This window comes from Syzygium oleosum, unplaced genomic scaffold, assembly GCF_021117445.2.
Source record: "Syzygium oleosum isolate NSW1041296 unplaced genomic scaffold, Sole_v2.1 Sole_v2.16, whole genome shotgun sequence".
Classification (NCBI taxonomy): domain Eukaryota; kingdom Viridiplantae; phylum Streptophyta; class Magnoliopsida; order Myrtales; family Myrtaceae; genus Syzygium; species Syzygium oleosum.
Window position 1 is genome coordinate 2,124,129 of NW_026607500.1, and position 144,179 is coordinate 2,268,307.

At 38.7% G+C, this 144,179-nt stretch overlaps 7 protein-coding genes, 1 long non-coding RNA gene and 6 pseudogenes across 12 annotated transcripts; 9 read left to right on the forward strand and 5 right to left on the reverse strand.

Annotated features, from left to right (window-relative positions):
- Nucleotides 1–15,357: 15,357 nt before the first annotated feature.
- LOC130140133 (disease resistance protein L6-like) lies at nt 15,358–18,563 on the forward strand (annotated as a pseudogene).
- A 6,655-nt stretch (nt 18,564–25,218) lies between these two features.
- LOC130140132 (disease resistance protein L6-like) lies at nt 25,219–28,373 on the forward strand. 4 transcript variants are annotated; one of them, XM_056318721.1, is made up of 5 exons: nt 25,219–25,752; nt 25,928–26,813; nt 27,577–27,706; nt 27,814–27,876; nt 27,964–28,373. In XM_056318721.1, exons 1-2 carry the CDS (start codon nt 25,364–25,366, stop codon nt 26,169–26,171), a joined length of 633 nt encoding a protein of 210 aa, XP_056174696.1. In that variant the 5' UTR covers nt 25,219–25,363; the 3' UTR covers nt 26,172–26,813; nt 27,577–27,706; nt 27,814–27,876; nt 27,964–28,373. The 4 variants fall into 4 exon arrangements, with proteins under 4 accessions (XP_056174696.1, XP_056174698.1, XP_056174697.1 ...); XM_056318723.1 differs by having other exon boundaries at nt 28,013–28,373; XM_056318722.1 differs by having other exon boundaries at nt 27,824–27,876.
- Nucleotides 28,374–33,070: 4,697 nt separating this feature from the next.
- On the forward strand, nt 33,071–36,145 carry LOC115668733 (disease resistance protein L6-like; annotated as a pseudogene).
- A 1,926-nt stretch (nt 36,146–38,071) lies between these two features.
- Nucleotides 38,072–42,362, forward strand: LOC115689443 (BEACH domain-containing protein C1-like). Its single transcript, XM_030615475.2, has 5 exons — nt 38,072–38,177; nt 40,156–40,232; nt 40,935–41,016; nt 41,308–41,634; nt 42,099–42,362. Exons 1-4 carry the CDS (start codon nt 38,154–38,156, stop codon nt 41,596–41,598), a joined length of 474 nt encoding a protein of 157 aa, XP_030471335.1. The 5' UTR covers nt 38,072–38,153; the 3' UTR covers nt 41,599–41,634; nt 42,099–42,362.
- A 2,928-nt stretch (nt 42,363–45,290) lies between these two features.
- On the forward strand, nt 45,291–69,283 carry LOC115663650 (uncharacterized). Its single transcript, XM_056318813.1, has 22 exons — nt 45,291–45,559; nt 46,004–46,729; nt 46,816–47,237; nt 47,526–48,180; nt 49,307–49,393; nt 50,961–51,007; nt 52,770–52,879; nt 52,964–53,064; nt 53,703–53,795; nt 54,781–54,864; nt 55,034–55,117; nt 55,628–55,696; nt 56,978–57,037; nt 60,053–60,124; nt 60,231–60,338; nt 60,415–60,491; nt 60,853–60,936; nt 64,255–64,369; nt 64,456–64,545; nt 67,206–67,271; nt 67,349–67,444; nt 68,801–69,283. The coding sequence occupies exons 1-22, from the start codon at nt 45,470–45,472 to the stop codon at nt 68,921–68,923; spliced, it is 3,459 nt and encodes a 1,152-aa protein (XP_056174788.1). The 5' UTR covers nt 45,291–45,469; the 3' UTR covers nt 68,924–69,283.
- Nucleotides 57,048–58,695, forward strand: LOC130140171 (uncharacterized). The gene is made up of 2 exons (XR_008818181.1): nt 57,048–57,315; nt 57,423–58,695. It is a non-coding gene; the product is annotated as an uncharacterized LOC130140171 (long non-coding RNA).
- Nucleotides 69,284–70,783: 1,500 nt separating the features above from the next.
- Nucleotides 70,784–73,329, reverse strand: LOC115689470 (splicing factor U2af large subunit A-like; annotated as a pseudogene).
- Nucleotides 73,330–78,613: 5,284 nt separating this feature from the next.
- Nucleotides 78,614–81,307, reverse strand: LOC115666788 (uncharacterized; annotated as a pseudogene).
- A 4,351-nt stretch (nt 81,308–85,658) lies between these two features.
- Nucleotides 85,659–86,883, forward strand: LOC130140190 (uncharacterized). The gene is made up of 5 exons (XM_056318916.1): nt 85,659–85,700; nt 85,780–86,091; nt 86,167–86,254; nt 86,342–86,445; nt 86,808–86,883. Exons 1-5 carry the CDS (start codon nt 85,684–85,686, stop codon nt 86,866–86,868), a joined length of 582 nt encoding a protein of 193 aa, XP_056174891.1. The 5' UTR covers nt 85,659–85,683; the 3' UTR covers nt 86,869–86,883.
- Nucleotides 86,884–91,820: 4,937 nt separating this feature from the next.
- Nucleotides 91,821–96,171, forward strand: LOC130140114 (uncharacterized). Its single transcript, XM_056318652.1, has 4 exons — nt 91,821–92,099; nt 92,170–92,271; nt 92,341–92,463; nt 95,941–96,171. Exons 1-4 carry the CDS (start codon nt 91,887–91,889, stop codon nt 96,169–96,171), a joined length of 669 nt encoding a protein of 222 aa, XP_056174627.1. The 5' UTR covers nt 91,821–91,886.
- A 7,090-nt stretch (nt 96,172–103,261) lies between these two features.
- On the reverse strand, nt 103,262–105,444 carry LOC115665253 (uncharacterized; annotated as a pseudogene).
- Nucleotides 105,445–110,395: 4,951 nt separating this feature from the next.
- LOC130140115 (FK506-binding protein 3-like) lies at nt 110,396–110,761 on the forward strand. The gene has a single exon (XM_056318653.1). It carries the CDS (start codon nt 110,396–110,398, stop codon nt 110,759–110,761), a length of 366 nt encoding a protein of 121 aa, XP_056174628.1.
- A 7,617-nt stretch (nt 110,762–118,378) lies between these two features.
- LOC115686567 (uncharacterized) lies at nt 118,379–126,602 on the reverse strand (annotated as a pseudogene).
- Nucleotides 126,603–133,542: 6,940 nt separating this feature from the next.
- LOC115686570 (U-box domain-containing protein 52) lies at nt 133,543–137,892 on the reverse strand. Of its 2 annotated transcripts, none has more exons than XM_056318864.1 (11): nt 137,711–137,892; nt 137,391–137,604; nt 137,109–137,170; nt 136,903–137,024; nt 136,175–136,389; nt 136,029–136,089; nt 135,645–135,957; nt 135,434–135,535; nt 134,930–135,358; nt 133,860–134,618; nt 133,543–133,659 (listed from the first exon to the last, which is right to left on the reverse strand). In XM_056318864.1, exons 2-11 carry the CDS (start codon nt 137,575–137,577, stop codon nt 133,618–133,620), a joined length of 2,292 nt encoding a protein of 763 aa, XP_056174839.1. In that variant the 5' UTR covers nt 137,578–137,604; nt 137,711–137,892; the 3' UTR covers nt 133,543–133,617. The 2 variants fall into 2 exon arrangements, with proteins under 2 accessions (XP_056174839.1, XP_056174838.1); XM_056318863.1 differs by having other exon boundaries at nt 137,379–137,604; nt 137,711–137,891.
- Between the last annotated feature and the right edge of the window lie 6,287 nt (nt 137,893–144,179).

Consider the following 144,179-nt stretch of genomic DNA (forward strand, 5'->3'; position numbering starts at 1 on the left):
AAATATTTTTTTATTGAAAATATATTTTTTATTTTTTTTTACCATGGCCCGGTCGCCAGCCATAGCCGGTAAAATATTTTTTTTATTAATAATTCTTTTATTAAAATATTTTTATTGAAAATATTTTTTTCCTTTTTTTTGCCATGGCCTGGCCACCGTCCATGGTCGATAATTTTTTTTTATTAATAATATATTTTTTTTTCATGGCCTAGTCGCTGGCCATGGCTGGTAAAATAAATTTTTTTTTTGATGTCCGGTAAAATATTTTTTTTATTAATAACATTTTTTTATTAAAATATTTTAATCTCGCCAGATACGGCGAGGGTGGCCCTCGCGCCGGACATTAGAAGCTACATTAAAAATCAAGAAAAAGAAGAAGAAAAAAAAATTTGATTCTCATTTTTGTTCCCAGAATCAAGAAGCTACTTTTTTTTTTTATTCTTCATTCTATTCCAAAACTGATTCTGGGATCAATTTTTGGCAAAATTATGCCTGGGCACAAAAATTTTAACAAACGGATTTCTGTTCCCAAACTGATTCTGAGAACAAAAGAATAGAATCAAACACTATTTGGCAAGTTGCCAAACAAACCCGAGGCAGCTAACCAACAAAGTACAGTTACTTTGTACTTCCACAGTTACCACATGAATCTCATCTCGGTTGCATGCTTCCTCCACAAACGGAAGGCATTTGAGTAACGCTAGGGTTTCGATCGCCATGACTGATCTAGCAATAACTGAGATCGCAAAGCGTGAATAAGAACACACCTGTAATTGTGCACCACACTGGCGATAGCAGCATCCAGCGAGCGTTTCCTTTTTTAGCAATCAATGTTGATTTTGAGAGACTCCCTTGCTAGTGGCTACCAAGTACGAGGTAGTCAAATTTCTTGTTCTTTCTTTCTTTTCGTTCCAAGATTCCACCTCAAGAAACTTGTGCTAATTGTGATTGCGAGGTCTATTATCCTGCTTGGGTTTGGCCAGCGTGATTGCGAGGTCTATAACTTGTGCTAAATTGACCAAAGAATGCCCGCGATTTCCTCATTTGACAGCAGGTTTGTGTTTAATCCAAAGCATTGGGAGATCTCTATATGCCCAGATGAGTAATAGGGTGGCATAAAATTGCTGCTTTAGTTACAAGTTCACTATGTTGAAGAGATAATCGCTTTCTATTATTCAATCATAATAGGGTTATAATCACTTTCTATTATTCAATCATAATAGGGTTATTATATATATATATATATATATATATATATATTTTTGTGTGCGTGCGCACTTAACCCTACTAAAAACATGAATATCTGTACTACCCTTATTACTGACAATACTTTCCAACACTCCCCTTCAAGTTGAAATGTAGTTATCAAATAATCTCACCTTATTACATAACAAACTCATTCTATTCCTTTGTAGAGATTTAGTAACAAGTTGATCCTCTGTCTTTACGTGTTGAAGAATAATCTCCCCATTTTGAACTTTTTCTCACACAAAATGACAATCAACCTCAATATGCTTAGTTTGCTCATGGAAGACATAAATAGACGCAACATGAATAATGGATTGATTATCACAATATAACACTGGTGGATTTGACAGCGACATCCTAATATATGATAGAAACATCCTCAATCATAGTTATTCACCTGTCACATGTGCCACGGCTCAATATTCAGCTTTAGTGCTTGATCGGGAAAATACATATTGTTTCTTGCTCTTCCATGCTACTAAATTACCTTCAAGAAAAACACAATAGTCCGAAGTAGATCTCCTACCCATAGGGCATCCAACCCAATCGGCATCAAAGAAGCATGTAGTGTTTAGATGACGATAATTCTTAAACAAGTCTTTTATCTAGTGCTCCCTTCAAGTATTGGACAATTCGAAACACAGCATCCCAACGAGTAGTACGAGGAGAACTCATGAACTGGCCTATTACACTACCAGCAAAAGATATATCAGGTCTTGTGACGGTAAGATAATTTAACTTACCAACTAATCTCCGATACTTCGTTGGATTATGTAAAATTTTCCACGTTCTGCATCAAGTTTTACATTGGGATCGATAGGGGTATAGATTGGCTTTGCTCCAAGAAATCCAACCTCACCAAGTATGTCAAGTACATACTTTCGTTGCGATAAAGTTATACCGACATGTGAGAATGCTACTTCAATACCAAGAAAATATCGAAGACGTCTCTGACCTTTAGTATCAAATCTATATGCAGAATTTGCTTAAGTTTTTTTAATACCATCTGAATCACCGCCAATAATGATGATATCATCCACATATACAAGTAGAAGGATATAACCAGCTGAAAAGATAGAGCTGAAAATTGAATGATTTGCCTTGCACCGCTTTAATCCAAGTATGAGAATTGCATCACTAAATCTACCAAACCAAGCATGAGGATATTGTTTAAGTCCATGCAAAGCCTTGTGTAAACGACTTACCATGTTCTCCCTTGAGCAACAAACCTTGTGTAAACGACTTATCACATTCTCCCTTGAGCAATAAACCTAGGTGGTTGCTTCATGTAGACCTCCTCAGCCAAATCACTATGTAAAAAGGCATTTTTCACGTCCAGCTGATGAAGTAGCCAGCCAAATCGCGCAGCCAATGAAATAGATAACGAAGAGATGTAATTTTGGCCACCAAAGAGAAGGTGTCATCATAGTCGACACCAAAAGTCTGAGTATACCTCTTTGCAACCAACCGATGCATTCAATCGGTCAAGAGTGTCATCCGGGTGAACTTTAACAGTCAAAACCCAACAACAACCAATAGGTTTCTTTCTAGTAGGAAAGGAAGTAACCTGCCAAGTTCGGTTCTCAATTAGCACCCGCATTTCATCCTTCATGGCACAACGCCATCCTGGATGAGTAAGAGCTTCAACAATACTGCTAAGCACGAAAACAAAAGACAACAATGAGACAAAGGCAGAGAAGGTACGAGATAAATGATCATATAATAGAAAATTAGAAATAGGATGATGCGTACGAACACAAATTGAATTACCGGAATAAGGAGCATAATGATCAATAGTACGACCAACACAAGAGCATGTACCTTTTCGAAAAGTAATGGGATGATCAGAATCAAAGGTTGGTACTGTATCTAATGGGGACACAGATAAATCTGGTGCTGGTAAAAACTTTACTCTCATAGTAGGGACTGTACTGTGCCAATGATAGGTGCAGTCAGTAAACTGAAATCCTGTGGATGTAACTGGAGGAAATGAATGAAGTAGAAGAGTCGGTATAACACAACCATCACAAGATGCCATGGGAACCGCCAGAGAAGTAAAATGTGGTTGGTCTTCAAAGAACATCACATTTGCGGACACGAACATACGATGGCGAGTAGGGTTGTAACATTTGTAGCCCTTCTGACTCCGAGAGTATCCCACAAAGACTATCAGCACGAGGATCCAGCTTTTCAAGACCTAAAGTAAGACAATGTACATAACAGACACACCCAAAGACCCAAAGAGGTAAAGAAAAGAGAGGACGATTTGATGTAAAATAGAGATTGGTGTCTCCCCCTGAAGAATAGAAGTTGGAAGCCTATTAATTAAATAATACGCTATAAGAACAACATGGCCCCATAAATTTTTAGGTAAATGCATGTGAAACACGAGAAAATTGGCAACATCAAGAAGATGGTGATTTTTACTTTCGGCTATGCCATTTTGCCGTGGGGTGTATGAGCAGGAAGTCTGATGAATAATACTATGAGCATCAAGAAATGGCTACAAACCAGAAGTTGCAACAAGATATTTTCTAGCATTATCTGACCATAAATATTTGATAGAGATATTATATTGATTCAACACTTCAAAATAGAATAATCGAAAACAATGAAAAATCTTCGTATAGTCTTTTATTAAGAATAACCAAGTTATTCAGGAAAAATTATCCATGAATGTAAGAAAATATTTAAATCCAGAGACATTAGACACATGACACGGACCCCATACATTTGAGTGAACCAATTCAAATGGACTAGAGACACAACTCTGAATGTGGGAAAAAGAGAGGCTCTATGATGTTTATTAAACTGACAAACTCCACACTGAAAGGGACTCATAAACTCAGACTCACGAAACAAACGCCAAAGAATGTTTGTGGCGGGTGACCAGCACAACATTGCATCCATTATACATATGTAGACGCTTCACAGTTGCGGAAGCTAACACCTTCTTATCAAGATAGTACATGCCATTTGATTCATATCACCCACCAATCATCTTCTAGTCCTCAGATCATGAAAGATGTAGCGATAAGAGGAAAAGATTATAGAACAATTCAATTCTTTAGTTAACGAACTAACAAAAATCAAAATATAAGGAGATTTTGATAGGTGAAGGACAAATGACAAAGAAAGAGAGGGACTCAAATGAGCAACTCTTGTACTAGTAACCTGAGATTATGAGCCATTCGCTAATGTAGTCATGGCCACGGTTCGGAACCGGCCGGTTCCGGTTCGTGGCCATGTGTGAACCGGAACTGGAACCGCCCCTAGCGGTTCCGGTTCGGGTCCGGCCGGTTCCGGTTCGTAATTTAAAAATTAAAAAAATAAATTATGAAATAAAAAAATAAATAATTATAAAAATATGAAATAATGAATTATTCAAAATAAATTATAATCAAAATGAAAATTGTAGGGGTGATCGGTTCCCGGTTTCCAACCGGGAACCGAACCGGTAAGACCGGTCTTTTAATTTTAGAACTAGGAATCGAACCGGCAAACCATAGAACCGAGAATCGGACCATTGGTCCGGTCTGGTTCTAGGCAGTCCAATGGAACCCTTTGCTCTTAACTAGCAAAGGATTGTAGCCACAAAAGGCATACAACTTCACATGATCATGGCTTGGCTTGGATTTTATAAACAACCCCTTTGATGGTCTCTTCATTCCCATTCGATGTGGGACTCTTGGCATTTGCATGAAGACAAGTCAAGAGTCTCATATTGAAGGCGTTCAAGGCAAATCGAGAGTCCCACATTGAATGGGAATGAAGAGACCATCAAAGGAGTTGTTTATAAAATCCAAGCCAAGCCTTGTAATTAGAGTTCAATACACCCAAGCCAAGCATTGCAATTGGAGATCAATGCACTTACAATGCATGGCAATTAGAGTTCAATTTGTTTTATAAAAAAAATTAAATAATGAATTTTTTTTTAAAAAAAATTTCATTATTATTTTTTTTTAAAAAAAAAATTTGGAACCGGAACCGGGCCCTAGGCCACGGGCCGGTTCCGGTTCCGAACCGCGGGCCCGGTCAACGGGCCGGTTCCGGGCCAAAACCGGCCCGTGGCCATGACTACGCTAATGTAACCAAGTTCGACAAGAAAGGAGATATAGAATGAAATGAAGACAGTAGGTTAGAGTTACCAATCATGTGATTGGTAGCTCTAAGTCTATAATTTAGGAGTCAGACACTGCATTGGAGGTTTGTGCCAAAGTTGTAGTAGGAGCTGAAGATCCTGTCACCTGTTGAGAGCAAACCAATATCACACTCAACTTGTGTCAATGTAACGGAATTGCCTATATTCTGTACAACAGTCGAACTTGGTGGAATCGGTGGGGGAGGAACAAAAGAATCCTCGACCTCTGCATAGGTAGAAAGGGTTGGTTCGAGCAATAGGTAATGAGTATAACAATATGCTTTTGTATGTCCAGCTCTTTGACAATGATGGCAATAGCATGAGGCATGGCCATTCCCAGAACTAATGGCACCATACGTACCAACCCCTCCATCACGGCCTCCACTATGAACAAAACCGGGTTACATGACCTTGATCTCCACCTCCATTAGGACCATGAAAAAGCATAGCGCTTATCTCCAAAGCTGGTGTGGAAGAAATCTTCTTAGTGATTGTAGAACGGAGAGCCTGAGAGAAGACTTCATCCATTGTAGGAGGAGAGCAAGATGTAATATGTTGGCGAAGAGATGAATACTCAGGCCCTAATTACTTGAGATATAATATCACCCGCAAAACCTCTTGGCGTTTGGTCAAAATAGGTAGATAATTTGAGGTAGGAAGATAAGTATCCAATTGCTGGCAAAGGGTCTTGAACTGAGTCTAATGATCGGATAAAGATCAATCTCCATGCTGAATATCAAATAACACTTCCTACATTTCACATACCTACGTCATATTATTTTGTCCAAAATAAAGCAATGCAGATTTCTCCCAACCTATTTTGGCAGAGTCACATTGAGTAAAGTTATACTAACCTTAGGGTCCATGCTATTCCATAAAAGAGTCCGAATCATCGCATCCTGCAATCCAATCATAGCTTTATTCTTGTCAGATGGTAATGTAAATGTAAGATGGTCAAGTTGCTTGGTGGCAGTAAGATAGACCTCGATTGCTTTAGACCAGAACAGATAATTACTTTCATCCAACTTGACAGAGGTTAATTGAAAATGACCAAAAAGGGATCCAGAAGTCGATCTAGAAGTCGCCATTAGTGAATAAAGAATGTGATTGAGCCTAAAAAATGAACGTCACAGCAACCAACAGTTAAATCCAGTAATCTAGTGAATCACATAGTAATTTCTGGAAAAAAAAAATAGAGCTCAATCCACTCATTACTAATTGCAACAATTCACTGAAACTTCATAAAATCATTTAATTGATATGCAACGCCTAAACATAAAATAACAAGGCATTTGTCTCCTCAAGAGTTCCGTCAGACAGGTGTACAGATGCCATTTATAGTGAGCAACAATATGAATCACTAAAAGATCTTCAGTAGGGGTGAGCAAGATGAACCGCCCAAACTGGGATCGGATCGGACCGGACCGGACCGACCGGTTTGGTCCGATTCTCAGGAATATCGGTTCGGTTCCCGTTTCCTAAAAGTGGAATTGGTTTTCGGGCGGTCCGGTTCTTGGTTCTAGGGTGGGAACCAGACCGAGCCATTGGAACTAGTTAAAAATTAATGTTGATACTCGGTTAAAAATTAATGTTGACATCGGTTAAAAATTAATGTTGCATAGGAAAATGATGGAAGCGGATCGGACCATTGACAGAGTCCTTTGTTTCAGCAGCTCTCTTATGGCCATTGTTGCATAGGAAGATGATGGAAGCAATGTAGATTGGCTAGCTTTAAAGTTGGCTTTCACGCTTTAAAGCTGGCTTTCACACTTCTATCATCTTCCTATGCAACCGGACTGGACCATTGGAACCAGTCCACGGTTCCAAGACTACCCAGTCTGGTCCCCGGTCTTAGAAACTGGGAACTAGTCCACCCGATCCGGTTCCTGGTTCTTGGATTGGACCACACCGAACCGAGAACCGAGAACCGCTCACCCCTAATCATCAACCTCATTCTCAATATTTCCTTCGACCCAATGCATCATCACACAGAGGCAATGAGGTCAGCAACAAAAATTAGTGGAAAACATAGAGACGCCAACATCTTGGGTGAAGAACAATGGGTTTCAACTTCGGATCTTGGCTTAATGTCGCCAAATGTGAGCTCGACGGGGCTGGTCGACGCTGGTGACGGTGGATCTGAGTTCGACAAGGCTTGGCGATGCCGGATCTGAGCTGGGTAAGGTTGGGCAATGCCAGAATGGGCTATACGCCGCCGAATTTGGTCGACAGGATTGGGTGACACAGGGTAGTCATGGCCACGGTTCAGAACCGGCGGTTCCGGTCCGGTTCCGGTTCCGATTCCTGCCGGTTCCAGTTATCTTTTTCTTTATTTATTTATTTATTTTTGCCCATTGCAAGGTGCCGCAAAGGTCCCGGCAACGCAGCAGCAGCAGGCTCGGAGCGTGCGCCCCCTGTGCTTTTCTGTTTTTTTTTTTTAATTTTTTTTTGAACCGGGCCCGTAGGCCATGGGCCGGTTCCGGTTCCGAACCGCGGTCTCGGTTAACGGGCCGGGCCCGGGTTTGACCGGGCCGAAACCAGCCCGTGGCCATGACTAACACAGGGCGACGGTAACGAGCCATCGACTTGGTGAATCGACGGGTGTCGTGGGTGTCGCCGACTGCGGATAAGAGTCCGAGGCCCGTGGTAGTGGCTTCTCTTGTGATGCAACAATATCCTTTGGCGACTAGGTAAAGGTTGAGAGACTAAGGCTACGCATGACAACTTGCCAAACAGTTTTTGATTATGTTCTTTTGTTTCCAGAATCAGTTTGGGAACAGAAATGCGTTTGTTTAATTTTTTGATTCTGGGCACAAATTTGTCAAAAATTGTTCCCAGAATTAGTTTTCAAGTATAAACAAAAAGTAGCTTCTTGATTCTGAGAACAATTTTGAGAATCAATTTTTTTTTCTTCTTTTTCTTGGTTTTTAATGTAGCTTCTAATGTCCGGCCCGAGGACCGCCCTCGCCGGATCTGACGAGAATAAAATATTTTAATAAAAATATTATTAAAATAAAAAATATTTTACCGGCCATGGCCGGCGACCAGGCCATGGCAAAAAAAAAGAAAAAAATATATTTTTAATAAAAAATATTATTAATAAAAAAAATATTTTACCTGCCATGGCTGGTGAACAGGCAATAGCAAAAAAAGAAAAAATATATATTTTTAATAAAAAATATTATTAATAAAAAAATTATTTTACAGGCCTTGGCCGGCGATCAGGCCATGGCCAAAAAAAAGAAAAAAATATATTTTTAATAAAAATATTTTAATAAAAAAAATATTTTACCAGCCATGGTCGGCAACTAGGCCATGGCCAAAAAAAATAAAAATATTTTAATAAAAAATATTATTAATAAAAAAAATATTTTACCGGCCATGGCCGGCGACCAGACCAGGGCCCAAAAAAATAAAAATGTATATTTTTAATAAAAAAATATTTTACCGGCCATGGCCAAAAAATATATATTTTTTTTAATAAAAATATTATTAATAAAAAAATATTTTACCAGTCATGGCCGGCAACCAGGCCATGGCCAAAAAAAATAAATATATATATTTTTAATAAAAATATTTTAATAAAAAATATTATTAATAAAAAAATATTTTACCGGCCATGGCAGGCAACCAAGCTATGGCCAAAATATATATATATATTTTTTTTAATAAAAAAAATATTTTACCGGTCATGGCCGGCAACCAGGCAATGGCCAAGAAGAAGGAAAAGAAAAATAGAAAAGAAAAAAAGAAAGAAATATTAAAATATTTAAAAATATTATTAATAAAAAGAAATTTTGTGGCGTTACCAAATGCATTTCTGTTCTTTTTATATTCCAGGGATGGAATTTTGGGCCGTTAGCAAACACCTTAAAATGCTCAGAATCAATTCCGGGCACAGAATAAAAAAGAATCATTTCTAAGCAGAATCTGTTCCCGGGCACAAAATCGTTGTAATGCGCAGCCTAAGTTTTTTTATTGGTTCGAATATAACGTTGACGAGATAATTACTTTCTATTATTCAATTAAAATAGGATGACAATTATATATATGTGCGCTTAACCCTACTAAAAACATAGATTATTAATCTACCCTTATTACTAACAATAGTATCCAACACACCCAAATTGCCGCTGTCCATTGACAAATCAAGAGGACATGCTCAATTGTTTCTGGCGCTTGGTTGCACAAGTCATTGGAACGAAAGAAGGACGAGCGGTATAACTTTTTACAAAGTATAGGGGCAGTTTTGCCTATAAAAAAAGATCAAAAGAAAAAAATTTCAATTTCAGATAAAAGTGGAGGGACACTTGGTACCATTATATCTGAATAATTACAAGCTTATTACTTGAATAATGATGGGTAACGAAATAACTTGTTTTAATCCTTTAGGGTCAATTTGATGCCAACACAATTTCTTGATCAACAAAGATCCTCAATCTAAGGAGAATTTCTTCTAAGGGAGAGAAGTGCAGCTAGGATAGTGATGAAGTGGCTTTGATTATTTTTCCCTAATTCCCATAGTTGTGTTTTCATTATCTTTTAATAGATTCTTCCACTATCATATAATTTACCTTAGTGTAGCTTATATCTTTCGTTTGTTAAAATTTCTTTTGTCATCACTTAGAATTGAATTTCCTTTAATATTTCTGAACTCCCGTTCTTCTTTTTGTATATCCGTATCATATATGGAAGTAAAATAAACACGAAGAGGGATATTCGTGCTTATTTGTGTAGACAAGTTGAATAGAATTATCCCAAATTACGTCAAATTTAATCTAAATGAAAAAAAAATGAGTTCTTGCTAATTATATGTTCACTGATTGGAAGATTAACATATTAACCCCATTGACGGCATATTCTTTTTCTTTGTTATTTTAATTTATCATTTCCTCTTTATTCTTAACCATTACTATTGCGATACAGAAAATGATATAAAAAATTATATTAATGATCGAACAGTAACGAGTGTTTCACTTGATTTATGATATATAATATATATGAACGTAGTGTTTTTGAAGCGATATCATAACATGAGAGAATTGTTGAAACTATTAATTATAACTGAAAAATCATGATAATGTGACTTCCTAGGAATTAGAGATAATTTCTCCTTTTCAGAAACAATCATTTCAAATGCCTTCATTATTGCTCAATGCTAATTAAGTACATACAGAGATGTTAAAATTTTCTAGTTGGATACCTAAATGGGTCCAGTAAATTAAAGAACCACTTACACTTGTCACATCATTTTGTAAATCGATTCGGAATACCAATCTCAATATATTTCGCATTACTTTTTTTTGAATTATGACGTCCATGATATACTAAAACTTATATAATTAATAGATTTATATGGTGATATGATGAATTTCTCTATGGTGCTTACATGTACCCTAGCTTATTACTTGAATAATGTGCCACATTACCTTGTAAGCCAATTTAATATACCGCTTTGAGCATCTCTTGCATAACTCTTGATGATAGCTATTCTCATTTTAGGTTTGGGTTCCCAATCCCAACTCGAATTGATCAGTTCAAGTTGGTCCGCTCGGTTTGGTTCGTCGTAAAATTTAGCCAACCATATTGTTGTACTCCCACCAAAACATTTCCAGCAGAATAGTGGTCCAATGAGGCCTTCCATCTGCGAGGGAGACCAAAAAGGAACACAACGTGGGCTAGGACCCGATCCATAGGCATATGACCCAACCCCACGAAAAACAAGGGTATGCGGTTGTAATTTCAAATTTGAATGTTAACCGTTTAAAAGCAGTAACATTATGTATTGGCTATATAAAGCCCAGTCGAATCATTGTAAAGGAATCCACAAATATGAACACAACTTTATACCTTTTAATCTATCAATTTATTAGTTTATAATTTTTGCACTTATCTTTGCTTTAGAATTAGTTAATTTAGATCATTGTCACATTTTTATATTCCTGTCCGAATCGCCACTGAACCCAAATCTAATAAAAATTGAAAATTAACTATTGGCGAAAGATATTTCGTCAATTGGGATAATTTTCGGCGACGTAGATGGGCAAAGAAAATCACTAACATAAAGTAGTATGAACGGATTTATGCCTTTTGTGGGTCCATATATAGTTTTGGATACTGTGCCCCAATATATTCTTATTTTTTTCCAACTACTATCGAATCCTCTTTTACACGGTCTTGTCGCTTTTAATCCACAGAAAAGGCCTTCTATGCTCTCAAGTCTTTTCTTCTTTCTTTCCAGCTCACAGCATTCAAATTTTGAGGTAAAGCAAGTAAAGCATATTATTCGTTCTGTAGGAAGATGGGATGGATCATTCTCTGAAAACAAAAAAAAAATGAAAATGAAATCATTTTCTGAAAAAAAAAAAAGGGAAGATGAAGGCCTTCAAACTAGAGAGAGTTTGGTGTACTAGAATTGTTGCTATGATACAACAATCACACCAATTTTTTCAACGACCGAATAGAAAAAACAGTCACGACTTGATTGTCGGAATAAAATGTTGAGAATTGATTGATCGGCGGGTAAAACATTGCAGACTATTACTATATATGTCTCAAAAAGCACATGTTTCGGCTTTGAGTTTGATTTTTCATGTTACGGGTGGGGTGAAAGGAATTGATTTTCATTTGTCTATTCAATGACCAACATGCTTTCATATAACTAGAACTTAATTGTTTCATAGTTCTGTTTATCGTTCAATCTCATTCGGTTACCATTTGCTGTCAATGGAACAACGGAGTGGAACCGCTAAAACTTGATATTTTGATTGTGATGATTATTAAACGAGTCAAATTGATTCGCCACTTAAAATTGTGAACAAAACAAACGATTTAACTTTTACAATTCAGCACTTACAAATTTTTTTATTTAGATAATACTTATGAATACTTATAACACTTGTGACAAATTTACGATGAACTTTTTTTTGTGACACGAAAAACCTCAAACTATGCCACCTGTGATATATTTACTCCATAATACTTTGGCCCATGGACATTTTTGTCATTTTCCTTTTTCTGTTTTTTTTTTTCTCTCTTCCCCGGCGAGGGTTGCCTTCGACGGATCCGGCGAGGGCGACCCTCGCCGACGTCGGGCTAGAGTTGCCCTTGCCTGGGCGGACAAGGACAACCTCGCCCGATGCCGGCAAGGGTCGCCCAAAGCGAGATCCGGCGTTGGGCGAGGGCGACTTCGCCCGACTCAGGCAAGGGTGACGCTCGCCCGACGTCGGCGAGGATCGCCCTCGCCTGGGCGGGCGAGGGTTGCCCTCGCCCGACGCCGGCAAGGGTCGCTCTCATCAGATTCGACGAGGGCAGCCCTCGCCGAGGAAGAGAGAAAAAAAGAAAGGAAAAAGACGAAAATGCCCATGGGCCAAAGTATTATGAGGTAAATGTGTCACATATGACATAGTTTTAGATTTTTTGTGTCACAAAAAAAGGTTCAAGGTAAATTTGTCACAAGTGACATGGTTTGGGATTTTTGGTTGTATTTTCTCAAAAAATAAGTGCACCGAAAGTCCTAAAACTTGTCACAAAAGTGTAATTGTATTCTAAAACTTTCAAAAAGTGCAATCAAATTCTAAAACTTGTTAAATTGGTGCAATCAAGTTCTTCCGTTCCTAGATGACTGAAAGCTAAAACGATGCCGTTATGATCAAAATCATATTTTTATCACAGTTTTTACTTAAATTATATTAAAAAATAACCTAAATTAAAAAATTAAAAAAAAAAAGAAGACGGACCGAAAACGCCCTCACTGTCGTTGCCTCACCATTGTCGTTTTAGCCTTATCCTTTATGTTTTAGCCACGTAAGAGAGTGAAAAAAAAAATTAAGTCAGTAATTTCCGCTAGCCAAATCCAACAGTGTTAATGAAAGAATATGATTATACAAATTTTAGAACTTGATTGCACTTTTGAAAGTTTGAGGATTCAATTGTATTTTCGTGATAAGTTTTAGGACTTCTAGTCCGCTCATCCCTACTTATAAAATGCCTCTTTTTTTTTTTTGCCAAATAAGCATACCATGAAAGGATAATGACATGGGCAGTCCATGAACTTTTTTCCATAATTTTATGCAGTCCTTGAGCTTTTTTTTTTCAATTTAATCTCTGAATATGTACACTCCATTCCACAGTCATTTTGTTAAGCGTATCGCCATAGTGTGTTAATTTTTCAGAAATGGACCACTTCGTCAACATCTATTAGACCAAAATAATAATGCGTACTGTCACACCATTGTCTTAAGTCAGCAAATATTTCTTCCTCTCTTATTTTTTCCTTTCCTTTTGGGCCGATAAAGAGTTGACGTGGAAACACTATGTTTGCCACGCTGGTATCAGTATGGCAAATGTACCGTATTACGGTCACGTCAGCTAACCGTGTTAAAATTTCTAATAGCATGACTATATTGAGTGAGGTTTTTAAGGTTTACGGACTAAATTAAATATAATAATAATTTGGGATTGCATTTTTTTTAGGTCGAAAGAAAGATTTCATTTCATTAGAATAATATCCGAGAGGTACATAGAAAGTATACAAGCCAAGCAAATCTCAAATAATTACGGAACAAAGCAAAGACTTGAATGCAAATAACAAAATACAAAGCAGAGTCTATAGCTAAAAGCACACTCCCATCTCTTAAGAGTAGATCGGATTCAGTAATGAGTACACGCCGAGATCCTCCACTCCATTCACAACAGCTTGTGGTGCACATCTAGGTTCAACGTCCTCATTACCACTGCCATGTAGAGACACCAACATCAATATTTTGAGAGAACACCGATCAAATACCTCTAAGGAATTCCTAGATCTAAACCTAAATCTAAATCTAAATTGGAAAGTAAAACCCCCATATCTATACCAAAATTTAAATCGGAAGAGAAGAATGGCTTAATCGTAGAGAGGTTGTGGAGTCACGTCACGGACGTCTTTCTCGATGGCTGTCAACTAGATGAATGGCCAAACTACACTTCATGTTTACACTTCACATTCACCCAACATTAGCTGCAGAAATTTATTAACACATACAATCTTCCAAAACAGATCGGGAGAGAAAAAAAAAGACAATCAAAACAAAGAAAAGAAAAGTAAAGGCAACTGAGAGCCTACAGGAGAGCTTCAAAAGAGGGAAGAGTGTTTTGGGAGATGAAGGCCCTGTTTGGTTCATTTTTCCCAAAGGGCTTTCGGCCTCGAAAGTCTCTTGAGAAAATGTTAGGGCGTTTGGCAAGCATTCCCAATGGACTTTCGGATGAAAGCTAGTATTGGGAATGCTCAAAGCTCAAGGATGGTCCATACCAACTTTGGGCTTTTAGCATTTAGCAAATGTTAAATCTAATTTTTTTCTTCCCAAACTACCCTCACTTATTCTTTAATATTTCGATTTTGACCCTCGTTGTTACTGTTCATTTTCTTCGCGAAAGGGTGCCAACGATACCGAATCTGGACGGCAAAGAGCCAACGAGGGGCAGGCGAGGTCACCTAACCCAAGTGACGGCCACCTGGGGTTGCATGACCGCCCAAGCGCCGTTGGCCGAGGTCACGCGACCTCAAGCGGTCGTCACCTAGGTCAAGTGACCACAAGCGATTGTCATCGCCCGACCTCGGGCGACGACCTCTGGCGCCATATTTGGCTCGCCGGCAGTTGTAGCCCTTCGCCGGCGGCGAAAGGTAACTTTTTTTTTAAGAAAAAAAGGGTCCCAAATGCCTTTGCAAAAAAAAAAGCTAAATACTACTTGGGCCAAAATAGTTTCACAAACGATTTTTTTACCATATGCTATTTATATTTTTTCAAGGGATTTTAACCTAAAGGTATTTGCATTCCCCCAAAACTCATTTGTAAAGTTGAACCAAACGGGCCGAAGGGTTTTGTCCAAGAAGATGAAGGGGCTTGCGATATGACTAATACGAGTACGACTTCAATTGAAGTAAGAAAAAAGTTGGATTTCAGCCGCATCATTATTCCAACTCGCAAAAGGATCGATGGAGAAAATGTTAAAAATATCATGTAGGGTGCTTTTTTTGTACTATATATTCTCCCTTGTTATACAGTTCGCCCTCCAAGACTAGGGTTTCTTCTCCAAACAGAGAGAGAACCGGATGACTTCTTGGAAAAACCAGAGTTGCCAACCGAATGCAACGCCCCACTAGTTTCGGACACCTCTTTGCTCGAGAGGAAGATGAGCGCCGACAGCACGAGTTGGGGGTCGACAGAGCATGAGTACGACGTGTTCTTGAGCTTCAGAGGTTCGGATACTCGCAAGGGCATCGCAGATCAAGAACACCCGATGGGCAGCCAGTTCGGCTTGCAGCTTCTGCACGCGATCGCACGGTCCAAGATTTCGATCCCCGTCCTATCTGAGAGCCATGCTTCCAGCTAATGGTGCCTCCGCGAGCTCGTTCAGATGGTGGAGAACAGGAAGAACACGAGACACCTGATGGGGAGATTGGGGGAGGCCTTCCATTCACACAAGATGTACTTCGAGCAAAGGGATGGGGAGGCAGGGCATCAGGCGCTCAGAGATGTCAGCGTCTTGGATGGATGGGAATCAGAGAAAATCGCTAATGGGTTTGTGATTTCATCTCCATCTAAACTTTTTGACTTTCTTTATATGAGATCTTGCTGCTGTTTTCCTAAATTCCTCATTGGTAGAATCGAAATATAGTTTGTTTATAATCCTTTGCGATATGTTGCTGATATGGCGGTAGAAACGTTTGATTTATCTTGTCTTGTTTTTTGATAGGCACCTAGGAGAATTTGTAAGGATAGTTGTTGAGACGGTTCTGAGTGAGTTACGACAAGGTTTGCGGGTAGATGTTCCTGAGACTTTGGTTGGAATTGATGACCATACGAAGAAGATTGTCAGATGGCTGGACACTACTTCCAACAGAATCCGAACAATTGGAATTTACGGCATTGGTGGCATTGGCAAAATCACTTTCACCTTCGGAGAATTTGTGCATCGCAGCTTCCTTCCAGATATTCAAAAAAGAATTAAACATTATTCTCGATAATGTAGATCATAAGTGTCGACTGCTTGTTTCAACCAGAGAACATAATTAGTTTATGTCGGGAAGCAGGATCATCGTCACGTTTGGATATGAAGCTGTACTTAATCAAAGGTGGAATTTGGATTAGACTGCAAGTATGACTATCCTCAAAGTGCCTCTTAGGGTAAATCTAGAGGACTTCCTTTAGCTCTTGAGGTTATAGGTTCATATTTGTTTGTTTAATCCAATAAGAAAATATTGGAAGAACCTCATAGAGATGTCCAAAAGATATTGAAGATAAGTTATGACGCATTAGAACATGGATATCAACAAATTTTTCTCAACATTGCTGGTTTTTTCCTCGGCATGAATAGTAAATTTGTCGAAGTATGGAGGCATTTATCCAGTTTGATAATTGAAGAATTGAATCTTAGATAAAATATGGCGGTGAGTAAAGAATATAGTTAATTAGGAGATCTGAGACGGGATGTTATCTGCCTAGAAGGTTTAACATGTGGTGGTGAGTCAATGATATAGTCAATCAAGAGATCTTGGCAAGGACGTTGTGTGCCTAGAAGGGTGAGCAAGAAAAATGGTCTATGGATCTTTGAGGAAGCCTTGAAAGTATGAGAAGCGAATAAGGTAACCTTCTACATTAACATTTATCCCTGCTCTCTTAGCTCTAATGTATCTATTCAATCCAATATGTAACATCTGTTGTTATTTAATACTTCTTACCTATTAAATTGCATAATGGCAAGAGCGCTCCTGTTTCTAGGCTATTTCTCCTGACCTCTTTTCTAAATACCCTTATAAAAAATTTCTAGTAGTAAATGTAAAGAAGCTGGAGGGATGTTGCAGCTTTAAAACATGTATTTCTAAGCACATAAATTACCATGCTTCACTACAGTCATAACGCGAAAAACTACAACACAACCACAGCTTTACCAAACAGATGCTTGATGTGATAAGCACATTAAAAGATGTTACCTAGTGGCTCTTTTTCCATATCGCAAAATTTACAATGAGAGACCTTAATCGGGATATTATGAGAAAAGTAGATAATCAGTTCACTTTTAGTTGGCTTTGTTACTGTATATTATTGGCTTGTTTTTTAACAGCTTAACCTTTAAAGAAAAAAGGTTTGTCTAGAATGATATCAGAACGGATCACAAGTTCTAATCTTGGCACTCCTTGTGTTTGTTATGTCTGTTACTGTTTTTATTGTGCTTGTTTTTTGGTCTGCAGTTGTCTGTGTGATGTGTTAACGTTCAAATATGGTTTCGTGTGTAAAGCTTCATATGCGAGGAAATTGTTAAGTAATATGTCATATGCATTGTGTTGGCCTGAACTTTTTCTCTAACATATGATGCAATATTAATGATATCCAGTGTTTTGCTTGTAGGGTTCTAAAAGGGTTCAAGCCATTTGTTTTGAGAGAGATGGCACAGATGATATAGTTGACCAAGGGTGTCGAGTATACAAAAGTGAAAAGTTTCAAAATCTGTAGAACTTAAGGTTTCTTTAAGCAAGAGGTGAGAATTTTGGTGGAGATTCGAAGAAATTATTATCTGAATTAAGATGGCTTTTGTGGATGACTTGCCCTACATCTTTTGTCGCAAATAATCTTCATATCGGAAAATTAGTTGTACTCAGATTTGTCGCGGAGCACTACTTCAGAGCTCAGCGGAGGATGAAGTTCGGTCATGGTAAGATGGAAAAGCACATCCTCTTCTCTATATTTTTAAGTCCACTTGTTTTCAATAGCTAATCCCAAAATATCTGGCAAAGCAGCTAAAAGTTCTCAGGCTTATTGGTTGTGCATATTCAGGGTGTACTCCTTTACAAATTTGGAGACTCAAATCTTCAAACGATGCAACTCATGGGAATGAATTCACTCTTCTATCGGAAAGGTCAAGAGCCTCGTTTCCTTGTACTTGAGGGACTGTAAGAATCCGGAGGATAGATCAGCTATACGAGAAATTTCTACATTTTCAGGTTCTCTGAAGAAGTTGGAGACTCTTAATGTCAAGTATTATCAGTCATGATTGGACTCCCTGACTCAATAAGCAATCTTGTAAATTTGTCAACCCTTGACTTGTGTTTCTGTACAAGTTTCACTCAACTTCTGGAGGCCATTGGCTTCCTCATGAAACTGCACCATTTATCATTATAAAATTCATTGAGAAAGATTTTGACTCAATGGGGATGTTTTAAAGTAAACTTGTCCAGTTCGAGCATTATGAGTTACCTGAATCTTTAGAAAATTTACAAAGATAAGAAAGTTACCCAATACTTTTCGAAGGTTGGTCAAGCTTCAAGAGTTTAGTGCCTTGTTCTGCGTTAAATTGCTAGGGGAATTTCAAGAGAATCAGTTGCTCGTCTTTCCTCAATAGGATTGAGTTAGAGTATACTCCCATCTCCGACTTGCCAGGGAGCATTGGAAATCTTTCTTCTCTCCAGCACTTTGTACAGGGTTACAGGGAACTTCAGTTGCTTCTGGAAAGCATCCATAAGCTTTCTTCTCTTTATAATCTTGGTTTAGGGTACTGCTACAAGCTTCAATTGCTGCCGGAGCTTCCTTCAGGATTAAACACTTCTGCGAGTCACCTGCAAGAGTAGCCCATGTGTAGCTATCTCGTCTAATTCATTAAGGAACGGACTCTTCAGTCAAGCTCATGGCTGGCATGCCTCCCAGATAATTCCCCGAGACTAATAAAGCTTCTTATTTGCGTATGCTAAGTTCGAATGAATTGGAGCTAAAAGAGTGCTAATGAGCTGATTGAAATATGGTCCTGAAGTATTGATATCTCCAACAAATAAATTGAGACTGAAAGAGTTAGCTGACTTTTGAGGGCTTGACGGATTGAATTACCGGGAAGAATTGAGTATCAGTATGTGCAAGTCCATTGAAATTCTACTGGACCTTTTAGTATTAAATCGTCTGAGACAGCCAGAGATCACATCTTGCTTTAATCTAGTTGATATTTGAGGCCTTTATGAGTTGGAGTTCATGGAAGAACTGCATATTGCTCGTTGTTCGTCCATCAAAAGATTGGATTTTTCAACAATTAAAACATCTGAGAATTAATTGCTAGAGGCCGCAACAATCTACCTGATTTTTGAGGTATTGATAGTTTGGGTTTCTCGGAAGAGATAGATATCTCTTGGTACAGGGCCACTGAAAAATTATCAGAGTTATCTTGCTCTGACACCTTACAAATGTGGAACATCAGCTTCTCTTTACCGCGAAAAGCTAAATGTTGAATGGCACGACTCAAAATTTGAATATCCAGAGCAATTGTTAGTAAGAGATTGTTGTGAATTTGTCCTGGATTTGAAGCCGCTAAAGACCTTGGATATTTCTGGACACAACTCACTGCGGCGAATACCGGGATATCATAGAGCAAACCTCTTAGGCCACAACCTCCTATAGTGTCATTAAACATGTTCTGGTTCTAATGATAGAATGATCATGTACCAGAGGCAATGCTGTGTTGAGTCATATACTTTCATTGCCAATTAACCATGTCGAGATGATTCATGTAACATAACAAAGGCAAATGAAGCCAGTAGTCTACCAACTTTTTGCTGAGATTTATTAACACACTGTGTTGTCTGCTTGACTAGAGTCTTTCTTGACCGGATGCTGCTGTTTCCTCCCATGTCTTGCAAAATTGAAAGATCACTGGGAAGTTGGTCATGGAAGTTGACTACACGCTTTAGTTAAATCTTGCTCTCAGTTATCAACTAAGATTGCTTCGAACCTTCACATTATATCAATAGCCAGCAAGAGCAAACGAAGAAAAAAATTATTTTTTGAATTTTCGGTTAATTCTCTCGTTTTCTTTTCCAAATGATTGTGGCCGACGTGGACCATTGGCTAAGTTTGAGACCATAAAAGATGGGTCAGCGATAGAAAAGCTGATGTGGTCAAATGAGTAGAATTAGAGTTTTAAAAAAATTAAAACAACAAACAAAATCCTGGCCCGTCGACATTAATGACATTGATTGTCGCAGTACTTGACACGACCTTGCGCTTGAGCATCGTCCATATGTCATAGGACAATGCTTTCGATCGTGAACCGTGCGGCACGTAGATCTTAAATCACTTTGTTTGGCCTAAGTAAGCCTTACTCTCACAAAGTAGAAAAATCTTAGAAAATGGTTATATTGTTCAAAGGAAAGCAAATGATATAAGTGAGGGGAAGAGCTCCCCTATTAATACAAGAGTTCCTCTAATTACAACCATTGATCTTTATGTGATCTAACGGTAAATGATGCTAATCATCGTCTACTCAATTTGACGGATAGAGATCCACTTGATCGATGGTGTTGGATCTTGATCATTGTTACATTAGTCCATAGTGGAGATTGAATCTATCCAACGGTTGAAGGCATGAATCCTTGTCAAATAAATCTAATGGTAGAGATCGAATTCCCTTGTCAATCTAACGATTTTAAAGAACCCCTTTGGATCAATGATGTGGCGATCCTTCGGATTGATGACATGACAAACTTTTTTCCATGACACAAGGCCATGAGCTCAGAGCTTGAGTGTCTTTGCCGCGAGGCCATAAGCTCGGGGATCAAGCAACTGTGGTTGCCGCAAGCTCGAGCTCAAGCTCAAGCATCCATGGTCGTGGGCTTTAGATATGTCAACCATGCCGCTCCGTGTCCGTGGTGGCTACGAGACTTTGCATAGAGTGTCCCTGACCATGAGACTCTTGATCTGGCCACCATCGCCTTGAGTTTGAAGAGCTTGAGCTCAAAAGCATTTGAGCGGCCATGACTATGAACGTCAGGAACAGCCATTGTCGTGAGAGCTTGAGCACTAGCTCTGCGGTCACGGGGTTGCAAGAAACTGGATCGAGGAAGCTCTGGCTAATATGGCCATAAGTTTGAAGCTCAAGCGACCATGGCCGCAAGCTTGAGGTGGCAAGAGAAGAGATGGAGAGAGGCATTGATAGAAAGAATAGAAGAGAGAGAAAGGCCATGAATACCACGATATGGCACAATAGAAAGAAAAGAGGAGAGAGTGGAGCGGCCTTGCTCGCGATCTTGAATCTTGAGCTGTCGTGGCTACCATGAGCTTGAGCTCTGCGGCCGCTAGCTTTGGGCGAGGGTCGCCCTCGGCGGCTTCCCTCCGCCGACCACGGCGAAGGGGAAGAGAGAAGAAAAAAAAAGGAAAAAAAACAGAAAAAAGAAAAAGACGAAAATGCCCATGGACAAATGTATTGTGAGGTAAATGTGTCACAAGTGATATAGTTTGAGGTTTTTCGTGTCACAAAAAAAAAGTTCGGGGTAAATTTGTCACAAGTGGCATAGTTTTGGATTTTTTGTGGTGTTTTCCCTAAAAAATAACCTAAATTTAAAAATTAAAAAAAAAGAAGACGGACATAAAACTCCCTCACCGCCGTTGCCTCACCATTGTCGTTTTAGCCTTATCCTTTATGTTTTAGCTACGTAAGAGAGTGAAAAAAAAATTAAGTCAGTAATTTCCGCTAGCCAAACTGAACGGTGTTAATGAAAAAATATGATTACACAAATTTTAGAAATTGATTGCACTTTTGAAAGTTTGAGAATTCAATTGTATTTTCGTGACAAGTTTTAGGACTTCTAGTCCACTCATCCCTACTTATAAAATGCCTCTTTGTTTTGCCAACTAAGCATAACTTGAAATAGATAAGGGTTAATACCACAAAAAACCCTAAACTGGTACACTTGTGACACATTTACCCCAAACTATTTTTTTGACCATAAAAAACTCCAAATTGGTACACATGTGACAATTTTACCCTAAACTATTTTTTTGACCACTAAAAACCCCAAACTGGTACACCTGTGACAATTTTACCTTGAACTTACCACAAAAAACCCCAAACTGGTACATATGTGACAATTTTACCCTGAATTAAAATTTTAATATTATTATTTTTTATTTTTTTCGAATTTTTTTTATTTTTTATTCTTTTCTTTTCTTTTTTTTCATTTTCAAACTCTGGCCAGTCGTCGGACCAGGCGGAAGCCGGCGAGGGCGGCCCTCGCCGGATCTGGCGAGGGCGACCCTCGCCTGCGCGTCGGCGAGGGCCGCCCTCGCCGGCATCGGGCGAGGGCCGTCCTCGCCCGCCCGTGGCAAGGGAGACCTCGCCCGACGCAGCGAGGGTCGCCCTCGCCGGTATCGGCGAGGGCCGCCTCGGCATAGCGCCGCCGGGCCGCCCTCGCCGGCTGCCGGGCCGCCTCGCCCAACGTTCGGATCTGGCGAGGGCGACCTCGCTGCTCGGGCGAGGGCCGCCCTCGCCCGAGCCGGGCAGGACGGCCCTCGCCCGGGCAAGCGAGGACGGCCTCGCTCGACGCAGCGAGGGTCGCCTCGCCGCATCCGGCGAGGGCGACCCTCACCTGCGTCGAGCGAGGGCAGCCCGACGCCGGCGAGGGCGGCCCTAGTCGGCTTCCGCCTCTCGCCGGTCGCCGGACTAGCCAGAGGTTGAAGGTGAAGGAAAAAAAAAGAAAAGAAAAGAAAAAAGAAAAAATTCAAAAAAATAAAAAAATAATATTAAAAATTAGTTCGTGGTAAAATTGTCACATGTGTACCAGTTTGGGGTTTTTTGTGGTATGTTCGGGGTAAAATTGTCACAGGTGTACCAGTTTGTGATTTTTTATGGTCAAAAAAATAGTTTGGGGTAAATGTGTCACAAGTGTACCAGTTTAGGGTTTTTCGTGGTATTAACCCAATAGATAATGACATGGGGCAGTCCCTAAACTTTTTTTCCATAATTTAATATAGTCCTTGAACTTTTTTTTTTCAATTTAATCCCTGAATATGTACACTCCATTCCATATAGTCATTTTGTTAAGCGTATCGCCATACTGTGTTAATTTTTCAGAAATGGACCACTTCGTCGACATCTATTAGACCAAAATAATAATGCGAACTGTCACACCATTGTCTTAAGTCAGCAAATATTTCTTCCTCTCTTATTTTTAACTTTCTTTTTGGGCCGATAAAGAGTTGACGTGGAAACACTACGTTTGCCACCCTGGTATCAGTATGGCAAATGTAACGTATTACGGTCATGTCAGCTAACTGTGTTAAAATTTCTAATAGAAGGACCATATTGAGTGGGGTTTTTCAAGTTTATGAACTAAATTGAAAAATAATAATAATTTAGGATTTCATTTTTTTTAGATCGAAAGAAAGATTTCATTTCATCATAATAATATCTGAGAGGTACATAGAAGGCATACAAGCCAAGCAAATCCCAAATAATTATGGAACAAAGCAAAGACTAGAATTCAAATAACAAAGCACAAAACAGAGTCTGCAGTTAAAAGCACACTCTCATCCCTCAACAGTAGATCGGATTCAATGATGAGCACACACCGAGATCTTCCACTTCATTCGCAACAGCTTGCGGTGCGCGTCTAGGTTCAACGTCCTCATCACCATTGCCATGCAGATACACCAACGTCAATATGTTGAGAGAACACGGATCAAATACCTCTAAGGAATTCCTAGATCTAAACCTAAATCTAAATCTAAAAAGAGAGTAAAACCCCTGTATCTATACCTAAATTTAAATTGAGAGAGAAGAGTAGCTTAATCGTGGAGAGGTTATGAAGTTACGTCACGGACATCTTCCTCGATGGCTATCAACTGGATGAATGGCCAAACTACACTTCACGTTTACACTTCACATTCACCCGACATCAACTGCAGAAATTTATTCACACATACAATCTTCCAAAACAGATTGGGAGAGGAAAAAAAAACAATCAAAACAAAGAAAAGAAAAGTAAAGGCAACTGAGAGCCTACAGGAGAGCTTCAAAAGAGGGAAGAGTGTTTTGGGAGATGAAGGTCCCATTTGGTTCAGCTTTCCCACGGGGCTTTCGTCCTTGAAAGCTTCTTGGGGAAATGTTAGGGCGTTTGGCAAGCATTCCCAATGGGTTTTCGGCCGAAAGCAAGTATTAGGAATGCTCAAAGTTCAAAGATGGTCCAGACCAACTTTGAGCTCTTAGCATTTAGCAAATGCTGAACCTAATTTTTTTCTTCCCAAACTACCCTTACTTATTTTTTAATATTCCAGTTTTGACCCTTGTTGTTACTGTTCATCTTCTTCGCAAAAGGATGGCCGAAGACACCGAATCTGGATGACGAAGAGCCGGAGAGGGGCAGGTGAGGTCACCCGACCCCGCCGATGGCCACCTGGGGTCGCGCGACTGCCCAGGCACCGTCGGCCTAGGTCATGCGACCCCAAGCGGTCGTCACCTGGGTCGAGCGACCCTAGGAGACGGCTGCCTGAGGTCGCTCCACCTAGGCTGACACCCGCCTGGGGTCGCGCGACCTCAGGCCTCGTCACCTGAGGTCGAGCGACCCTCGGCGAGGGCCGCCTGGGTCACGCAACTCTCGCCAGGGGTCGGCCGATCTCGGGCGACGACCGCCGACGCCAGATTTGGCTCGCCGGCTCCGGCGAAGGATAACTTTTTTTTTAATAAAAAATGGATCTCAAAGCCCTTTGCAAAAAAAAAAAAATAGCCAAACACTACTTGGCCCATAAATAACTTCACAAAGAATATTTTATTAGATGCCATTTGCATTTTTCCAAGGGTTTTAATCTAAAGGTATTTGCATTCTACAAAAGCTCATTCGTAAAATTAAACCAAACGGGCCGAACAGTTTTGTCTAGGGAGATGAAGGGCTTGCGGGATGAATAATACGAATATGACTACAATTAAAGTTGAAGAAAAAAGTTGGATTTCAGCCACATCATTATTCCAACTCGCAAAAGGAACGATGGAGAAAATGTTAAAAATATCATGTACGGTGCTATTTTTGTAGTATATATTCTCCCATGTTATATAGTTCGCCCTCCAAGACTAGGGTTTCTTCTCCAAACACAGAGAGAACCGGATGGCTTCTTGGAAAAACCAGAGTTGCCAACCGAATGCAACGCCCCACTAGTTTCGGACACCTCTTTGCTCGAGAGGAAGATGAGCGCCGACAGCACGAGTTGGGGGTCGACAGAGCATGAGTACGACGTGTTCTTGAGCTTCAGAGGGTCGGATACTCGCAAGGGCATCGCAGATCAAGAACACCCGATGGGCAGCCAGTTCGGCTTGCAGCTTCTGCACGCGATCGCACAGTCCAAGATTTCGATCCCCGTCCTATATGAGAGCCATGCTTCCAGCGAATGGTGCCTCTGCGAGCTCGTTCAGATGGTGGAGAACAGGAAGAACACGAGACACCTGACGGGGAGGTTGGGGGAGGCCTTCCATTCACACAAGATGTACTTTGAGCAAAGGGATGTGGAGGCAGGGCAACAGGCGCTCAGAGATGTCAGCTTCTTGAAAGGATGGGAATCAGAGAAAATCGCTAATGGGTTTGTGATTTCATCTCCATCTAAACTTTTTGACTTTCTTTATATGAGATCTTGCTGCTGTATTCCTAAATTCCTCATTGGTAGAATCGAAATATAGTTTGTTTATAATCCTTTGCGATATGTTGCTGATATGGCGGTAGAGTCGTTTAATTTATCTTGTCTTGTTTTTTGATAGGCACCTAGGAGAATTTGTAAGGATAGTTGTTGAGACGGTTCTGAGTGAGTTACGACAAGGTTTGCGGGTAGATGTTCCTGAGACTTTGGTTGGAATTGATGATCATAAGAAGATTATTGGATGGCTGGACACTACTTCCAACAGAATCCGAACAATTGGAATTTACGGCATTGGTGGCATTGGCAAAATCACTTTCACCTTCGGAGAATTTGTGCATCGCAGCTTCCCTCCAGATATTCAATAAAGAATTAAACATTCTTGTCGATGATGTGGATCATAAGTGTCAACTGCTTGTTTCGACCAGAAAACATAATTGGTTTATGTCGGGAAGCAGGATCATCGTCACGTCTGGATACGAAGCTGTATTTAATCAAAGGTGAAATTTGGATTAGACCGCAAGTATGACTATCCTCAAAGTGCCTCTTAGGGTAAATCTAGAGGGCTTCCTTTAGCTCTTGAGGTTATAGGTTCATATTTGTTTGTTTAATCCAATAAGAAAATATTGGAAGAACCTCATAGAGATGTCCAAAAGATATTGAAGATAAGTTATGACGCATTAGAACATGGATATCAACAAATTTTTCTCAACATTGCTGGTTTCTTCCTCGGCATGGATAGTAAATTTGTCGAAGTATGGAGGCATTTATCCAGTTTGATAATTGAAGAATTGAAGCTTGGATAAAATATGGTGGTGAGTAAAGAGTATAGTTAATTAGGAGATATGAGACGGGGTGTTATCTCCCTAGAAGGTTTAACATGTGGTGGTGAGTAAATGATATAGTCAATCAAGAGATCTTGGTAAGGACGTTGTGTGCCTAGAAGGGTGAACAAGAAAAATGGTCTATGGATCTTTGAGGAAGCCTTGAAAGTACGAGAAGCGAATAAGGTAACCTTCTACATTAACATTTATCCCTACTCTCTTAGCTCTAATGTATCTATTCAATCCAATATGTAACATCTGTTGTTATTTAATACTTCTTACCTATTAACTTGCATAATGGCAAGAGCGCTCCTGTTTCTAGGCTATTTCTCCTGACCTCTTTTCTAAATGCCCTTATAAAAAATTTCTAGTAGTAAATGTAAAGAAGCTGGAGGGATGTTGCAGCTTTAAAACATGTATTTCTAAGCACATAAATTACAATGCTTCACTCCAGTCGTAACGCGAACAACTACAACACAGCCACAGCTTTACCAAACAGATGCTCGATGTGATAAGCACATTAAAAGATGTCAACTAGTGACTCTTTTTCCATATTGCAAAATTTACAATGAGTGACCTTAATCGCGATATTATGAGAAAAGTAGATAATCAGTTCACTTTTAGTTGGCTTTGTTACTGTATATTATTGGCTTGTTTTTTAACAGCTTAACCTTTAAAGAAAAAAGGTTTGTCTAGAATGATATCAGAACGGGTCACAAGTTCTAATCTTGGCACTCCTTGTGTTTGTTATGTCTGTTACTGTTTTTATTGTGCTTGTTTTTTGGTCTGCAGTTGTCTGTGTGATGTGTTAACGTTCAAATATGGTTTCATGTGTAAAGCTTCATATGCGAGGAAATTGTTAAGTAATATGTCATATACATTGTGTTGGCCTGAACTTTTTCTCTAACATATGATGCAATATTAATGATATCCAGTGTTTTGCTTGTAGGGTTCTAAAAAGGTTCAGGCCATTTGTTTTGAGAGAGATGGCACAGATGATATAGTTGACCGCGGGTGTCGAGTATACAAAAGTGAAAAGTTTCAAAATTTGTAGAACTTAAGGTTCCTTTAAGCAAGAGGTGTGAATTTTAGTGGAGATTTGAAGAAATTATTATTTGAATTAAGATGGCTTTTGTGACTTGCCCTACATCTTTTGTCGCAAACAATCTTCATATCGGAAAATTAGTTGTACTCAGATTTGTCGCGGAGCACTACTTCAGAGGTCTGTGGAGGATGGAGTTCGGTCATGGTAAGATGGAAAAGCACATCCTCTTCTCTATATTTTTAAGTCCACTTGTTTTCAATAGCTAATCCCAAAATATCTTCATTCCTCTAGATGGCAAAGCAGCTAAAAGTTCTCAAGCTTATTGGTTGTGCATATTCAGGGTGTACTCCTTTACAAATTTGGAGACTCAAATCTTCAAACGATGCAACTCATGGGAACGAATTCACTCTTCTATCGGAAAGGTCAAGAGCCTCGTTTCCTTGGACTTGAGGGACTGCAAGAATCCGGAGGATTGATCAGCTATACTAGAAATTTCTACATTTTCAGGTTCTCTGAAGAAGTTGGATACTCTTAATGACAAGTATTGTCAGTCATTATTGGATTCCCTGACTCAATAAGTAATCTCGTAAATTTGTCAACCCTTGACTTGAGTTTCTATACAAATTTCACTCAACTTCTGGAGGCCATTGGCTTCCTCATGAAACTGCACCATTTATCATTATAAAATTCATTGAGAAAGATTTTGACTCAATGGGAATGTTTTAAACTAAACTTGTCCAGTTCGAGCATTATGGAGTTACCTGAATCTTTAGAAAATTTACAAAGATAAGAAAGTTACCCAATGCTATTCGCAGGTTGGTCAAGCTTCAAGAGTTTAGTGCCTTGTTCTGCGTTAAATTGCTGGGGGAATTTCAAGAGAATCAGTTGCTCGTCTTTCCTCAATAGGATTGAGTTAGAGTATACACCCATCTCTGACTTACCAGAAAGCATTGGAAATCTTTCTTCTCTCCAACACTTTGTACAGGGTTACAGGGAACTTCAGTTGCTTCCGGAAAGCATCCATAAGCTTTCTTCTCTTTATAATCTTGGTTTAGGGTACTGCTACAAGCTTCAATTGCTGCCGGAGCTTCCTTCAGGATTAAACACTTCTGCGAGTCACCTGCAAGAGTCGCCCATTTGTAGCTATCTCGTATAATCCATTTAAAGGAACGGACTCTTCAGTCAAGCTCATGGCTGGCATGCCTCCCAGATAATTCCCCGAGACTAATAAAGCTTCTTCTTTGGGAATGTGCTAAGTTCGCATGAATTGGAGCTAAAAGAATGCTAATGAGCTGATTGAAATATGGTCCTGAAGTACTGATATCTCCAACCAATAAATTGAGACTGAAAGAGTTAGCTTACTTTTGAGGGCTTGACAGATTGAATTACCGGGAAGGATTGAGTATCAGTATGTGCAAGTCCATTGAAATTCTACTGGACCTTTTAGTATTAAATCGTCTGAGACAGCCAGAGATCACATCTTGCTTTAATCTAGTTGAGATTTGAGGCCTTTATGAGTTGGAGTTCATGGAAGAACTGCATATCGCTTGTTGTTCGTCCATCAAAAGATTGGAGTTTTCAACAATTAAAACATCTTAGAATTAATTGCTAGAGGCCGCAACAATCTACCTGATTTTAGAGGTGTTGATAGTTTGGATTTCTTGGAAGAGATGGATATCTCTTGGTACAGGGCCATTGAAAAATTACCAGAGTTATCTTGCTCTGACACCTTAAAAAAGTGAAACATCAGCTTCTCTTTACTGCGAAAAGCTAAATGTTGAGCGACACGACTCAAAATTTGAATATCCAGAGCAATTGTTAGCAGAGATTGTTGTGAATTTGTCCTGGATTTGAAGCCGCTAAAGACCTTGGATATTTCTGGACACAACTCACTGCGGCGAATACCGGGATATCATAGAGCAAACCTCTTAGGCCACAACCTCCTATAGTGTCATTAAACATGTTCTGGTTCTAATGATAGAATGATCATGTACCAGAGGCAATGCTGTGTTGAGTCATATACTTTCATTGCCAATTAACCATGTCGAGATGATTCATGTAACATAACAAAGGCAAATGAAGCCAGTAGTCTACCAACTTTTTGCTGAGATTTATTAACACACTGTGTTGTCTGCTTGACTAGAGTCTTTCTTGACCGGATGCTGCTGTTTCCTCCCATGTCTTGCAAAATTGAAAGATCACTGGGAAGTTGGTCATGGAAGTTGACTACACGCTTTAGTTAAATCTTGCTCTCAGTTATCAACTAAGATTGCTTCGAACCTTCACATTATATCAATAGCCAGCAAGAGCAAACGAAGAAAAAAATTATTTTTTGAATTTTCGGTTAATTCTCTCGTTTTCTTTTCCAAATGATTGTGGCCGACGTGGACCATTGGCTAAGTTTGAGACCATAAAAGATGGGTCAGCGATAGAAAAGCTGATGTGGTCAAATGAGTAGAATTAGAGTTTTAAAAAAATTAAAACAACAAACAAAATCCTGGCCGTCGACATTAATGACATTGATTGTCACAGTACTTGACACGACCTTGCGCTCGAGCATCATCCATATGTCATAGGACGATGCTTTCGATTGTGAACCGTGCGGCACGTAGACCTTAAATCACTTTGTTTGGCCTAAGTAAGCCTTACTCTCACAAAGTAGAAAAAATTTAGAGAATGGTTTTATTGTTCAAATAAAAGTGAATGATATAAGTGAGGGGAAGAGCTCCCCTATTTATACAAGAGTTCCTCTAATTACATGATATCTACGGTAAATGATGTTAATCATCGTCTACTCAATTTGACGGATAGAGATCCACTTGATCGATGGTGTTGACTATTGATCATCATTACATTAGTCCTATAGTGGAGATTGAATTTATCCAACGGTCGAAGGCATCAATCCTTGTCAAATAAATCTAATGGTAGAGATCGAATCCCCTCATCAATCTAACGATTCTAAAAAACTCATTTGGATTGATGATGTGGCGATCATTTGGATTAATAACATGAAAAACTTTTTTCCGTGACACAAGGCCACGAGCTCAGAGCTTGAGTGGCCATGCCGCGAGGCCAGGAGCTCGAGGATCAAGCAACCATGGTTGCCGCAAGCTCAAGCTCAAGCATCCACGGTCGCGGGCTTTAGATATGTCAACCATGCCGCTCCATGGCCATGGTGGCTACAAGACTCGGCATAGAGTGTCCTTGACCATGAGACTCTTGATCTAGCCGCCATCGCCTCAAGTTTGAAGAGCTTGAGCTCAAGCATTTGAGCTTCACAAAAGGATGGCTAACGACATCGAATCTGGACGACAAAGAGCCGGCGAGGGGTAGGTGAGGTCACTCGACCCCGGCGACGGCCACCTGGGGTCGCGCGACTGCCCAGGCGTCGTCGGCCTAGGTCATGCGATCCCAAGCGGTCGTCACCTGGGTCGAGCGACCCCAGGCGACGGCAGCCTGAGGTCGCTCCACCTAGGTCGACGCCCACCTGGGGTTGCGCGACCTCAGGCCTTGTCACCTGAGGTCGAGCGACCCTCGGCGAGGGCTGCCTGGGTCACGCAACCCTCGCCGGGGGTCGCCCGACCTCGGATGACGACCGCCGACACCAGATTTGGCTCGCCGGCTCCGGCGAAGGGTAACTTTTTTTTTAATAAAAAAAGGATCTCAAAGCCCTTTGCAAAAAAAAAAAAAACCAAATACTACTTGGCCCAAAAATAACTTCACAAAGAATATTTTATTAGGGTGCGTATGGTAACGTTTCTATTTCTGGGAACAATTTCTTTTCAGAAATAGTTTTTTCTATTTCTATTTCCTGGAAGAGTTTCTGAGCAAAATAATGCGTTTGGTAACTGAACAAAATTTCTATTTCTAGAACAGAAATGTGTTTGGTAACTGCACAAAATTTCTATTCCTGGAATAGAAAAAGAACAGAAATGCGTTTGGTAACTGCACAAAATTTCTATTTCCAATTTTTTGCATTCAAATCTATATCTTTTATTTAACTATAAGTACAATTTATAAGTGAAAAAAATCAATAAGCATGATTTATTGGTTTGTCTAATCCTTTTTATGGGTTTAAAACCCCTTTTAATCCCTAAACTAAGGAATCTTCAAAAATACCACTTGGGCACCTCAAAAATTTAAATTTCACTCAAAGTGGGTGGCCACAGGTATTCTAAGCCATTATGTGAATTTTTTTATATTTTTTTGGGGTAAAATTTATTAAAAATTTTTACTTTCCCTAAATCTTTTTCTTTTTATTTTTCCGAAATTTTTTTATGAATTTTTTTTTTAATTTTTTCAATTTCGGAATTTTGCAAATATGTAAGGGTTTTCTGAGTTTTCTGATTTTTATGGATTTTCTGAGAATTTTTCTGATTTATATGAATTTTGGGAATTTTTTAATTTTCTAATTTTTTATGGGATTTTTCTGAAATTTTTCTAATTTTTATGAATTTTCGGAATTTTTTAATTTATTCTAAGCCATTATGTGAATTTTTTATTTTTGTTTTTTTGGGGAAAAGTTTATTAAAACTTTTTACTTTCCCGAAATTTGTCTCTTTTTATTTTCCAGAAGGCTTTTTATGAATTTTTTAAAATTTTTTCAATTTCGGAATTTTGCAAATTTTTATGGGTTTTCTGAGTTTTTCTGATTTTTATGGATTTTTTGAGAATTTTTCTGATTTTTATGAATTTTTGGAATTTTTTAATTTTTTATAATTTTTTTATTATTTCCGCCGAGAATGGACCGGACCGGTGCTTTGAGACGGTTTGTAGACGACGGAGGATGGAGGAGGAGCTAAGGTCGCGACTTGAGGACCGGACCTTTCTATTTCTATTTCTATTTCTAGGAACAAAGAAGTAGATTTTTTCTACTTCTTATTTCTGCTCCGAATCTATTTCTTGGCCACTTTTCTATTCCAGGAAATAGAAAAATAAATTGCGTTACCAAACGGATTTCTATTCTTTTTTTGTTCCAGGGAACAGAAGAATAGAAAAATAGAGAAACAGAAGCGTTACCAAACGCGCCCTTAGATGCCATTTGCATTTCAACAAGGGATTTTAATCTAAAGGTATTTGCATTCTCTCAAAGTTCATTTGCAAAATTGAACCAAACGGGTCCGAAGAGTTTTGTCTAGGGAGATGAAAGGGCTTGCGAGATGAATAATACGAATAGGACTACAATTGAAGTTGAAGAAAATAGTTGGATTTCAGCCACGTCATTATTCCAACTCGCAAAAGGATCGACGGAGAAAATGTTAAAAATATCATGTACGGTGCTATTTTTGTAGTATATATTCTCCCATGTTATATAGTTCGCCCTCCAAGACTAGGGTTTCTTCTCCGAACACAGAGAGAACCGGATGGTTTCTTGGAAAACCCAAGAGTTGCCAACCAAATGCAACGCCCCACTAGTTTCGGACACCTCTTTGCTCGAGAGGAAGATGAGCGCCGACAGCACGAGTTTGGGGGTCGACAGAGCATGAGTACGACGTGTTCTTGAGCTTCAGAGGTTTGGATACTCGCAAGGGCATCGCAGATCAAGAACACCCGATGGGCAGCCAGTTCGGCTTGCAGCTTCTGCACGCGATCGCATGGTCCAAGATTTCGATCCCTGTCCTATCTGAGAGCCATGCTTCCAGCGAATGGTGCCTCCGCGAGCTCGTTCAGACGGTGGAGAACAGGAAGAGCACGGGACACCTGACGGGGCGGTTGGGGGAGGCCTTCCATTCACACAAGATGTACTTTGAGCAAAGGGATGTGGAGGCAGGGCAACAGGCGCTCAGAGATGTCAGCTTCTTGAAAGGATGGGAATCAGAGAAAATCACTAATGGGTATGTGATTTCATCTCCATCTAAACTTTTTGACTTTCTTTATATGAGATCTTGCTGCTGTATTCCTAAATTCCTCATTGGTAGAATCGAAATATAGTTTGTTTATAATCCTTTGCGATATGTTGCTGATATGGCGGTAGAATCGTTTAATTTATCTTGTCCTGTTTTTTGATAGGCACCTAGGAGAATTTGTAAGGATAGTTGTTGAGACGGTTCTGAGTGAGTTATGACAAGGTTTGCGGGTAGATGTTCCTGAGACTTTGGTTGGAATTGATGATCATATGAAGAAGATTATCGGACGGCTGGACACTACTTCCAACAGAATCCGAACAACTGGAATTTACGGCATTGGTGGCATTGGCAAAATCACTTTCACCTTCGGAGAATTTGTGCATTGCAGCTTCCTTCCAGATATTCAAGAAAGAATTAAACGTTCTTCTCCATGATGTAAATCATAAGTGTCAACTGCTTGTTTCGACCAAAGAACATAATTGGTTTATGTCGGGAAGCAGGATCATTGTCACGTCTGGATATGAAGCTGTATTTAATCAAAGGTGGAATTTGGATTAGACTGCAAGTATTACTATCCTCAAAGTGCCTCTTAGGGTAAATCTAGAGGACTTCCTTTAGCTCTTGAGGTTATAGGTTCATATTTGTTTGTTTAATCTAATAAGAAAATATTTGAAGAACCTCATAGAGATGTCCAAAAGATATTGAAGATAAGCTATGACGCATTACAACATGGATATCAACAAATTTTTCTCAACATTGCTGGTTTCTTCCTCGGCATGGATAGTAAATTTGTCGAAGTATGGAGGCATTTATCCAGTTTGATAATTGAAGAATTGAAGCTTGGATAAAATATGGTGGTGAGTAAAGAATATAGATAATTAGGAGATCTGAGATGGGATGTTGTCTGCCTAGAAGGTTTAACATGTGGTGGTGAGTAAATGATATAGTCAATCAAGAGATCTTGGTAAGGACGTTGTGTGCCTAGAAGGGTGTGCAGGAAAAATGGTCTATGGATCTTTGAGGAAGCCTTGAAAGTACGAGAAGCGAATAAGGTAACCTTCTACATTAACATTTATCCCTGCTCTTTTAGCTCTAATGTATCTATTCAATCCAATATGTAACATCTGTTGTTATTTAATACTTCTTACCTATTAAATTGCATAATGGCAAGAGCGCTCCTGTTTCTAGGCTATTTTTCCTGACCTCTTTTCTAAATGCCCTTATAAAAAATTTCTAGTAGTAAATGTAAAGAAGCTGGAGGGATGTTGCAGCTTTAAAACATGTATTTCTAAGCACATAAATTACAATGCTTCACTACAGTCATAACGCGAACAACTACAACACAGCCACAGCTTTACCAAACAGATGCTTGATGTGATAAGCACATTAAAAGATGTTAACTAGTGGCTCTTTTTCCATATCGCAAAATTTACAATGAGAGTCCTTAATCGTGATATTATGAGAAAAGTAGATAATCAGTTCGCTTTTAGTTGGCTTTGTTACTGTATATTATTGGCTTGTTTTTTAACAGCTTAACCTTTAAAGAAAAAAGGTTTGTCTAGAATGATATCAGAACGGGTCACAAGTTCTAATCTTGGCACTCCTTGTTTTTGTTATGTCTGTTACTGTTTTTATTGTGCTTGTTTTTTGGTCTGCAGTTGTCTGTGTGATGTGTTAACGTTCAAATATGGTTTCATGTGTAAAGCTTCATATGCGAGGAAATTGTAAAGTAATATGTCATATACATTGTGTTGGCCTGAACTTTTTCTCTAACATATGATGCAATATTAATGATATCCAGTGTTTTGCTTGTAGGGTTCTAAAAAGGTTCAGGCCATTTGTTTTGAGAGAGATGGCACATATGATATAGTTGACCACGGGTGTCGAGTATACAAAAGTGAAAAGTTTCAAAATTTGTAGAACTTAAGGTTCCTTTAAGCAAGAGGTGAGAATTTTAGTGGAGATTTGAAGAAATTATCATCTGAATTAAGATGGCTTTTGTGGATGACTTGCCCTACATCTTTTGTCGCAAACAATCTTCATATCGGAAAATTAGTTGTACTCAGATTTGTCGCGGAGCACTACTTCAGAGCTCAGCGGAGGATGGATTTTGGTCATGGTAAGATGGAAAAGCACATCCTCTTCTCTATATTTTTAAGTCCACTTGTTTTCAATAGCTAATCCCAAAATATCTTCATTCCTCTAGATGGCAAAGCAGCTAAAAGTTCTCAAGCTTATTGGTTGTGCATATTCAGGGTGTACTCCTTTACAAATTTGGAGACTCAAATCTTCAAACGATGCAACTCATGGGAACGAATTCACTCTTCTATCGGAAAGGTCAAGAGCATCGTTTCCTTGTACTTGAGGGACTGTAAGAATCCGGAGGATAGATCAGCTATACGAGAAATTTCTACATTTTCAGGTTCTCTGAAGAAGTTGGAGACTCTTAATGTCAAGTATTATCAGTCATTATTGGACTTCCTGACTCAATAAGCAATCTTGTAAATTTGTCAACCCTTGACTTGAGTTTCTGTACAAATTTCACTCAACTTCTGGAGGCCATTGGCTTCCTCATGAAACTGCACCATTTATCATTATAAAATTCATTGAGAAAGATTTTGACTCAATGGGGATGTTTTAAACTAAACTTGTCCAGTTCGAGCATTATGAGTTACCTGAATCTTTAGAAAATTTACAAAGATAAGAAAGTTACCCAATACTTTTCGAAGGTTGGTCAAGCTTCAAGAGTTTAGTGCCTTGCTCTGCGTTAAATTGCTAGGGGAATTTCAAGAGAATCAGTTGCTCGTCTTTCCTCAATAGGATTGAGTTAGAGTATACACCCATCTCCGACTTGCCAGAAAGCATTGGAAATCTTTCTTCTCTCCAACACTTTGTACAGTGTTACAGGGAACTTCAGTTGCTTCCGGAAAGCATCCATAAGCTTTCTTCTCTTTATAATCTTGGTTTAGGGTACTGCTACAAGCTTCAATTGCTGCCGGAGCTTCCTTCAGGGTTAAACACTTCTGCTAGTCACCTGCAAGAGTCGCCCATTTGTAGCTATCTCGTATAATCCATTTAAAGGAACGGACTCTTCAGTCAAGCTCATGGCTGGCATGCCTCCCAGATAATTCCCCGAGACTAATAAAGCTTCTTATTTGGGAACGTGCTAAGTTCGAATGAATTGGAGCTAAAAGAATGCTAATGAGCTGATTGAAATATGGTCCTGAAGTACTGATATCTCCAACAAATAAATTGGGACTGATAGAGTTAGCTTACTTTTGAGGGCTTGACAGATTGAATTACCGGGAAGAACTGAGTATCAGTTTGTGCAAGTCCATTAAAATTCTACTGGACCTTTTAGTATTAAATCGTCTGAGGCAACTAGAGATCACATCTTACTTTAATCTAGTTGAGATTTGAGGCCTTTATGAGTTGGAGTTCATGGAAGAACTGCATATCGCTTGTTGTTCGTCCATCAAAAGATTGGAGTTTTCAACAATTAAAACATCTTAGAATTAATTGCTAAAGGCCGCAACAATCTACCTGATTTTCGAGGTGTTGATAGTTTGGATTTCTCGGAAGAGATGGATATCTCTTGGTACAGGGCCATTGAAAAATTACCAGAGTTATCTTGCTCTGACACCTTAAAAAAGTGAAACATCAGCTTCTCTTTACTGTGAAAAGCTAAATGTTGAACGACACGACTCAAAATTTGAATATCCAGAGCAACTGTTAGTAAGAGATTGTTGTGAATTTGTCCTGGATTTGAAGCCGCTAAAGACCTTGGATATTTCTGGACACAACTCACAGAGGCGAGTACCGGGATATCATCGAGCAAACCTCTTGGGCCACAACCTCCTTTAGTGTCATTAAACATGGTCTGGTTCTAATGATAGAATGATCATGTACCAGAGGCAATGCTGTGTTGAGTCATATACTTTCATTACCAATTAACCATGTCGAGATGATTCATGTAACATAACAAAGGCAAATGAAGCCAGTAGTCTACCAACTTTTTGCAGAGATTTATTACACACTGTGTTGTCTGCTTGACTAGAGGGTCTTTCTTGACCGGAAGCTGCTGTTTCCTCCCATGTCTTGCAAAATTGAAAGATCACTGGGAAGTTGGTCATGGAAGTTGACTACACGCTTTAGTTAAATCTTGCTCTCAGTTATCAACTAAGATTGCTTTGAACCTTCACATTATATCAATAGCCAGCAAGAGCAAACGAAGAAAAAAATTATTTTTTGAATTTTCGGTTAATTCTCTCTTTTTCTTTTCCAAATGATTGTGGCCGACGTGGACCATTGGCTAAGTTAGAGCCACAAAAGATGGGTTGGCGATAGAAAAGCTGATGTGGTCAAATGAGTAGAATTAGAGTTTTAAAAAAATTAAAACAACAAACAAAATGTAGGTATTTGCAGAATGTAAGAGTTTTCAGTATTCAGAAAGACATATTTTCAACTTCTAGTTCAGTATTTCTTGTTACAAGAGATGCCTTCTCTTTGGGAGGTGATGCCTATCATAATTACTTGATTTTTGAGATGGGTGCCGTTAACCACTCTACTTCACCAAGCTTAGTAGATATAGAGGATCTTATACACAACTTCTTGATAATCAACTTAGAGTATTCAATGCGCCAGAAGGATGGTTGGAAGGTTTGTCTTTTTATGTAACCTGATGATACCTCTTTTTTCCAACTTAATATAAGGTTCTTGATGTTGATGTTGTGTGGCATTTCATTGTTGGGGCCAGTGGTCCTTGATAGTTGCATCCTTGCTGTTGTTTCTTGGCGTGCTATGGCACATTGAGCTTACAGAATACTGGATCTTTATTGTTCCAGGTGGCGGTTCTTTACTTAATTTGACCCAGCCAAAGACTGGCATTTCATTATAGCTTCAATATATGAAATTTGCTTCCATTTTCAGAACCCTTTTCTAAGATTGACTTGAATGTATGCCAAAGTAATTGACTAGAATGATCACTACAGCTAGGCCTTTTATGCTGTAGAGTATGTACAGATTCTTTGGTTAAACTGTAATTCTGATAATTCTTTAATTTACTTGACTCCCTCCAAGATGTTTAATTCAATAAATGTGGTGTACTGTATTTAAAATGTAGCAAGGGACTACCATCAAGGTAGTCAAACTTGCTTTGTTAACAAGGACGGTGAGGTCCTATCTAAAATTTCACCAAACTGAATGTTTCAGAAAACTCCAAACTAAAAATTGATCAAGAGACAAATTTAATTTCACAATTCTCATAGAATCAGTTCCCCTAACCATGCCATAACACATGCAAAAAAGAACCATAACATCATATACCCTTATTCCTTCGGGTTCAAATCAGAAAAATAGCATCACATAACTAAAAAAGTTAAATTCCATTCAAAACGTAAGTGTAAATTAAGATGTCAAGCATTATTTTATTTAGGGCATCATTTACTTTCGAATTTTCATTTACTGCAGAAACAACGTTTACCCCTTTCAAAGTGAAAAAGAAACAATAAGCAAGGAACCAAGGCGGTACTACAACTGTAAAAAAAACTAAGAAGAAACTTCAAAGTCTAACCTATTATCCAAATTGGAAAGTGGTTTTATGGAAACTCAATAACTCAAAACATGTTGCCAACTATTCTGTACATCAAAGAAAATGGGATAAGTGCACTAGAAGTCCTAAAACTTATCACGAAAGTGCAATTGAGTCCTAAAACTTTCAAAAAGTGCAAACAAGTCCTAAAACTTGTCACGAAAGTGCACTTGAGTCCTAAAAATTTCAAAAAGTGCAAACAAGTCCTAAAACTTGTCAAAAAGTACAATTAATGGAAGGACTTGATCAAAAAGTACAATTAATGGAAGGACTTGATTGAATCAATTTGACAAGTTTTAGGACTTGTTTGCACTTTCGTGACAAGTTTTAGGACTTGTTTGCACTTTTTGAAAGTTTTAGGACTCAAGTGCACTTTTTGACAAGTTTTAGGACTCTTTTTGAAAGTTTTAGGACTCAATTGCACTTTCGTGACAAGTTTTAGGACTTTGAATGCACTTATCCCAAATTTGATTCTAAACTCTCAAAACCTCTCGCATTTCTCTCCCTCCAAGTAAGGCAGAGCATTGCTGGAGGGATTGCAGAAAACATTGTTCTTCGCTCTTTGTTATTTACATAACAAACCCATTCCAAACCCAAAGTTCTTCCCTAACCGTAGAATCCTCAGCCAATAAATTGCTGATAGTCCACATGGTTTGCCCCAGTTTTCTCACTCTGGGGCAGTGAATTAGGATGTGGACATCTGACCTAGATGCACGCTTACATGAGTTTATTATAAAAGTAATCTTTTCCTAAGAATATTTGATTGTTCTGGGATTGTCACTTTTTTTATTGTAAAGCTTCATCGATGATATTTTCATACTTGTGTTGCAAGACGACCTATTTTATGACTTGCTTGGTTGGTGGTGCTTTAGAAATGGCCTGCCATGAACTATAGTAACGTAGATAGCATGCCAAGGTGATTTGTTTGTGTTGCTACCAAGAGACGAGTGTTTCTCTTTGTTGACTGGCGGATTTGTGTATTTTACATGTTTATGACTTAAAGCAGTTTCAGTTGTGCAGTTTGCTTAGTAGTTCTTTCTCTTGCAGGATATTGAAGCTACAATTCACTGTGCTGAATGGCTCTCTATAGTTGGTGGTTCTAGTACAGGAGATCAACGAATTAGGTATCAGTATTTTACTGGTTGTTGCTTTCGTACTTATTTTGTTTTTTAAGTATCTAAAATGGAGGATTTACAGTTGATTATCCTTGAAATGACAAATTAGCGTCGTTTCTAATGGCAGCAATAACTTTACTTTCACACCTCATGCATAAAGTCACAATGCTCTTTTTATGTAGCTGCTTTTTCGCCTTTTGGTTTGACTTCATTGGTAGGGAGTGGTCTTAACACATTTTAATCGATCAATTAACTATTTCAGTAATTTTCTGCTTCTCAAACGTTTATCTAGTTATTGGTGATTTTAGACTCGTGTGCAATTCGAGATTTATGAAATGTGTATTATTCTTTAAAAAACAAATTGTTTCTCAGTCTTGTGATGTAGCTTACAAGAGTAGGAAAATCATCAATGAGTTAGTGTAAAGTGCACTAAATATTCATTTTTAATTGTACAGGACCGAGATTATATGTTTTCATTATCTGAAAGAAATTAGTCACTGTAGATCAAAGAAAAATCTTACTGGTTTAACTTAAGCTCTGATTGAACACATCTCATACTAATATAGGCTAATCTAATTTGTTTGTATGATTTAACTTAAATGGAAAATGGCCTGAATATGTTTAATAACAAAACACTTAGTTATCTTTTTTGTCAAATCATACTTATTGGTTCCCTTGCATGCAATGTGTAACTTTCATGGTTCTCTGAAGACGTGAGGAATCCTTGCCTATTTTCAAGAGAAGGCTTCTGTGTGGTTTGCTGGACTTTGCTGCTAGAGAATTACAAGTTCAGGTAAAGCCTAGAAGTTTGTTTCATCATTCCATTTAAGTTTTCTTGATAAGCTGAAGTCAGTCATTATCTGTTGACTAGAAAGACCTCCTTAATTAACGTGACGTGATATGCCATAACCTCAGTCTCTCATCTCAAGCATTCTGTCTTGGTTTTTCATGCCACTTGTGGAATTCACTGATAATGTTTTTGTGCTGCTTTTCCTCTAGCATAGTTATATATGCTTTAGACCTTTTGATGAAAAATAGGGTGAAAAGTCTGACATCTTTCCTAAATGTGTCACTTGTGCAACAGACTCAAGTTATTGCTGCAGCAGCTGCTGGTGTTGCAGCCGAGGGGTTATCCCCAAAAGAGGCAAAAGTGGAAGCAGAGAATGCTGCACAGCTCTCTGTGGCTCTTGTAGAGAATGCAATAGTGATGTTGATGCTTGTTGAAGATCATTTACGATTGCAAAGCAAATTATCTAATGCATCAAGGGCCACTGATATTTCCCCTGCTCCCCTTTCTCTTGTATCTCCGTTGGGTAATTGCTCAAATTCATCAACAAATATTGGAGAGTCATCAGAACCTATGGATGACCGTTGATCATTGTTCAGTGATTCTGCTGGACTCCCTCTTGATGTATGTATTATGTCAAGATTTGCTAGAACAAACGGTCTATTTTCACTTGTATATGTTATCTGTTTATGTACTTATTTTCTTTTGCGCCTTTCTCTTTCATTTATTTGTGAAATTGAATAGTTTTTATTAAAAGCTGCGAATCCAGTCGTTTTCCATAAATCAAGTGAATTGTTGGAAAGTCGGGGAAAACGAGCTGTTCTTCTAACCATTTGCCTGTTAGTTTTTTGTTTTACTAAAATGTAAGAAGTCATGCTGCAAGAATCCTTCCTGATTCTTTTCTCCAAATGTAGGAGGAACCTTTACTGAGTGTATCAGCTTTCCTGTTACTTCTGTGAATAGTAGTTCTCTACCTCGGTGTACGCTGAAAAGGAGTACTGTCGTTAATTAGTTTTCTGTCTCTTTCCTGTTATTTTGTGGACACATTCCTATATCTTATTGTGGAATTGGCAATTATCTTCTTTCAGGTGCTTGCTTCTATGGCTGATGCTAATGGTCAAATTATCTGCTGCAGTTATGGAGCGTCTGACTGCTGCAGCTGCAGCTGAGCCTTATGAATCTGTTTCCTGTGCTTTTGTGTCTTACGGTAGCTGTGCAGTTGATTTAGCGGAGGGTTGGAAATTTAGGAGCCAGATATGGTATGGTGTCGGCCTTCCATCAAAAGCCTCTGTCCTTGGTGGTGGAGGTAGTGGCTGGGAATGCTGGAAGTCTGCTTTGGAAAAAGATGCAAATGGAAACTGGATTGAACTTCCATTGGTAAAGAAGTCAGTTGCCATGCTTCAAGCTCTATTACTGGATGAGTCTGGACTTGGGGGTGGTCTTGGTATTGGCGGAGGATCAGGCACTGGTATGGGAGGAATGGCGGCGCTCTACCACTTACTAGACAGTGATCAGCCATTCTTATGCATGCTCAGAATGGTCCTTCTTTCAATGAGGGAAGAGATCCACTTGATCGACGGTGTTGGATATTGATCATCGTTACATTAGTCCATAGTGGAGATTGAATCTATCCAACGGTTGAAGGCATCAATCCTTGTCAAATAAATCTAATGGTAGAGATCGAATTCCGTTGTCAATCTAACGATTTTAAAGAACCCCTTTGGGATCGATGATGTGGCGATCCTTTGGATTGATGACGTGACAAACTTTTTTCCATGACACAAGGCCATGAGCTCGGGGATCAAGCAACTGTGGTTGCCGCAAGCTCGAGCTCAAGCATCCACGGCCGCGGGCTTTAGATATGTCAACCATGCCGCTCCGTGTCCGTGGTGGCTCCGAGACTCTGCATAGAGTGTCCCTGACCATGAGTCTTTTATCTAGCCGCCATCGCCTTGAGTTTGAAGAGCTTGAGCTCAAGCATTTGAGCGGCCATGACTAATAACGTCAGGAACAGCCATCGTCGTGAGAGCTTGAGCACTAGCCGGGGGTTGCAAGAAACTGGATCGAGGAAGCTCTGGTTAATACGGCCATAAGTTTGAAGCTCAAGCGACCATGGCCGCAAGCTTGAGGTGGCAATAGAAGAGATAGAGAGAGGCGTTGATAGAAAGAATAGAAGAGAGAGAAAGGCCATGAATACCGCGATATGGCACAATAGAAAGAAAAGAGGAGAGAGTGGAGCGGCCTTGCTCGCGATCTTGAATCTTGAGCTGTCGTGGCTACCATGACCTTGAGCTCTGCGGCCGCTAGCTTTGGGCTTAAGCTCGAAATCCATGGCTATGGTGGCTGCGAGAATAAAGAAGAAAACAGGTGTAGAACAGAGAGGAGAAAGAAGGAAGAGATGGTCACAAACAGAGAGGAACGGGGGAGAGTCCTTGTAAGTCAAAACAACCAAAAGTTCCCCGTCGGTAAAACAAATCCGTCATCGGAACAGAAGAAGGATGACTGGGTGTGACTTTTTATGAAGTACATGAACGGTTTCTGGACAAGGAAAATACCGAGATGATTTTTGAACTTCTAGTAAAAATGAATGAATCATTAGTGCCATTATACCTTCTTCTAAATAATAACCAATCTACTCACACAACGATGATAATGGATTAGGAAATATCTGGTCTTAAGCCCCTTTAGGGCCAATTTGATGCCAACACACTTTTATGAAGTTGATATCCCCAATCTAAAGTGAAGATGAGAGAAGCATGGATGTGTGTGAGATGGCTTATCGGAAGCGAGACCTGTCAAACGGGTCCAAAACCTATTTATGAACCCGCGTTTGTTTAAATGGATCGCTAATGGGTCATTCTCTTTTTTCCAGATCAGTCTTAATGAGTTTTAAATAAAAGAAGGCCAAAACATATGGGCCTTAAATGGGTATATTCTGAACCCATTTACGACCCATTTTAATAACCCATTATGAAAAAAATGCCCGCCTCATTATTTCCCTCTCACTTCACGATCTTCTCTCCGTCTTCTTCGTTGATTGCTTCCGCGACCTCCGCCGCTATCGCCGACTTTGCGCCGCCCATCTCCGATGCGCCGCCCATCTCCGTCATAGCCGAGGTTCTCCGACGACTCAATATCGCCCGTCCTGCACTACGCGCAAACCCTAAACTTCGTTTCTTATGGCTAAATCTCTCCGATCGCCGCTAAATTCCTGAGGACTATCTGAGCCTACGACTCCGCCACCATCGCCTCGACTCCCGCCGTCCCGAGCGCCTCCAGTATGTGCTCACGAAGTTCGCTCCCCCGATGACGATCGAGTACTTGGTCTTCGTCTTGTTTGCCTTGACGAATCGAGTCTCATAGCTCAAAGGGAGGCCGATAAGCGACGAGCCGAGCTTCTTGTACTCGGCGGGGCTCGAAGGGACTGGCTTTTTTGTCTCCGGGTATTGGGTTTTCTCTATTTGCTTCCTTTTTTGTCGAGTTTTCCTACAATTTTGTTTTCGAGGGTGTTTGGGTTTGTGCTGGGGAATTGGTGTTTTGTTGACTAATCTTTTCTCTCTTTTTGTGTGGGGGTTGCTGGGTTTCTAGGTTCATCGGTTGGTGGTCAATAGAGATCCCAAGTTCACCATTTGACAGGTCTATTGGAAGCCCACCATAAACTACAAAAGAGACTTGTTATGTAGAATAGCATTAGAGACACTACCAACAATACACAAGAAGTTTATGTAGAGACTTGAGTTTTCCGTCGGATTTTTACACGTATCTAGTGAATTAAATAATCAATTATGACTGGTCATGTGATTTTGTAAACCGATCCATAATACCAATCTCAATATATTTCTCGTTACTTGTATTTTGTTTGAATTATGCCGTCCAAGATATACAGAAATTTCTATCCTTAAAAAGATGAATTCCTCTTTGGTGCTTAGATGTCCCTTAACTTGAATAACCGCTTGTGACACAAAATCATCCTCATCTTGTAAACCATTCCAACATACCGGATTTAGTATCTCTTGCATTATGCTTGGTGCTGTCGGCTCCTGCTTCAAGTTTGGATTCCCGATCCCAACTCGAATAGGTCCGGCCGGTTCAGTTCATCAGTTCAGTTCGCGGTATGATTTACCTGACCAAATTGTTGCGGCCCTCTACCACTTAATCTGGGCAATGTAGGAACCCGACCCGACCCGACGGTATATCTTGAAAAGCGGACGGTGAAGCTTAACCCTTATGAAAGGCGCCTAAAGCCTCCCCAACGAGACGTTCTTGTATCCTTAACCCTCACCGACCAGCCTCAACCTCGACAGCCTCTGTCCTTGGCTTCGTTGCCGCTCTCCACCCTGCTTCTCCCTACGAATTCAACACACCCGACGCTTTGCACGTCGACCCCAGTGCGTACCGGAGGAGGAGCGAGAGGAGGGGGGCGGTGACAAGCCAGGAGGCCAATGGTAGCGCCATTGCAATGAGTCTCCGACTGAGTAGGAGCTTATCGTCATCGGCCGCCGACCCACGATTGTCTTCGCTCCGCCGTCTTCGGACCACCATGGCTCAGGTTCTTGCTCATCAATTTCAGCTGCCGAATTGAATTCTTGACCCCATATGAAAAAAAAAAAAAAGAACAGAAAAGAATTTGACCCTTAATTTGTCTAGGCGGCATTGCATTGTGCTGGTTAGATTTTCTGTTTTTGAGAATGGTGGGTATGGGGAGGTTATGTGGAATGGGGTCTTAACTTGCTACCTTGGTCTGCAGATCCTAGAGTTTCCCTTCTTTTGTATTTTGTGCTTCGGAGATGGTAAGAACGTGTTCGTTTGCTGACCAAAAGAGAAGTGGAGTGCGAGTAGAAATGAGAACCGTGGATGCTTTTTGAGTAAAGGGTCGAAAATTGATTTGTTTAGCAATACATATGCATGTTAAGTTTGTGTGGTTGTGAATGTGCTGTCATTTGATTTGATTGGTTATACTAATTTGACTTGTTGTTTGTAACTGTTATTGCAGTTGCAGCAGGGGACGCTTCTTAATCATCGGGGAATGTCGATTTGCTCAACTTCATTTTGTACTGGAGAACTGTTTACGAGGTCATTTAACCTTAAAACTCGAAGCACACCTAGTGCGCTCATGACTAAACATCTTAAAAATCAGGAAGCTGTTAATGGCTTTACAAGGTTTCATGGCGGTCTGTCTTTTGGCCTTTTACATGCTAGACCTGTACTTTCGAGCATTGCAGCAGACAGTTCATTCTTTAGCATTCGATTGAAATTCCCTGGTAATGAAGCTTTGGCTACCAGGTTTTACTCTCAAAGTTCTCGACCATTTAATCAAAATGATGATGCCTCCGTAAGGGATGGGATAAGAGGTGTCACTGGATTGGGTTTTAAGGGTTTCAAAAAAAATTGGAAGAAGGCAAAGCAGTTGGCTGCTCAAAGTAAAAAGTCTGCTGCTTCTTCGCCCATTGTATCAGAATCTTCGAAAGAGGATATCTCCGTAGATGTCCAAGAAAAAATTGCTGATACAGCAAAAGAAGTAAACTTGAGTTCATCATCTGTGACATCACTTGCTAGTGGTGCTAAACAGGATAAGAGCATAGGGAGACGAGAGCTTGCACGGAGCAAAAAGAGCAAAGAACAAAAGCGTGATCCTTTGAAGAAAGATTCTAAAAGTGCTGCTCAAGGAGAAGTGTCAGACCAGAAGAAAGGTGAATCCTTGTCTGCATCGAATTTGAAGGTTGGTGATTGCAAATCTGGAAATAGTTAGGAGTACTTTTTTTTTTTAATCATGCTATGATATCTTAACTGATGTTAGTTTTGCAGGCTAAGTCAGGCGGAAGTCATCCTGACTCGAAGGAACTCCTAGAGGCTCCTGCTTCTGCAAAAAAAAGTTCGGGCAAGAAAGTGCGAAATTCTAAACAAAAATCTGTGAAGACATCTGTTGAGCCAATGGGAGAAAAGAAAGATCAAGCAATCAACAAAGTGAGTTCGCCAAGTCAGAGGATTTTGAAGTCTTTTTATCCTCCTGAGGGGAGATCTGTTGTGGTTGTAGAATCTGTTACAAAAGCAAAGGTTATTCAAGGCTATCTTGGTGATATGTTTGAAGTTATTCCAAGCTATGGCCATGTAAGGGACTTGGCTGCACGATCAGGATCCGTTCGTCCTGATGATGACTTTAGTATGGTCTGGGAGGTGCCATCTGCTGCTTGGACCCATCTGAAGAGTATCAAGGTTGCCCTAAGCGGGTATTGATTTCTGTCCCACTTACTTCTTCATGAGAAATCTCAGTGAAAATACTAGTTTTTTGCTTAGGGGACTTTTCAGGAGCTCAGTGAATAGTTCATGAACTTGATTCAACCGGATTTTAGTCTACCAAAATAATAAAGTATCTATCTATGAATATGAAAACCATGCCAGTGTGAGTAGGTTATGTGTTATTGTTTATTATCTGCGACATCTGTCAATGTATAAAAGGAAAATAATTTGGTGTTTAACTATGCTTCTGAATACTTTCTTCCTGTCTTGGTTCTCAGAGCAGATAGTCTAATTCTAGCTTCAGATCCTGATCGTGAGGGCGAGGCTATTGCTTGGCACATCATTGAGATGTTGCAGCAGCAGGATGCTTTACGTGATGACATGACTATAGCAAGAGTTGTTTTTCATGAGATAACTGAATCATCCATCAAGGCTGCTCTGAAGGCACCAAGAGAAATAGATGCAAACTTGGTGCATGCTTACCTTGCACGCCGCGCTCTAGATTATCTGATTGGTTTTAATATTTCTCCTATATTGTGGAGGAAACTACCAGGTTGCCAGTCAGCTGGGCGAGTCCAATCTGCTGCTTTAGCACTTGTTTGTGATCGAGAAATGGAAATTGACCAGTTTGTTCCACAAGAGTATTGGAGTTTGGAGGTTGACTTTGAGAGAAGAAGTTTGGATCCTTCCCTAAAATCCATTTCTATCCCATCCCGCTTGACATATTTTGCTTCGACAAAATTGAACCAGTTGTCAGTTGGTTCCTATATAGAGGCAAAAGATATTGAAGAGAAGATTAGATCTGAAGGTTTCAAAATTGTTGCCTCTAAAAGTAACAAGATGAGAAGAAATCCTCCGACACCTTACATCACGTCGACTCTTCAGCAAGATGCTGCCAATAAATTACATTTTCCAGCCACATACACTATGAAGGTTTGTTTCTTAAAATGCTGATGACCTTCTCAACTGATGCCTGCATAATTTGACCAGCAAAAACAGTTTTTGATAGTTAAGAAGCATGCATTTTACTTCCAAGTGCATAAATTTTAAGCCTAGTTTGGGGAAATGATGCTGTGGATAGTAATATATGTGGAAGTGTTCAGCTGTTTGCTTGCCTGAGTGTCCGAGAGATTGATTTTGAAGGCTAATATGTTTTCGCATCCATGAAACACTAAAGTGTGATCCCTGCTGAAGACTCTCATAGAGTACATGACTTGTCACTCTTCGGCTGGCTGCCAAACCACATGAGCTATTTTATAGGTCGTGCAAAAGTTGCTAAAGAAGGTAGACGGCCCAGTCTGATTGAGCCTTTACACGGGTGACAGCAGAAGTGCGGGGAGAATTGATTTTTGTTCTTTCTTTTTCCATTTTTTACTTTATTGTTTGTATCTCTTCTTCTATTCAATCTCATTTTACTTTACAAGCTGGCACTTATATTATCAGATTTTAGCATTTTACTCGTCTATATTTTAAGAGAATTATGCTAAAAAAATGAAGTCTCATGAATTTGAATTTTGAATCTAACTTAAAGTTAATCTTTTTCATTTTTTTAATTCAAGTTATGTATAATGAGATTCTCTCTCTCTTTCCCTCCGACTGCAGTAGTTTTATCGGACTAATGATTTTAGAGAAGACATATTATTCTTCTTGTTTTACAAAGTCCTAATATCACTCTGAACATTCTATTATTGATAACCATATTCACCAATAAGAAAATGAATTTGGCTAATAAAAGATAACACTTTTACTTCGAAAATTTGCTGAAAACGAACATTTTCTATCTCATAATATGTAGTTTATGTAGATATTTATTATCGAGTGCCACAACTAAGTTGGAATTTCATTTTCAAGTGTTTGTCATCGATAATGTTTTGTTATTTTAAAAAACTTTATGATTTGAGAGTATGTGTGATTTTTTCCCTAACTCTAGAAGTCCAAAACTCTACTTTGCCTATTGGTTGGTTAAAAGTGAAAAAAGAAACAGAATGAGTTTGTTCTTAAATAACAAAATGATTGGAGCTGCTTTAATCACGGTATTCACATTAGTTCTTGAATGCAGCTTGCACAAAAGCTTTACGAAGGGGTACAGTTATCAGATGGCAAGGCAGTTGGTTTGATAACATACATCAGAACTGATGGTTTACATGTAGGTGCTGTTCTTTCTGTAAGATTGTCATGAAGTTAATTGGTTGCTTTTACATACTCTAGTGGCAACACTGTTGTTCTTTGAAATTACTTGTTGATATTTACTAACAGTTACGTTCAGCCCCTTTTAGCAGGTAAGCACTCGACCCATAGTGTGGACTTTTTATATTGGTTGCTTACGTAAATGTTGAGAGTGACATCTTTGAAAAACAAAAGTGACATCTTTGGAGACTTAATGATGTGTTATTCTGGGGAAGTGAAGGAGATAGGATCGGTTATTTTTTCATGGCAGTGATAATGTGCACTGATGTTGGGGTGAAGTGTTGGAACATCCTCGTACTTTGTCATTTGTAACTTTTGACCCCCTAAACTTTCTTTCTGGTAGTGTTGTTGCCGGTTCTATTTTAGACTGCTTATGGCTCTGTTGGGCTAAGCTGGGTTATAGTGAGGTCTGTTGAGCATGAATTATGGGCATGGCAAGGTATTCAAATATCCTATCATAAAGTGGGTCTCTTCAATTCCTCTTTCTATGTTTTTGGTTGGTCGGAGAAGAATGGAAAAGATGTCTTTTGAAGTAAAAAAGTGTCTTCTATCCAGGCACTTGTTGAACATTGGTTTGAAGTTCCACGCTTTTTGTACAGTGCGGAAGGTTCTTCCATCCTTGGCTCAACATTGAGCTCTTATTTTGGCTTTGAGATCTTTGTTTACATGGGTTGGCAACCCTTGCTGCCTCATAGTGGATTTGATGTCTTGACAGTTTTTTTGGATTATCATACTTGTGCTGGTTTGTGCATTTGTGTTGCCCTTCCTGAAATAAAAGTCCTTGTACTTTTACATACAAGTTTTTGATATGTTTCTGGCTAGATTTTTATTCTTTTGCAAAACTGGGAAAGCTGGATGTCATCGAAGCTTGGCCTGTGAATAAGTTTTGGTTCCAATGGGCTAATCCATGTTGAGTTTTTGTGACGTTGTGGCTTTCATCTCCTGTTTAGAAAGGGAAAAAGAGGAGGGTAGGTGTTTCATGGAAAGGCCATCAAGGGGGTGCTGATCCATTTGAGGAAATTAATTTTAAGAGGGTGTCAAAATATATATATTCAAAAGTGGGACTGGAGATTTACTTGGGAATTTTATTACTTTTTTATTTTCTTTTCATTGCAAAAGACTTGCATCTTCTAGAGAGGCAAATGTCTTCCCCCCAGCCAAAATCTTACTTGCTATATGGTATCAAATTTAGTTATTCTCCCAACTGAAGTCATGTTCTCACGTTTCAAATTCGAAACTCAGCTTATATAGAACTTCTGCGCCCTGGAGATACCATTTTAATGGACCTTGTGCAATATTTTGTGCTTAGCTGTTTTACATTTATTCTTGTCTTGATTCAAGTTTGAACTGTTAAGGAGCTTGTGCTTCAGGTTGTAATATTTCAGTCAATTGGCATCTGCACTCCCTTTGTTCTAGTGATTTGGCATTGTCTAGTTTATTTGCTTATCTTTGTGATAAATTGTTCTTTCTTTGGGGTCAGATTCTGACAATTTGCTCTGACAGTACCTTTTTTGAGTTTGTTTTAGATATCTGAGGAGGCTGTGAAGGATATACGCTCTTTGGTGATTGACAGGTAAGATGATGATTTTTGCATTTAGAATATTTGAAAGGTTGGATCTTGCATGTGCAGTCTTCATTATTACTTATTTTAGGTGAAAGCTGGTTTTCTACCATTTATCTTGTTAAAAGTTTAACAGAGAATTTCATTTGAGTTTCAAGTCCTTGAATAACTGTCTTGTGTGAAGTATTTTCAAGGTTTCTTATTTCTATTGCATTAGCTGGATTTTGATTTGTTTTCTTGACTTCTTATTTTTTGAGGGAAGGGTTTAAATTGGGTTAGTTTTTATTTCTTATACATAGTATAATCGAAGGGATGGAGAGTGTCTAAGCTTTATGTGGTTGACTTTGTGCGAAAAGTTTTTCTAAGGTTTGAAAATGTTTCATTTCCTCTCAATTTGGTTATTTAGATGCTGCTGCAAATATAGTCAGTCTGAATTTGCAAATGCTGATGTTGTCACCCTACAGTTGATTTCGCTCATATCAAGGTCCACTTTTCAAACAATTGGCTAAAAATTTGCATCTTTGTCAAAGAGTGACTTCTATTGCACATGGAAGAGATTTTACCAAGCATATGTCTGCGGGAGTTGAAGGGAAGTTATAAATGAGCCATCCGAGTGTTGATGCCTTTTCTAATGTGTTTGACACTGATACAGGTTCCTGGGTTGCTTTTGAACCGGATATCTGTTTGGGGCTTGTTAGCTAGCTCTTTAATTTTATGACTCTTTTTGATTTCTAAGAGAGTGGCGTATTGGCTTTTGTGTGAGTCACACTAATGTTCAACCACCTGTGATATGAGGTTCTATCACACGGCATAGTGGTCATTTCACTGTTTTGAGGTTGTTATTACCTTTTCTTTTATACATAAAAAGTTCAATGATAAGGCACTAAGGGGGTGCAAACCCTCATACAAAAAGCCCAAAAACTAAAGCCGTATGCAGAACAGTTCTCCAAAGTGTATAACTTTAAGCTATATGCAAAAAAGTTGTCAAAATAAATAGTGAGCTATATCGACAAAGGAATTTACATCCTTTTGCAATTACCCACTATACCATAGGTGTACAACTTTCAAGCCAATTTTCAATAACAAAAGAAATGGAAGATTCCTCTCCATCTAAAGCTCTCTTGTTCCACGCCTTCCAAAATCAACCAAAAAACAGAGGGAGAGGAATTGAAATAATCCCTCTTTTCTTGTTGCACTGTAAACAAATGCCCTGCCAAGCCCAAAGTTTGCTCGATGGAACCTCAAATAACTCAACTTAACCCTGTGCAAGCATAGGAAATTGTCCAGACCATTCTCGTCCAAACCATTATCTAAAGTAAGGATTCTTCTCAAGTTGCTTCCCAAGAGAAAAAAAAAAAAACCAACAAAAGGAAACTCTGTCCAGAACCCTCACTTTCCAAATTGCTTTCCAAGGACAATCCATTGTACCACTGCCGACCTCCCTATCTAGCAGCTTGTAGTAAGACTTTACAGAAAAGATTCAATCTCTTTCATTGTTCCATACCAAAGCATCCTTACCATTTGGAGATTAATATATTGTACCGTGCAATTGGTTCTGAGAAAGTATTAAAGTATATGATGCTGGAGGAATTTAGGAAGTAATGCACATGTGTGTGTCAGCAATTTGACAGTCCGCTAAATTTTTTGATGTTCCAATGAATGGCGTGTAGTTAAATCATCAAGTTGACTCTTGATATTGTGAAATAAAACTATGAAATTAATGAAAACCACGAAGATAGCAGGTCTAATATGCTTAAATTGCTTTGTAATGTAGGTATGGGTCAGATTTTGCAGCAGAGGCTGCACGCAAGTACTTTAAGAAGGTGAAGAATGCTCAAGAAGCTCATGAAGCAATTAGACCAACTGATATCCGGAGGTTGCCATGTAATGTTACCAACTTTCCAAGACTTATTGACTAATGTGTTACAGATTGAGGCATGCTATTAATGTTCTTTTATTGTCTTGTAGCATCGCTAGTTAATATACTTGATGAAGATTCTTTGAAGTTGTACACTCTTATCTGGTCTCGTACTATCGCATGCCAAATGGAACCTGCTGTAATTAATCAGGTAAGGATATGATAAGCTTCACGAGTTTCTACTATAGAGCTTTTCTTTCCTTCTCTTTTTCTCCCCAATTAGTGAGGCCTTTTCTGTTTGTTCAAGCACGAGAATGCAGTAGCTTTGTCCTATTTAATTCCAAAAATGCCCTAAGAAAAAGCCAAAAGTTACAAAGAACGAAAAGCCCTGGAATAGGTTGCGAAGGGTTATCAATGTGTTCCCATGGTCTCTTCCTCGGATGAAAATTTTTAGGATGAAGTGTATCTGATAATTTTCTCTAACATCCCTTTGCTGACAAGTGGAATGCATGCTTGGTCAATGTTGATAATCATGGTTAAGAGAAGTTGCTATAGCGACTCAAGTTAAATTCAGTACCATTTGTAAACTTTTACTCTAAATTTGTTCTGGATGAGAGAGTACTAGACCTCAGTTCTGGAAATTTAGGAGTAATAAACCATAAATCAATTAGTTATGGAAATGGAAGAGGTTCTATGCTTCCCCAGTCAACATTATGAATTAGATTTAAAGCATGTTCAACTATAACAGTGTTCTCAGTTTTTGTTGCTTTTATCAACTTTGTCGGTACCTGCTTTTATCTTGTTCATAAAGGTCGTTGACTCAAGGACTAAAGTCTTCTTCTAATCCAGATTCATGTGGAGATTAAGAATGCTGATGGGTCTATTGTGTTGAATACTTCAAGCTCAAAAATTGGATTTCTTGGTTACCAGGCAGTTTTCAAGGTATAAAATCTTTATCAGCATGTTTGTGCTCAGTACACTTGTGTCATGGCTTCTATGTTAAAAATGTGTGAAATTCCAAGCAGCTCATTGCTGTGAGTGCCATTTGAGTTTGTTATGGTAAAGTATCATTATTTCAGATTGGATAGAGTTTAACAAGCATGCTTATCAAATGTAAGAAATGGTACTGGTAATTTCCGAAAGACCAACAAGCTTATTTGGGAATTTGATGAGGAATAACATTCATATGGAGGATGTTCAAATAGATATAGCGGTGCACTCAAGAGTATCTGTGGATTCATGGTTTTTAGTGCGAGAAAAAGTAAAATTGAACCTACATTGAGTGAGGGAGTCTTGCTGGATTTTACAAGTGGTTAAAATAGAATCTAAAAGTGTTTCTCCCGAATTGGAAGCTGACTGAAATCTTAAATGAAGATAACCACGTGGAGATTCGCAGTGTAAGCAATCATTTATAATTAAATGTTATCCTACTTCCATGTGTATTAACCAGTTTCTTGCCAGTATTCTGACTTATCATAACAGGCATTTATAGATGATTAATGGAGAAAAAAGGACAAGGAGTATAGTTTTTTATCGGTTTATATATCTCAATGTGAATTTGGTCTATGGAACCGTGATTTTGCAGAAGAGCATCTTAGTTAGTCAGCTTCTGCACAGAAAATGTCTGAGCCGAATCCATAGTAGGAAGAAGCCTTACTTCAAACGAGAGAGCTAGATGTCAATGATAAATTTGAGTAATATTGTGTAGTTGGGAATCTGCTTATGTTTGTTTAGAAAGTTGAGTTTTAAAACGTGTTTTGACTGCATTTGCATGTTCTTTTATAGTGCAACATTTAAGTCTACAAGGTGAGTCATGTTTGAGGCTTTGTTTTCGGTGAGAGCCAATGTTTCGATTGGATCAACTCTTGTGGATGGGTATTTTTCTTTTGCCAAGCTACTTTTAATACTGCTGTATTTCTATTTTTAGGATGTGGAAGCAGAAACAGTGAGGTCTAAAGAAAATGAAGGGAATGAACGTGATGAAGCTTTTGAAGTACTGAGCTCTCTGAAGGTATAGAACCATCATTAAGACGATATAGAAGAATTAATGTTTGTCTTGCTAAGTAAATCCGTGTAAGGAGATGGAACTATATCAGAGTTTGTTCATGATGATCTTTTGCTTATAATTGCCAGTTTACTTTCAAGTTCTATCAAGATTTTAATGTATATTTGTTTAGTAGGTTGGAGATTTACTGACTCTCAGTGATGTGCGATCCAAGCAACACTACACTCAGCCTCCATCGCGCTACTCAGAGGGTGCATTAGTAAGTTACTGTCATTTTATCTATATAATCGAACTCTTCTAAATGGTTTCGGGTAATCTTCACGAAGTGCCTAATATCGGCAAGGACTCCATCTTCTCATGTTCGGAATGATTCTGAAAAGCTGAAGTTCATTAGAAAGATTTTATATTTGGAGGTTATTGTTTCGTTGATTTACTTGCAACATGCATCATTGAGAAGTTTTGTTCTTTCTGTAACAGTATGTGTTTGGTGTTTTCGACGGTGTTCAGGAGGATTTAAGAGTGATATATTTATATTCATTTGGTGTTTTCGAGTTTTCACGAGGGTTTTTCCATAGAGATTGGGAGGGAGGGGTCTATATAGCTGTTATCCCTTTGACTGGATTCAGAGTAATCTTCTGGTTGAGATTAGAAAAATAGTAGCTGAGTTATGTTAAAGTAGTGGCTGAGTTATGTTACTGGGGATGCTAGTTTTTGTAATTTTTTCCTTTGGATGCATTGTTCTGCATCTTTACAATCTTAAGTGTTAAAGGTTAAGAAGCTGGAAGAGCTTGGAATCGGGAGGCCGTCTACATACGCGAGCACACTGAAAGTGCTGCAGGTAAATGCCTAGAATTGCATGCAGAAGGCAGTGAATGTTCTGATATTGTGCAATTTTCATGATGGCAGATAGCATTGAGATTTGAGAATCATGAATGTGCATAGGGTGATTTTCTATGAATCTCATTTCAATATAGAAATCATCAACAGGAGTGGGGTTGAGACTTTTAGTCAAATTAAATTTGTAACATGCAGTGTTTTATCCAATGATCACCTTGTCTATGTCAAGATATAACCCAGGAGGCTGTTACAAATTAAAATAAGGCAGATAAAGAATGTTGCAGAGTTTCAGATTTTCATTAACTTCCAAAGAAGTATATTAGCCTTTGCATGATTTTTAAATGGCAGTGTCTTTCACTGATTGAATTCTGAACATTTCTCAAAATTAGCCAACAGAGAATATTGAAAATCATCTCGAGTTACTTCTTTATATTCAAGTTTTTATTTGAGTTAATGGAGGAAGACAAACGTAGACCAGTCATCCCCTTTTGATTTCCCAAACTCCAGGCTGATCTGACTTCTTGAAACAGTGGTCCTGAATGCAAGTAATGGCTCTTCTTTTTTCCATCAGGGCCTTTGGTCCTTCTGTGGTTGATGGGCTATGCTTGTCTAGCCTTCTTCCATTTATCCTGGCAGAAGCAATAAATTTTAACTGACTTTGCTATTGCACGGTATCCTTTCAAAATTGGATTTTCATAACAGCTGCAGATTTTGTCCTCGTCTTACATGACTAAACTGAAAGCTGTTGAATTAATTGCAAAGCTAAAAATTACCATCTTCATTTTGGTGAATTTTGTGATCTTGTGAATCATGATGTCGCCTCTGAAATATGGCGCTTCAGATTAAAGTTGTCAGATTGGGATATTATTTGTCAGATTTGTGTGCAAAAACAAATTTGGTCAAACAGTGGTACAGCATATTCTCTGGTGTTGTATCATATGAGGAAAATATGAGTTCTCGAATCACCATGAAGTAATAGTACTTTGACTAAAAGAGCTTATAAGATGTGGTCAGTTAAATAATTCAAATGGTTGAATTGCTATCTGGTCAATAGGACAGTTCCAGGTCTGGTCCAGTTGGACGGACACTGATCACTACAAATTCAACTTGTACTAGTCTTTCATGCTTAATTTGCCTCTTAATGGGAGACACATTTGTCCAAAAGTGGAGAAAAGACATTCCTCTAATAATGTTTCCTGCGATTGCAGTTGTCAGCTATAAATCCTTATCATTGCTATCGTAGCAGCAAATCAATCATGTGCTTTTTTTTTCTGTGGTTCAGGACAGAAATTATGTGACGGTAAAAGCCCGTGTCCTACATCCTGAATTTCGGGGCCGCATGGTATGTTGCTGTTTACTGAATAACATCATGAAAATTCTGTCTACACAGTAGTCATTGCTAAATTCAATTTCAATCATGGAAATCACTTACATAGTCATAGACTGTAATATATGATGAGTTTCAGAAATGAATTTTGTGGACCGTTTTCTTCTGTGTGAGGTTCTTCTGAATTGTTTGAATGTGACATTAGATGGATACAATGAGGTAAGAAAAGTAGAAACTTGGATCATGTCGGATGTAGGAAGAAATTCCAGATAGGCCTACAGCCAGTACTAATGGTGAGGTCACAAAAGAACCATTTATTCCTTAATTATTCCTACTTGCCAGCACCTCCTCAAAATGGCTCATCTTTTGCCATAGATTGACTGCTGGATCTCTCATGTAGAAACCAGAGGGCTTCCAGTAATGGATGGAATCCTGTCAGCATACTGATGCTTGTCCACATAGCATTTTAATGATGGAGCTATCCCTTAATTTGCGGTAGTTGTGCAGATTATGCTCAGAGGTCTGGAAATTTTGAAGCTCATCTCTTGCTCTCGTTGGTGTTAATGGGTTTGTGGTCAGTTCTATGTTGGATGAGCTATAGCCTTGAAGGACTGAGCTTTTAGTGGCTTGTAAAGAATCTCGTTCCATTTCTTTTGGTTGGTTGGGGAAGAAATTTATTCAAGGGCTCTGGAGAACAAAGAAAGCTCCTTAAGCATTGTTAAGGGCGAATTGCTGTGTGTTTCTTTTTGTTGGTCTTGGGTATTTGATTCAGACATTTTTCTAGACATTTAGAATCTTTTTCCTTGTTGTTGGTCTGCACCGAGGATGCATGCCCTTGGTGCTCTTGCAATAAACTGTGCCTATCTCCCAAAACAAATGAGAATAGGTTCTTAGCAACATAAGTGGAGAATAGGTTATCATGTCGTGTTGATAGATACAGTAGGATGACTCAGTACTTGTTAATGAACCTTGTCTCTGTCGCTATAGGTATGTTGACAGAGAACTAGAGAGATTTTTATTATGATGGTTGATAAAAAATTTAGTTTATTTGTCCGTAAAAGTTAAAGAAGTTGGGGGAGTGGATGAAATAGGAAACTTATGTTTGAAATTTCGCAAATAGTAACCCAAATTAGATTCTGTAAAAAAGGTTTGGTGGTAAAGCCTTGTCAAAAGCATTCGTTTATGCGGTGGCGAGAGAACATTATCATTAAGTTTGCTTAAGATGACTGAAGACATAAGTGGTTACTTAAGCAAAGCTGAGTTAGAAACCACCTATAAAAAGTTTTCCAATATATGCAGTGGTGAGAGAACATTGTCATTAAGATTGCTTAAGATGACCGAAGACATAAGTGGTTATTTAAGCGAAGCTGAATTAGAAAACCACTTATGAGAAGTTTTCCAATATATGGTAGGTTTATTTAAAAAAAAATCTTCCATGAGGTAATTATGGGCCTAGAGTATGCTTCCGTTTAAGACATGAATTGAGGACATGATATCATGCAGCATGTTTGTTAGGAATGGAGGAAAGAAGAAAATTAACTAAGATGATTCCTCTCCATTTTATGTCTCATTTGGAAGGAAAGAAACAAGAGGGCGTTTCAAGGAGTTGAATTCTCTTGGAATTGTTTTAGAATTAATTGGTTAAACACCTTCAATTTTGGTATATTGGGAAAGTGAAATGACATACTTCTAGTTTGTTGGAATGTTAGGAGCAACATTTTTATCCATAAATTTGTTTATGGGTGGCTTTCCTTTTGAAGCCATTCTTTATGGAGGTGATACCCCTTGGTACCTTCTTAATGAATGGTACCTTCTTAATGAATTTTTGTGTATAATTGGAAAAAAAAAATCATGTACGTTTGTTTTTCAGGTATTAGACTATAGGAATGAACAGATTCTTTCTTTTACTATGATTTGTGTTGTGGCATGTTACTGGAATAATATTTGGAAAGTAGGACTTCCATCTATGATGTCTGACTTGTCTGTGGTGGTTTTGGGCAGATTAGACAGTGAACTTAAGATGTTTCAGTGAGAGGAGGAGGTTTAGCGAATGAGCTCATATCAAGAGAATAGGACTTGGGAGAAGGCCTTAGATGAAATTAGGAAGTGCTGAACTGGGACTTGTGGAATTGCAAGTACGTATTGTAGGATGTAGATGGATCCCTTAAATTGTATGATAGGGGGTAAAAAGGTTTAGCAGTTGTTGTTTGATCATTAGCACATGATTTTCATTTTAAGCATTACTTTAAGTGAAGTTGAAAGCAACTTGAAAGATTTTAGTAAAGGTTTAAGATAAAGAGATGGAAATCAAAATTCTGTTGATATATTCAAATGTCAGCTCGAATTAGTCTGCGTTTAAGAGTTAAAGGCTGTTTACAGTAAAACATGGTTCAATGATTCTGGTAAAATGATACTACCTGTGAAGCTGTCAAGAATGCTCTGCGATGGTCTGATTCTTGAAATCACGGAAATGCAAAGGTGTATTATGAGTCACTTAAGAAATTGCATCCATAGACAGCAAGAATGATTAAGTTAGAGTTTCTTGGGAAATGTGAAAGAGATCGTCTGTTACTGGGGTTTGTCATTTTTCCCCTAAAATAAGAAGTGTTTCTTTGGTCATTATCTAGACTAGGCATTTGCCAGGTCTGTAGGAGATTGTCGATGAAAGAGATTAATTGTTTTGACTTACTTGGAGATGGATCTTTTGATTCTAGTGTTGAATGAAGATTAAAATCTAATAAGAACTGGGTTTTACTATTAATCACCATTGATTTGACCGATATGCATTTAGTTATTGAATGCTGAATGTCCCAAGCTCCACAGTGACACAGGTAATCATAAGGCTTTGATAATTGTTTGTTCACTTATTTAAAGCTTCTATGTGCGGTTTATTCTGTTTTATCTTTGTACTCTGAATGTCATCAAGACGAAAAATGGGTTAGAGTCTGTTTTTCTTCTTGGCTTGGCCCTCCTCAGCTGAAAGAATTGTCTATGCCTGACTTTTTATCTGTTTCTGCTTTTGATGTTTAGGTGTCAGCATTTCTTTCTCACCATTTTTCTGAGGTCACGGACTATAGCTTTACTGCTGATATGGAGACTGAGGTAAACTCTTTTAAATCATAAAATGCCTTTTCTGTCAATGATGACTCCAATTTTCGGTATGCCTGCTGATTTTGGCTGACCTTGTCTAATAAGTACCACTGTTCAGCTCGATAATGTGTCAGCTGGTTTAACAGAGTGGAAAGGTCTCCTGAAAGATTATTGGGCACGATTTAGCTCATATTGCAACCGCACTGCTACTGTTCATATTCATCAGGTATGGCTCTTTTGGTTTTTTCCCCACATGAGCCTACTAGTAATTTCATCTCAATAGAATGCTTTCAAATTGGCAGGTGGAGAAGATGTTGGAGAAGACATTTGGGGACTTTTTATTTGCTTCTCTTCCTGATAAAAGTAGGAAGTGTCCAAGGTATACGCAAACATTACTTATTTGTGTTGATGGTCAAATGTAACAAGCATCTAGTTTTATCCTCCAAATTTGATTTACTTGAACAACTAGCTTGTCATTGGATTTACCGATCTATCTTTTTTTCTTAATTCGTCTATAGAAGTTGAACCATGACTATTGTCTGAGTTTGCAACTTATATACTGTTCTTTGAAAATGATTGGTCTAGTCGGTTGATCTGGTGGACAGTTTGTATGTGCTTTTGCTTGCTAGATGGAAATTTATGGAGTTTCATCTATTGGAAAAAGCTGTGGTATTTTTTGCTTATATGAAGGTGTTATGATGTCCTTTATAGTCGTTAATCTATAATCGTTGATTTTTCAGTTGTATGGAGGGCACTTTGATATTTAAAGTAAGCAGGTTTGGTGCTGGCTACTTTATAGGTTGTGATCAGCACCCTAAGTGCAAGTGAGTCTCTCTCTCTCTCTCTCTCTCTCTCTCTCTCTCTCTCTCTCTCTCTCTCTCTCTCTCTCTCTACTATACAGAGGTATCAATGATTGCATGCCTATCTCATATTATCTTTTGCATCTTGCCAGTAATGGTTCTTCATGAGAACATAAGATTGGAATTCAGATGTTCTTGACCTGAATGCTGATGGGTTAGACTGAATTTACTACACGATGTCTAAATTGGGCCAAAGTTATGACTTGAATGCGGATAGATCGGACCTTTTCTTTTTTGGCCAGCAGATAAGACTCTGTTGAGCATAAGATATTTTACTCAGTGTTGGCAAATTTAGATATGACTCCATTACATGACCTGAAACAGCACAGCGCAATGCGTTCAACTAGAGAAATTTCCAATGTGGCTTGGGAGGCATGACATAATGCATTTCACCAGAACACCACATGGATGTGATAAATAAAACTTAGTTGTTTTGGTTTGTTAACAAGAATGATGCAAAGTAGAAACGAGTGTATGGCATGCCAACATGAATTATCAACCTAATATAAAAGTTGACCCAATTCAGGCTTCACAGATTTGATCTGTAATTAGATATGTTCTAGATTGTATTCTTTCCGGATCTTTTCTGTTTTTAACAATGGTTGGAAATATCGATTGTCCTAATTGTAATATTTCGTTAGTGTCTCACTGAGAGCACAAGACATTTGAGTGATGGATTGTGTTTTTAACTATGCAAATTATTGTCGACGTTAGGACGTTTGACCTATTATTGAGCATGACGTGGCATCATGATCAAATAAGCTTGTAAAACGCGTTTCTTCCAGATTTGTCAACTAGTAATCCTTCATTGTGTCACCTGTCTCTAGTTAGAGTTCCACTTGCTAATATTAACTGGCCTGACATCTCTATGTTCTGCTTACCTAAAAAAAATCATAACTTTCTACCTTGTAGTAGTATAGGATATAAATCTTTTCAATATATGATTGGTCAATTCACCTAAAAAATAATGTTATATCATTAAAAAAGAAATGATTGGCTGAGGTGCAAATTACTGAAAAGGATTCAACTTTTGATTCTGTTTCAAGTGATATCTCTTGGTGGTAAATTAAGTGATTTAATTTACTTGGGGGTGGGTGGTGTTGCCAAGAGATGTACAGAAAGAGCTCAAAGCCAAAACGGACGTCATGTACACGACAATTAATTCACATTGTTAATCAAAGCTTTTAGATCCAAAAGTTAATACCCACTCCATCAAAGAAATTAAAACTTTAAACAAACTTTTAATTACTTATTATGTGTCCAAACTAACCCAAAAGTAGGAGGAACTGAGTATCCTATGGAGACGGATTTGAGTACCCTGCCAGACGGATTTGAATACCCTGCCAATCCCATAGCTCTTGCTAACTGGATCCAGCTGTAACCCAGCATAGCCTCATTGAGGCATAACAATTGCCACAAGATCTCATCCAAGGATAATGAAGAAGAAGACGCGTCATGGTATTTTTATTCCTTTTGTTCTTCTTCTCTTCTTCAGATTGTCCAAAGTAGGAATGTCTTCCCAAAAAGCTTCCTAATCAAAGAAAGCAACCAGTAATGGAATTTTTTCTTTCCAAATAGCTTTCTAAGGAAAATTTATCCTACCACAATCGCCGGTCTTCTCTTTCAGGCAGTAAAAGGATCTTACCGACAATAATTCATCTTTGACACAATTCTAAACCATTACATATTAGAGTCGCAGTGTTTGCGAGAATCAATCAACAATTAAAGAAATCAGCAAAAGCTTCTAACTCCCAATCTCGGGCTCGTCTCGAAAAATCAATCTCCCCGGAAAGCCCTCCAAGATTGAATTGGTAGCAATCCTCCACAAGTGCCTCCTTGCTCCTATTAATATGAAAAGATGCGAAACCAATCTTTACCACCATACTTTTGCTCCAGAAATCACTTTCCAATTACTTGTATAGTGAGGCTACCTTATCTTAAAATATGAACATAGTCCGCATTCTATTATCTAATTTAGGCTGTTTCATTCGTGGAAAATAAGTTGGACGTGTGGGTTATTTTTTTCTTTTGTGCTTTAGCCTTTTACACTAACATTTGAAATATGATTGTTATTAATTTCTGAAGGCTTGAAACCTTAAGATCCTATAGGCTTGAAATGGGAAGTTATTTAAAAGTTATTTCCCCTTTAAAATTAAAAAGAATATAAATGTTTTTTTTTCCTCATTTTGGCGGGATCAAGTTTGGAGGGAAAGCAAAATAAGCATTTGCCATAAACACTTCCAAACACACCTTCTCTTTAGTGCATTAATTTTATGTATTGTCAATGTTGCACCCACTTGTACTTTCAAAGTGAAATTATGAACCAGAACTTTTACTTCCTATATAATACGGCAAATAATCCAAATGAATGCTTCAAATATATGGCAAATTAAGCCTACCCCTTGGATGCTGCTTTATTGACAACCGTTGTACTACATCCCCATCCTCGTACCAGGACCCCTAGCATACCACAATGTAGCTGACATTGATCCAATTCTAGTTAAGCATAGGTCTATTAGGATCTTATTTTGTATTGCTATTTTCATTCTTTGGTGCTAATACTAATTGAAGTATCTCAATGGTGTCAGTGATGTACTTGTATCTATTGTGGTTTTTTAGTTTGATCACATCAGTATTTTTGCAAGAAATTCTTCTTATGATGTTTAGGATCTTTGTCTTTGATGCCTATGGAATTTACCTTTTTCAAAATCTAATAACTTACCAAATGAATGATTGAGGTGTTGTGTTGTAATTCCTTTCCTCTGCCTTTTGTTACAAGAAGAAACTCTAGTATGACAGTTAACCTGAAACAACTTGATTCAATGTGTTTTTATTATGTAAAAATAATAATTGAATACTGCAGCTAGTGTGAGGAATTCTGTATTGTTTGCTGGCATTACCATAACTTAAGATTCAAATTTCAGAAATGACTTTAATAGCTATTTTCTTAAAGTTGAGTCCTTAATCGAATCATGTACCTGAGTGTGCCCTCTTGTTTATTCCCTCATAGGTAATTTTGTTGTTTTAGCTGTTTATGGATATGGAATTGTTAGCTGCTTAGCTTATTAAACGTTAAGCAGTGTTCTGTGCCCATCTCCGGCTATACAAGTGAAACTACAAGCTGAGACTTTCTCTCCACTTGTCCTGTCAATAGTAGTAAAAGGAATTCCTCTGCATCTGCTTCACCATTGGGATTCTCATTTATGAATGCAAAAAGCACAACTAATATTGTCTTCCACTTTGTTCATTGCTGCCAATAATATTCTCTGGTTTGATAAATAGGTATATTGCTAAGACACTATACGGTGATGAAGAAGAAGAAGATGCTACTCCTCAGACTAACAACTCAATCGAAGAGCCAAAACTTCTGGGTCTTCATCCAGGTTCCAATGAAAAGGTTAGCTTGTATGGCCTTTGTTATTGATAGGTAATCGCTCAATACATTCACTTAACTTTTTTCTTCAAATCCTTTTATGCTTCTAGATTCTTCTTAAGAATGGTCCATATGGATATTATGTACAACTTGGTGAAGATAGGAAGGGGTACATTCCGAAAAGAGCCTCTATTTCTCAGGTACTATTTTTTTTTTTCAAATAAATCTAATTCAAAGCTATCTTCATACTAATGTTCAAGTTTTGTAATGATTTTTTTGTTCCGATTGGTATACAGAGGTAGTTTTATCCACTGTCATTCTTTTCCATTTTCATTCTATTTTCCCCTTGGAGTGGTGGGGAATAGTTTGTTTGCATAGGCTTAGTGGAAAATGAGAGGTTAACAGTTGTGAGACAGAGAAAAGAATGTGGAAAGGGTTGATAAATTTTTTCTTAGTTGATGCAAATATTTGTGGCTACAATCACTCATAATTAGACAGCTTGATCTCCTCGCTTGACACAGCTGAGAGCAAGCTATGATTATTCCATTCCGGTTATTATCATCCCATAGTATTTAAGAACGGCATTGTCTGTCAAGATTCACATCGAAGATGAGTCATGCAGTAGTATAATTCTAGTTATTTTGTTTTTAAGTATCTTATTTTTTATTTTTTCTTTTATTTCTTTATGAGGTCAATAAATAGTCATGTGCAGTCATTTCACTTTTAACGAGCCCCAGTGATTGAGATTAGAAGTTGTTATGTTAGATGAAGGCTTGAGATTGTCTTACATCTGTAATCGTATTATAAATAGGCCTTTAAGGCACTTTGTCACTGGTTTTTCCTCATTCAATTAACATCCTGGGTTTCTATAAACCCAAGAATTTCTTTATTCTGTTCCAGGTGCAGTTTGTCTTGATTCTAGCCCTTGATTTTTTTTTTTGGCTTAATTGTTTGGCTGTTTTTCACTTCTCCGCTGCGGCGATGGAACAATGTCCTGATGCTCGGAATTGTCTCTTCCGCTGGGAATACCCTTATAGACATGAGGGGATTCTGGTCTTGGTCACAGGATCTGTGTTGTCTTGGTCACCTAAAGAGAAATCACACACATAGAGAGATGATGGTCACACTGAGTCATGTGCGATTAAAACTCACATGAACTTCGCACTCTTTACATGGATTATAAATGATGTTCTTTCTAGGCCTAAGTCTCCTGCCTCATATAAGCATCTAGGGCCACCCTAGTTAGCTATAGTTAAAAATTTTAAGAATTGTAAGCATAGATTAAAGGAAATGTTTTTTTTTTCCAAACAGGCCCTCAGTTTATATTACCTTCATATCTTCTTAAGACAAATGCTAAAGCAACTTAGTTGATGAATAGAAAAATAAATTAGTGTCTTCAATGTACGTAATATATGGAAAAAATGAAGCTAGAAATATTTATCTTAGCTTCCTTGAAAAGTAAATATTCTCTTTTTATTATCAATATGACTGTCAAGCCCCCCTTTTTTCAATCATTTTCAGCTGAGTCCTGCCCTATATTTATAGAATTAGACATGTTTGCCGTGTTACCACACCTAATTCCAAATAACAGGAGCCACTATTGATTCCCATCTTGGAAAGGAGTGGCCTATTGAGTTAGTGAGCCTCTTAGTGAAAAAAATCAGCTATCTGATCCTTTGGTTTATCTGAGGCAATCAATATGTGTTTGTCATTTGCTTTTGCTTGATGAAGTGCATAGTAGTACCCTTTGCTGTGTCATGTTATGACATCGAGAGCAGTATTTATTGATGCTTTATTGTGCCTGTGCTGCAAAAGTGTCATTTTGCTTGCCAGAATTTGCTCACTCGAATCACTTAACAATGATGTCCCATGTTTCTAGCTATATAACTCGGCCTCTGCACTAAATCGTGAGACTACCATCTGTTTGCTAGCTGAATTTCCAGCAAATGTACAATAGCTCGGTGTAGGCCTCCAGTCACACATTGATCCAGACCAATCAAAATTGATTAGATAGCCGTATTTGTAAGGTTATTTCGCAGGCTTGTGTACCCAGGAAATACTGGTCAACATGACATGACACTGGTACCCGTCATTGTTGGACGAATCCAAATGCCCTTGGACTTGTGCTCTATGGTGAATCCACTGGGACAAAGCTCTCTCCCATGTATTTTCTCTTTTTGAGAGAGAGAGGTGGCAGAAGGTAAAGAATAAAAACCCTAGAGTCCGAAAGAAGACTTGTTCGAGCAAAACGTTGAAATTTCCATGGCCTGGGTACTGACTACTAAGCACCAGTATGCCTGGAGTCTGTAGAACCTTGGCGCAGACAAGATTTGACCAGGACATGCAAAAGGGCTGCCCTTACAAGCCAGAATTTCACGAGCCTATAAAGTGTCAAAGGACTTCCCGATGGAAGTTAAAGTACAAATTAAATATATAGCTAACAAGAGAGGCTTTTACAGAAGGCAATATCTTAAATTGAATTGCAATTCAACTATTTGATTCAAAATTCTGTGACCGCAGAATTGAGCAAGAAATATCAAAATAAATTACCAAAAGATTCATCTTACGTGATTTGAGACATTGAATCCAGCTTATATCTCTCTATTTTATAATTGCCATTGAGGTTTAAAAATCATCTTATGTTTGTCTTACTGCACATTTGACTTGGATGATAATCTAGTCGATAAGTCTGTTTGTATTTTCTTAATATGTCAGAGCTTTTCTTTTTGCTTCCTTTTAGTTTTTTGGTTGTCTTACATCAGTATGTCTGCACATAATTAGACTTCACGGCCAAATCCATACAGATATAGATGGATGTGTAATCTATGTGTTAGGACTAACTATAGTTTGTCTTCTTCAGACAAAGGAGGTGGATTCTATTACCATCGAGGATGCTCTTGAGCTGTTTCGATATCCTGTGACGTTGGTATGTCTTCATTACTGGAACATTTGTTCTTTATATTCTTAGTTACAAATATGCGCAATTTAAGTGTGATTATGCAGGGTAACCATCCAAAGGATGGGCAGCCTGTGATTTTGAAGCTTTCAAAGGTTGGATTTACCGTCAGACATAGACGCACAATGGCTTCTGTTCCTAAGGTGATCATTGTCTCTAATTTACTCTTCTGTTGTTTGGTGATCCCAATCAATTTTCATTCTCTCTTTGCATGGGTTGCTTTCCTGGTCTTAATTAAGTCTAGCATATTATGGAGAAGCAATAAAAGCAGTGAAGAAGTCTCTGAATTGAGTATAATACTGTCAAGATTGGGAGTCTAGTGATTCATCTATTTCTGTTTCTTATATTGCGAGATGATAATATTCTTAGTGCAATATGTCAATTATTTCATATCATTAGGATGTAAGTTGCCTCCACTCTCAGAAATAAGGTTTAACTGGCTTGGAAATTTTTTTCTCCATATTTTAGAAGGTGTTGCTCCCGGCATGGGGAAACCCATGTGAGATGGATGAATCCATGGAGCCCAATAGACTCACACAATTAGGATTGCTTCTGCTTCCTTTAGATCTGAGAAGTAATTTCATTCATTAACCGCATCGGCAAGTATGTTCACTGAGAATAACAAAAAATACTTTGGTAAAGTTTGTTCAACAAACTCACAACCAGGCCATTGCAGAAAGTTTCTTTAGCTATGAGTTTGCCAGAAGATTGTTGCTGAAGGCATTTGAATACGTGGAATTAATGAAGTAGCAAAGTAGCCAACCTCACTTGGTGACGAAAAGCTCGTCATTGCTCCTCTTTCACTAGTTTTTTCATCTCAAGAACATCACGATTCCAGGGTTTCAATTTTTTCAAATGAAGGATGTTGATGATTTATCTATTTTAGCACCTGTTTATTTTATCGGTGTATTGCGACTTACAAGTGATGCTGGACAACTACATGTCTTTCTTCTTGGTTCTTGTTAATAAGAAACAAGAAGCTTGTCTTACCTCATATCCAGAAAAGTAGTTGCTCTTTAAGCAGTGGAAATAGATTTCATGGAGTCATTTTATCTAAATTGGGCTCACATATTTGGCCAGTTTTTGGGCATATGGTTTAGCAATTACAGTCTTAGGTTATTTGGTCTCAGGTTTTATGAAGCTCATTGAAGATCTTTGCATATTTCTTTGTTGATTTATATAGCATTATTGGGTGTAATCTTGAAATGAAGTTCATAAAAGCAAGTTAAATTATATTTTCCACGCATTCATCTATGTCATTTCCTCTTCACTTAGTTAAATTCAGATTTTTGCTTTTTCCTTTCATCATTGAAACTTTGTATATCTTGCTTCTGATTCATTCACCTTTTATTGGTTTAACTGTCTGATCAAATGATAGATGATTAGATTGCTTAACGCGTCATGTGAGGCAGATTTTTTGCTTTTCTATTTTTTTTCTGATGATCTTGAGTGAGATAGAGCCTTGGTAGTCCTCATTGTGGATGTTAAAAACTATGCAGAACCTCAAGCCAGCGGATGTCACTATGGAGAAAGCCTTAGAGCTATTATCAGGGAAGGATGTAAGACGCAGTGGCCGACCTAAGAATAAGCCGAAAAGCGAAGAAGCTCTGGAGGTCTTTTAGCTTTGGGAAAAAGAAAATCAGAAAGAACACAGATATGCATTGGTCAATTGACCATTTCGAGAAGTTATTGTGCCGATTGGTTCCCTTCTGATCCCTTGTCATTGGTCGCGGGAGATGACGTTAGAACCGTGATGGCACCGGGGATATGTAGAAGATGAGAGAATGTGTACAGAGATGTATCCACATTTGGATATATGCATAATTGTAGCAGCTGAATTGCGGTGTCCTAAGGGCCTATTTGTGTTCAACCTTTGTAAGCGTTTGGAGACAATTACAGACAAAGGTTACAATTTTGGGTGTAGGGAAATTGGTTGACCAACAATAACAAGAAGTAAGAGTATACAAAAATTGATCATATAATGTTTTTGCTTCATTTACATGAGCCGTTACATTACGTGATTCTCCTTCTATTACGATCAATTGCAGCCATGGATGACCCTAATTTGGCGGAATTAGCGCAGAACCCTAAATTTTGATTTGCCCCAAATTTCAGTTGAGAACCCTAATATGAGCCCGAATTTCGTCTAACTAACGGGTGAAACAGTGCCCTTTGTGGGAGTCTTGACGTGCTAACAATGCATGTCGGATCCGTCGAGCCTGGGTCTTCCACGTCGGATTATACTTAGCATGTTTGGCGGCTCATTTGGACGGAAGTGTAATTGGGGGTAAATGTGTTCGGCTGGTACCATCTTGAGGGTTTTTATGAGAGTGAAAAATTAGTTCGAGATATATGCTTCCGAGTAGTATTAGTCTATGGTATTTGGTGGTACTTGTCCTTTTGGTTAAACCCTTAAAGATCGGGTGCGTTCGACCTCATTGAAACCGGGACAAATGCATGCTCTTCCGCGTGAATATTCATTTTCATTGAGACTTTTTGGCAATAGTCGTGATCAACAATCATCGGTTATCACCACCCACCTGGGTGGCGTTGCTGGAAAGGGCACTCTTCCTCTCGCAAAAGGTTAAGTGTTCGAATCCCGGGCGCCGCAGGGTGACTTAACCGGTGCACATGTGTGGTGGCTAGCACGTGTCGCCCCCAGGGTTTACCTCCCGGCTGTCGGCCGTGCGGGGTTCCCTGGGTTACCAAAAAAAAAAAAAACAATCATCGGTTATCGAGAGACTATTAAAAAAAAAAACATTGATGAAAAGTAGTCTTTCTAGCGCGAATCTATCGACTCCTTCAAAGTTTGGTGTCTTCGATACCTTTTGAAAAAAAGTGCGAGTAAGAGACCACACTACAAAAAAAGTTGGTTTTAGCGACGAATTTTGCCACGAAAAATTTGGCAAAATTTCGTCGCTAAAAGAATTTGCGACGAAATTAGCGACGGAAAAAAATTCGTCGCTAATAGGCCGTCGCAAAATTTTGCAACGGAAAATTTCAATTTTCGTCGCTAATTTGCGACGAAAAAGAATTCGTCGCAAAATTCGTGGCTAATTATTCGTGGCTAATTATTCGTGGCTAATTTGCCACGAAACAAAATTCGTCGCTAATTATTCGTGGCAAAATTCGTCGCTAATTTGTCACGAAGTGTATTCGTGGCAAAATTCATCGCTATTTTTTTCAAAATTGTTTTTTGTTGGTCACGAAATTGCGACGAAATATTTTCGTGGCAAAAATCGTTGCTAATTATTCGTGGCAAAATTTATCGCTAATTTGCGACGAGCACATTTCGTGGCAAAATTCATGGCTAATTTGCCATCAAAATTTTTTTTTTGTCAGTTTTTTGCGACGAACTTATTTGTTGCAAAATTCGTGGGTAATTTAAATTACCCACCAAAATGAATGTATTTCATTTTCTTATTCGATTTTAAATGTAATTTAAAGCAAAATTAATTTCTAGAATATGTATTTAATATTGATTAAGCACTTAATAACATCAAAATATTATAATAATATGAAAATGAAATACATTCATCTACATTTTCCATGTACTTGAACATATAGCTCAATGTGATCAAACTATTATAATAATATGAAAATGAAATACATTCATCTACATTTTCCATGTACTTGAACATATAACTCAATGTACTTGAACATCCTTGGCAAATCTCCCCCTCCGCATATCAACACATAGCTCAATGTACTTGAACATCCTTGGCAAATCTCCCCCTCCGCATATCAACACATAGCTCAATGTACTTGAACATAATCCTCTCAAGGGTATTTTGCCATGCTCGGGATCTCTTCGAGGTAATAAGATCGTGAAGTTCTTGCAGAGCATCTTGCTTCTTCTAGGATCCATGCAGAGCATTTTCTGGAATCCAGCAATTGCATCAGTGATAAGAATGCTGGATTGGCAATTTAATATCACTTCATACATTTCATTACATTGGTTCAGGGCACCAAAGGAGACATGATCTCGACCCTCATCTACAATTTTCAGTAGAGGATGGTCCATTACCAAGGATTGGCCACAAAGCACTACAATTATTAATTTGCGGTCAGGTCTTTTATGGCAACAAAGCACTACATTATCAACCCCCAAATCCATCATTTCCTAAGTCTTGCACAGTAGGCACATTGGCCACAGAGGATAGAAAAGAATCAGAGACAACGAATCATAATATAACAGATAATTTGCAACTTATAATGGGAGAGTATTGTAACATGGTAGCAGCCAACACCCCTTACCCCCTCCTCCAAACGTCATAAAAAAACCAAAAGCAGAAAGACACATGAGCACCCATGTATTCCCAACACCCAGAGGGAGAAAAATGCAGACAAACGCAGATACCCAGGGAGGCAGAAGAGCATTGCCCATAGCAGGTGGTAGAATTACCTTTCCAACACCTGCGGAAGGTTCTCCATCTGGTCTGGGACGAGGTATGGCCACATTCACCAAATTACCTGCAAAACAAGTATCATTAGAACGAAGAAAAGAGCTTAGATTTTGAAATCTAGGTGAAGATATAAGGCTTTGGAAACTTCTTTTTGAATGTTAGGCCCGATTCTTTAAGCAGAATGTGGAACAAGAAAAGGCTGTAAAACAGAGATACAGCACAAAGAAAGAACAAAAATATTAATATACTTTTGGCGAGTCAAAAACCTCAAAATAAGAGCAGAAATTAACAAGAACTATATAGACAGTTCTTACCAAATTTTCCGCCTTCTTGTCTCATATCCTCCAATATATCTTCATACTCCCCATCATCTTTAAGCTCATCCTCAGTAACTACTTCTGTTAGACATACCACTTTAGTAGCAAGTGCACCAGGTTGATACATAAGCTTCTGCAAAAGTTAAAAAGCCTTGGTAATTTAGACTTGAGGACATAATCGTAACAAGACAAATTAAAAAGAAGAAACCAATGCCACACATTCAATGAACCACATCTCAGTTAAAGTTCCAACTCACAGATGCAAAATAAAATAAAAGCGGAGATGACGCTGAAAAAAACTACTATGAATATACTCGAGAATATGTCAACAATGCTGCTATAATTCACGGAACTGAAATTGCAAGAATTAGCCAAAAAATTGAAATTGTAGAAAAACATAACCATGCAAAAGCACTCCTCAACGATGAATGTAAAAACCTTTCACCTGCAGAGCTATCTGCAGCTGTGCATGCAACAAAACACTCTCCTGTTCAGGTTTTGGTTGGTTTGCACCCTGGTTAGCACGCCTAACAGTGAGAGTCTTGTCGCCCATTTTAATGCCATTGAGAGCTGCACAAGCTATATCCGTGACTGAGAGATCTTGATAAACGCAAAAAGCATAGCCTTTGGAATTTCCAGTCTCCCTGTCTTTCACTAGATCAAAACCCCTAAGAGGACCAAAAGATTCCAGCAGCTCCCTCACTTGCACTTCTGTAAAGTAATATGGTAATCCACCCACAAAAATGCGGTCAGGACCTTTCAAGCCCACCAGCAGAACCCGGGGTTAAACCAACCGCACCAAGATTTAGGTTAGGAATAGGTTGGCTAGGACCAAGAGTTGCTGCAAGGGAGGGGTTGTAATCACTGGGCCTCCTGACCTTCACAGGCGCTCCCTGCACAAAAATTCAAACTAGTTAACGTTTTGTCAATGTTGTAGATATATGAATGTCCTTGAAAAAAGGGGGCAGATCCACCGCAAGAAAAAATGTAGAATTATGTTAAAAATGTAGTTGAACTTACCTCAAAGATAATGCCATCTAAGGCCATTGCATTGCTTGCCTCCTCAACAGATCTCATTTCCACAAAAGCAAACTTTTTCATGGTTTATGTAAACATTGACAACAGCATCCCCTGTGCACATAAAAACAAAAGATGAAAATCAATACCATAATAGAAATGTGAACTAAAATAGTTATTAACTCAAGGACTTAAAATTAAAGTCCTCCTACCTCGACCTGCAGTATTTCCTCCAATAGCAGCCATAACCTGGCTAAAAAAGGTCGCAAGCATCTATCCAACGAAAGCTTCACAAAAATTAACACATGAAGCACTACCTTCTGCAAGTGAAGTCTGAGTGTTCTTGAGCATCTATCCAACGATTGCTTTGTCCTCTCCATTTTCTTCCTTTTCCCCAGAAAAAAAAAAAGGAAGAACACCCAAGAAAGAACTCACGCCGATTCGAGCCTCGCCCCGCTATTCGCAACAGCATAAAAAAAGGTCCAAAATTGCACGTCTATTCTCAAATTGGAGAACTGGGTCATTCATCAAACACTTGCAAAGCACCCTATCCTGACCCATTTACCCTATAAACTCACAAACATCATCTCCATTTCTCGATCAAGACTATACCCAATTCTAACGAAACAAGAGCAACGACAACCATTACAATAATCTGACGATGTATCTATCAGTTGACACACGAGCATACTCGAGAACTTCAATAAGAAGGTCACAAAATCAGAGTAGACGGGACGTACAAATCTCGGAATGGGACCGACGGAACGTATATTTATCGGAATGGGAACGTACAAATCTCGGAATGGCTGGAAACTATTGAGGCCCTCCTCCCACAGGTAGCCGTCCCTCTCGACGGTGGTGATGATGCCGCCGACGCGGTCCCTGGCCTCGGTGACGACCACGTCGGGGGCCCTGTCGCGGTGCTTCGTGGCGAGCGCCTGGGCGATGCAGAGCCCGCTGATCCCGCCCCCGACCACCACGCAATCAACCAGTCCCCCGCCGGCGGCCCTCGGCTGGGAGATCGCGGGGCCCTCGGCGACGGAGCACCGGATCCCGGCGGGCGCGCGGGAGGGCTTGTGGGAGCGGAACGGGCGGATGGCGACGGAGGAGGAGGAGGCGACGGCGGCGGTGGCGGTGAGGGTGGCCATCATGGCTGGTGGAGGGGAGGAGGGAGCGACGGAGAGGTGTTTGGCGGAAGGGGGGGATCAGAGGAATAACAGAGAGAGAGAGAAAAATTGGGGTGAGCGCGGGGAGAAAAATTAGGGAATTTTGCCACGGACATAAGAGTTCGTCGCTAAACAAAGCCTCGGACTTACCAACGAAATTTAAAAAAAATCGGGAAAGGGAAGCAAGAGTTTATTTTCGTGGCTAAATTCGTGATAAATTTACCACGAATTTAACCACGAATTTTTAAAAAAATGAATTTACCACGAATTTAACCACGAATTTCATTAAAGTCTAGTAAAAATGGAATTTGTGGCTAAATCCGTGGCAAATTTGCCACGGATTTAGCCACGAATTTAAAAAAAATGTTCACACGCCTAAAATTCATTTTTTAAAAATTTGCCACGGATTTAGCCATGAATTTTTAAAAAATGTCCAAAAACGCCTAAAATTCATTTTTTTCAAATTCGTGGCTAAATTCGTGGCAAATTTGCCACGGATTTATCCACGAATTTCATTTTTACTAGACTTTAATGAAATTCGTGGCAAATTTGCCACGAATTTTAAAAAATTGCCCACGGCTAATTCAATTTTTTTCAAATTCGTGGCTAAATCCGTGGCAAATTTGCAACGGATTTTGCCACGAATTTCATTTCTACTAGCCTTTTTTCAAATTCGTGGCTAAATTCAGTGGCAAAATTGCCCACACACGCGTAATTCATTTTTTTCAAATTCGTGGTTAAATCCGTGGCAAATTTAGCACGGATATAGCCACGAATTTCATTTTTACTAGCCTTTAATGAAATTCGTGGCTAAATCCGTGGTAAATTTGCCACGGATTTAGCTACGAATTTGAAAAAAATTGCCCACACAAGCCTAATTCATTTTTTTTCAAATTCGTGACTAAATCCGTGGCAAATTTGCCACGGATTTAGCCACGAATTTCATAAAAAATTGCCCACACACGGCTTATTCATTTTTGGGTTAATACCACGAAAAACCCTAAACTGGTACATTTGTGACAATTTTACCCCAAATTATTTTTCTGACCATAAAAAACTCCAAATTGGTACACTTGTGACAAATCTACCCCGAAATATTTTTTGTCCACAAAAAACCCCAAACTGGTATACATGTGACAATTTTACCCCGAACTAATTTTTTAATATTATTTTTTATTTTTCGAATTTTTTAAGCAATTTTTTTATTTTTTCTTTACTTTTTTTTTTCTTTTCTCTTCAACCTCTGGCCGGTCGCCGGACTGGTGACCGGCTAGAGGTGGAAGCCGGCGAGGTCGGCCGGCCACTGGCGAGGCTCGACCTCGCCGGCGTTGGGCGAGGCTGACCTCGCCAGCGGCCGAATGGACCGGGCCCTCGCCAGATCTGGCGAGGCTCGACCTCGCCGTTGCAGGGCGAGGCCGACCTCGCCCAACGCCAGCAAGGCTGACCTCACCCTGCAGGGCGAAGGCCCGGTCCCGTCGGCCGCTGGCGAGGTCGAGCCTCGCCGGCGTTGGGCGGGGCCGACCTCGCCGTTGCAGGGCGAGGCCGACCTCGCCCAACGCCGGCGAGGTCGTGCCTCGCCAGCAGCCAGCGGGGCCGGGCCCCCACTAGATCTGGCGAGGCTCGACCTCGCCGTTGCAAGGCGAGGCCGACCTCGCCTAACGCCGGCGAGGTCGACCTCGGCAGTGGCCGGCGGGGCCGACCTCGCCGGCTTCCGCCTCTGGCCGGTCGCCGGTCCGGCGACCGGCCAGAGGTTGAAGAGAAAGGAAAAAATAAAGTAAAGAAAAATTAAAAAAATTAATAAAAAAATTCGAAAAATAAAAAATAATATTAAAAAATTAGTTCGGGGTAAAATTGTCACATATATACCAGTTTTGGGTTTTTGGCGGACAAAAAAATAGTTCGGGGTAGATTTGTCACAAGTGTACCAGTTTGGGGTTTTTTATGGTCAAAAAAATAATTTGGGGTAAAATTGTCACAAATGTACTAGTTTAGGGTTTTTCGTGGTATTAATCCTTCATTTTTTTTCAAATTCGTGGCTAAATTCGTGGCAAATTGGCCACGAATTTCATTTCTACTAGCCTATTTTTCAAATTCGTGGCTAAATCCGTGGCTAATTAGCCACGAATTTGAAAAAAATTGCCCACACACGCCTAATTCATTTTTTTTCAAATTCGTGGCTAAATCCGTGGCAAATTTTTACCACGAATTTAGCCACGAATTTCATGTTTACTAGCCTTAATCTTTACTTTCATACCTCAACCTTAATCTTTACTTTCATCATAATCCATGGAAATAGTAGTGAAAATTCAGGTATTTATAAAATACAAAATATGAAGAAAATATATCAAAAAGTGTATTTACTCTTATTATACCTTGGGACCTTGCAAAGGATTTTTTTTTTAAATATCATATTTTTAAACAGATTAGCAACTTAGAACTTTTTAAGAACATTCATTATCAGTGGTTGAATACTATCAAATAGAATTTTAAAGAAATTGATTTATGTAATTTCATTGTAACAGTTGTCATCGCAAGCCTCCTTCCTGCATTTGTAAAACATTGTTAATGTCAGAACGTAAATGGACAAACTTCTCTATAATTTATTTAGTAAAAATAATCATTATGAAGGAAGAGAAAACTTTACCGTGGTTTCTTCAAATGGTTCCGTGACGTTCTTATTTTTACCATGATTGCCACGAATTTAGCCACGAATTGCCCACACGCGCCGAATTTTTACTATATTAATTTCCGTGGCTCATTAGCCACGGATTTAGCAACGGAAATTAAGTATTGCGGCATTTCCTTACTATATTTATTTCCGTGGCTAAATCCGTGGCTAATTAGTCACGGATTTAGCCACGAAAATTAAGTATCGCGGCATTTTCCTACTATATTTATTTCTGTGGCTAATTAGCCACGGATTTAGCCATGAAAATTAAGTATCGCGGCATTTTCTTACTATATTTATTTCCGTGGCTAAATCAATGAAAAAACCTAGCCGTAGTATAAATAGGGCTCCCCAAAAAAAATATTTCAGGGGCTACGCCCCCGAATCCCCCGCAACATTTGCTCGCTTACTCCAGCTTGGGCAAACCACCATAGAAATTTGTTCGTGACGCAGAGGGTTGGGGTCGCACAAAAAATATGTCGGGTCGAATGATGAACCGAATCGAGTACATAAAATTCAAGACATATTTTACAACTAATTTAGCCGCGGATTTAGCCACAAAAAAAAATAGTCGGGAAAGTGAAGCAAGAGTTTATTTTCGTGGCAAATTCCATTGCAAATTAGCCACGGAAAATTTTTCGTCACAAATTCCGTCGCAAATTAGCCTCGAAAAATTTTTCGTCGCAAATTAGCCACGGAAAATTTTTCGTCACAAATTCCGTCGCAAATTAGCCACGGAAAATTTTTCATCACAAATTCCGTCGCAAATTAGCCACGGAAAATTTTTCGTCGCAAATTAGTCACGAAAAATTTTTCGTCGCAAATTCCGTTGCAAATTAGCGACGAATTTTTTTTCATCGCAAATTAGCGACGAATTTTTTTTTCGTCGCAAATTCCGTCGCAATTAGCGACGAATAATTTTTCGTCGCTAATTTTCCGTGGCTAAATCCTTATTTTTTTGTAGTGCCAGCTTTAAATTAGAAAAAAATAATCGCTTGGGACTTCCATAATGTCGAGATGAGAGTAATTATATATATGTACATGAAATGATGACAAAAATTTATCTACATTTAACAAGTCAACAACTATGCGAGCCTCGTATAGATGGCACAAAATCAGATGGGACTTAGATTCATTAAAAACTCAAGAAGGTTTTCAAAAAAAAAAAAATTAAAGAAGCTGAAAATCCCGAGTATATTCGGCACAATATGTACGTTGCGACACACATTCAAAAATTCAAAAGATGAGATATCGATATTATGAACTGTTGATAGACTATCAAAATGATACATGGCCCGATTTCTCTTGCCATGGAATAAGAAAGGTATGCAAATCCTCTTCGGAGTGATTGTTATGTATGTAGCTTAGTAATTTTGCCCCGTTGGTCTCTTTCGATTGATGGAATTGCTAAAGTGAACCACTAGGATATAATTATCAAATCGCTACTAAACCTTTTATACAGATGCCGATTCAATCCTAAACTTTTCAAGTTTGCATTTTAGTCTTAAATCTTTGAGCGAAGTTGCAAGTCCTTCTAGCCAATTATCGTCGGAAATTGCTAACGTGGCGACCATTAATATCGCCAATCGTTAATATAATTTATTAATAGTAAAGCCTGTTTCAACACAGCTAAGCACAAGCACCCCCTGGACCTCCATATGTGAAGCTATACCCCATGTCTTTTTTGCGTATATACTGGTCGTTTTTGAGACCATAAACCTTCGACTTATCGACGTGCTCAAACACGGCCAGAGGAGTCTGGTTTCTGGTGCTTCCGGTCATGTAATTGATCCGCTGGAAATACGCGCCGTGATTGTAATGGCCATCCGGCATGTGCCCGCTCCCCAGCGGAGGGCAAGTTCCGGCGTTCCCGGAAAACCCTTCTCCTCCCCAAGACACCCTCTTGGCGCCGCCGGCCAGATTGACGAACAGCTCACTCGGCCAGTACCCGATAGCGATGTCGTGCCTCATGACGAGCCACCATTTTCGAGTGCGAGGGTCGTGCTCGACGTGGACGACGAGCTCATATATGTCCCTGTCGTAAGTCGATGTGGGGCTCAATGGGTAGTTCGGGGTCACTTCCCTGTGTATTTGCACGAACGCAGGCACTGGGTGTTGAAGCACCCATTACGGAAGCCGTCGCCCTAACCAATTACAACAAAATTAGATCGATCGGACCGAACTTAATGTCTGTTAGTAGATTATGTGACGAAAAACGGACTTGCTACAAAAGATTTCATCAATCGAAGACATGATCATGATCATATGTATTCTTGATGTTTCTTACCGTACAAAACGTGATCAACCGCGTGAGACCATCGCCTTTCAAGGTTGGATGAACCTAGCCAAGGACAGATCGAAATATTGTTCACGTTCGCCAGCGAGACAACATAGAAAGTTGAAGAGGCAACAAAAAATTGCCCAGAATTTTCAAGTTCAATCTTTTGTGCACAAATTCCATGAAATGCTTGCGTCTTTTGTTAATACATGAATATGGTACAATAGAATGGACAAAATCAAACTTTAAATAATCAAGATAATTGTGTCACTTGAGTAAATGACGCAAATGGTCTATAAACTTTGACCCACTATGCAATGTGGTCCCTGAACTTTAAATTTGTTTAATATGATCAGTGAACTTTAACTTAATGTGTAATGTTGTCCCTACACTTGTAATTTGTTTAATATGCTCCATAGACTTTTGATACATATTCAATTTAGATCCCGGACTCCATGAAAATGTTTAATGTTGTCTTTCCATTAATTCAAGTTCAGGGACAATATTGAACATTTTCGTACAATTCTTGAACTAAATTGAACATGTACCAAAAGTCCAGGGATCATATTGAACAAATTAAAAGTTCATGGACGACATTGCACATTGGGCTAAAGTTCACGAACTACATTGACCAAATTTAAAGTTCAAGATCACATTGCACATTGAGCCAAAGGGTAGAGACAATTTGAACTCATATATTCTAATCTATAAATCATTTAAACTTCTCTCCAAAACCAATTTTCATCTTCAAATACATTTATACATTAAAGTTACGTTTGTTTCGCTAAAAATGAATGATTCACAAAATATTTTCTTAAAAACGATCGCTTGCATCACTTACAAAACAAACGAATGAAATATTTTTTTATCGTCCACGAAAAATGTATAGATATAAACTGTTGTCGATAATGAAATTATTATTTTCAAGAATACATTATTTTCAAAAAAATATTTTTCGAATTATTCATTTTTCGTAAAATAAACGGATTCTAAGTATATATAACTCTTGATTACATAAAAAAACAACAGTCTACTTACTCCCCATCCTGCATGGATCGTGCTGAGATGATCATCTGGGCCATTCTCAATGGACAGTTTATGTGCACTGAATAGATCTTGTGGGACAGTCAAGTTATAGACCGACATATGTGCCTCCGCTCCATATTTGGTGTCCACGTCGTCCACTAGTACAAAGACCTTCTGTCAGGAAAAGGAGTGGGCACTTTGATGAAATTATTTAAGGAACAAAAGATTATGAAAATTATTTAAGATTTTTCATAAAATTATGCCTATGAAAAATATAGGGCGACGCTATTTTCATCCCTACTTTGGTTAAGACACTCATTTTTTTCATTAACTGGCCAAAATACCCTTCTCTCTTCAATTTATTGATCAACAAAACTACCCTTATTTCTATACTCTTTCGTTGGTGTCACAATATAAATGCTCAATTACACCTAAGAAGAAATCATCTTATTCTGCATCCTCTTATCACTTTTCCTAGAGAAGGTTGTTAATTTTAATTTATGGTCTCATATTTCTAATCACAAAATATACATAGAATATTAGAAATTTTTATTTATGACGGCTTATGTGTACACAATTAATTGCGTTTTTTTATTTCGAATAACACCCACAAGATTAAGATCATCTAGATAATTAGATTGAATTTTATTTTCAACTTTGAAGTAAAGTTTCACTAAACTATTTGATAAAAATAGGAAAATAGTTGTGTTCATAAGCCATCATAAAAAAAAAATGATCTTCTATGTAACTTTTGTGATTAGAAATATGAGACTATAAATTAAAATTAACTACATGTTCTAGGAAAAGTGATAACAAGATGTAGGATAAGATGAAATTTTTTCGGGTGAAATTGAGCATTTGTGCTGTGAAACTAACGAGAGAGATGATAGAAATAAAGACGGTTTTATTGATTAGCCTAATAAAAAAAGAAACAATAAATTAAAGCGAGGGGGGGGGGGGGGGGGAGGGTATTTCGGTTAGTTAATTGAAAAAAAGGATTGTTTTAACTAAAACGGGAGTGGAAACAGCGCTGCCCAAAATATATATGAAACTTACATGGTGTCCTGGATATTCACCATTCATGCCAACAAGAGAAAAGGGGTTCTTGAGAATGGATTTAGCCTTCATCATATCTTCCTTTCGAACTCGAGGTATCGGAACCGTTCCAATAGGGCATGGTTCTCTCGACCCGAAGGTGACGCACTTGCTCGGCGGGCTATATGTTGGTGAGCTAACAATACGTGAATTCGGTCTTCTCTGTAAGAGAAAAAATTAAGAAGATAAAGACATAATTAAAGAAATAAAAATGTTATCTCTATGAATATTCATTCTACGGAAAGTTCATACTTGGTATCGCCATTTAATACTCTGTGTCACTGAAAATGCATGACTTTATACTTTAAGATAGAAAAAAATATATTCACCATCCGGATTTGGCTTGGCAGTTTTATTTTCTCGCACCATTTAGAAAAAAAGATGATATAACGCTTGGGTAAGTACTAAGGGTGTGTTTGTTTTGCGGAAAATAGACAATTTCTTGAAAATACTTTCCAGAAAATCATTTTCCAGGAACATGAGTTTATTTTTCGGTGTTTGGCTAAAACCTAAAAAAGACTTAAAAAGTATTTTCAGTTGTTTGGTGAGGAAAAATCTGATGGTGAAAATTATCAAAAAATTTTATATTTTTAAAATTATTTAAAATTATTTGTTATTTTAAAATTATTTTTATTAAGAAAAGAAAATACATGAATGTTTTCTTTCTCAGAAAGAAAAGAAAACGAAAAGAAAAGAAAAAAAAGAAAGAAAGGAAAAGAAAAAATATTAATAAATTCAAGATGAGCAATTCTGGAAAATGTTTTCATCTTTTTAGAATAGGGAATTCACTTTCCTAAAATTAAACATGATATTTGTGTTGACCGGAAAGTATTTTCCGTGGACCAAATCATTTTCAAAGAACCAAACGGATGAAATTCCATAAAACACTTTTTGGGAAAACACTTTCACCAAAACAAACACACCCTAAATTAGTTCTTGGTCCTAAACGCTTTGTTTAAGGCTTGATCAATTGAAATAAAATGTTTAAGGATTTAATTGCCAAAACGAAACATTAAGGACTCAATTGACCAACCTGTTAAATTTTTTAGGACTATTTATTTCTCTTATCCTTAAATTCGGTAGTTTTCAACCTATGTTTTTCTTAATTAGATGAGTTAATTTAAAGCACATATGGCACCGTTAGGCTAGCATTGTTCAAAATAAATGATTTGAAAAACATTTTTCAAAAAATGATTGCTTAAAATAATTAGTTAATGGAAAATATTTTTATTATCGACATCAATTTATATCTAAACATTTTCATGGACGATGAAAATATTTTTCGTTCATTTACTTTTATAAGCGATACAAGAGATCAATTTTAGGAAAATATTTTTCAAATCGTTCATTTTCCGCGAAACAAACTAAACCTTAATGAGTTGATTTTCACTTGAACTACTCACCATGGAAAAAAGAAAAAGAAAAATCTTTTTGACACCCATCATGGAATCAATCATCAATGGAGAAAACGGGAAAAACATTCATGAGTGCCTATTAAGAGGTATCTAAGATAAATTTTTGCATGGGCTACAAGTCCATTGGTTAAAAGGTTGGAGAAAAAAAAAACGGAGCAAAAGTAATAAATCTCTCTCTAGAAACACATAATACTGATCATTGAATTGAGCGAAAAGTCACTACAAAAAAACAAGGGTTTAGCCACGGAAATTTACGACGAATTATTTTTCGTGGCTAATTGCGACGCAATTTGCGACGAATATATTTTCCGTCGCAAATTAGCGACGAAAAATAATTCGTCGCAAATTTCCGACGAATTTTGCAACGAAAAAAATTCGTGGCTAATTTGCGACGGAATCGCCACGGATTAAAAATCGTCGCAAATTTGCGACGAAATTTATCAGAAAAAAATTCGTGGAAAATTTGCGACGGATTTTCCCACGAAAAAAATTCGTGGCTAATTTGCGACGGAATTTGCCACGAAAAATAATTCGTGGCTAATTTGCGATGGAATTTGCCACGAAAAAATATCCGTCGCTAATTTGCGACGGAATTTGCCACGAAAAAAAATTAGTGCCTAATTTGCGACGAAATTGCCGACGAATGTTTTTCCGTTTCTAATTTGCGACGAAAAATAAATGTCGTCGCTAATTTGCGACGAAATTTACCACGAAAAAAAATTCGTGGTTATTTTGCGACGGAATTAGCGACGAATAACAATTCGTCGCTAATTTTCCTCTACTTGTAGACCCAATTTCTCTCTCTCTGCTAATTCCTCTTATCCCTATTAGCTGTTCTCCCTTCCTCTCTCTATTCGCTGTTATCCCTTCCTCTCGATAAATCTCTCCGCACGCGCAAAAATCTATCTCGGTGAACCTTTTCTACTGGTAAGTGGTGTGATTAATTTGGGCAAAACTATTTTTAAATTTTTGTTATTTTATTGAGTTTTTTTTTTCTCTTTTTTTTTTTTCTGACTTCGTCGCCGCGCCGCCGGTCCGACAGCCGGCGACCGCTGCGGCGAGGCTCGCCGGCCATGGGCGAGGCATTGGACCTCGCCCGGATCCGGGCGAGGCCGAGCGGCCTCGCCATGGGGCCTGGCGCCGGACCTCGCGGCGAGGTCCAGCGGCGGCCATGGCCGCTCGTCGTCGCCGCGAGGTCGAGCGGCGGCCATGGCCGCTCGACCTCGGCGACAGCAAGATTGTTAAATATCAAGGCAGAGCATAATGTGTCTGAGAATTGCTTTAACTCTTTTGTTGAAGTAATGCGAGAAGCAATGCCTCCTGATAACATAATGCCAAGTGATTTTTACGATATGAAGAAGTTAGTGGATAACTTAGGTCTTCCAGTTGAAAGGATTGATGTATGTAGTAGGGGTTGTATGTTATATTGAAGAGATGATGAAAATGCGAGAATCTTGCAAATTTCGTAGCCAACCTAGGTACAAGATTAACAGAATGCGGAGGCAAGGTCGTAATCAGAAGTGTAGACCATGCAAGCAAATGTTTTATCTGCCCTTAATCCCCAGATTACAAAGGCTTTATGCGTCTCAAGCCACTCGCTGAACACATGACTTGGCATGCAAATCATGAAACGAGAAGAGGGTCTAATGTGTCATCCTTCGGATGCAGAGGCATGGAAACATTTTGATAGAACATACCCCGAATTTGCGATAGAGCCTCGAAATATTAGGTTAGGTCTCTCGTTTGATGGATTTGCCCCATTTGGAAAATCAGGGAAAAGTTATTCATGTTGGCCAGTTATCTTAACTCCGTACAATCTTCCACCCGGTATGTGCATGAAGACACCTTATATGTTTTTGACATTGATCGTGACCGGACCGCAAAATCCGAAAAAGTTGATAGATGTTTATATGCAACCATTGATTGAAGAGTTACAACGGCTATGGAATGAAGGTGTCGTTACGTATGATGTTTCTACTAATCAAACATTTGTAATGAAGGCTGCTCTTCTTTGGACGATAAATGACTTTCCAGCTTATGGAATGTTATCTGGATGGAGTACAGCTGGGATCTTAGGATGTCCGATATGTTTGGAGATGTCGAAGTCATTCAGATTAAGACATGGTAAGAAGCCTTGCTATTTTTGACTGTCACAGACAATTTTTGCCGATGAATCATACATTCAGAAGGAATAAAAAAGAGTTCATGAAGAATAGGATTGAAAGAAACTCCTCCACCATTGAGGTTGACTGGTGATCAAATATGGGAACGAGTGCAGGACTTTCCAACTGTTGTTGAAAACCCTCATGGCACAACTATTGCGTACGAAAGTGGACATAAGTGGACTAAACGCAGTATATTTTGGGATCTACCATATTGGAAAGCTCATCTTATTCATCATAATCTTGACGTTATGCACATTGAAAAGAATGTTTTCGACAATGTCATAAATACTGTGATGGATGTTACGGGAAAAACAAAAGACAACTTGAATGCAAGAAAAGATATGAGAGATATTTGTGATCGGCCAACATTAGATGTGGATGCAAGCGAAGCAGGGGACCAAAACCAAAAGCGCTTTATACATTGGATAAGGAGCAGAGACGAGTCGTTTGTCAATGGTTGAAATCTGTGCGGTTTCCTGATGGATATGCTTCGAACATCGGGAGATGTGTTGATTTGAACGAATGCAAGTTGACAGGATTAAAGAGTCATGATTGTCACATATTTATGGAAAGACTAATTCCAATAGCTTTGAAGGAACTTCTACCAAACTTTGTATGGGGCGCCATTACAGAGTTAAGTAATTTCCTCCATGATATTTGCTCAACAGTGTTAACAGTATCACACATGGAGAAACTGGAGAGAGACATTCCAATTATTCTTTGCAATTTAGAAAGGATATTTCCTCCAGCGTTTTTTGATTCAATGGAGCATCTCCTAGTTCACTTGCCTTATGAGACTAAAGTTGCAGGTCCTGTCCAATTTCGATGGATGTATCCATTTGAGAGGTAAAATTTTTTTCAAAATAAAATTCAAAATACTTTATTATATATTATGTTCTGATAAACTTCTTTCTATTGCAACAAGGTTCTTATATCATTTGAAGAAAAAAGTGAAGAATAAGGCATGTGTTGAAGCTTCAATTTGTAATGCATATATTGTGGAAGAAGTGACAACATTTGCATCATACTATTTTGAGCCGCACGTGCAGTGCAAGAGGCGGAGAGCAGGAAGAAATGATGAGGGTCCCATCGATCCCAATTGCAAATCATTCTCTATTTTCAATTATCTCGGTCGACCAAGCGGCGCATGTCAGTTTCGTTGCTTAACAGGCGAAGAACGGCAGGCCGCCCATACCTATATTTTACTGAACTGTCCAGAAGTGGAGCCATACTTCCAGTAAGTGTATACTTTTGCAAATATATGTATTGCGTGTCAAATATTTACTAATATTTAAATGTAAATTGTTAATAGGATTTTTCAAAATTCAATGTATGGACTACCACCAAATGAGTTCGACCGTTTGTGCGATAAACAATTTGCAGCATGGTTCAAAACATATGTAAGTTGCCTATAGACCAAAACCAAGTTATTAATATTTTATACATCATTTAAATATATATTATTGACTTTGCGTGTGTAATCTTAGGTTCACAGTAATCATGATCAAGTTGAAGAGCAAGGATTACTATATTATCTGTCATGGGGTCCACAGTCAAGCATACGAAGTTGGCCAGCATATTTCATAAACGGGTACAATTTTCACACTCGAGAATATGGAATGGAAAAAGCCACAATGAATAGTGGTGTGTGTGTTCGGTCATCCAATTATGGTAGTTCAAAAGATGATTTTTATGGCTTGTTGGATGAAATCATCGAGATAGAGTACCCCGGACCATCAATGCGGGTTGTGTTATTTAAGTGCATGTGGTTCGACCCCGTCAAAGGAACGAAGGTACATACGAAGTTTAATTTGGTTGAAATAAATCATAAGAAAAGGTATAAGAAATATGAACCATTTGTGTTGGCCCAACAAGCAATTCAAGTATATTATGCATCATATCCTAGTTTGAAACGTGACAAAGCTGATTGGTGGGCTGTATGTAAAATCAAAGCACGAAGAAAAATCGAGGAACACTGGAAGGATACAGCATATCAACAAGAGGAAGTTTATAATGCGGTTCAAACTGAGGAATATAACATTCCTACTCTACGAGATCCATGTGGAGCAATGATAGATGTAGATCTAGAAGGTGTTGCAGAAGCTGATTTTCAGACAGAGGATGATGATGATGATGATGATGACGACGACGATGACGATGATGATGACGATGACGATGATGACGATGATGACGATGATGCTGAACAAGAAGATTAAGATCAAGATGAAGACGAAGGTGAAGGCGAAGGCGAAGATTTAGATTTTTTAGACTTTTTACTAATTATGTCGTAATTATTATTATTATTATTATTATTATTATGACAAAGTTTATTGTTGTTGTCATATTTATTATTGTTGTTGTTGCCGTAATTATTAGTATTGTTGTTGTTGTTGTTGTTGTTGTTGTGGTAGTTATTATTATTATTATTATTATTATTGTAATTGTTGTTGAATATTATTATTGCTATTATTGTTAATGAAACGTCATTGTCCGGAAAAAAAAAAAAATTACGCGAGTGTGGGATAGTAGAAATGAAATTCGTGGCTAAAATCAGTGGAAAATTTGCCACGAAATTTAGCCACGAATTTCATGAAAAAATCCCACTCACAAGGCCAAGTAATTTTTCATGAAAAGCCAAAAATTAATTTTAGGAAATTCGTGGCAAAAATCCGTGGCAATTTACCACGGATTTCGTAAATAAAGGCCGTACGCATGATTTAGGCTTTTTTTTAGGAAATCCGTGGCAAATTTGCCACGGATTTTAGCCACGGATTTTTTTTTAAAAAAAATTTCTAATTTATTCTTTTTTAGGAAATCCGTGGCTAAAATCCGTGGCAAATTTGCCACGGATTTTAGCCACGGATTTTTTTTTAAAAAAAAATTATATTGTATTCTTTTTTAGGAAATTCATGGCTAAAATCCGTGGCAAATTTGCCACGGATTTTAGCCATGGATTTTTTTAAAAAAAATTTATATTGTATTCTTTTTAGGAAATTCGTGGCTAAAATCCGTGGCAAATTTGCCACGGATTTTAGCCACGGATTTGTTTTAAAAAAATCGATTGTATTATTTTTAGGAAATCCGTGGCAAAAATCCGTGGCAAATTTGCCACGGATTTTTGCCACGGATTTTTTTAAAAAATTCGATTGTATTATTTTTAGGAAATCCGTGGCAAAATCCGTGGCAAATTTGCCATGGATTTTTGCCACGGATTTTTTTAAAAAAATCGATTGTATTATTTTTAAGGAAATCTGTGGCAAAAATCGTGGCAAATTTGCCACGGATTTTTGCCACGGATTTTTTAAAAAAATTCGATTGTATTATTTTTAGGAAATCCGTGGCAAAATCCGTGGCAAATTTGCCACGGATTTTTGCCACGGATTTTTTAAAAAAATCCTAATTTATTCTTTTTAGGAAATCCGTGGCTAAAATCCGTGGCAAATTTGCCACGGATTTTTTTAAAAAAAAATTCGATTGTATTATTTTTTAGGAAATCCGTGGCAAAAATCCGTGGCAAATTTGCCACGGATTTTTTTTTTAAAAAAATCGATTGTATTATTTTTAAGGAAATCCGTGGCAAATTTGCCACGGATTTTTTTTTAAAAAAATTCGATTGTATTATTTTTAGGAAATCCGTGGCAAAAATCCGTGGCAAATTTGCCACGGATTTTTGCCACGGATTTTTTAAAAATTCGATTGTATTATTTTTAGGAAATCCGTGGCAAAAATCCGTGGCAAATTTGCCACGGATTTTTGCCACGGATTTTTAAAAAAAATCCTAATTTATTCTTTTAGGAAATCCGTGGCTAAAATCCGTGGCAAATTTGCCACGGATTTTTGCCAGGGATTTTTTTAAAAAAATCGATTGTATTATTTTTAAGGAAATCCGTGGCAAAAATCCGTGGCAAATTTGCCACGGATTTTTGCCACGGATTTTTTTAAAAATTCGATTGTATTATTTTTAGGAAATCGTGGCAAAAATCCGTGGCAAATTTGCCACGGATTTTTTTAAAAATTCGATTGTATTATTTTTTAGGAAATCCGTGGCAAATTTGGCACGGATTTTTGCCACGGATTTTTTTTAAAAAAAATCCTAATTTATTCTTTTTTAGGAAATCCATTGCTAAAATCCGTGGCAAATTTGCCACGGATTTTTTTAAAAAAAAATTCGATTGTATTATTTTTTAGGAAATCCGTGGCAAAAATCCGTGGCAAATTTGCCACGGATTTTTGCCACGGATTTTTTTAAAAAAAAATTTCTATTGTATTCTTTTTTAGGAAATCCGTGGCAAATTTGCCACGGATTTTAGCCACGGATTTTTTTTAAAAAAAATTTCTAATTTATTCTTTTTTAGGAAATCCGTGGCAAATTTGCCACGGATTTTTTTTAAAAAAAATTTCTAATTTATTCTTTTTTAGGAAATCCGTGGCTAAAATCCGTGGCAAATTTGCCACGGATTTAGCCACGAATTTGAAAAAGACCCCAAAATTACCGCGACAATTTTATATTTCGGTTCGAATTTGCCGCGATATAATAACAATTCGTGGCTAAAATCGTGGCAAATTAGCCACGGATTGGAAATCGTGGCAAATTAGCCACGAAATAATATTCGTGGCTAATTTGCCACGAGTTTAGCCACGAATCCTAAAATCGTGGCAAATTTGCCACGATTTTAAATCCGTGGCTAATTTCAGCGAAAAGTCACCATACGGCGTCGTCTTCATGAGCGGGTACAAATTAGGGTTCTTCTTTTCTGTTCTCACGATCGAACCTATCTCTGTCTCTGTCTCTTGTCTGTCTCTGTCTTCTCCCTCTTTCTCTGTCTCTGTTGCAGTTCTTCGGCGTTCTTCGGCGCGATTCTTGGCGTTCTTCGGCGCGATTCTTGGCGTTCTTCGGCGACGGACGGTGGGAAGCGAGGACACCCAGCGCGCGGTCTGCTTCTGTTGGGTTCTTCGGCGGCGTCCGCGAGTGTTCGGTCTGCTTCTATTCGGTTCGGTCTGCTTCTATTCGGTATGCTTCTGTTGGGTCTGCTTTTCGCCGTTATTTCTAGGCGTTTGCGTCTGCTTATGCTTCTGTTCAATGTATGTGTTGGGTCTACGTTTGGGTCCGTACGCTCCGTGCTTCGCTTCTATGCTTCGCCGTGCTTCTACGTCTTCTCGCCTCGCGCTTCTTCTTCTGCTAAGCTTCTGTGCTTCTGCATCTGTGTTGGCTGGCTTCTGAGTTGGGTCTGCGTCTGTGTGCCTGTGTTGGCCGGCTTCGTGTTGGGTCCGCTCGCTTCGTGTTGGGTCCGCCTTCGCTCGCTCGTTCGTTCGTGGGACGAAGCAGTTGTCTCTTTCGCCACGAATTTGGTTCTATTCGTGTGCGAAACAAACCGTTCGTGGGCGCCCGTGCTTCGGCACGCTCGTGTTGGCTTTCGTGGGCGCTTCTGTGTTGGGTGTTGTGTTGGCTTCTGTGTGTAATTATTGTTGGGTCTGTTTCGCCCACGAACAGAATCAAATTCGTGGGCGAAACAAAAACAGAACCATTCTGTTTCGCCCACGAATTTGATTCTGTTCGTGGGCGAAACAGAATGGTTCTGTTTCTGTTTCGCCCACGAATTTGATTCTGTTCGTGGGTGAAACAGACCCAATCTGTTTCGTTCGCCCACGAAACAGAACGAAACATAATCAATTTGGTCGGATTTAGGTTGAAATTTAGTTGAAATTTAGTTGAAATTCGTTTGAAATTTGGTCGAAATAAGGTGAAATGTTGTCGGAATGAGCTGAAATTTGGTCGGTCAAGTGGAAACGGCCCGCTGATCGAAATTCACGGCCTATGGCCGTGACGCAAGCCATTTTTTGGCTTTTTGGAGTCGTTTAGATGGGTTTTTTGCCAAAAATTGATTCTGGTGAATAGTGTTTTCCGCGACATTTGGGCTTTTTTTTTTTTCGTTTCGGAGTCATTTTATCATTATCTAGGTTTGAAAACTATTTCCAAACCTTTTTTGGCCTAGGTTGAAGGTTTGGCCATCGGGGTAAAACTATTTCCGTGACATTTGCGTTTTCTGGAGTGGCTCCCTTCGAGGTAAAAATTTATTGATATATTCATTTTGAACAGAACTTAGTGATTTACTTGCATCATAACATTTGTTGTGAAAGTGTAACTTATTAAGTTCTAAGGCTAGATGAGTTCTTCCTTTTTTATCGTTGTAGGACCCGAAATTTAGCTCGTAGACATTTCCGGACAGCTTCCTTTTTTTCAGGGGCCATCTCTCTTGCTCTCAATAACAAAATGGTAAGCTTCACGACGTACGTCATTATGTGTCCTTAATATATGTCCATAATTTTCTTTATTTTTGTCTAACCTTGCACCTTTTAGTATAAACGTGGAGGTCACATGCGTCGTGATGATGCTTCACAAAGAAGATCAGGCCTTTCCTCTTCCTCGTCCTCATCCCCATCCCTTTCCGCTTCCCCTGCCCCTGCCCTTTTATCTAACTCTCAACTAGTACATGGACACATTGGCCCTTCCTCCGACCCTCAAATGCGAACTGAATTTACTTCAGTTCCATCGCCTTCGGTTCCACCTTCTTCTTCAACGCAACACTCGAATTATGAAGAAGATACCCGCTTCATGATAGCCCCATTTGGAGATTCGTAAGTATTTCATTTTTTTAAATATATGTGAATTATTATGGATGTCAACTGAATTGTCTGTATGCTTTACGGATGCTACGTATGTTGAAATAAGTTATAACCTGTTTGCAGATTCATGGATTCTACGCGTGTTGTGAGGAGACTTAATAAAATAATCGATAACTATTGGATGGGGCAGTTTAGTAGTTGGACCACTGCTCCAAAAGAAGTAAAGGAATTGTGGTGGAATGAGTTCAAGGTAAGTTTTGTCCTTTTATTTCCTCACAAACTAAGTTCGATTTAACATACTGAGCGTACAATTATTTTTCTATTGATTGCTTGCAGCGGAAGTTCGAGTGGGATGAAGCGGAAGAGAAAGAAGTTAAAAGAATTTTTAAGAAGAAAGCCGGTGATCACATGCGAAATGTGATGAATAGAGCAAAGAGAAGACAAGAAAAGCCGGATTTTATTACAGCTGACAATTGGGCGGAAATCAAAAGAATTTGGGACACCGAAAAGCATCAGCAAATCAGTGAAATTAATAAGAAGAATCGAGCTTCTAGTTCTAGTGAAGGGTCTGCCACATATGCTGGGGTCTCTATTAATATCGGGGAGCATAGAAAAAGAATGGTAAGTCTTTTAAACATGTTGTAAAGTTAAATCAATAATTACTCATTTCATTTATGTTTATATTTTGTAGGCAGATGAATTGGGGACGGAACCAACATTTATGGCTACATTTGAACGCACCTTTCAGAAAAAAGATAAGACATGGACCGGCAATCGAGCAAAAGTTATTAAGGTATATAAGGTTATATTTTGTATTTATATATATATGAAGTTTTTTTTTTTATTAATATTGTTAATGTAGGACAAATATGATGAACTTGTAATGAGCACGGCTGCTGCTAGTGGTGATGGTGATGGTGATGGTGATGGTGATAGTGTCTGCTGCGTCCGAGCCATCGGTTGTGATATGGCATTATGGATGGAGGCATCGGGTGGAATGAGAAGAGGTCAAATATTTGGGATGGGATCCTTGTCAAGGATGTGAATGCGGCTGCGCAACTTCATCCTCCAAGGCGGCTTTTTTAAGGGCACAACACGAGGAGCGAACGGACCAAGAATTGAACCGCTTGAAACAATTACTGGTACAGAAGGATGAAGAAATGAAACAGTTACTTGTACAGAAAGACGAAGAAATGAAACAATTACTTGTACAGAAGGACGAAGAAATGAAAGGAGTGAACCAACGTTTGCAATTGATCATGCAACACCTCAACCTCGAAGCTAATGACCGGCGGTCCTCCGTACCTCCTACTAATCCAAGTAGGTGATGGCCACAATGATGATGATAGTCGATTCCGATGATGATGATGATGATGATGATGATGCTGATGCTGATGCTGCTGATGATGATGATGATCCTTGCTAGTTTAAATTTCCAAGAGGTACTTATATCTTTGTGCTTCTGCTGTTGAATAGATGTGAAAAAATTAACAGGGGTTAGGAGTTTGATATTGTGATGTTTGCGCTGCAGATGGACAGGACTTCGATTCTTGGAAATCAATAGTTTGCCGCAACAGTTTGCCACAACGTGAAAGAACTTCTTGGCAAGATCAATAGTTTGCCACAACAGTTTGCGAACTCGCTAATTTAGAACATTGTTTCATTTCTTTCTTTTTGGGGTTTGTTCTTGTCTTGACTGTGATTTTCTATCAATGTTAATCAGATTTCAAATCGAAATCGTTCCTAAACAACATTCGTCGCCAAATTTGTTTTCGAATAATGTCGGCCGCAATAGTCAAAATTTTTCGTGGCAAAATACTGATAAAAAAAAAAAATTTCCTGGCAAATTAGCCACGAATTTTGCTACGAATTTAACCACGAATTTTGCCACGAATAATTCCAGTGGCAAATTAGCCACGAATTTTGCCACGAATAATTCCAGTTGCAAATTAGCCACGAATTTAGCCACGAATTTTTTTGTGGCAAATTAGCCACGAATAAACTAGTCGAAAAAAAAAATTTATTAGCCACGTGATAATTAGCAACGACTTTTTGCCATGAAAATTTTTCGTTGCACTTTGGCGACCAAAATAATAGCGACGACTTTTGCCACGAATAGATCTCGTGGCAAATTACCGACGGATTCTTGTCACGAATAATATTCGTGGCAAATTAGCCACGAAAAATATTCGTGGCAAATTAGCGACGGATATTGGCCACGAATATTATTCGTGGCAAATTAGCGACGGATATTTGCCACGAATATTATTCGTGGCAAATTAGCCACGAATTTTGCCACGAATAATTAGCGACGAATTTTGCCACGAATTATTTTTCGTTGCAAAATTAGCCACGAATTTTGCCACGGATAATTAGCGACGAATTTTGCGACGAATTTTTTCGTCGCAAATTAGCCACGAAAATTGGAATTTTCCGTGGCAAAATTTTGCGACGGCCTATTAGCGACGAATTTTTTTCCGTCGCCAATTTCGTCGCAAATGCATTTTGCCACGAATTTTGTCGAAATTTTTCGTGGCAAAATTCGTGGCAAAACCCGGCTTTTTTTGTAGTGAGTTACACGAACTCTTTAATGAGTCCCCTTTCGCTTGAACCACTTGTAATCGAAGAAAAGTAAAAAAATTGGGATAATTATTGCTCAAAACCACCCTCAACATTAGTACTTTTGCATAGTAACTCTAGAACTTTGAAAAGTGACAAATCGCTCATCTGAACTTTGGTATCATTAGGCGACAGCCCTCGAACTTTGAAAAGTTACAAATTTTTCCTTCTCCTGAGCTTTCGTCCAAATGCTACTTTCTTTGTGGACATGGTTGTTAAGTGTCATATGAAAACGGACCAACTCATTTTTCTTTATCAAATCAACGTATATTATATGGTTAGTAACGTTAAAAAGTCATAAAGAAATTATTCGCGGTTATTATAGTAAAGAAATTAAGTAGAGATTATTTTGGTCAAGAAAAACGAATTAGTCCCTATTCAGATAACCCTTATGAAAACGGAAAAACTAGTAGATGTACAAAAATAGAAGTGTACCAGTTTGAAGTTTTTGGTGGTCAAAAAATTAGTTCAGGGTAAAATTGTCATAGGTGTACCAATGTGAGATTTTTAATAGTAAAAAAAATAGTTCGGGGTAAAATTATCACAGGTGTATTAGTTTGGAGTTTTTTGTGGTCAAAAAAATAATTTGGGGTAAATTTATCAGGTGTACCGATTTGGGGTCTTTCGTGATATTAACACTATTTTTTTACCAACATAACCTATACTATATGGTTAGTGACGTCGAAAAGTTGTCAATATTGATGCACGGTCAAGAAAATTAAGTGGAGATTATTTTTGTCAAAAAAAAAAAACAAACAAAGAATTGGCGCATAATCAGGTAAGTATTATAAGTTATGAAAATTGAAATATTAGTAGATATAACACATCTGAATGGAGCGTAATCGTAGACGCTTCCAACAAAAGTCAAATGATGCCTTTATCATTTTGGCTAAAGTTCGCAAACTTGTTAGAGGGCGAGCTTCGCACTACAAATCTTTTAGACCGTCCCGAACAAATGAAACTTTGGCTACTATATGGAGACTCCCCCACTCCATTTTTTTGTAATCTTAGTTCTATTTGTAATGCTGGGGAATGCCCCTCAGCTCCTGTACGTCATCTTATACATACTACTTACATTTACACCAAAAAAAAAAAAACACATCTGAAACTTTTCAAAGTTCGAGATCGCTTTGATGAATTTAAAGGGGGGTTTTGAGCTATTTATCCTTTAAAACATTTATTACACTCGACCTGGATCTAATTGTCACTGAAAACAATGAGAAAAAGCATTTATGAATGTCTCCTAGAAGGTATCCTAAGGTCAATCTCGCATGTGTGACACTTGTCAATTGGGCCATCCGTGTTAGTTAGTCCATTCGTAAAAGGCGGAGAAAAAAACAGGGAGAAAAAGTAATGATGTCTCTTTCTTGGAAACGCATCGTATTGGTCATCCAAATTTGCGAAGATTAATAGAAAGTCTTACAAAAATAAGGTATCTTGAAAGTCATGAGATATATGAAAGGAATTAGATATCCCACAATATATTTTATGATTATTGCATCAAATATTCAGATTATTCCTTCGATTGGAGAATAAGACCGCATACTCACCTGAATTTTATGATTCTTCAACAAAGGATGATCAAGCGATGGTTGCTTGTTTATGTCAACACAATCAATTGTTTCTCCTTCTTTCGTCTTCATAAAGAAAAAAAGTTCTTGTTAGAAAAAACCCATAAATCGTAATCGAAAATCTCCTCTTCAAAAATCTATAGAAGATGCTAATCATTTCAAACAAGACATGACAATCCTTTCCATATTCCCACATTCAATGTTTCGGTAGCATTTTATCATATAATTTCATCATGGAAAGAACGATCATCTCGTACTTTCTATATCTCTAGATAGAAAAATCCAACGAAGAAACTCCAATTACCGCAAGCAGAACTATCGAATACAAGAGAGATCTATCGATAAGGAGGATATTAGAGAAAGTGATTGTAGAAGCAAGACATCATTACCACGAACGTCTTGACGGGTGGTTTATTCAAGATCTTGAGTTGTCTCTCCAGCTCCAAATCATCTTCAAAAATGCTGGTCTTGCCCCAAACGATGTGAACTCTCCACAAACTTAGAAAGACCAACAGAAGCTTTAAAGCCATGGCGAGCTCTATATACTCTTCTTTTGGGTGTGAATTGAGCTAGTAGAAAGATAAGCATGTCCCTCTAAAGTTGAAATGCTTTTAACCATGAATCACTCACCCCTCGACCTAATCGTTTAATTTCAACCGTTCATTCCGTTTCCCATCCTTTTAACCTAGAAATGGTTGACCCATCTCAAGTCCAAACTGATTTAGTCATAGGAATTGATTACATTTAGCGTCAAGACAAGTCAATGGACTGAAAAATGATAAGTTTTATTGATCAGTTACTTACTAAGTACCACTGCTATTAACCCACTATTTAACAAATCTCTGAGTTATTTGAACTTTGACCATAAATGGGGTGCAATTAGCGATCTATTATTTTCTTTGAATTCGATGTTTTATAAGTTTTAATTGTTAAAAGAAAACGTTAAAGACTCAATTGACCCACATGCAAAACTTTTAAAAGTATTTTTTCTATTTGTCATACTCTAATTCTCCTTTATTTGAAACTAAATGTCCCCACCCCCACTTAATTCCCTTACCACTAGGCTATCTTTAATTTTGATAGTTTCCAGCCTATGTTTTTCCTAACTAATTAAAGGGTTAATACCACAAAAAATCTCAAATTGATACACCTATAAAAAATTTACCCTCTATTAGTTTCCATTAAATTTTACCATCAAATTGCTAAGTTGTATGACACGTGGCAATTGACGGGTGTGCCAGTTTAGGGTTTTACCCCTCTATTTGTCACAATTTACCGGTTTGTGATTTTTCGTGATATTAATCCAATTTAACGGAGGGTAAATTTATCACAAATGAACCAGTTTTGGGTTTTGGTGGTCAAAAAATTAGTTTTGGGTAAATTTACCATAGATATACTGATTTAGGATTTTTCGTGGTATTAACCCTTAATTAAATTAGTGAGTTATTTAATGTGCTCGCTTTCACTCGAACTACTCTCATCATGGAAAAAAAGGAAAATACGTATGATACCCAACATGGAATTAATCATCATCGAAAGATATGGGGATAATATTCATGAATTCCCATTAAGAGGTTTCCAAGGTGAATTCGCATGTGTTACACAAGTCAATAGGGCCATCGGCGATAAGTCCATTGGTTAAAGGCAGAAAAATGGAGAAAAAGTAATATTATTGATCATGGAATTTAGCGAAAAGTTAGGCAAAGCCTTTAAGCTTCATTTGTTTCGCAGAAAACAACTTTCAGAAAAACATTTTCCAGCGTTCAGCTCACGAAAAATAAACTAGTCAAGGAAAACAATTTCCCTCAATGAAAAAAATACTTTCAAAAGTAAGGAAAATGATTTCCTCTCGAATCTCTTTTCTCTCTACACTCCTTCATATTCCTTTTCTTTTTAATTATTTTTTTTCTTTTTTTCTTTTCCGGTTGCTAGCCACGGTGACGGCCAATGACCAGTCGTAGGCAAGGAATGAGCTCGGTTGTGGCCGACGCCTTGAGCCGGCGAGGCGAGGCCTCGGGAAAGCCAGCGAGGTCGAGCCTCGCCAGCCTCGAGCGAGGTCGAGTCTCCTTGGCCTTGGGTGAGCTTGTCCCTCGCCTGTGGTTGGTGGCTAGCTATCATGGTGGCCGGCGACCGGCAGAGGAAGAAAAAAATAAAAAAAATAAAAAATATTTAAAAATAAAAAAATTAAAAATCGAATTTTATTTAAAAATAAAATAAAAAATTATTAGAATGAGTGCAAGGAGGAAAATCAAATCAGATTTTCCACAAACCTATACTATATGGTTAACAAAAAAATCTAAAGAATGATGCACGGTTAAAGTATTTACGAAAATTATATTTTGATCAAGAAAAATATTCAGGTAACACCTATCATCTATAAACACGGAAAAACTAGTGGATATAACAAAAATGAAAGCGTAGGGGTGATTAAATATCCGTAACTATTCAAAGCTCGAGATACTGCTGTGTCAAAGTTCAAGGGAGTTTAGAGCAATTATTCCTAAAACATTTATTACACTCGACATGGTACTAATTACCATTGATAATAATGGGAAATCAATTATGAATCATTAGTAAACATGTGTTATACTTGTCAATTGGGCCATGCGTGTCAGTCCATTAGTAAAAGGCGGAAAAAAAAAGGAGAAACAATAATAATTTCTCTATCTAAAAACACATCGGATTGGTCATGGAATTTTGCAATACGAAGTCTTAAAAATTAAGGTATCCTGAAAGTCATGAGCTATATGAGAGGAATCAAATATCAAACAATATATTTTATAATTATTGCACTTGAATATTCATATATTCGTTCCTATGGAGAATAAAGAAGCATACTCACCCGAATTTTGTGATTCTTCAAAGGAGGATGTTAACGTAATGGTTGCTTATTTATATCAATACAATCAATTATTTCTCCTTCCTTAGTCTTTAGAAAGAAAAAAGTGCTCATCGGCAAAAATCCATAGGTTGTAATCGACAATTCCCTCTTTAAAAATCTTTAGGATTGAAGATGCTTAACATTTCTAGCAAAATATGACTTTCCTTCTCATATTTTTGCATTTGATTTTTCGGTAGTAATTTGGTGAGTTATTGCCTTGCAGTTTTCTTGATATTCTCGTAGTTTGACTGCGGTTCTTACGTTTTCACTTTTCGCGTGCTCTCCTCTGTACTCATAGGTATCGAGGCATTCACATTTCAGAGGTCATTTCACGACACCCTTGCTCTAATTTCAATTAGAGAAGCCTGTTAGGATGTTATAATGCTCATTTAGAATAAATGTATGCCATTATGTTGTCCGTAAATAGTAGAAAACGCATGTTTTAAAGCTGTCATGATGCCAAAATGAAATCTCAATGGCTAGAATGTCTTTATGTTGACCGTTTCAATAGCCAAAAGAGTGTGTTCATAGGCTCTCCTTTGTACTCATAGGTACCGAGGCATTCACATTTTAGAGGTCATTTTGCGACACCCTTGCTCTAAATTTCAAATGGAGAAGCCTGTTAGGATGTTATAATGCTCATTTAGAATAAATATATGCCATTATGTTGTCCGTAAATAGTAGAAAATGCATGTTTTAAAGCTGTCATGATGCCAAAATGAAATCTCAAAGTCTAGAATGTCTTTATGTTGACCGTTTCAACAGCCAAAAGAGTGTGTTCATAGGCTCTCCTCTGTACTCATAGGTATCGAGGCATTCACATTTTAGAGGTCATTTCGCGACACCCTTGCTCTAAATTTCAAATAGAGAAGCCTGTTAGGATGTTATAATGCTCATTTAGAATAAATATACGCCATTATGTTGTCCGTAAATAGTAGAAAAACGCATGTTTTAAAGCTGACATGATGCCAAAATGAAATCTCAAAGTCTAGAATATGTCTTTATGTTGGCCATTTCAATAGCCAAAATAGTGTGTTCATAGGCTATCATAACGCCGGACTGAAATCTCAAGTCATATGATAAATTATTATGTCATTGAAATTTAACTAGAAATTTTGCATGCTATAAGGCTGTCATGATGATCGTTTGGATTCCTAGATCTGAGTTTGGTCGTTACGATGCTGGCTGTGTAGAAAATTATGCGAGAATCCATTTTGTTGTCGTTGATGATATAAAGCGTGCAGTTTGGAAGGGATAAAAAGTGGCACATATATTAAAGGACAAAAGTACACTAGAAGTACCATAACTTGTGTACGGCGATTACTTTGGTGCCATAACTTTTTTTCGGATCACTTTGGTGCCAACTTTTTTGAAAAACGATCATTTTAGTGCCAATGCTGACGTGGCTCGCCGGAAATCCGATGTGGCGCTGACACGGCTCGCCGGAGAGGTCCAGTCAGCATTAAAAACAAAAAACGACGCCGTTTAGCCCGCTGACATGTATTTTTTTTTAAAAAAATTAAATTAAAATAAATAAATAAATAAAAAAGCCTGCAACAGCGGCGAGGGCTCCCTCGCCGCTGCTGCCACCGCCAATCCACCACTGTCGGGAAGGGCCGGCAGTGGTGGGCGCAATGGTCGGCGAGGGCCGGATCCGGCGAGGCGAGACCTCGCCGTCGTGACCCGGGCGACGGCGAGGTCCGGCCTCGCCTTTCTTCGGGCGAGGCGAGACCGACTTTGCCGTCGCGACCCGGGCGACGGCGAGGTCGGCCTCGCCTCGCTCGAGGCGAGGCCGACCTCGTCGTCGCCCGGGTCGCGACGGCGAGGCGCGGCGCGGATCCGGCCCTCGCCGGGCTCGGCGAGGGTCGCCGGGCCCCGGCCAGGGGCCGGCGACCACTGCGCCCACCACCGCCGGCCCTTCCCGGAGGTGGTGGGTTGGCGGTTGCAGCGGCGAGGGCTCCCTCACCGCTGCTGCAACCTTTTTTTTTATTTTAATTATTTTTCTAAAAATTAAAAAATTCGAAAAAAGCCACATAATTTCCACGTGTACAAGTCAGACCATTTTTTTTTAATATAAATGCCAGGTCAGCTTTTTGGCCGGAATTTTGGCCGGAGTCACTAAAGTGATCTATTTTCCTTCGACTTGGCACCAAAGTGATCCGAAAAAAAGTTATGGCACCAAAGTGATCGCCGTACACAAGTTGTGGCACTTCTGGTGTACTTTTGCCTATATTAAAGTATTGGATTAGAATACAATAGCCATCGCGGTTAGAACCCATGAACTGAGGTCCCCTACACGTGATAATTCATTTCATGATTTTGAAATTGAATTAGGGTTTTGTTTTGACCTGGCCCTACGGGAAATTAGTGTTTCTACACAGTTGTTGCCACGTCCAAGAAAAGCTGCAAATTGAATGAAAATGACTCCTTATGTAGTGTTAATTACATATATCATTCTCATATTTTGAATCTGATTTGTCATGTCATAATTTATGTGATTATTGCTATCATATCATCTCGCTATCGTGTTCAAAGTTTAATTTGTCTTGTTATACTGCATTTTCATATTGGCATGTCATGTCATCTTGTTCTCATGTTCCGAATCTGATTTGTTATGTGATGTTATGTGTGATTATTGTCATGCCATGTCTTCTCTTTACTTTGTTTCACATATGATTTGTCATTTCATATTCCATATGATTATTATCATGTCATGTCATCTCTTTGTATCTGGTTTCTCCATGTAATGTTCAATATAAGTATTGCCATGTCACGTGATCTCTTTATCATGTTTTGAACGTGATTTGTCAAGTCCAGCCGCATGTGAATATTTCCATGTCATGTTATTTGATTTGCCATGTATTGCTGCAAATGAATTTTTCCATGTCATATAATATGATTTTTTATGTCATGCTGCATGTGAATATTGTCATGTCGTTATTTTCTTATCATGTTTTGAATTTAGTTCGTCATGCCATGCTGCATGTCAAAACTGCAATGTCATGGCATTTTGTTGTCATCTTCTGAATGTAATTTCCCCACGTCATGCTGATGTGTTTATTGAAATACATGTCATTTCATTGCCATGATCAAAATCTGATTTGCCATGTCATTTTGTATGTGTATATTGTAATGTCATGTCATTTCTCACTATGCTCGAATGTTAAATTTGCCATGTCATTAGTGTGTTATGTCATTTTCTCAAATCATGGTTAATTTCTCATCCAATTGACATTTGCATACGCCCTCAATCACACATGATATCACACCACTGCACGCGAGAAGGCAACCTCGTTAATGAATAGAGACGTCTAATAAGTGTTTTGGTGATATTTTGAATCTTAAATGAAACATCATGTGTACTTCGAAAATTACACGATGAATGATTAGAATTTAGCAAAACATTTACAAAGAGCGTCATGGGACGCTACTCCACCCCACATGTAACCGAACCATTGGGCTTAAGATCTCTATTTTTTATAGACTACTTTGCTTCATGTGCATTTAGGTAGCTGACTTTTCCATTACTGCCTAAGCCTTTAGGTATTCAATCGACCTAGGTTTTCCAAATTGAATGGGGGTGACTCTAGTCCGGTATTTCAAGTTTGTGATTACTTTGCATCCCATTGGTTACCTGAACCTAGGATTTCTGAGGATCAAAGAAGTTGAGACACTACTAGCTGGTGACCCCAATTTGTAAAATTCAAGATGCTGTTTAGATAATAGAGATATGGCTAGATTGTGACATAAAAGGCATAGGTTGATACTCGAGATGGACCTAACCCAAACTTCTGTGATTGGAAAGCTCTCGCAGGCTTGATCATGTCCAACATAATCTGGTTTGGAATAGGGATAAAATCGAATCAAGCTATTCACGAGTAGATTGAGCTCGACTGCATGATTATTTGAGATCGACTCATTTGATTTGAAATTGGGCTCGAGCTCTAGTTACTCAAATATTTTGTTGGGTCGAACTTGAGTTTCCCAATGCTCAGCTCGACAGACTCACTAGCGTAATCAATTTTTACTATTATTTACAGAATGTTTAATAGTTACAAAGATATAAGTAGAAATCCTCAAAATTCCCTAATACACCCACATTATTTGAAAACTGTAAGATTGAGCTCGAGCTCAAGCTCGAGTCCTTTTATAAGTTGATCATAATCAAGTTGAGACAAATTGAACTCGAGTTTTATGATTCTTTATATGAATTGAGCTTAATCATAAATTTTAATACTTGATTGAACTCGAGTAGAAATTTCAAGCACCGAAATTGTGAGTCGAGTTGAGTTTTTAGTGATGAATATGCAACTCAAGTCAAGCTTGAGCTGTGAACATGGCACTTTACAACCCAGATTTGAAGGATGATCCACCTTTCAAATGAATCTGCATGAGGAAAGAAGATAAGCCATCTCCATCAAAATGTTTTTACCCTTCCTTTGTTGATCAACCACATCAATGACCAAAAACGGGCCAATCTTCAAGATCATTCATCAATGGTGAAGTCTATTGATTTCTGCACAACCACACAACTTTGCATTGGCAAATTATTGAGAGAACACAGCTTAATGTATATGCATCCTCTTCTCTAGCTAGACATTAGCTAATCACAAGGACCCCTTGAACCTCCGTATGTAAAGCTATACACAAATCCTTCTTTGGGTATATACATGTCATTTTTTAGGCCATAAACCCTCGACTTATCGACGCGCTCATACACGACCAGAGGAGTTTTGTTCGTGTCGGACCCCGTCATGTAATGGACCTGGCGGAAAAACGCGGCGTGGTTGTACCTACCGTCAGGCATGTGCCCGCTCCCCATCGGGGGGCAGACTTTCGTCTTCCAGGAGAATCCTTCCCCTCCCCATGCCACTGTCTTGCCGCCATCGCGCAAGTTGACGAAAAGCTCCTTCGGCCAGTACCCGATGGCGATGTCTCCGTTCACGACGAGCCACCAATTCCCGGTAGGACGGTCCTGCTCGACATGGACTCTGATCTCGTACTGCTGTCCGCCGTACGTGGACGTCAGCGTGATGGGACTGCGAGGAGTGAATGTCTTGTGTATTTGCACAAACCCTGGACATAGGATGTTGAAGCACCCGTTGCGGAAGCCATCCCCCTAGTAGACCCCAATATATGATCAATTGGAAAAATTCACGTGGTACACTTAGGTTATTCCACAAAATTTTATTCATAGATCATGATCATTGTATTATTGATGTTTAATTTCGTACCGTCCAGTACGTAAATAGTCGAGCGAGACCATCACCATTCAAGGCTGGATAAACCTAACCAGATCAGACAATAGAAAAGATCGTTCACATTCAATAGGAGAGCAACATAGAAAGTCGAAAAGGGAAATAAAAAAGAAAACCACGAAGGTAGGCAATTTTAGAAAGGCTCACGCTACTTCCATCTTTCTGATAGTTTTAGCCACAACATAAAATTTTTAAATGGTCCAAAAGAATCCTCACCGGGACCTCATTAATGGTAAGATAAATGAATGGTTAATACCATGAAAAATCCCAAATTGATACACTTGTGATAAATTTATCCCAAATTAATTTTTTGACCACTAAAAACTTCAAACTGGTACACCTGGGACAAATTTACCCAAAACTAAAATTTTGATCACCAAAAACCCCAAATTGGTACATTTGTGACAAATTTACCCTCCGTTAAATTGGATTAATACAAAAAAAAAATCACAAATTAATACACATGTAACAAACGGAGGGTAAAACCCCAAACTGATACATCCGTCAATTGTCATATGTAATTTAACTCAGCAATTTGACAGAAAAAATTAATGGAAACTAACGGAGGGTAATTTGTCACATGTGTATCAGTTTGGAATTTTTCGTGGTATTAACCCATAAATGGAATAGAAAAAATACACTTTTTAATGAGGATTAGTCAATCTCATATTTTTTATTAAACTTTCCTAAATTTTTGTTTTTTTTTCTTTTGTGTTCAAATTGGAGAAGTTTCACATGCTCATGTTTTTTTTAATGAGAATCGTCTAAGAAATGAGTTTCTAATTAATTTCGTGAACGGGATTCTAATTTAAAAGAATCTTAATAAAGTACATTTTATCTACAACATGTCTCTAAAGTTGTATCTCTAGTAACTCCTTATAATATACAATTCTTTAGTTCAAGTTTCTTTTAGGGGAATTTTATGGTTTAACTTGAGCTCTTTATGATTATAATTTGTATATAAGATATGTTATTAACAAAAAGATTACCGACCGGGTTCAAGTTCATCACAAAAGGTCCTTTATAGAAATCAGCTTGATCACATTAGTAAGTAGAAAAGAGGAAATTAAGTTTGTATAAGAACAAACAGAAAATATCATATATAAGGCTCTAGAACATAACATTGTTGTTTTGATTAATACGGATATTCTTGTATTTTCATGACAATTTGCGTCAACCTAATAAGTTAGGGAGTGTTAAACTGTTTAGAACGTGAAAATAGGCGAGCCTAAAGTTGTGTTTAGAAAAACCCATGAATTGGTCACGGACGAAATGCACACAAGTGCAATTCGAAGCTTGACTTGCCGCCCATCCTACATAGATCGCGCTCACATGATCCGACAGACCATTCTCGATGCACAATCTGTGAGCACTGAATTGATCTTTCACAACCGTCAGATTATAGACGGACATATGTGCATCAACTCCGTGTTTGGTCTCAACATCATCCGCCACCTTTACAGAGACCTGCTGTCAAGACAAATGGGGTACTTTCGATGAAATTCATTCTCTTCATCAAATGTCGATCAATCTAAGGTATCAAAAAGAAAAATTGGAGCAATTATGTGAACATATGCCTATGTACATCTACGAAAAGATTTTAAACTTACATGGTGTGACGGAACATCACTGTCCATGCCAACAATAGGAGAAGGGTGCTTCAAAGATCTCGCCCTTATCAAATCTTCCTTTCGAACTCGAGGTATTGGGACTGTCCCGGTAGAACATGGTTTCCTCGACCCGAATGTGACGAGCTTGCTAGTAGGGGAAGATGTTGGAAAGTTAGCAATACGTAAGCTCGGCCTTCTCTGCAGGAAAAAAGCAGAAATTAGTGTAATATGTATGAAGATTCAGATTTACATCAAATTACGGAATTTTACTGTTTGTTAATTGGAAAACGTAGTTAGGAGAAAATGAGAAAAAGTACGCAATGCTCAATTTTGAAACTCTCTGCCAAAAACATTATCTGAAAAATTAAAACTAAAAGAAGTAATTTTTTTCTCTATATTTATAGTTAAAAAAAATTGGACACATTTTCCGAAACCAAACACATCCTTAAAGTTTCTTTTTCTACCAAAATCTTATACTTTACACAATACGCCTCACGTCAGATTTATATGATCTTCTAGGTCATAGAATTTTAAAGTATGTCGAACGAGCAATTAATTTTTTTCGCAAAAACATGGTTACCTTACAAATTTGACTTAGTGACACAGATTTTATCAGGGAAAATTACCAAAAAAATCCTAAACCTATAACAATTGTGCTAATTCTATTCTAAACCTTTTGCATTTGTGCCAATTCAGTCCATCTAGCCAATTTTGGCTGGTCGACGCTGACGTGGACACCATCTAGCCAACGTTGACGCAAAAATTTTTAAATATATATTTTTATAAATTTTTTTCTTTTTCTTTTCTTTATTTTCCCCACAGTGGTTGGTGAGGCGGTCGCGGGCAAAGTCGGCCTTGCCCATGGCTAGCGAGGCCATGGCCGCCTTTGCCCGCATTGCTAGGGTCTCGCCAACTACAGACAAAGGCGGCCATGGCCTTGCCAATCGTGGTCAAGGCTGACTTTGCCCACGGCTGGGGAGGCCGCCTCGCACACAACTCCTAGGCCTCGCACCTAGATCACGAGGCAAAGGCGGCCATGGCCTCGCCGGCCATTGTGGGGAAAGAAAAAGAAATGAAGGAAGAAAAGGAAAGGGAAAAAGAAAAATTAAATTAAATTAAATTAAAATATTGGCATGTCAGCGTTGGCCTTAGCTGGTGTCCACGTTAGTGCCGACATACCAAAATTGGCTTGATGGACTGAATTGGCACAAATATAAAAAGTTTAGTACTGAATTAGCACAAAAAAATTAGAATTGAATTGACATAATTGCAATAGGTTTAGAACTTTTTTGGTAATTTTCCCATTAGAATTGAATTGAGATAATTGTAATAGGTTTAGAACTTTTTTTGTAATTTTTCCATTTTATCGCATGCCATCAAAAGCAACCAATATCTCATTGAGGTATTATTAAACTCGCTGCCCGTCCTTAACGTTCTGTCTACATTGGTTGATTGAATCCTCTATGACTTATTCTGATCAATTAAGTCCTAAAAGTTTTATTTTTGGTCAATCAATAGCTAAACTAAATGATGGTGAAATGTTCATGTCGAAAAATCACAAATGGCCACTTATGACAATCCACATCACTTTTGTCAGGCACAAGATTTGACCATAGAAATTGATGGACTAAGATGAAAAAGTTCGGTAAATAATGGGTGAAAAAAAAACGCTAAGGACGCAACCGATCAATCGTAGATTTAAGGCTATTTTTTTTTCTCATTTTTCCCTCAATTGGGAAACTCATTCGAGTTTCAACATATGCTTTTAGTAATTTATTCAGTTTGTGAATTATATAAAGAGTCAACATTTAACCAAGAACTCGTAATAATAGGAAATATCTATGACATCAATCATGGAACTAGTCATTATAGACACCTAATTTTTTTTACCTATACTTGTCAATTGACCGGGAATAAAACTTCATTAAAAGTCCGATTAAAAAGTACAATTGGGTTGTACTTATCAAGAGATTTCTATTAATACCTAATTTGCCAAAATCGGACGACCGTAGCTCAACATATCATAACTTTAACCACGACCTTCTAATTGTGAATGTCACGATTTTTTATGGTTTGATATAATGGATTAATTCCACCTTACAGATCGACTCATAGGCTCCAACACTATAAGAATCACATCGATCGAATTTTTAACAAAGAAAACATTATAACTTTTTACCATCACCGTTCGTTCAGCCCGGTTCCTGAAAATCTACGATCCCACACTCTTTCAAACATCAAAGTGCATATGAATGTGACATCCTGAAAATTAGTCCATTTGGGATTTATAAAATACTGAGTTTATTAATGTACTTGTAGTTAGTCTCGCCCGGAACTGATCATTCCTAGGATACTAACCTATAGGGAAAGGCTAATTAGGGATTTAAATTCGTACGACTAGAGAGATTCGATCGTGAGCCGACTTTCGATCAGAAAATCGTCGAGGTGACATTTTGAGCCAACAAGGGCCAATCTTAGGATAGTGAAGGGCCGATTCGTAACTGTCACACTAGTGGATCACGGGTGATTCCGTTTGACCACGAAGTGAATTGACGAACGATCCAGAACCTATACCGAACGATCGTGCCTATCGGAACTAGTGATCGATCTTCGCGATTTTATTGACAACCGAGGTCGACACGATCAGAACGAACTTGCACGTGACTTGATTTAGTATCAGTCACGGGTCGATTCTGCGAATTTCCCCGAAAGCCGCCCGTTAGTCTGAGATATGCACAAGTTACATTATATAGAATTCAATTATTAAATTGAGACTAAATTGGGCATCGGAAAATTAGGAAGTCACGGCAGAACGTTAGGACAACGTTGCGGTTGGAACATGTAATTTTGGATGTGCCCGAATCTTTCAGAAAAATTCAATTTCGGCAAGAAAATGGGAAAGTGACCATTTTACCCTTGAGAATTAATAAAGGGCTAGTTTTATGGGCAAAGGGCATTTTGGTCATTTTACCCTCAAAATTCGGAAAAGACAATTTTGCCCTTGGACTTTTTGAGAAATTACAAGTATACCCTTGGATATTTTTTGTAAGACTCGATCTGGGGCGTTGATTTTAAGATTAGATCGAATCTCGACTGTCGGATTAAAAAGGTTAGAGAGGGGCATTTTAGTCATTTGCCATTTTGGTCAAATTTGGTCCAAGCCTTATCTCCCTCTCTCTTCTCTCTCCCCTCATTCGGCCCCCCCTCCACCGTGAACCCCCCCCCCCCCCCCCACCGTGGACTCTCTCTCTCCCCTTGCCGATCGCCGCCGAGCCATCACCGCCGGCCACCGTCCGTACGCCCGCTGGACCGCCGCCGTGCCGCGCCGTCCTCGCCACCGCCAGCCCCACGCCGTCCGTCTCTCTCTCCTCTCCTCCCCGTGTGGCCGTGGGTCTTGGCCAAGGGAGCCGCACCGCCGCCGCACGCCGCCGGTCACCGCGAGCCGTGTCGCCATTCACCACCATCCTTGTCGATTGCCGCCGCTTTCCGTTCTAGCTGCGTGAGTCTAGAACTCGGTAAGTCGCGCCCTAAACCCGACTTAGGATATTGGGTATCGACGGGTAATTGTGGTGGAAATCGGGTTTAGTTGGGTATGGAATTGCACGGATTAGGTGTAGAACCAATTGGCGGGCCTATGATTGATTTTGGAAAAAATTTTAATGGAAATTTCAAGAACAACAGTGGCTGTGAGTGATTGTTCCGTGGGCTGTGATGGGCCGTTCGGGACGCAAGTTGGATTTTTAGAACCGGCAATTAATTGTGAGAAAGTGCCGTGAAGGGTCGGAATTGATTTGACGCCATTTGGTTGGAGAAAAATGGCAAATTGTGCGTTTATTGTGTGTTTGAACTGTGATTGAATTGTGATGATGAAATTGAGTGCGTGGTTGTGTAATTACATGATTGATTATGCATGTTGGGTGTACGCTTGGGCCAGACAGATTTAAATTGTCAATATTGGCCATGTCAAATGCTTAGTGAGCATGTTTGAGTGTGAATTGATGCGTACACGGGCCACGTGTGATTGGTCAATTGAGTGTGGTAAATGCTTGTTAAGCATGTGCATAAATAAAAAGTGGATGTGGTATGACATGAGTTTGTGGAAATTGTGCCGTCCTGAGGCTTGTACGTTTACGTGGGACGATGCCCGGTATTACCGGAAGACTGCCAGCCTGAGGCGTGTACTTCAACGCGGGTTGCGCAGTAGGTGGTAGATGTTGAGCCTGAGACGTGTACTTCAACGCGGGCAAGAAACATGACCTGAGGCGTGTACATTTACGCAGGCCCAGAAGTGTTGTGGAAAGAGGTCGCAGTGTACCTGAGGCATGTACGGTAACGCGAGTCACTGGCGAGGCATGTGGGAAAAGAGATAATGAGAACGGAATGAGTGCATGACATGAGAATTGTGCATGCTTGTGATTGTAATGATGTGCCTGCTATGTGATAATGGTATGTGTGTGATTGTGTTTTGTGTGATCATCTGGAGGTACGTGGTAGCCTAGGTGGGGTTTATGGGTGTACTTGCTGAGATGTAGTCTCACGGTTATTTTAACCAATAATTTTCAGAACCCCGACCTGAGCCATGAATCCTCCGCCACCGCCACCAGAGCGTTTTGGGGTACTAGTGCACACCGAGTTTGAGGTTACAGAATTTCCTATGGGTAATGGAATGACCTGGATTAAGCATACTACGACCGTTTTTGTAGAAGTAGGACTACCTCTTTGGGAATCCCATGTTTATACTGCTTGGTTCTTTCGGGATCAGGCAGGGGATGAGTTCGGGCCTGTCAGGGGTTTTGATGTTCCGTTTGACTTAGTTAGGGATTGGGACCCATCTGCCATACCCCCTATAGATGGAGAGTTGACCAGTGTGGAGACTAGTTTAGCTCAGTCTGGATTGCACCCATCATCCGCAGCACAAGGATCTTCAGAGGCGGAGCATGAACCCGAGCCCGAAGCATCGCAAGCGGAAGATGACCCGATGGACATAGACTTAGAACCAATCCCCGAAGAAGAATCAGAGGAAGAGGAACCAGAGGAAGTGGAGCCCGAGATAGAATCTGAGAACGAGCCTGACAAGTCTGAGCAGCCTGAGGAGGAACCGGAGTATATACTCCCATATGAGCGATATATGGATCCCAATTTCGTGCCTGAGTACAATTTCTTCGATGTACTAGCTGAGGAGTATCATAATGAAGTTCCAGCTGAGTCGGGCGACATCAATCACCCTATCGTGATAGAGGCAGAGTCGGAGTCCTCGGAAGAACAGGCTGATCAGGGAGGCTCAGATTCGGATGATGAGGAGTCTGATTCAGAGTGGACGCCGAGTAAGGGGCGTAGGGGCTAGTATAGGGGATTTGAAGATAGGTCTTTGGAGGAGCATCTTTTTAGGGATAGGATATCCAGGTCATCGGTCCTTTTTGATATCGATGGTTGTAGTACGGTGTGCTTATGTAAATTGGTGGATCGTAGTTTGGTGTGCTTGTATATGTGGTGGTTTTGTAAATTGTAAATATTTTATAAGTTTGTTAATGGAATCGAATATGTGTATATTCTCCCTGAGTGTTTCCCCAGTTTTAAATTGTCCGGGATTAATTGTGGTATCCGCTGTGGATGTAAATCTCTGATGGTTATTTGAGGTCGGCGATATTCCTGGGATGTCGCATAAATCGATCAGTAGAGGGTGTCGTGCTCTCGATGGGATTCTGGGCGTGACAATGAATGCCTACTAAAAGGTTTTGTAACATCAATCTCGCATGTGTTACACTTGTCAAATGGGCCATATGTGTTAGCCCATTATTAAGGGCGGAAAAAATGGAGACAAAGTAAGAACGTCTCTTTCTAGAAACACATCATATTGGTTATGGAATTTTGCGAATATTAATACAAAGTTTTAAGAATTAAGATATCTTGAAAGTCATGAGATATATGAAAGGAATTAAATATCACACAATGCATTTTATAGTTACTACACTAAAATATTCATATATCCTTTCAATTGGAGAATAAAGATGCATACTCACCTAAATCTCGTGATTCTTTAATAGAGAATGATCAAGTGATGGTTGCTTGTTCCTATCAATGCAGTCAATTATTTCTCCTTCCTTAGTCTTCAGAAAGAAAAAAGTGCTCGTTAGCGAAAATCCGTATATTGTAATAGAGAATTTCCTCTTTAAAAATCTTTAAAATATGCTAAAGATTTCAAACAAAATATGACTTTTCTTCACATATTTCCGCGTTTGATGTTTCAATAGTATTTTCAATATCATCATGGAAGGAACGATAATCTTTTGTTTTCTAATTTTCTCAAAAAAAAAAAGATAACGCACCTCGACATTTATCAAAGAAACTCCAATTATTACAAGTGAAATTGTCAAATACAAAAAAGAAACATCGATAAGGAGGATATAGGAGAAAATAACAATTACTCAAAAAAAAATTCATTGTAAAACCAATATTTGAAACTTACGAAAAGGATGCAAAACCCTATTGTACTATTCAATCAACATCGTGCATGTGTTTTCAAGTTGGCTAGACTGCAAAGACAACCTTAAAATGAAAACAAAAAGGAAAAGGAAGACATTATTACCACAAAAGTCTTGATGGGTGGTTTATTCAAGATCTTGAGTTGTCTCTCCAGCTCCAAATCATCTTCGAAAATGCTGGTCTTGCCCCAAACGATGTAAACTCTCCACAAACTTAGAAAGACCAACAGAAGCTTTAAAGCCATGGAGAGTTCTATATACTCTTTTCTTTTAGGTATGAATTCAGCTAGTAGAAAGATAAACATGTCCCTCTAAAGTTGAATTGCTTTTTTCCATGAATCACTCGCCACTTAACCTAATTCTTTAATCTCAACCGTTCATTCCGTTTCCCATCTTTTTTTACCCAGGAATGGCAGTAGGATAAGTTTGAAATAGTTGACCTATCTCAAGTTCAAATTGTTTTAGTCATAGTTATTGATTACATATAGCATGAAGACAATTCAATAGATGTAAATATGATAAGTTTTCTTATTTAGTTACTTCATAAAATGCCTCCGCTACTAACTCACTTTTGAAAAGTTCTATGAGTTATTTGGGCTCCGAGCATTAATGAAGCACGATTTGTGATCTATCATATTATTTTCTTCAAATTCGATGTCTTTTAGGGTTTAATTGTCAAAGTGAAATGTTAAGGACTCAATTGACCAACCTGTAAAACTTTGAAGACTATCTTTTTCACTTTTCCTTAAAATTGGTAGTTTTTAGCCTATGTTTTTCCTAGTTTATTAAATAAATGAGATATTAAATGAGTTCACTTTCACTCGAACTACTCATTATGGAAAAAAAGAAAAGAAAAATACCAATGACACCCAACATGAAATTAATCATCATTGGAAAAAATGGAGAAAATATTCAGGAATGCCTATTAAGTAGTTTCTAAGGTGAATTTTGAATGTGTTGCACTTGTCAATAGGGCCACGGGCCACATTTACAATGGTTAAAGGCAGAAACAGGAAAGGACAAAAATGTAAGAAACTCATCATTGCTCAAAGCCACCCCGAACAACAGAATTATTAACTCTCGAACTTTGAGAAGTTACAGATTATCCATGTGACCTTCGATATATTGAACAATTAGGCTTCAACTTTGGAAAATTACATATTCTTCCTTCCTCCCGAGCTTTCGAAGAACACTAGAAGTGTAAAAAATTATGTACGGCACTTACTTTGGTGCCAAAAATTTTTTTCAGATCACTTAACTGCCAAATTAGAGAAAAAACGATTACTTAAGTGTCAATTCCAGCCAAATTAATTACGTGGCATTTAAAATTAAAATTATTAATATGACTTGGCATGTTTTTTTAAAAATCTAATCCACGTGGACATCCAAAACGACGTCGTACAATCTAACTAGCACCGAAATGATCGTTTTTTAACAACAATTGACATTGAAGTGGTCACTTTAAACAAAATTTAACACTCAAATGATCACTATTTATAACTTTTAGACGACGTCGTTTAGGGGTTATATGCTAACTAGGCATGCCGGCAAGCCACGTAGGACTAAGAAATTAATAAAATATGGTTACGTCGGATTTCTGACAACCCATATCAGAGTTGGCACTTAAGTGATCTTTTTTTTTTTAAAGTGGCCCTTAAGTGATCCGAAAAAAAAAACTTTTAATACTAAAGGGAGCGCCGTACACAACTTTTGGCACTTCTAGTGTCCTTCTTCCCATTTTTATTGCAGGTGCTGGTTTTTTCGTTGGTATAGTTACCTGAAATTGGAATAACTTATTTTTCTTTACCAAAATAACCTATACTATATAATTAATGGCGTTAAAAAAAAATAAAGAACGACGAACGGTTAATGTAGTTAAGAAAATCAGCTAGACATTATTTTGGTCAAGAAAAAATAGATTGATACATATTCAGATAACACTTATGAGCTATCAAGATTCAAGACAGAAAAAATAGCGGGACAACAAAAATGAAAGTTCAGGAAGTTAATATCTGTAATTTTTCAAAGTTTGAGATGTTGAAGTGTCAAAGTTTAACGGGGGTTTTGAGCAATTATCTCTAAAAATATTTACCACACCCAACATGGAATTTCTAATTATTGGAAACAATGGGAAAACCATTTTTGAATGCCTACCAAAAGTTTAGAAAGTAAATATCTGTAATTTTTCAAAGTTCGAGATGTTGCAGTGTCAAATTTTAAGGGAGTTTTGAGCAATTATTTCTAAAAATATTTACTACACCCAACAATGTTTTCTAATTATTGAAAATAATGGAAAAAGTATTTTTGGATGCCTACCAAAAGGTTTTCTTTAGGTCAATCTTGCATGTGTTACACTTGTCAATTGGGCCATGTGTGTTAGTCCATTTGTGAAAGGCAGGAAAAAGAAAGGTGAAAAAGTAATACAATGGTCAACTGGGCTATGTTTGTTAGTCCATTTGTAAAAGGTGGAGAGCAATATAAAGTCATGGGAGTCACGTCATCTTGGTCGTGGAATCTTGCCAAGAATAGTCATAAAAAAAATAAGGTGTCTTGAAAGTCGGGAGATGTATGAGAGGATTTTAATATCACAATATATTTTATAATTATTACACTCAGCTATTTTTATATTCCTTCAATTGTATAATAATCACTCGTAATTTTGTGATTCTTTAATAGAGGACGATCTTTCGACCAAAATAAAATAGAGGACGATCAAGATATAGTTGCTTGTTTATATCAACACTGTCAATTATTTCTCCTTCCTTTGCCTTTTTGACTTTCCTTCATATGTCTCCGCACTTGATATTTCGATGGTACTTAATCAAGTTATAGTTGTTTGTTAAAATCAATACTATGGTTTCGTTTGTTTCACAGAAAATAAATAATTTGAAAAATATTTTTCTAAAAATGATCGTTTGTATCGCTTAGAAAAAAGAATGAATGAAAAATATTTTTATCGTTCACGAAAATATTTAGACATAAATTGTGTCGGTAATAAAAATATTTTTCTTTAACTAATTATTTTATGCGATATGAGTGATTTATAAATTATTTATTTTTCGCAAAATAAATAAAGCTTACTCCAAAGTTTTTCACCCGACAGTCACGGTGGGTCCTTGCTTTGATCGTGTTATCTTGAAATTCTCTCAATTTGACCACGGTTCTTGCGTTCTGTCTCTTCGTGTACTTTCTTGTCTTCGTAGGTACTGAGGTTCTCGCATTTAAATTTTACATAGAGAAGCACCTTAAGATGTTACAATGCCCGTTTAGAATCATAGATTTAATGATATGTCCTTATGTTGTCCATTTAAATAATAGAAAACACAGGTTTATGAGACGTCACAATACTAAAATGAAATCTCAAAATCTAGAATATGTTGTTATGCTGGCGTTTCAATAGTCATATGCATATGCTTTTAGGGCATCATGATGTCGAATCGAAATCTTGAGTCATACGATACAATGTTATGCTACCGAAATTTTACTAGAAGATTTGCAAGTTACTAAGCCGTTATAAATTAGGCTGTTGCGACACTAGTCGTGTTGAAATTATGCTAGAATATATTTTGCTATTGTTAATGTTGTAAACCGTGAAAATTGAAAGGGATATAAGGTGGTGGATATATTGAAATATTGCATTAGAATACACCCTTTTAGCTGTGCACTAACATGTAAGTGATGTGCCGAAGGGATTGGATTCATCTGTGGGATAGGCTACCATAATGGGGCTAATAGTGAAAAGCCAATAACCATGGCGATTTGAACTCATGAAAAGGGAATTATGTTTTTGTTTTGAGCAGGCCGAACAGAAAATATGCGTTTCTACATAAACGTTATCATGTCTAAGAAAAGCCACAAATTGAATGAAATGACTCCTCAAATAGTGTAGATTACAAACTTAAACCATTGTTATGTTTTGAATATGATTTGCATATCATATTGCATGTGATTAGTGTAGTGTCGTGTCATCTAGCTATCATGTTATGAATTTAATTTGCCATGCTATGTTGCATTTTAATATTGTTATGTCATGTCATCTCGTTGTTATGTTCTAAATCTAATTTTCCATGTCATGCCAAATGAAATTATTGACAGGTCATGTCATCTCGATATCGTGTTTCAAATATAATTCCTTTTGTCATGCTCCAAGTGATTATTGACATGTCATATCATCACTTTGAATCTTACTTACTATGCCATAACATCTCCTTTTCATGTTTTGGATCTGATTTTACATGTTTCGATGCATGTAAGTTTTGCCATGTCATGTCATCTCCTTATTATATTTTAAATCTAATTTGTAATTTTATGGTGCATGTAAATATTGCCATGTCAGGCCCATTCATTGTTAAAATTGAACTTGATTTCTCATGTCATGATGGATGTTTTTATTGCCATGTCATGTCCATTCATTGTTATATTTTGAACTTGATTTCTCATGTCATGATGGATGTGATTATTATCATGTCATGGTCATGATCTGAATATGATTTGCCATGTCATGCCACACGTGAATATTGCAATGTCATGTCATTTTGTGGTCCTATTTTGAATCCAAATTGCCTTCATGTTACACGAGAATATTGACATGCTAGTCATTTCTCGTTATGCTTGACATGTCGTTACTGTGTTATGTCATTTTCTCAAATCACGGATGAATTTTGCATCCAATCGACATTTGCATAAGCACTCACACACACAAATGAATTCACGCCACTACACGAGAAAACTACCATGCTAATGAATAGAGATGTCGAGTTAAGTGTTTTGACAATATTTTCATAAGAAATTACATCATGAGTGATTTAGGACTTAACCAAATATAGAGGTGCAGTATCGAAAGGATGTCATGGGACGCTAATCCATCCCACACGTCACCGGACCCTTGTGCTTAGGATCTCTAGTTTTTGTAGACTAGTTTCCTTCGCGCATGCACTTAGAAGATGACTTTTGCATCACTACCTAAGCCTTTAGGTGTGCTATTGCCTTTGTTACCCGAACTAATTGGTATCTGACTTTAGTCCGATATTTTATGTTTGTGATTATTTTTGCATCCTCTAGGTTACCCAAACCTAGGATTTAGGAGAGTCCTAGGAACCGAGACGCTACTAGTTGGTGACCCCAATTTGCAAAGGGAGGTGCTGCATAGATAGTAGAGATATGGCTGGATTGTGACATAAAAGATATGGGGGAAAAATGACACAAACAATCCCTGAACTTTGACCTAATATGCAATGTGGTCCATGAATTTTTATTTATTTAATATGGTCCCTAAACTTTAACCCAATGTGCAATGTGATCTCTAAACTTTTAATTTGTTCAATGTCGTCCATGAATTTCTGATACATGTTCAATTTAATCCCTGAATTATATGAAAATGTTTGTAGTCTTTCTATTAATTTAAGTTCAATGACTAAATTGAACATGCTCCAAAAGTCTAGAGATCATATTAAACAGATTAAAAATGCAAGGATCGTATGGAGCATTAGGCTAAAGTTCAGGAACCACATTAAACAAATTAAAAGTTTAAGGATCACGTTGCACATTGAACCAAAGTTCAGAAACCATTTGTGTCATCATCCCAAGATATGAGCCAATTCTCGAGATCGGCCAAACCCAAACTTTGATTGGAAAGCTCCTGTAGGCTCGATCCTATCCAACATAATTGGATTTGGTATGAACCAGAGTCAAGCTACTCGCGAGTAGCTTGAGCTTGACTCATGTTTAAGATTGACTTATCTAATTCCAAGTTGAGCTCAAACTCAAGTTACTCAAATATTTTGTTGGGTCGAACTCAAGTTTCCCAATGCTCAGTTCGACAGCCTCGCTAGCCTAGTCAATTTCTTGCTATAATTAAAGAACATATAATAGTTATAAAGATGGATATGGAAATCCTCAAGACTACCTAATACACCCACATTATTTGGAAAATTTAAAATCGAGCTTGAGCTCAAGCTCAACTCCCTTTATAAGTCAATCGTAACCAAGTTTGAGGCGAGTTGAACTCGAGTATCATGAATTTTTATCGAGTTGAGCTTGAGAATAAATTCTAATACTTGATCGAGTTCGAGTAGAAATTTTGAATGTCGGGTATGCGAGCCGAGTCAAGTTTCCAATACTGTGTGTACGAAATGAGTCAAGCTTGAGCTTGAGCTAGCGCTATATCGGTTTTGACCCGACTCGATTATACCTTTTCCACAGAAAGATTTTCACCCTTCGATTGTCAATCAACAAAATCCATGGCCGAAAATGGCCAATCTTCAAGATCACTGACTAATATCTACATAACCACACAACTTTGCAATGTCACAAATTATTGATAACACACAGCTTAATATAATATGCAGCCTCTTCTCTAACTAGACATCAGCTAATCACAAGCACCCCTTGGACCTCCATATGTAAAGCTATACCCAAATCCTTCTACGGGTATATACATGTCATTCTTTAGACCATAAACCTGCGACTTATCGACGTTTTCAAAGGCAGCCGATGGAGTTTGGTTCGCGTTGGACCCCGTCATGTAATAGATCTGACGATAAAACGCGGCGTGGTCGTACTTGCCGTCGGGCATGTGTTGGCCGGCCCGTATGGCTCGGCCGAGCGCCCTAGGATCACCATAGCGAGATATTAACGGTACGGTAAAAGAATGGATAGAATTTGTGCACCTGATTTGGATTCCATCGTCTCTGGATGCAGAAATAACGACGATCCGGTGCCGTAGGTCTTCTCCCCTGTCGCCCCTGAAGTCGCGGCGCTATGAGACCGCCTCAGCCCGCCTCAGCCAACTCACGGAAGCCTTAGGTGAGTTTGAGAGCGTTTTAAAGAGATTGGAGAGAGTTAGGCGCAAAGGAGGGACCTGCAGCTCTATTTAGAGAGTTTCCAGCCAGGCCCTTTCATAACGGGCCGGGCCGAACTCGGCCCACACAAGCCGGGCCCATATCCGACTAATTAAGAAACCTTATATCCAAACTTATTAGACCAAACCCGTAAGCGGGTAATAACAATCTCAATTAATGTAACCCACATTAGGAAAACGTTACATTCTCCCACTTGGGCTATATTAATTGAAATCGTACCTTATGTGCACCTTTATTTGGTCTATGGATAATTCTTAATAGTCAATCCGATCTCATAAAGTTTCAAACACCGTATCATGGCGGTAACTGCATGTAATCACACAGAGTCTTCCATGGTCACAAGTGTCTTAGACTTTACTGATATGGATTCGATATGGTTGTGTGGCAAACGGATGACACCTCATAAAGAGTGATACATCATGTGTCATCCCCTTTGTCAGTCCTCATTCTCTTTCCTTAAGTGTCACAAAAACCTGATGTGCCACTAGAGAATATCTTTATTGTTCCAATGAACCTACATATGTCTTATCCTTATTGTTAACATTACTTTATGTGTAATAAGACATATCCTTAAGGCCAATAACTGAATGCCCATAGCCTTTACTCAAGGTTTATACAGTACCTTAAGATTTTCACCTTATATGTGTATTTAACATAACAATAATGCATTCAGAAACACCTTATTGAATGCAAATGAGTTGATAAACATCCAAAATGTTACAAATAGTAACAGAACACAGATGTAAACTTTATTAGAGCATAAATAAAAGCAGCTCCCACTAAACAACAGTATCCCATGATACTCCTAAGCCCATGCTAACGACATGTCGTTCAAAAATACAAGGGCGAAGGCCTTTAGTTAGTGGATCTGCTACCATATCATCTGTGGAAATGTGCTCTACTGTAATGTCACCATCCTTGACTTTTTCCTTTATGGTCAAGTACTTGACCTCCATATGCTTAGACCCCTTGAGACCTCTGTTGTTGTTAACAAATAACACTGCAGAGTTATTGTCACAATACAACTGAATGGGCTGATCCACAAAATCAAATACGGTCAACTCCCTAATGAGGTTCCGGAGCCAAATTGCCTGAGTAGCTGCCGAAAAGCATGCTACAAACTCCGCTTGCATGGTAGAGGATGTCATTGATTTCTGTTTCTAACTTTTCCATGATACTGCACCTCCTGCTAACTTAAAAATGTAATCCGTTGTCGACTTCCTTTCATCCTGACAGCCAGCAAAGTCTGAATCCGAATACCCTACCAGCTGTAGGTTTTGAACATGTCTGTAGATCAGCATATAGTCTTTTGTCCTCTTCAAGTACCTCATCACCTTCTTGGCAGCAACCCAGTGATCGTGTCTTGAATTTGACTGATATCTGCCTAGAAGTCCTGTTGCAAAAGCAATGTCTGGCCTAGTGCAAACTTGAGCATGCATGATACTTCCAAGTGCACTAGCATAAGGTACATCCTTCATTTGGGTTTTCTCAACATCCGTATGAGAACACTGTGACAGACTCAGTTTATCACCCTTTATGACAGGAGCAATTCCTGGCTTGCAGTCCTGCATACTGAATCTTTCCAGAATACGATTAACATATGTTATCTGAGACAAACTCAATACTCAGCGAGAACGATCCCTATGGATCTCAATGCCTAGGACAAAAGACGCCTTATCAAGGTCCTTCATGTCAAAATCCTTCGACAACATTCGCTTTATCTCATGTAGTAATCCAATATCACTACTCGCAAGCAAGATGTCATCTACATAGAGTATGAGAAAAATAAATTTCCTCCTACTGACCTTGCTGTATATACATTGATCCAACTTGTTCTCAACAAAACCTAATGAAGTGACAACACTATGAAACTTCAAATACCATTGTCTGGAAGCTTGCTTAAGGCCATAAATAGATTTCTTCAATCTACACACAAGCTCTCCTGAATCATCAGCTGCAAAACCTTCGGGTTGCACCATATAGACTTCCTCATCAAGGTCTCCATTTAGAAAAGGCAGTTTTAACATCCATCTGGTGTAATTCCATATCAAAATGAGCTACCAATGCCATGATCACTCTAAAAGAATCCTTAGAAGATACTAGTGAAAAAGTCGCCTCATAATCTACTCATTCTCTTTGAGTGAAACCCTTGGCTACCAGTCTGGCTTTGAATTTCTCAATCTTTCCTTTGGAGTCCCTTTTAGTCTTGTATACCCATTTGCAACCAATGGGCTTGTAACCTTTAGGCAATTCAACAAGCTCCCAAACACCATTATATTTCATAGACTGAATCTCGTCTTTCATTGCATCCACCCACATATCTGATTGAGGACAAGAAATTGCATCTGAATAAGTTACTGGATCAACCATGCAGCCTATATCGTAGTCATGCTCTCCCAGATAGACCATATAATCCGGTGGTATAGCCGATCGTCTCTGCCTGATAGACCTCCTGAGTGGAGCTACTACTTCCTCATCCTGCACCTGAGGGGTTTGAAGTACTTCATCAGGAGCTGTTTCAATAACAGGATCCTGAACCACAACAGGCTCAGTTTGTGGTGTAGGGGTCTCCATTATCGTCTGTACAGGTAGAGAAATCGACACTGTAGTACCTACCATATTATTATCCTCAATAGTCTGAGAGCAACTACCTCCTTCGGCCACATCAAATTCCAGAAACTTCGCTATCTGTGATTCAACAATTCTTGTACCTCCATGGGGACTGTAAAATCGATACCCCTTCGAATGATCTGGGTAAGATACGAAGTAACATCGAGTGGTTCTGGATTCCAACTTGCTCAATGTTGGATTGTATAACCTTACTTCTGCAGGACACCCCCAAACTTTAAGATGATTTAGGCTAGGTTTACGTCCAGTCCATAATTCAAAAGGAGTCTTTGGAACAGCCTTGGTAGGAACACGATTTAGAATGTAGAGAGCTGTCCTCAAAACTTCACCCCACAGAAAATCAGGTAAGTTCGTCCTGCTAATCATACTCCTCATCATGTCCATAAGGGTGTGATTTCGCCTTTCGGCCACACCGTTTTGTTCAGGACTCCCGGGCATAGTAAATTGAGCCACTATTCCAGAATCTTCTAAGTATTTGGCAAATGGCCCTTTCAGCTGTCCAGCATCGCCATGCCTGCCATAATACTCACCACCTCGGTCAGACCTGACAACCTTTATAACTTTTCCCAGTTGTTTCTCGACTTCAGTCCGAAAAATCTTGAACTTGTCAAGATACTCAGACTTCTCCTTAATCAAGAATAGATAACCATATCGGGAATAGTCGTCTGTAAATGTGATGAAATAGAAATTTCTACACAATGTTGCCGTATAGGGTCCACTGATGTCAGTGTGAATGACCTCCAACAGGTCAGAACTACCGACTGCAGTTTTCTTCTTTATCTTGGTCATCTTACCCCTACAACAGTCTACGCAAGTATCTAGGTCACTTTCAAGAGTAGGCAGGATGTTTGTCTTTATCAGCCTTTCCACTCTTTCCTTAGAAATGTGACCAAGTCGTTTATGCCATAATGCATAAGACTGTTTCTTAGGTAGAGGTCTTTTAGAAACAACCCTTTCAGCTGTATAAGCGACGTATATATCATTCGAAGATAAACACAATCTGTACAATCCATTCGATATGTTACAGCACCCAACCTTATTTGAATCAAAGAACATAGAAACCATACTGTTCTTTATTTCAAAAGAGTAGCCACAGACATCCAAACTTGATACGGAAACTAAGTTCCGTTTGAAGGAAGGCACATAAAAAGTGTTTCTTAACATCATATTAAAACCAGAATCCAAAATTAATATGACATCTCCCACGAACTCGACGTCGACTCTCTTGTTGTTTCCTACAATAAGCTTTGATTCATCCTGATTTGGCTTCTTTCTATTTGTGAATCCCTGTATGGTATAAGCAACATGACTAGTTGCACCGCTATCTCGCCACCAAGAACTGGATGGAGCTTCTGATAGGTTGGATTCACAAACAAGTGCCAAAGAATCAATACCTGACTGCTGACGCTTGGACAACCAAGTTTTATATCTATTGCAGTCTTTCTTCATATGACCCTTCCTCCTACAAAAGTAACAGTGAACACCATTCTTCTTCAAGGGTGTTTTCTCAAGACCCAGATGGTCCACATGACCGGTGGTTTCAGGAGTTTCTTTCTGAGTACGATTCTTGAATTTACTATTCTTCCTGCTACTGGAACTAGAGGCATAGAAAGCAAGATTCCCTTTATCTTTCTTCAGTTTCTCTTCCTCTGCCACTACCCTAACTATCAGGTCATTGACCGACCACTTTTCATCTTGGGAATTATAGTTGGTCTTTATAATTCCAAACTCAGCAAGAAGGGTGTTCAGGGCTTGATGCACAATGTAAGCATCAGAAAGGATAATCTCATGAACCTTTAGTTTCGTCTGGAGGTCTACCATCCTAAGGACGTAATCCCTAACCCCACTTAAACCATCATACCTCATATTATTGAGTAACTGCATGTATGTCCCAGCCTCAGCATTAGACGAGTCACGGTTCCTTGCTTGCAAGGTTTCCATCATTTCTTTAGCAGTGCAGTCAGCTGGCAAACTACTCTTTAAGTGGTCCTTAATGGATCGCTTCATCAGTAACAAGCAAATCCTATTGCTCTTTGCCTAGGCGGCACTCAGTGCCTTTTCCATATCCGTACTTTCAGCAGTGACATCTGCTGGCTTATCCTCAGTAAGAGCAATATGAATATCTGCCAGCTCCATACCAAACAGAAAATCCTCTTTCCATTTCTTAAAGTTTAAACCAGTAAGAACCTCAATACTTATGGAGTTGCCGTTCAGGGAGAAGGTGACTGATAAAAACAAGCAATATCTATAATCAGCATCATGTGAGTACTTTCCTGAGAATTACACATATCATCATATCCTTTGGGCAGAATACATGATATGCAATTGTATACCCTCTACATTACAACGGCCATGAGAATATATTCCAATCTTTTATGAATTCACCACCTTTGGGTGTATGAACCACTAGGATCAGTCATTCCTCACGTATGCTGTATATGCATCCCTCCATGAATCAATATATAATCACCTCCTTTGGGAGTATAATAACACATTAGAACAGGAGACATCCTAACAATACGAGACTGATATTTCTCAAACTCAATCAAGTGTGCCACTTTGGCGGTCACTACCAAATTGAATCATTGAAACTCTCTCATACTAAGGATATAAACTTTATGTCTCACATATACTATATAGATGTAATTCTAGACCGGAAGATATGGGCAATTTCTCTAAAATTACATACCATGCTAATTACATTGCTCTACACATTGATATATGTCGAACCTTATACATACTATCAATGAAACATGATCTACACGTCCTTATGGTATCATAAACATGTAAGATTTAATCTGTATCTCTTAAAACATAGAGAAATACAAGAAAATACGAAAATATACCCTAAAAATATGCATATATAGGGTTCCGTATGTATTTTCACATCCTTAATAGTATCAAACATGTAAAATAAATATACCACAGTGTAGAGAATCTTCATATGAGCACGCCGGTACCTTGCACGCTCCAATCGGAGGCCGGACGCGCCCTCACGCGCCTCCTGAAGGTGCGGCGTGTGGACTTCACGCGCCGGCGCCTAATCCGGCCAAAAAGGCCGGTCCGACCGGTCCGACCGCCGACCGGTCCGACCGGTCCGACCGCCGACCGGTCCGACCGCTTGCCGGTCCGACCGGTTGACCGGTTCGGTCAACGGGTCAGGTTCGGGTCGGGTCAACGGGTCGGATCCTGGGTTGGGTCCGGAGTCGGGTCGGACCCTGGGTTGGGTCCACGGGTCGGATCCGGAGTCGGGTCGGGTCAGCCGGATCGACTCGGCTCGCGGAAACCCTAGCGCGTGCGTTGCACGCTCCTGGGAACACCCGCGCGTGGCCGCGCGTGTGCCGCCGGGGCTCTACGACGCCCCGGCACGTGGCGACTCGTGGGGCCATTTCCAGCGGTCCCCGGTGGCCGGCGACCACTGATTTTTCTCATCTCGCGACGATCTATCTATCTATGTGATTTATTCTAACTTTCAACGGATGAAAAAAAATAAAATCACACACGAACAGTACCGGCCCGTTTCTCGACTATGGCGGCTCTGATACCACGTGTTGGCCGGCCCGTATGGCTCGGCCGAGCACCCTAGGATCACCATAGCGAGATATTAACGGTACGGTAAAAGAATGGATAGAATTTGTGCACCTGATTTGGATTCCATCGTCTCTGGATATGGAAATAACGACGATCCGGTGCCATAGGTCTTCTCCCCTGTCGCCCCCGAAGTCCCGGCGCTATGAGACCGCCTCAGCCCGTCTCAGCCAACTCACGGAAGCCTTAGGTGAGTTTGAGAGCGTTTTAGAGAGATTGAAGAGAGTTAGGAGCAGAGGAGGGACCTGCAGCTCTATTTATAGAGTTTCCAACCAGGCCCTCTCATAACGGGCCGGGCCGAACTCGGCCCACACAAGCCGGGCCCATATCCGACTAATTAAGAAACCTTATATCCAAACTTATTAGACCAAACCCGTAAGCGGGTAATAACAATCTCAATTAATGTAACCCACATTAGGAAAACGTTACAGCATGTGCCCGCTCCCCAGCGGAGGGCAAACTTTTGTTTTCCCAGAGAATCCTTCTCCTCCCCAAGACAGTCTCTTGCCACCGTCGCGTAAGTTGACAAACAGCTCCTTCGGCCAGTACCCGACGGCGATGTCTCCGTTCACGACGAGCCACCAATTCTGATCTCGTACTGTTGTCCGCCGTACGTAGACGTCAGCGTGATGGGACTGCTAGGAGTGAATGTCTGGTGTATTTGCACGAACCCTGGACATAGGATGTTGAAGCACCCGTCGTGATGGCCGTCCCCCTATTACCCTCATATTACGTGATCAATTCGAAAAATTCACTTTGACATACTTTAGCTTGTTGCACAAAAATTTGTTCATACAAGAAATGACGATGATTGTGTATTCTTAGGGTTTAATTTATTACCGTCCAATACGTAACAAACCGTGTGAGACCATCACCATTTAAGCTTGGATAAACCTAACCAGATAAGACATGTAAAAGATTGTCCACGTTCAAAAGGAGAGCAACATAGCAAGTCGAATAGGAAAACAAAAGCAATACACATGTAGCACCAACTTTGAGATAATTGTTCAAAAAGTTATGAATCTATTGTACGGCGACCAATTTAGTCATAAGTTTTTCGCTTTTGCTAATTCAATCCTAAACCTTTTGACGATTTGCCAATTTAGTCCTAAATCTTCATGGTTTGCTAATGTAGTCCTTCCGGCTAATTTTGGCTAAAATGATTAAGTTGGTAAATCTTTAAAAGATTTAGGAATAAATTGATGGAATTGAAAAGTTTATGACTAATTTAACCGATGTATGGTAAATTTAGAACGTTTCAGACAATTTTCTTCATGAACTTTCGGTCTTCATGAAAATCTACAATGAATATTGAACTCTATTCCAAAGCAATCAAAGCTAGACTTACTGCCCATCCTGCATAGATCACGCTCACATGATCCGACGGACCATTCTCGATGTACAATCTATGCGCACTGAATTGATCTTCCATAACCGTCAGATTGTAGATGGACAGATGTGCATCGACTCCATATTTGGTCTCAACATCGTTCACCAGTATGGCGACCAGCTGCCAAAACAAATCGTTGACTTGGATGGAAATTAGAGCGATTATGAGAGCATATGCCTATGTACATCTATTAAAACATATGAAACTTACATGATGCGACTGAAAATCGTTGTCCATGCCAGCAATAGGAGAAAAGTTCTTAAGAGGAGATCTAGCCCTTATTAAATCTTCCTTTCGAACTCGAGGTATCGGAACCGTCCTGGTAGGACACGGTTCCCTTGGCCCGAACGTGACAAGCTTGCTGGTAGAGGAAGATGTTGGTGAGTTGATGATATGCATGCTTGGCTTTCTCTACAAGAAAAAGGCGAACATCGTTGGAAATTTTGTGGTGTTAAGCTATACGATGAATCAAATCTACATCAAATGCGAAAATTTTCGCGTTTGCTAATTGAAAAACACAGTTAGGAGAAAATGAGAAAAAAAAATGCAAGATGTTCAAATTTAAAACTACATGCCAAAAACATCCTCTAAAAAATGAAAAATTAAAAGAACTAACAGTTTCTTATGCAATATGCAACCAAACACATCCTTAAAACTCTTTCTACAATTATGGAACTATGGTTAGAATTCTATTAAGAACTTTGACTTAGTGACCCATGTTTTATCGCATGCCATTAGAAACAAAACAAAAAATTTACATTAGGTAGTATTAAACTAGCTACTCAACCACAGGGATGGGTCCCGTGGCTACCCTTCCTACTTGAGAAATGGGAGGCGAGGAGTTCGATTCCCCACCTTTTTAGGAGGGTTAGGGGTAAGGATGTTTAGTTTCAGATGTGGGTTCGACTCTCACGCTCTGCAAAGAGATAGGGTAAAAGTATGAGAGTGAATTGAGAGTTAAAGTAGGACAAAAAAAAAAACTAGTTGCTCTTCCTTAACATTTTGACTATATTGATTGATGGAATCCTTAATGGCTTGTTTTGATCAATTAAGTCCTAAAAGTTTTTCATTTTGGTCAATCAAGACAAAAGATTTTACCATGAAGATTGGACTGAAGTTGAAAAGTATGGTAAACAATGCATCAAAATAGAACGCTAAAGACTCAATGGAACAACAAGCAGTATATTTAAGACTATTGTGCTTATCCTAATTTATTTAGTTAGTGAGTTAATGAGTCTACTTTTAACCAAACAAATAGTTATAAAAAAAATATTAAAGACATCAAATACAGAATTAGTCCTTGTAGACACCTATTTTTTTTTTTTATCTAAGATTTGACCAAAATTGACTAGTAATAAAACTTCATTAAAATTTCGATCAAAGGAATAGTAAATGATTTAAAAAGAGGAAAAAAAATAACAATTCCAGATGGTTATGGAATTTCGGATAGAGTAATACGAGCTATGAAAAAATAAGGTTTTTAAAAGTTTATGGGATATAAGAGAGGAATTAAATGCCACAGCATATATATTATAATTTTAACGCTCAATTATCCATACATTCCTTTGATCGAAGAGTAAAGATGCGTATTTACCTGGATTTTGTGATTCTTCGGTAGAGGATGATCAAGTGACGGCTGCTTGTTCTTATCGATACATTCAATTGTTTCCCCTTCCTTAGTCTTCACAAAGGAAAAGTGCAAGACATTTAGTATTTTGGAAAAATCCTTCATGGCTTCAAAATGCGAGATGCTTAAGATTTCGAACACAATTTGACTTTCCTTCACATTTTTCTGCATTATTTCTATAATATTTTATCATCTATTTCCTTCGTCAAATAGCTTAAATTTATAAAACAGTTGGCAGTTATCTCACAAAATTCATAATTCCCACATACTCCTACACTCTCTTCTTCTTCTTCTTTGTTTTTTCCAATAACAGATTAGGGATTATTAAAATAGAATCTCCAATTATTGCCGGTTATAAAAATAATCATCGATCCGGGAAAACATCTATATTGCTACGGAGGACAATTTGTAGAAAACATCAATAGCTGACAAAAAGATCATTGTAGAAGCAATATTTGAAATTTTAAAAAAAAAAAAAAAGAACGCAAAAATCCTATGGTATTATCCAATCAACATCACCTGATTTCAAGCTGGCTAATTTGCAATAAAAACATAAAAATGAAACAAAAAAGAAACAGAGCAGAAAGCATATAATTACCACAAATGTCTTGATGGGTGACTTATTCATAGTCTTCAGTTGTCTCTCTAGCTCCAAATCATCTTGGAAAATGCTGGTCTTGCCACAAACAATGTAAACACTGCAGAAAATCAGTTGCCCTAACAGAAGTTTCAAAGCTATGGAGAGCTTCTGCACTCTTCTCTAGAGTATGGATTTTAGCTACCAAACAAATTGTATATTCTGCCTATTTGTTGTGGAGTGAAGTCTCCTTTTGAAGTGCCCTATGCCGTGAATCTCCCACCATTGGATCTGATTATTTCATCTGGACCGTTCATTCCATTTCCCATCATTTGAACTGGAGATAATGACATACCCAAAACCCGAACAGATGGAGTCCAGACTGATTGTATTGACAACTCAGTTTACCAAAAAAGACAAATTTCCTTATTAGTTCAGGGAAAATGACACAAATAGTCCATAAACATTGGGCTAATATGCAATGTGATCTCTGAACTTTTAATTCGTTCAATGTAGTCCCCAAATTTTAACCCGAGGTGCAATGTGGCCCCTGAATTTTTAATTTATTCAATGTCGTCACTGAAATTTTTATACATGTTCATTTTAGTCCATGAACTATATGAAAATATTCAATGTAGTCTTTCTATTAATTCAAGTTCAGGGACTACATTGAACATGTACCAAAAGTCCATGGACCATATTAAACTAATTAAATGTTCAAGGATCACATTGAACATTAGGTTAAAAGTTTAGGGACTACATTGAATAAATTAAAAGTTCATGAACCATGTTACATATTATACCAAAGTTCAGAGACTAGTTGTGTCATTATCCCTTCATTAAAAGGTCCCTAGAGCACTTGTTGGGTTCTATCCACCAATGAGGTATGATTTATTAGTTTCTTTGAATTCAATTTCTTTACATATACAGTTGGCTTTTTTTAATTATATAAAGTTGGGTGTCATACTGATAAAGTTTAGTTAACGCTTGATGCGGGAGCGTCAAATTCCATTGAAGATAATCAACTCACGAGCACATGTCAAATCTGATGAATCAACCAAGTCCATTTGATATTTATGCAAGCAAAAGAAAAGTCCGGCCATGACATGATCCAGTGGATCCACTGCGGAGAAGGCCTCCAAGTTGCAGTTTGTAGAAGTTGAAGAATAAAGACGGATTCGACTGGGTCAAGGCTGGAGGGTGGTTTCCTAAGTCCCTCAAGTCCTACAAATCTGGCGAGGGCCTTTGCACCCTCGTCCGTGCTGGTGAGGCCGCGATGGCCTCGCCCAAGGCCATCTTGGCCCTATAGGCGCAGGCGAGGCCTTTGTAGCCAACAGGGTCGCGACCACAAAGAAAAAAAAAGAGTAGAGAAAACAAAAGTTCAAAAAAATTAAAAAAAATTGCAAAAATTATTCACATCAGCGCCGACCATGCCACGTAGGACAATCGGCATTCATGTTAGCCATTTCTGGCCAAAATTGGTCGAAAAGACTTAATTATTAAAAGGTTTATGACTAAATTGGCCAAATTAAAAGGTTTATGATTGAATTGGTATAACTACAATATGGTTATGACCCTTTTGGTAATTTTCCCATCCATATCTCATCTACCAAGAAACACATGTTGATTCACTATTTGTCCAATTAATTTGGCTAGTTGGCTTCGTGAACTTGTGTGTTTCCTTGTACTTAGCTAATCTTTTTTTTCCAACTAACAATGAGATATGCAGTGCTCCTTGAACACTCACCTAATTCCGACCTAGTGCAATAGTCCCTTGACTCCGCACATTCCGATTAATCCCCAAAGGCAAGTAGGTCTATGCTCATTGGGGGTGGCCACAATAGAATGCAAAAATACCGTGATTCAAACATGAGCCTTGAATGAGTAAAGCAAACACGCTAATCTCTTGAGCAACCCTTGAGGTTTCAAACTCAAACTAAGCACACATGTTGATGTCGATTTTTCTCTTTAAGTGTCTTAAGATATACATTAGAAAACTCTTTCGAATAAAACCGAGAAGGGAGAAAATTCGTTTGCCTTTATTTACATTAAATACTAAGCATGCCATAAGTATTGTCCTTTTCATCTCTTTTTAGTTTCGTCAATCAAAAAATTATTTACTTATATTTAGATTCATGAACTACTTTTCCTCGTAAAATGGATTTTACTAGTTCAACTGAGGTTGAATTTGCAGTAGTAATACAAAAACTAAAAATTTGAGTGGCGTTAACTGATCGCACTCAATATGTAGGAACTCCATCTCTGTCCATGAGGTTAATTAGTCTTAGAAAGAAAAAGGTGAAACCTTATGGCATAGCACAAAAGAGATGTTGAAATTCTTTTTTTAAAGGTTCACAAAATGCAATTTCTCAATGTGTTTCATTTTCCTTTTGAAAATGAGAGCGAAATCTTGGATAATTCTCATTCTCATCTATTGCTATAAATTTTCCGGATAATTTGGAAACAGACAATTACGATCTTTGTGAAAAAAAGATGATCGACAGTTGACAAAGGATTCACCACTCTATTTTTGGGTTCGTGAAGTTGTTGTCAATAAATTGTGGCAAACTAAACTAATTGAACTAAATCAAACGAAGTTGCAGTAAAGGGAAGCGTAAATTATAGGAAAGCCGTAACAAATTGAAAGAGAAACTGAGTGATATGATATATGCTATCCTATCTTCCCCTTATGCTACTATTTATATGTAGGTGGTGATATCTGAAAGACTGTGATTATATCTAGATAGCTAAAGAGCTAGGCGAAGAGTAGCTACGTTGATGATTTCGACAGGAGGTGAAAAAGTCAGATATGACGAGCTGTTCATGAGAACTTGGAAGAACCATGGTTGATTTGTGAAGTCTTTGGAAGTTGATATGCTTAGAGATATCGTTGGAAATTGAATCGCAAGTCATTTCATGCGGTTTGTCTATGGACAGTATCAACAGACTGATGATAATGTGCACATGCTGGTTACGAGCAACGCATCATGCTGATATCGAGTCGTGATGATGTTGCTAATATGTCCATCTAAAGATGATTGTTAGAGACAAAACTATAGCCATTAGCAATTGGGAAGACCACAGCAGGAGAATCGGAAATCGTCAGAGAACAGTTGATAGCTTTTTGGTCGGACTGTCAGAGTGTCCGGCGATAGGATAGATCCTGCAGATTCCATTTTGGGAAACCTTGTTGATGTTCGAGAAAAAAGGTTGTATGGATGATCCTATTCTCAAACAACAGCTCCTAACAGCTCTTAAGAGCTCTTTGCTCTTTGAGACCATCTCCAACGAGAATATTGAAGATGCTTATATAAAGGAGGATCAATGAAGCCCAAAGGGTTGCGATGGAAAATAGAGAAAGTTGGTATTGCTCATTGTTACTCTCTGTGTTGATCAAATTGTGATATATTCATCTATAATTTCTAGTGTGGTATTCTTGCTACTTTGTAATTGTAATAAGATCAAGTGTACAATAGTAATAGCAGCCTTGAGTCCTGATAGTGTAATCTATCATAAATAGGATTAGTACTTGCTGATTGTAAACTTCTTTTGGAGATTACTTGTAAATTCCGGTCTGCATTAAGGTTGTTAGTATGTAGAGTGGACGTAAGCTTGAGGATAAAACCAAGTCACTATAATTTGATGTGTGCTGTCTTTACTTGTTGGTTATCATCTATATCTTAGTGATAGCACCACCCATACCTAATATTATCTGTTTAAGTTGATTTCCAAGTGTTGACTCTCAATTTCCACAAAAGTTTTTCATAATCTATGAACAACATATTCACCCTCTCTAAGTTGCATAGTTAGCCTCAACAATTTTCCTTATATTAGAATTTTTTTAACTTTTCTAAAGGCACTTTGGCATTTGATGGAGACTTAACAGCAATGTCTGCATATTTGTTTCTTTTTCAACGAAAGGGACAATTTAGCAAAAAATTATGTAGGGATTTTTTTTTGGTCACGATGTAGGGATTCAATTGTATAAAAGAAAAAAGGTTAAGGACCCGATTGAATAATTTACAATAGTTGAGAAACCTCCGGTGCCTTTGTCCCTCGTGAAAAAGACAATTGATATCAAGAAAGGAATCACCAATTCAACTTGGGTTTGTGAAGTTTCTGTCAAAAAATTGTTGCAAACTAAACTAACTGTACTAAATCAAACGAAGATGCAGCAGAGGAAAGTGTAAATCGAGTAAAAGTCACAACAAATCGAAACGGAAATTGTATCATGGGATGCCTCCTATCATACGTACTGTACAGATAGCTCCTTACATACAGTTAGACTTTGTAATTTAGAACAACAATGACAGCTCCCGCCTGTGTCCAAATCTTCACATCCAGCTTGACTTCGAATTGTATGCTGACTCTGCTGATTATGCTATCAATCAAAGGCAAATATAAAAAGCAGTTGACTTGTCTTCAAAATTATCATTGGCAACACATATTGTAATGAAGATGTTCTTTCTAAAATATGTCCAACTTAGAAAAATCGGCCATTGATTACTATGTTGTTCTCTCTTATTTGCCAACACTCACATAGCAATCTCCCAGCCTTCAGGACAATGACTTTAATCATTTCTGTGCTTCAGTTTATACCTACCTCAGCATGGATGATTGATAAGAAATCAAAGTCCGTCATAACTATAGTATCTGACTTACTTTAGTATCAATACATAACAACAATCTACAAACAGGTATCACACCCAAACGAAGGTCGATGCCAAATATTGAGGGAAGCATCCTTCGTGATCGAATACTGTCCCAAGGTCATGTGGCTCTTCAATGTCCTTGTCCAATAGTTATGTTCATTCGATTCATTGGTCGTCAAATAGATAAAAAGTCCTCGGTCGAAGACGCTTGGCCAACCTTTAAGAATAGGGATGGTGAAATGGAAGCGAAGAGATGTGGGTCCCGCAGCGATTTATCTTTCATCACACCGCATAGATTTTATCAGATGGTTGCGCTAAATCGCCGATCCAAAACTTGTTATCTTCTCATGCTATGTGTCTCCGTTGCTCCAGGTACTCTAACAAGGGATGGGTAGTTTAACTGCCATGCGATGCCCCTGATGGAGGACTCATTGAACCCTGGTGGAAATTGCATAAGAAAGATGTTAAGAATATGAATGACAAAAAGTGAGCTTGGTCATTTTTCATGCCCCTATTTAGGATCTATCAAGAGATTTCCAATGTACTAAACATACTCTTGTTTGTGTGCGTGCACATGCACTGGTGTGAGATTGGCTGTTTCTCGGAACGTCTGTTTACATAAAAAATTTAAAACTTACCAGTTGCAAAGAAACCTGGCTGTGGTTGGGTGAGTCGCTCGAGTCACAACTAGGCGACAAGGGATTCATGCTATTCTCAGCCAATGCTCTCAGTCTGTCGAGTTCGGGGAGAACAACTTTCGCAAGATCAGGTCTATCCTTCCGTCTTAACTCTGAACACTTAATTGCCAGTTGGGCAAAGCTTAGAGCCTCATTGATGGGCCAATCAGGCACCGCTGGATCTAGCATTTCAGAGAAAGTCCCCTTCTCGATTGCCCGCTCGACATGGTGGGTCAATCCCATGGGTGGTCTGGCGGTTAATAGCTGCAAAAAGATGATCCCTAGAGAGTATATATCAGACTTGACCCCCAGCATTCCTGTCTGCTGGTACTCGGGATCTATGTAGCAAAATGTCCCAGCCGTGGACGTCAGGCGGTACTGGGTCACGCTGTCAGCAACGGAAGGCGGGACAAGCCGAGCTAAACCGACATCACTGATCTTACTGACATAGTTGCCATCGAGCAGAATGTTTCCTGGTTTTAAATCGCGATGCACGAGTGGTTCAGGTTTCGCTTGGTGAAGGAACAGCAAGCCAGTTCCAATTTCCGCTGCAATTTTGAACCTGATTTGCCAAGAAAGCGCTGCGGTGTTTCCGTGACGGAAGAGGCGGTCTTCTAAGCTACCATTTGCCATGAACTCGTAAACCAAGCATCCATATTCTGGACAAGCTCCTAGGAGAAGGACCATGTTTGGATGCCTTATGCAGCTCAACACCTCAACCTATAACCATGAGCACAGAGATGGATAAAGAAGTAAGGACAGCAGTTGAAGTTGAAAGTGGCTGACTGACATTATGTAAGCCTCTTCAAAGGTAAATAATATAAAGCATAATAAACTCCTGAGTCACTACTAATTGGATTCATCTCCACTAGTATTCTCAAATCACATTTTCTAGCACCCAAATGCCAAAAATGGTTATTGCTTGGGCATGATAAGGTTGCTTACTATCGATTATGTTTGATCACATGGCAATATAACCCTTGTTGTTAACACTTGCATTCACACTGCATATGTTTTTCCTGATGGCATACCTCTTGCAAAAACTGGGATCTGCCTTGAGCAGCATCTGGTCGCAAGACCTTGATTGCGACTGATGTGTGATCCAAGTGGCACTTGTACACGGGGCCATAACCTCCTTCACCAATCTTGCGAGACTGCGAAAAGAACTCTGTGGCGTTTTCGATCTCCTCGATCGTGTATCTTCTGTACCTGACTTCTGACTGTGCGAAAGCATCGAGCACCCTTTTCTTCTCCTCCTGTTCCTTGAGCGCTTTCATTTCCGCATTAATCCTTTTCTGGGCTTCGAGTTCAGCAATCCTCTGAGCAGCCTCAGCGGCCTCCATCGCTGCTTTGGACTTGGCTTTCTCCTTCTCCGCAAGCGCTAAAGCCGCTTCTTCGGCCAGTCGCGCCTCCTCGATCCTCCTTTCTTCTTCTATTTTCCAATGTTGGAGCTCTTTTGCCTGGAAGGCAATCAATCACTTTAAAGTCTCGAACAGGGAAATGTAATTCCTCCAGCGAAACTCGATCTGCCTTACCTTTTGTTTAGCAGAGAGTGCTTCTTTGCAAGCTTTGCTGTACATATCCATTGTTTGCTTAAGCTCTTGTTTTAGCCTCTTCATCTCAGCTTCCACATCATCCTGCAATTTTGAATTCTTCACTTTTGTTTCAAAATGTTTTCGACTACATCTGTCTTCTGAGAATTGTTTAATTGATCCTAAAAGCACGTCACACCTGTCCTGTTCTTACCGTAGAGAGTGATGAGGATGAAAAAGACCTCTCGCTATCCACCGAAATATGCGATGTAGACGACACTTCATGAACTGTGCTGCCATATTCCAACCTCTGTGCCAAAAGAGTCGCATCGAAGCTTTGTCTGTGGTCTATGTTGGAGGTGTTAGACAACCTTGGGGAGTAGCCACTGTCCAGATTGTCATAAAACGACGGGAACATTCGGTCAATGCTCTGTCTACCAGAGCTGACAAAGGATATATCAGTATCCGGAGCACCAATTTCCCCATACAATCTGCCGTTAGAACCCTTTCCTCTCGTGAATGGCGATCTGTTTGCAAAAGATTTTAGTCATTTTTTGCTCTAATTGGGAAAAGGTCGTTTCAAATAAGATTGACTTACCTTATAAAGTCCATGCTGTCATTCGATTTATAAGGCACCTCATTCATCACCTTTGCGAGTCCTGCTGAAGAATCCATTCGTAGAAATCAAAAGATGTGAGATGAAGGGGAACCTGAAATGAAGATTTAATGTGCAAAAAAGCTTACCTCCAATACTGTTAGTTTGGGGGACGCGCGGCTCTGGTTGATTTGCCCGTGGAACCGATTGATTGTGAATTTGATTAGACAGTGGTGAGACCATCGGAGCCAGACGGGTAGCCGAGCGCATGGTTGTTATCTTTCCCTTTGTTATGACGTAAACCGTACAAAAGTCCGGTGCTCCTTTTGCCACATTGCTCGGGACATCTGTCGTCTTGAAGGTTCTGTCGATAAGCGCTCATCAGGCTATCAAGTTAAGTCCAAAAATAATCAGCTTACGAAATCACTTTAACTAGGTATTTGAGTGTATTTTTTTCGTTTAAATCTGTACCTCGCATATCTATATGATCATTGATATGTTTATCCAGTTACCTTTGTGTCAATGTCACAAGAATGTGTCTGTCATTTCTTAATAGCCATTGTTAAGTGTTCAAGGTAGCTGTGGAGTTGCAAGTTTTTGCGAACAACTTATTATCTCGAATCAAGTAAATTTATGTGCTTACACCAATGCAGATGGTTTTTTCTGTTTCTAAAAGAAAGATTGCTAAATATTCTATAGCTCATTAGAAACTTATAGTTCATAAAGGCCTATGAAAACACAGACGCCACATACGTGAATTTTTAAGCAACAAAAGATGAATTTGGCGTGCAAGATTATTGCGAGGGGGTCAACGCGTGAAGAAATTATCTGATTCTAGTAATTATTCCTGCAACATCGATAAACAAGCAATACAAACCTTAGAAAGCCAGACTTTGATGCAGAACCGACAACCAGATTCTCAACGGCGTTGTGGGAAACATACTCAATCAATGCTTTTGCTACGTCCGTGTCTTCCAGCAAAACATCTTTGCATTGTATCTGGCGTCAAAATGAATGTGTAAACACTTAACCAAATAGATTGTGCATTGCTATTGAATTTCGAAGCCATAGCATCCAACTTACATCCTTGCGTGTACAGAAGCATCGGAACGGAAGAAAGAGTTCTTTAGTATCGAGGTCATGTCCTGCCATACGAAGAGCCTCGTCGGCATCAGATAGTTTGAACCGACTCTCATAGAGACACGTTAAACATTCAATAACTTAAGGTGATTATTGTGCTGAAAAGCATAATCCGCATACATTGGTCCATACACATTGATCTCTCGATCTAGACATGGACATGCATCAGCTAGAAAGCTCGTCGTTGAAATTCGACGTGGTTCGATGACTTACGAGGGGGAGGACCCGAAGGCATGGCAGGGACCGGGAGGGACTTGACCTTGACATGAACGAGGATGACGGTCTGGCCTCTCTGGAGAAGATTATCGACGGCCCACTTGAGAGCGTTTTGGCTTCCTTTGTCCTTATCGATCGCCACGGCCACCAACCCGTTCCCTCCCTTTTTGTCCGACTGTTCTCTCGCGAGCCACATTCTCTCTCTCTCTCTCTGTCTGAAACCCTGGAAAATCAGCAAGACGAAGATCGGCACATAATTCGAATCGAAAGAAGACCAGAACCGAAACCAAAACAGAATCCAACATCGCCCGCGGGCGAACAGGTCGAACCTCTAGCAGATCACGGCGTTTTCCCGCTTCCGACTCGGTGACGGCACTTCTCCGCCTCTCGGAGAGGCGAAAGAGAGACGACGGAGGATTGAACTCGACCCTTTTCCTTGCGATTTCACCACGTTCTCTCCGTTTTTCCTCCGCTCTTATTTATGAACCGCCACTTTTCTCTCTCGCTCTCTTTCTCTCTCTCTGCCTCTCCGCGGTTCTCTCTCTCCTCGAATTAGGCACCGAAGGCGTTGGGCAGTTCAAACTAGAGAACCCGCTAACCTTCTCTTCCTCAATACAGGAGAGAGAGCATGCATTTCGGTCTGTTTCAGGTGCCATCGGCAATCTGCATGCGCACGCTGCATGAGCTCAGGATGAAAGCAAGGCATTCCGTTATGAAGTTTCGGTCGGTCAGACCGCTGTGGGAAGACGCATCTTCTTGCACGCCCGCGTCTAATTCGTGTGATTGGTACCTGAGGTGACACCTTCTTTCTCGCGATTAGTTACTGTGATTTCCATAGCGAAATGACTCGAGGGTTTTGATGTTTTGTTAAAGTTGTTTGTGTCTGTTTACAGTTAATGACGAGTTGTGTTAGATTGTTGAAACATTTTTTTAAAAAATTTTCTTCTTCTTGTGTTTCTTTTAATCACAAAGGGTTTGATTCTCCTTTGGTTATGGGAAGGTTTTTTTTTTTTTTTTTCAGTGGGATAAGGATCGGACACTAGTTGAGAAATGGACACCATAATAGGTGTCGTGTCTTCCATACTGCCTTATTTTGATGTCATAATTTTTTCAATCGATCATTTGAATATCATAAGGAAGATTTTACTCGCCGGAAATGTGATGTGGCATCAGGATGTACAGCACTTGTGCTTAACGGTTTAGAAGTTATGATACTCAAGTTATCAATATAAAAGTTACCCACCTGCGCATTGCTGAGTTGGTGGGCGCTTTCCTTCCCTCCTAGAGGTTCTGGGTTCGAATCCCCACTCGACTCCGTAATTTAAGTAGGAGGCCCTGGCGGTGGATTGCTGGGCTAGTCTTCCCCGAGGTATAGGCGCCCTGATTACTCGTGCGGGCTCGTCCCCGGGGAATGGTGGCGGATCCTCGGTTACGCAAAATATATATATGTATGTATATATATAAAAGTTAAGGGGCTCAAGTGATTATGGTGCCAAATTGAGTGCCGCACAAAAGTTATAACACTTGGTATCATTTTCCAAGCAAATAAACATTAATTATTGAATAGTCATTAATGATTGATTATAGAATAGAGAATTTTGACAAAATAAAAGAGAAGTTCTAAAGTCATATCTCTTCCAATCTAATTAATATTAATTCTTTATTTTTTTAGTGTTTGTTCGGGTACGATATGCCATTGTGAAACACTAGCCAAATGGTATAACATATCTTATACTTAATACCAGCCAAAACATGCAAAATTATTAGATGCTACTCGAGTCATGGCAAATCAAGGGATAATTGTCCAAAAAGTCGTAAATCTGTTGTACAGCGGCTAATTCAGTTTTAAACCTTTCAATGGTGCCGATTTAGTCTTAAACCTTTTGACAATTTATTAATTCAGTCCTAAACCTTTTAATTGTGTCAATTTAGTCCTAAACTTTTTAAATATATGTTAATTTAGTCCTAAACCTTTTGACGATTTGCCAATTCAATCCTAAACTTTTCAATTGTGTCATTTTAGTCCTAAATTATTTGGATAATTGGCCGGAAGGACTGCATTGGCTAATCGTCAACATGTTTGGGACTAAATTAACAAATATTCAAAAGGTTTATGACTGAATTGACATAATTGAAAAGTTAAAGACCGAATTGGCAAATCGTCAAAAGGTTTCGGACTAAATTGGTTGGGGGGACGATAATGGCTGGCTGCCACTTTATCACCCGCTAGACATACGCTTAAATTCACCTGAAATTTGGTCTTATACACTTCTTATAGAAGAATTTTTAGCATGATTTTCCATCCGGCTCGCCTCAACTTATCTCACCCTTAAACTAAATCATGTGTTCAACGCTAATATATAAGTTACAAGTAGGAGGGGTTGGAGGGACGGTAGCGGCTGGCTGCCGCTCTCTCACCCGCTAGACATGCACTTAAATTCACCTTAAATTTGCTCTTATACACTTCTTATAAAAGAATTTTTAGCATGATTTTCCATCTGGCTCGCCTCAACTTATCTCACCCCTAAAACTAAATCATGTGTTCACCGCAGATATATAAGTTACAAGTAGAACTAATCAATAGAAGGGCTTGTGTATGTTGTGCCTAGTGTTATGCCTAAAAATGATCGCCCATGCTCGACCATACCCATGATAATAAAGATATTAAATATTTGTACTGTCGACTTTATCGGGTCTAGTTAAGCTTTGAGCAAACCTAGTGAACCGCGAGGCGCACAATTGCATTTATTTATACTTGTAATAGTACCATATTAAAAATGGGCAGATGTGGCCTCAAGCTCGATAATTTTCGTTATATATAGCTGGAAATGATAATACCATTCTTAAATAGATTAATTTATGCTTTTGGAAAAGAAGTTAGAGTCCCAAAGAAAGTAACAAATCCAGAATTTTTACAATGGAGAAGGTTAGATCGCCTTTTGCCAGGATGGATCATTGCGACGCTCTCCGAAGAAGTTATTGCTCAAGTTGTAGACTTGAAGACATCTGCTGAGGTAGTGAGGTAGCTTTACAAAATATTTTTGCCAAGGTATATGAGGAATGTGAAGTTTTGATTTTTCTACATATCTAAAAATGTCATAGAGATAATTTTTCATCACTTCACGAGTATCTTGGTTCTTTTGAAAAATATTTTAATGAGTTATCTAATATTGGATGTCTCCTTGAGAACAAAAAGAACGGACTTTTGTTTTGAATGGCTTAGGTGATCAATATGATTCATTCACAACTTCCATGTTGAAGCTTCCAATGCCAATACTCTCTAAACTAATTTCACAACTTTGAGAGTCGGCTCACAAATAAAAGTTCCCTTGTAATTCAACATGGGACAGCTTTCTTTGGTAAAAGAAGTAATTTTAAGAGCAACAACAAGGGAAAATAATTCCAAGATTCCAGCAACAATTATTTTTCTGCGCATGGAAGAGGGTTTTCTCACAATGGTCCAAAAATGAAAACATCTAGGGCTTATTTTATGCCTTCTTATGGTCACAAGCCACAATTCAATCAAAGCAAGATCAAGAAGCTTGTGAAAGGAGCAGACAAAGTCGTTTCCTGTCAAATATGTACCAAGCAGGGACACATTGCTTTAAATTGCTTTAATCGGTTCAATGAGTCTTTCCTCCCATCAGATGTGCCAAAGGCATTTGCCACACTTACTACAGAGATAGTCAGGATTTAGAATGGTTCACTGACACTAGAGCTTCAAATCACATGACCGGAGATGAAGATAACATTTTCAACTTACAACCATATATTGGGAAAGACAGGGCTTTGGTTGAAAATGGTAATTCACTTAAAATAACGCATATTGGCGATGCTTAGATCAATTTGGGCCAAGAGAGCATTGACTTAAAAAATGCATGCTCTACTTGTTCCTCAAATGAAAAAGAATTTAATATCAGTGAGGGTCACAACTGACTATCCTCAAAATTTTTAGTTCTATGCCACTGTTTTTGTGATGAAGGACAGGAAGACGGGAAAGGTTCTAATAGTTGGAAACCGTGAAGGTGATCTATATACCTTGTAGTCGCCAAAAGAAGTACTATTTTCAAATCGGTTCGCAAAAGCTTATGAAAGTACTTTGCATCAAAGTTTGGGACATCCACAATTGACAACAATTAGTCATCTACAAAATAAAGGTGATATTAGTGTTATTACTTAGAATAAACCTATTGCCATATGTAATAGTCAAATAGGTCGAGCATATAAACTTTCTTTTTTGCCTTCCAAATCTAGTACTACTAAGCTCTTCTAAAAGATACATTGTGATTTGAGGGGAAAGGTCATGATAATCTCATTTCAAAGGTTTCGGTATCATGTTTACTTTGTGGATGATAAGCCATATAATTGGTTGTTTCCATTACGGCAAAAATCTGACTTTACGTTTACGTTTCTCAAGTTTGAGAAATATTTGGAAAGGCAATTTGGAGGGCATTTAAAATATGTCAATCTGATGGAGGAGGACAGTTCAACCGAGCAGATTTCTCGAGCACATGCTAATATTGTGAAGCCTAATCCAAAATATGCCAATTTACATATGATGGATTATATATGGAGAAAACAATGTGCGCTCTGCTTTAAAGCATCCAGGGTGGTCGATGACAATGAAAGAGGAACTAAAGGCACTGCATTGCAATAGAACTTGGACTCTTGTACCACATTTTCCAAATACTAATATTGTGGAATGTAGATGAGTTTTTAAGTCTAAGTCAAAAGCCGATGATACATTTGAAAGATTAAAAGCAAGATTGGTCCCCAAGGGATATACTCAAGTAGCAAGAGTAGATTTCCTTGAGACTCTCTTCCCAGTTGTTCGAGTAGGAAGTATAAAAACGGTCCTCACCATTGCTATCATTAAAGGATGACCCATCAAACAATTAGATGTTAAAAATGCCTTCTTACATGGTTTTTTATTTTAGCCTGTTTATATGGAACAATTGCTAGATTTTAAGGACAAAAATCACCCGTCTTATATTTGCAAATTGGAGAGAGCTTTATATGGCCTTAAGCGAGCACCAAGAGCATGGTTTGATTGCTTTAGCTCATTTCTTTTGGCATCTAGTTCTTTTGCAACATTGCAATCCTTCGTTATTTATTCAAAAATCATATCATGGCGTTCTAGCTCTACTTTTACATGTAGATGACATGATTGTTACAGGTGATGGTCCAAAATTACTTGATGGGTTCGTCTCTACATTGAGTAGCGAGTTCACAATGAAGGATATGGGCCGTTACATTATTTTCTAGGTGTGGTGGTTAGGATATTCTCTGGTGGCCTTTATTTGTGCCAACAACAATATGCTTTGTCAATTCTTAAAATTGCACAAATGGAAGGTTGCAAGCTAGTTTTCACACTTATGGCCACTTTTTCTCATTCTAGTACAGATGCAAGACTATTTTTGGATATTATGCTATATCGAAGTATTAGTGGAGCTCAATATCTCACGATTACATGGCCGGATATTTCATATGCAATCAATTTTGTCTGTAAATTTATTCATCAATCTACTGTGAGTCTTTTTCAAATTGTAAAGCACATTTTACGTTATGTTAGTAGCTCAACAGATCGAGGCATGCAAATCTTGTCCATGTCAACTTTGGACATGTATGCCTTTTGTGATGTAGATTGGACTAGTTGCCTCTTGACTTGATGATCAACTACTAGATTTTGTACTTTCTTAGGTAGCAATTGTATATCATGGAGTATGGGTGAGCGGTTGCAGGTTCTACCAGGTTCCGAACGAGTTCCACCTAGAACGTGGAACCTATCCATGAGAACAGGCTCCTCATTTTTTTGGAATCTGGAACCTACCATACATACCTTGGAACCTGGGACCTACCCTGTCACAGATTCTAGGGTCGGTTACAGGATCTACCCACCTGTATTATTAATTAAACATTCATCTTTAATGACCATTGCTTGCCGCTACGATCCACTGACCACAATTTATATTTAGAGACATGAAGAATATGAAACATTAACAAGTCATAAAATGAAAGTTTTGACTAGTGGTTCCAGATTAAACACTCATCATCTAACGCCATGGAATATCGCAGGATCACGCAAAGACATAAATCAAGAAAAAACACAAAAAAATTATTTAAGGTTTCAGGTTCTAAGTTCCAGGTTCCACCTACCTAGAACCTGGAACCTACCCATCGAAACTGGTTCCCCAATTTTTGGAACCTGGAACCTACCATGCATACCTTAAAACTTGGAACCTGCAATGCATACTGTCACGCCCCGACCCTCGAGCGCACTAACATCCCACCAAGGTCGTTATAAATGCGACGTCCCAGGATGCATCGCTGACCCAATCGAATTACTAACGATTAAACGCATGCGGAAGCGAATTAAAAACTCCCAATCATAGCAACAGGGATAGTCAGGAAAACACACCTCAATTCAAACAACATCATCAGCAATACATCGGGTTAATATATTACAAGAACACCACGCGGACCTTCCCGATTACAACCAGAACAGGTACGGGTTAACCTAGCTCCTCTATCTACGAGGATAACCTCAAAAAGTGTTCTCCCTCAAAAAGCCGGTTCCCAAGGAACGGTACGTGTACTCATATCGGATGACCTGAAAAGTGGTTAACAACAACGAATGAGATAAATCTCAGCGAGTTCACGACCTAAGCCTCGACTAGGAGGTCAACTCATCTCGGATGTACCTAACACATGCAACGATACATCGATGGCAGACAACTCAATATAGAACATACAGGTACTTCACAACACAATCACAGGCAACCTTACCTTGCCCTGGGC

What these genes read in the sequence shown, in the direction of transcription:
- LOC130140132 (XM_056318721.1), top strand. Translation starts at nt 25,364, where the DNA reads ATGAGCGCCGACAGCACGAGTTGGGGGTCGACAGAGCATGAGTACGAC. An exon ending in TCAGAGAAAATCGCTAATGG is followed by an intron (nt 25,753 to 25,927) that starts GTTTGTGATTTC and finishes GTTTTTTGATAG; the next exon opens with GCACCTAGGAGAATTTGTAA.
- LOC115689443 (XM_030615475.2), top strand. Translation starts at nt 38,154, where the DNA reads ATGCGCCAGAAGGATGGTTGGAAG. An exon ending in ACAGGAGATCAACGAATTAG is followed by an intron (nt 40,233 to 40,934) that starts GTATCAGTATTT and finishes GGTTCTCTGAAG; the next exon opens with ACGTGAGGAATCCTTGCCTA. An exon ending in CTAGAGAATTACAAGTTCAG is followed by an intron (nt 41,017 to 41,307) that starts GTAAAGCCTAGA and finishes CTTGTGCAACAG; the next exon opens with ACTCAAGTTATTGCTGCAGC.
- LOC115663650 (XM_056318813.1), top strand. Translation starts at nt 45,470, where the DNA reads ATGAGTCTCCGACTGAGTAGGAGCTTATCGTCATCGGCCGCCGACCCA. An exon ending in AAGTACTGAGCTCTCTGAAG is followed by an intron (nt 54,865 to 55,033) that starts GTATAGAACCAT and finishes TTTGTTTAGTAG; the next exon opens with GTTGGAGATTTACTGACTCT. An exon ending in TTCGATATCCTGTGACGTTG is followed by an intron (nt 67,272 to 67,348) that starts GTATGTCTTCAT and finishes GTGATTATGCAG; the next exon opens with GGTAACCATCCAAAGGATGG.
- LOC130140190 (XM_056318916.1), top strand. An exon ending in CAGCATGGTTCAAAACATAT is followed by an intron (nt 86,255 to 86,341) that starts GTAAGTTGCCTA and finishes GTGTAATCTTAG; the next exon opens with GTTCACAGTAATCATGATCA. An exon ending in CCAGCATATTTCATAAACGG is followed by an intron (nt 86,446 to 86,807) that starts GTACAATTTTCA and finishes GTAAAATCAAAG; the next exon opens with CACGAAGAAAAATCGAGGAA.
- LOC130140114 (XM_056318652.1), top strand. Translation starts at nt 91,887, where the DNA reads ATGCGAAATGTGATGAATAGAGCAAAGAGAAGACAAGAAAAGCCGGAT. An exon ending in GGGAGCATAGAAAAAGAATG is followed by an intron (nt 92,100 to 92,169) that starts GTAAGTCTTTTA and finishes TATATTTTGTAG; the next exon opens with GCAGATGAATTGGGGACGGA. An exon ending in ATATGGCATTATGGATGGAG is followed by an intron (nt 92,464 to 95,940) that starts GCATCGGGTGGA and finishes CTATATCTCTAG; the next exon opens with ATAGAAAAATCCAACGAAGA.
- LOC130140115 (XM_056318653.1), top strand. Translation starts at nt 110,396, where the DNA reads ATGGACATAGACTTAGAACCAATCCCCGAAGAAGAATCAGAGGAAGAG.
- LOC115686570 (XM_056318863.1), bottom strand. Translation starts at nt 137,577, where the DNA reads ATGTGGCTCGCGAGAGAACAGTCGGACAAAAAGGGAGGGAACGGGTTG. An exon ending in CCAAACTAACAGTATTGGAG is followed by an intron (nt 136,090 to 136,174) that starts GTAAGCTTTTTT and finishes ATTCTTCAGCAG; the next exon opens with GACTCGCAAAGGTGATGAAT. An exon ending in GATCCCAGTTTTTGCAAGAG is followed by an intron (nt 134,619 to 134,929) that starts GTATGCCATCAG and finishes TCATGGTTATAG; the next exon opens with GTTGAGGTGTTGAGCTGCAT.